The sequence below is a fragment of the Mobula birostris genome, chromosome 8 (genome assembly GCF_030028105.1).
Source record: "Mobula birostris isolate sMobBir1 chromosome 8, sMobBir1.hap1, whole genome shotgun sequence".
In the NCBI taxonomy this organism is placed as follows: Eukaryota; Metazoa; Chordata; class Chondrichthyes; order Myliobatiformes; family Myliobatidae; genus Mobula; species Mobula birostris.
In genome coordinates this window covers 164952499-165096677 of record NC_092377.1, presented here as the reverse complement: position 1 = coordinate 165096677, position 144179 = coordinate 164952499, and the positions used below count along the sequence as shown (strand labels likewise).

The 144179-nt window shown below is 45.0% G+C and overlaps 3 protein-coding genes across 5 annotated transcripts in view; all 3 read right to left on the bottom strand.

The window, feature by feature from the left end:
- The window catches only part of LOC140201927 (low molecular weight neuronal intermediate filament-like), a 16750-nt gene extending 2588 nt beyond the window's left edge, over window positions 1-14162 (bottom strand). The window contains exons 1-4 of the mRNA XM_072266741.1: window positions 13378-14162; window positions 9252-9569; window positions 5343-5467; window positions 1-3476 (exon numbers count right to left, since the gene is read on the bottom strand). The exon at window positions 1-3476 is cut by the window's left edge and continues 2588 nt beyond it. Coding sequence (XP_072122842.1) covers window positions 3251-3476; window positions 5343-5467; window positions 9252-9569; window positions 13378-14079 — 1371 coding nt within the window. The 5' untranslated portion in view covers window positions 14080-14162 and the 3' untranslated portion in view covers window positions 1-3250. The remainder of the gene's footprint in view (window positions 3477-5342; window positions 5468-9251; window positions 9570-13377) is intronic.
- Window positions 14163-30739: 16577 nt separating this feature from the next.
- LOC140201924 (STE20-like serine/threonine-protein kinase) lies at window positions 30740-110334 on the bottom strand. 3 transcript variants are annotated; one of them, XM_072266737.1, is made up of 20 exons: window positions 109590-110334; window positions 80965-81129; window positions 78647-78695; window positions 75429-75578; window positions 72302-72374; window positions 70749-70943; window positions 65764-65845; window positions 62581-62691; window positions 59244-61163; window positions 57297-57500; window positions 56910-56936; window positions 53365-53495; window positions 52250-52373; window positions 51949-52125; window positions 47513-47642; window positions 45932-46056; window positions 41643-41828; window positions 39094-39219; window positions 35547-35660; window positions 30740-32997 (listed from the first exon to the last, which is right to left on the bottom strand). In XM_072266737.1, the coding sequence occupies exons 1-20, from the start codon at window positions 109740-109742 to the stop codon at window positions 32863-32865; spliced, it is 4377 nt and encodes a 1458-aa protein (XP_072122838.1). In that variant the 5' UTR covers window positions 109743-110334; the 3' UTR covers window positions 30740-32862. The 3 variants fall into 3 exon arrangements, with proteins under 3 accessions (XP_072122838.1, XP_072122839.1, XP_072122840.1); XM_072266738.1 differs by having other exon boundaries at window positions 56910-56933; window positions 109590-110333; XM_072266739.1 differs by lacking the exon at window positions 57297-57500 and having other exon boundaries at window positions 56910-56933; window positions 109590-110333.
- Window positions 110335-117054: 6720 nt separating this feature from the next.
- On the bottom strand, window positions 117055-128240 carry fam136a (family with sequence similarity 136 member A). Its single transcript, XM_072266740.1, has 3 exons — window positions 128090-128240; window positions 125915-126055; window positions 117055-121288 (listed from the first exon to the last, which is right to left on the bottom strand). Exons 1-3 carry the CDS (start codon window positions 128180-128182, stop codon window positions 121100-121102), a joined length of 423 nt encoding a protein of 140 aa, XP_072122841.1. The 5' UTR covers window positions 128183-128240; the 3' UTR covers window positions 117055-121099.
- Between the last annotated feature and the right edge of the window lie 15939 nt (window positions 128241-144179).

Genomic DNA, 144179 nt, shown 5'->3' with positions numbered 1-144179 from the left:
CAATGGGCTGTGAGGTGCAGATAGCTGAGAGCTTTGAGCTCCTGGGTTTAAATATTGTGAATAATTTGTCCTGGACCAGCTACGTAGATGCTACAGCCAAGAAGGCACACCAGTGTCCTCAAAAGGCTAAAGAAATGTGGCCTGTCCCCAGTGACTCTAACCATTTTTAACAGACGCACGATGAAGAAACATTCCATCCAGATGCATCACAGCTTAAGATGGCTGTTGCTATGTGCAAGACCACAAGAAATTGCAGAGAGTGCATTCAAGATGGCGGCACGTACAGTCTTACAGCTCTCCAGTCCGAGCTCTGCAATCGTGTCTTGAGCAAAGGCAATAAAGTTTTATTCTATTCTAGAGTTGTGAAGACAGCCCAGTTCACCATGGAAACCAGACTCCTCTCCATTGACTCCGACTGCACTTCCTGTGCATCAGTAAAGCAGATAAGGACCCCTCTCATGCCAGTCATTTTCTCTTCCGTCATTCCGAAGATAAAAAATGACTGAAAGCACATACAAAAGCCTCTGCTTAGGAGCACATACTACCAGGTTGAAGGAAAGCTTTATCTTTCCAACCTGGCTCTGGGTCCCCTTCTCCCTCCCTTTCTCCCATGGTCCACTCTCCTCTCCGATTAGATTCCTTCTTCTCCAGCCTTTTATCTTTCTAACCCATCTGCTTCACCTATCACCTTCTCGCTATCCTCCTTCCTCTCCCCCCACCTTTTAATTCTGACATCTTCCCACTTCCTTTCCAGTCCTGATGAAGGCCCTCAGCCTGAAACATCGACTGTTTATTCCTCTCCCTAGATGCTGCCTGACCTGCTGAGTTCCTCCAGCATTTTGTACGTGTGTTGCTTTGGATTTCCAGCATCCGCAGACTTCCTCGCGTTTAAGCTTTCTATCCTGCTGTTACCAGACTCCTGAATGAACTCTGTATCCACGAAGAATAAAAAGAACTCTGAACTCCCAATCTACCTCGCTAGAATTTCTCTGTAATGTCATATTCTGCACTCTGTTTTCCTCTGTATGACCTTGATGTATGATGTATGAGGTGTTGTCTGGATGGCACACAAACAAAAGTTTTCCCACTGTACCTCAGTACGTGTGACAATAATAAACCAGTGCCAGCTCTGTCCTCGGCCCCTACGTTGCTCTTGTCACCACTGCCGGGACACAGGGTGCTGACAGCAGCTTGCCAGATTCCTCTATCCTGGGCCGGTCTTCTATGTCTGGATGTAGCTCATCGATACATCTTCTAGGTGAAGATCCTTCCTCTCCCGGGGACGAGGTCTTTGGAGCTTCTGTTGGCGTTTCTGTAGCTCTGGGTTTTTATGGGGTGGGTTTGCTAACCCTTTGCCCAACCCCCCTCTTTTTGTTGCCGGACATCGGACCAGAGTTCCACCACGTGCTGACCTTCTATCCTACTCTGAGATCAATCTATCTCCAAGAGGACCACAACTTTGTCAAGGGGTTTGGAGGCTTGTGTGTCCTAATGACATGGAGGGCTATGTTGGTTGGAGTCAGAGCTCTTGGTAAGGTCACCCATGCCAAACAGGTCAAAGGATAGAGGCCAGACTGAGAGAAGCCCACCAGTCCTCCAGGTTTGGAGGTTCAGCTCAGGAGTTTGTCACTGACTGGCAAAAACAAATTGTTATGGAAATAGCAATGGAAGTTCCTTGCAGCTTCATGCTGCCCTAAATACCAATGACATAACAGGCAGTAACCACTACCCGCACGGTGACTTGGCTTTTGGTAATTTTTCCCTATTACTATCTCTTTGTGTGGCTCAACATTGGCTTTTTGTTGATTCACAGTGACGTCCTGATGCCTATTCATGCTGAAGCTGCTATGCAAATGGAAGATGTCATCCAAGAACATTTGAGAGTCACGAGAGAATCTGCAGTCGCAGGAAATCCTGAGCAACACACAAAAAGCACTGGAGGAAATCAGCAAGTCAGGCAGCGAATAAACATGTTTAAACATGTTTTGGGCCACAGTTCATCAGGACTGGAGAGGTAGGGGAAGAAGAAGACTGAAGAAGGAGCTGGGGGAAGGGGAGGAGTAGAAACTGGTAGGTGATAGGTGAGCCCAGGGGAGGGACTGGGTGGGTGAAGTGAGAAACTAGAATGGGATAGGCGGAAGAGGTAAAAGGCTGAGGAAAGAAATCTGATGGGAGAGGACAGTGGACAGTGGACCATGGGCGAAAGAGAAGGAGATGGATGTTGCCTGACCTGCTCAGTTCTTCTGGCATTTTTTGTGCGTTAGAGAACATCGGTTGCATTTCAAACATGACGGACGACAATACTCTGATTAGATAATCGGGTTTAACACGAAAGCATGCAAGATTATGTCCTCAGTCCTCCAATGGCCAGTGCATCTCCATCACAGCTCAGCCGCCTGCAGCTTGTCTGAGGGTATGCGATCAACTGGAAATGATCGGATTTAATACAAATCCAGGTTGGGCTGTGCTCACGATGGGTGGTTTGACAACAGGTTGCAGAAAAGGCCTAGGCACAGCTGCACATGGTGTTGGGACAGGGCTGGATTCAAAGGCCTGCCCAATTGCACATTGATGGTGAACATGCATGTAATATGCATCAATTTAAAATGCCCTTCCCAAAGCTGTCAGGTCTAAATTCCTAAACACACCCGCGACTCTAAGCCACAGGCAACAGCGTCTGATGACAACTCTGTGAAGTGCCATGAGAATTCTGTATTTAAGGCAAATATTGTGCTGTGGGAATGAGTGAATGACCTGAGGGAGGAAATGGGAACAGGAAAAGGAAGATTACATTCCCTTCCAATGCGGCTCTTTTCTAAATACTAATCCATGTTTTTAAAATATTCACATAAAATCTTATTGTAAGTACTGTCTGTAATAAATTAAGGATCAAGGATACTGTAGTTCCAAGCATTGACAATAACCTTCAGGATATTATTGTTGATGATAAAATTATAAATATATAATAATCTAAAAACAAGAATACATCTGATTTGAGAGTTAACCAGAACAAATATAAAATAATTTCAATTAATTAGAGATAACTATACCTTTGTATATGCTGAGCTTTATAGATATATAATAGGAGGATCATGTTGTAATAATCCTGACTGGCTCCTGTAAGCAGACTGCAAAATATCCTTTCTGTTCGCTAGAAACTACGTACTTGTTCTTGTTCTGGGGTGAGGTGAGGTGAGGGGAGAGGTATGAAGAGGTTGGAAGGGAACAGCTGGTTGAAGAACGGGCACCATTAATTCTTGCTCTGCATTTTTCCTGCCTTCTCATCCTTGGCAGTCTTGTCCCTCTCCGCGGCCGGCGCTTTCTCCATGCCGTCCGCTCCTGCGCTTCTCCGGAAGCCGCCGCCAGCAGTGAAGGTCTTTGTCTCAGAGAAGATGGAGGTAAAGGTAGGGATCATGAACGCGGGAGAACCGCCACCTACTGTGTTCAGCCGAGTCTCCTCTCCCTCCAGCAGTTTCCTTGAAAAGATTTAGAATATTACGTTACTAAAGTAGGATTTTTTAAAACACACAGTGGGTACATGGAACACATTGGCAGCGGTGGTGGTAATGGCAGAAAGGGACATTTAAGGGGCTCTTAATAGGCACATTTGGTCATTTGTATGTGATTGATCGATGTTATTGTGTTCTTTGTTTCCCTGTGAATGCCTGCAGGAAAATGAATCTCAAGATGGTTAATGGTGATATACGTACTTTGATAATAAATGTACTTTGAAGTTTGAACATGGATGATAGAAAAATGGAAGGCTATGTGGGAGGAAAGGGTTCCATTGATCTTAGAGTGGGTTAGAAGTTGGCAAAACATTATGGGCCGAAGAGTCTGTACTGGGCAATAATGTTCCATGTTCTATTCTGGTTTTTATATGGGTTTGGGGGTGGAAAATTAATTTCATTTTTTTCTGATACATAGGCTAGCAAAACCAGTACTTTCAGACCCAATTTGTAACTCAAATTCTATATGGGAACTTGAATATTTGGTTAAGTCTATTTTTAAAGTGTGATTTCACATAAAACACTTTTCAGTAATCTAAGCATTTAAATAAGTAAATTCAACCAAATTTCAAGTCTCACCCACCTGCCTTTCTCCACGCTCCACACCACCCCTCCCCAACCGGGCTCTTCTTCCTACTCCTACTGCATGGGAGGAAAGTGCACTGCAGAATGCTGTGGACTTAGTCAGCTCCATCATGGGTACTAGCCTCCATAGTATCCAGGACATCTTCAATGAGCGATGCCTCAAAGAGGTCATTAAGGACCCCCATCACCCAGGTCATGCCTTGTTCTCATTGCTACCATCAGGTAGGAGGTACAGGAGCCCGAAGGCACACACTCAGTGATTCAGGAACAGCTTCTTCCCCTCTGTCATCCGATTTCTAAATGGACACTGAGCCCATGAACATTACCTCACTACTTTCTTATTTCTATTTTTTGCATTACTTATTTAACTATAGTAACTCACATGTTTTCCTCTCTGTTGTAATGTATTACACTGCACGCTGCCACAAATTTCACCACGTGTGCCGGTGAGGTTAAACCTGATTCTGATTCCTCACCACTCCTCAGTTCACCTATCACCTAAGCCCCCTGACTCACCCCCACCACCCCCGCTCCTTATAGTGGCCATCCTTGCTCTTCAATCTCAACATTGATGCAGGAATATCAGCAATTCCTTTCTCCCCACAGATAGTGCACCTCCTGCCAAATCCCTCCGACCATTTGAATTTAGCACAAAGCACGTTTCTTGTCTACCAATAACTATTAAACTTACTACAATGATGATCAAGAAGCATTGAGCAAATTATTTCACTGATCGTATTGTAGAACTGGCTCTACAATAACGTTCGTTGTTCTTGATGAGAAATTTGAAATACTCTTTTAAGATTTGATCAAATTAATTGTAAAACATTAATGAATATTGACTTATTGCCTCCAGAAGTTTTCAACTACTCTGTTAAAAACCATAAGATACAAGTGCAGAAGTAGGCCATTCAGCCCATTGAATCTGCTCTGCCATTCTATCATGGCTGACTTACTATCCCCCCAACCCCTCTGCCTCCTCCTGTACCTTTGACATCCATACTAATCAAGAAACTGCCAGCCTCTGCTTTATATGTACCCAATAACCTGGTCTCCATATCCATCCATGGCATTGAATTCCACAGATTCAGTACCCTCTGGCTAAAGAAATACCTTCATCCCTGTTCTAAAGGGACGTTCTTGTCCATGGATGGGTTTGCTAAACAAATTTTCAGTAAATGCTTCTGTGAGAGTTAGCAGGCTGGGATAATTAGCACACCAAGACATCGTTACAAAGTAGGCCTTTACCTATATGCAGCTATTTCGATGTCCAGGGCCATTTTGACGTTGAGCAAATCTTGGTACTCTCTCAGATGCTGAGACATTTCACTCTTAGTGGATTGCAAAGCATTTTCAAGTTGATTGATGGTCTCCTGTTGAAGTTAAAAGAAGTACAATCAGGTTTTTAGTTTAACAGCTTTTAGTCTTCCACACCTGCTAAAGGCAAATTGGAAATCATTGTATAGGCTATCACCATATGGCTGAAGACCCGTCTTTAATCGAGATAAAACTCTAGTCAAAATGTTTCAGTAAAAGCTAAACGCTCTTTAGGTATATAAAGGGTAAAAGAGAGTTGAGGGTAGATATAGGACCAATAGAAAATGTCGCTGGAGATTTGGGACTTGGGAGTCCTTGTGCAGGATACCCTAAAGGTTAACCTCCAGGTTGAGTCAATTGTGAAGAAGGCGAATGTAATATTGGCATTCGTTTTTAGAGGTATAGAATATAAGAGCAGCTATGTGATGTTAAGGCTCTATAAGGCACTTGTGAGACCACACTTGGAGCGTTGTGTGCAGTTTTGGGCTCCTTATTTTAGAAAGGATAAACTGACCTTGGAGAGAGTTCAGAGAAGATTCACAAGACTGATTCCAGGAATGAAAAGGTTACTGTATGAGGAACGTCTGGCAGCTCTTGGGCTGTATTCCCTGAAGTTCAGGAGAATGAAGGGTGATCTCACAGAAACATTCCGAATGTTAAAAGGCCTGAACAGATTAGATATGGCAAAGTTATTTCTCACGGTAGGGGAGTCTAGGACAAGAAAGTACAACTTCAGGTTTGAAGGACGTCCATTTAGAACAGAGATGTGGAGAAATTACTTTAGTCAGAGGGTGGTAAATCTGTGGAATTTGTTGCCACGAGCGGCTGTGGAGGCCAAGTCATTGGGTGAATTTCAGGCAGAAATAGATAGGTTCTTGATTAGCCAGGGCATCAAAGGGTATGGAGAGAAGGCAGGGGGGTGGGAATGACTGGAAGAATTGGATCAGCCCATGATTGAATGGCAGAGCAGACTCGATGGGCCAAATGGTCTACTTCTGCTCCTATACATTATGGTCTTCAAATGTACAGTCTTGGCAGAGATTCATCCTTAACTAAATACAAGCATTAAAAGATTCTATATCTGTCATATCCAAACATTGAAAAATCAGTTGGGTCAATGACCAACAGAGTACAAAGATGCGCTGGCAAACCTGCAAATATCGCCAAGCTTCCGGTGCCAACAGACCATGCCCACAAGTTACTAATCCTAACCCACACATCTTTGGAATGTGGGAGGAAACCCATGTGGTTATGGGGACAGCGTACAGACCCCTTACAGGATTGATGGGAATTGAATCACAGTGTGATTGCTGTAAAGAGTTGCACTAACCGCTACACTATCGTGCTGCCCTCTCTATTTTGCTCAAATTACATAAAATATTTAGCACAGAAATATTCAGCACAACCACACTATGGTGCATTTGAGAATTGTTCCATCCTTCCTCAATTAATTTTCTCAAAATAATTTCCGTTCCTGTTAATCTTACCCATATTGTGAGCACTTACCAATTCCAAGTTCAAAATAAAATTTATTATCACAGTATAATGGTAACTGTAACAGGATCAATGAAAGATCAACCAGAGTGCAGGAGACAACAAACTGTGCAAATGCAAGTATAAATAAATAGCAATAAATAACAAGAACATGAGATAACAAGACAGAGAATCCTTAAAGTGAGATCATTGGTTTGGCCACTACAACTATACCTATACAAAGACTGATATCAGATTTGCAACCTCGATTTACCAGTGACTAGGTGATCCAGATCCTTTTGAATATACAATGTAATGGACATCGAGAACTGTGCAAAAGTCTTAGGCAAACATATATAGCTATGCTATTTAAGAATTCAGCAATTTTATGTATTGCGCTGTTCTGTGCCACAAAACAAAACAAATTTCATGACATATGTGAGTGATGATAAACCTGATTCTGATCTGGGTCTCTATTGTGGACTGAGAGTGGGAAGGGGGCAGGGAGAGGGGAATCATGGCTGGGAAAAGGGGAAGGGAGAGGGGAGGGAGCGGGAAGCACCAGAGAGACATTCTGTAGTGATCAATAAACCAATTGTTTGGAATCAAATGACCTTGCCTGGTGTCTCAAGGGTGGGTGTGTCTGCATCCACGCCAACCCCCACCCCGGCACTTCTCCTCTGCCACTTGTCCCACACCCCTCCCATGACGCTTCACCCTCATCATTCCCAACATCCTTTGCTTTTCCTGCCAGATTTACACACTTGCTGTCCGCTCCATATTGACAACTACAGTACTGTGCAGAAATCTTAGGCACCCTAACCATTTATATGTGCCTAAGATTTTTGCACAGTGCTATGAAAACTGAGCTTAAATTGAGTTGTGTAGTGTAGTAGTTAGTAAAATGCTACCACAGCCCAGCAACCTGGATTCAGTCCCGCTGCTGTCTATCAGGAGTTTGAATGTTCTCCCCGTGACCAAGTGTGGGTTTCCTCCGAGTGCTCTGGTTTCCTCCCACATTCCAAAGATACATAGGTTAGTAGGTTAACTGGTCACATGGGTGTAATTGGGCGGTGCAGTACAAAGTGTTCACCTCGGTACTTACACCCGTATGTATGGTGTTTACTCCAGTGAAACAAAAACCTACAAATTAATTCTAAATCTCGGTGGATCATTGATACATTATGGAATGTACAAGGCCTGCACTTTAACTGAAACAGTGTACTTTAACTGCACTGCAGTCTGTGATAAACAGTAACCATAAAGCCACAGAGGAGATATTGGGACATGAAAGGTATATTTTAAGAAACAAGACCACATGACCAAAAGATACAGGAGCAGAGTTAGGCCATTTGGCCCATTGAGTCTGCTCTGCCATTTGATCATGGGTGATTAATTTCCCTCTCAGACCCAATCTCCTGTCTTCTCCCCATAACCTTTCATGCCCTGATTAATCAAGAATTTATCCTGAAATATACTCAATGACTTGGCCTCCACAGCCATCTGTGGCAATGAATTCCACAGATTCACCACTCTCTGGCTAAACAAATTCCTCCTCATTTCTCTTCTAAATGGATGTCCCTCTATTCTGAGGTTGTGTTCTCTGGTTCTAGACTCCCCACCATAGCGAATATCCTCTCCACATCCACTCTGTCGAAGCCTTTCAACGTTCAATGAGGTCCCCCTCCTCATTCTTCTGAATTCCAGTGAGTACAGGCCTGGAGTCTGTACTCAGAGTTTTAGAGGGGAAAAGATCAGGGCACTTGTTAAGGCTTTGCTCTTTGGAATGAAGGAGGATTAGAGGTGACTTGATAGAGGTGCACAAGATGATAAGAGGCATAGATAAAGTGGATAGCTGGCGCCTTTTTCACAGGTCAGCAAAGGCTGATACAAAAGGGCATCATTTTGACGTGATTCGATGAAAGCATAGGTGCATATCAGAAGTAGTTTTTTGAAAAAAAGAGTGGTGGGCGCATGGAACGTGTTGCCAGGGGTGATGGTAGAGGCAAGTACATCAGAGATATTTAAGAGACTCTTAGATAGGTACATGGATGATAGAAAAATTGAAGTTTTTGTGAGATGGAAGATTATGTGAGAGGGAAGGGTTAGAATGATCTTGGAGTAGGTTAAATAAAAGGTTAGTACAACATTGTGGGCTGACGGGCCTGTACTGTTCTATATTTAAAAGGTGTCTAGTGCATTGAGGGCTCTGGAAAGTGAAGGGAGACGGACCGTTGCCATAGCCTCCGGAAACGGGGAGAGGGATGATCTATAGGGTCTATAGAGGTAGAACTATGTCAGAGTCATTTTGATGTGAGACACCGAGGGAAGTGTTGCCATTTGGCTGGATGAATATTGAGCGTCTACCTGCATGTTATTGATCTCCTCGTTGTGTCTCTCCTCCATCTCCTGCATTTGCTTCTCTAGAGATTCATTGGTGCTTTTGACAGCTTCAATTTCAATGTTTCTCGACTGCAGCTGGCGCCGGTACTCTGAAATCTCCTCCTTGGCTGCCCGGGCAGCCTCGTTGCCACGCGCTGCGTTCTCCGTGAAGTTGGCGAACTTTGACTTGTACCACTCTTCTGCTGTTTGCTGGTTCTTTAATGCTATCATCTCATACTGGGATCTGATTTCCTTCAGAGCGGCCGTCAGATCCGGCTTGCTCACGTCGACCTCCACTGACACCTAGCAGGAGGCAAGGTCATTGATTAAGGTCAGAACACAAAGTCACAGGACTTTGAAGCACAAATCACTAGACCATTTTAACAATGGTGATACAGTACTGTGCAAAGTCTTACGCATGTATAGCTAGGGCACCGAAGACTTTTGCACAGTACTGTAGTAATTTTATGTACTGTATTGCACTGTATTGCTGCCACAAAATAAAAACAAATTTCATGACATATTTGAGTGATGATAAACCTGATTTTGATTTGAGTCTCTATTGTGGACTGAGAGTGGGAAATGGGACAGGGAGAGGGGAATCATGTTTGGGAAAAGGGGAAGGGAGGGAGAGGGAGCGGGAAACACCAGAGAGACATTCTGTAACGATCAATAAACCAATTGTTTGGAATCAAATGACCTTACCTGGTGTCTCAGGGCAGGGTGTGTCTGCACCCAAGCCAACCCCTCCCCCTCGCCCCTGGTACTCATTTTCTGCCACCTGTTCGCGACCCCTTCCGCGGTATTCCACCCTCACCATTCCCAATACCTTTCGTTCCCACAAGATTTACAAATGCGCTGTCTGCTTCACGTTGACGATACAGTACTGTGCAAAAGTCTTAGGCACCCTGGCTATATAGATGTTCCTAGGACCTTTGTACAGTACCATGGGTCCACTGGAAGAGTGTGTTTTGCCTGGCCTGCAGAGATTTTACCTGGAGCATGAAATGTACAGCTGTTTGCACACCCAGATCCAAATTGAAACCAGGACTAAAGCACCAGGATGTGATCGCATGGCCCTAATCACTGACTGTAAACACTGTGAATAATGTTAAATTACAGTATTCTAATGTTGTGAAATGTTCCAACGTGAGAGGTGTGCAAGATGATCGAGTAGACAGCCAAGAGGATCTCCCAGCCCCACTTACCCCCCAGACGGAAATGACTAATACTAAGGGGCATAATTTTAAGGTGATTGGAGGAAAGTATAGGGGGAAATCAGAAGTAAGTTTTTTTTTACTCAGAGTGTGGTGGGCGCATGGAACACACTGCTCCAGGGGCTGATAGAGGCAGACACGTTAGGGACATTTAAGAGACTCCTAGGCAAATGGATGAAAGTAAAGTGGAGGGCTATGCGGAAGGGAGGGGTTAGATTGATCTTACAGTCGGTTAAATGATTGGCACAACCGTGTGGGCCGAAGGATTGAATCTTCCAACCAATACAAACAGATGATAAATCAAAATTTCTTCTGATGTTGCAAGAGGAATATTGATCAAAATTCCAGATAATGCTCCTGAACAATACTATGTTTGTTTCAAACCATTAACCCTTTGCACCAGAGAGTCCAGGTAGGAACTTGGTTTCTCACAGCAAATCAAGGACATTCACAACACGCTGGAGAAACTCAGCAGGTTGGGCAGCATCTGTGGAAACGATGAGTCGACGTTTCAGGCTGGAACCCTTTGTTAGGACTGTAGAGAGAAGGGGCAGAGGCCCTATAAAGAAGGTGGGAGGAGGGTGGGAAGGAGAAGGCTGGTAGGTTCCAGGTGAAAAACCAGTAAGGGGAAAGATAAAGGGGTGGGGGAGGGGAAGCAGGGAGGTGATAGGCAGGAAAGGTGAAGAAGGAATAGGGGAAAACACAATGGGTAGTAGAAGGAGGTGGAACCATGAGGGAGGTGATAGGCAGCTGGGGGAGGGGGCAGAGTGACATAGGGATAGGGGAAGGGAGGGGGAGGGAATTGCCCGTGTCCTAAAAGACGAGGTAGCCCCACCGTAAGCTACACTCATTTAGCTGGCTCCAAACCAAATTATATTCTCCTGATTCTACTTCAATGACTACGATTTGTACTATAGTAATGGGAGGCGGGGTGGAGACATGTCTGTATCAAAGGAGGTGTGAGCTGCTCCTCCCTCCGCCAGCCTGCAGGTCACCCTCCAGTGAGGTGTAGCACCTGATTAGCCCCCCCCCCCCCCGGATCAGGGTCAGGTGAAGCCACTGGAGCAGCCTGACCTGCTGAGTTCCTCCAACGTTTTGTGGGCGTTGCCCTGAATTTTCAGCATCTGCAGACTTTCTCGTGTTTATAAAACTACTCATTTTAGAGAGAAAAAAAATAGACGGCCGTTCGTATAATCGTAGCAAAAGGAAGAGATGCATTGAGATCGTCCCGACAAGTTGCATCTCCGTCGGGGATGGGAGCGGCAGATCATCGGACAGGAAGCCCCAACGAAGGACTGTGAGGATCGCTGAGAGGATCATAGGGGTCTCCCTAGTATCCATCGGGGACATTTATCAGGAGCACTGCGAATGCAGGGCCCTTAGTATTATGAAGGATCCCACCCATCCATCCAGCATCCTCTTTGTCTTTCCACCACCGGTGCATAAAAACAAGGCTGGGAAACAACTTCTTCCCCCAGGTCATTAGGCTTTTGAACCCCCTCCCCCCCCGCTACATCGCATTCGAAGTGTCGCCGGATAATCTGTTCCGTACCTTACAATATTTAAGTTTACTTTGTCATTTTTGCGTGATTCATCTGTAGATTTTATTTTCTTACCTTCATAAGTTAAAAGTGTACTGCTGTGCTTTACACTCTGGTCTGGATTAATATACACATGTATATAGTTAAATGACATTAAACTTGACTTGAGAATAAACCAATTAAACATATCTCACAAGAAATTAACCGTTGTTTTGATGCCACTGGAACGGGGTGCAAACGAGGGAGCCGAGAAAAGTCGATGTAATTCATTCAAATCATTAATTCTGCCCCTCATTAGAATCAATACTTGGAGTGTATTTTTTTCGGTCTAAAAGATAGTGAATGCGAAGCGCAGAATTGATTTTTAACCAAACAGCGCCTGGACCACAGCCAGCCGCTCTGGCGCACCGATCCGCAGCCCAGTGCGGCCGTGTTTCAGTCGAGAAGGTGACCGAATCCTCATCGATCAACGAAAGGGCGCACGGACGGAGATTCTAAACACAAAGAGATTCTGCAGATGCTGGAAACCCGGAGCAACACACACACAAAATACTGGAGAAACAGCAGGTCAGCATCTATGGAGAGGAATAAACTGTCCACGTTTCAGGCCGAAATACGCAATCGGGACCCCGCTTTACCGCGTCCTGCCGGGGTATGATGCTTGGTACAATTCGTTAAACATACTCAGCCAGCGTTTTTTATTTCAGAGTCGCGTGGACACAGGAAATATCAGCCCTGCCATAAAATGTTTGTACAAATAGCGACCTGACAGCTAATTTTCCGTGCACACCCCGTGTCCCTTAGTAAAAATCTACCCATCTCCGTATCGAATGTGAAGATCAGAAACCTGCAGAAATAAAAAACAGAAAACGTTGGAAACATTCAGTCAGGAAGGCAGCATCTGTGGAAAGAGAAACGGTTAAGGTTTCTGGTCCGTCCCTCCCCCCCATCTCCTTCACGGGCAATAGCCTCCCCTCACCTACCCCCAGCATCCAGGACGTGCCCTCTTCTCATTGCTACCCAGGGAGGAGGTACAAAGCCTGAAGACGCACACTAGGTGTTTTAGAAACAGCTTCCATCAGATTTCTGAACGGACAATATTTTGCCCCCTTTTAAACTATTATGTATATACACTTTCCTTACTGTAATGTATAATATAGTTATGTGTTGCACTGTCACGCTGTAGCAAAACAGCACATTTCACGACATATGCCAGTTATAATAATGTAGACGCAGGCACACCAGATGCTGCTGAACTCGGCGGTCCGGCAGCATCTGTGGAGGGAAGTGGGCTTGAATATACCAGCTTCGCTGCCCAGTCGGGGGCACTTTCCGCATCCTTGCGCGCTCTACCTGGCTGGCCTGCAGGGCGGCTTGTAAGTCGGCCACATCCTCCTGGTGGATTTTCTTCATGAACGCTATCTCATCCAGGAGGGACTCGATCTTCTTCTCCTGCTCCAACCTGGCCAAGGTGGCGTCGCTCAGGTCCTTCCTGTGCGCCTTCAGCGTGGCCTCGGCTTGCTTCCGCAGCTGGAGCTCTTCGTCGTACTTGTCCCTCAGCTTGTCGAGGCAGCTGGCCAGCTGCTCGCACTCGAGCCGCAGCTGGCTCCGTTCGTGGCTCAGCTCCTCCACCCGGGTGCGCAGGTCGCGGATCTCCTGCTCGTAGACCTGGTTCAGGCGGGATGGCTCGGTTTGCTTCTGCCGCAGCACCGCCACCTCAGCCTCCAGCACCTTGTTCTGCTGCTCCAGCTGGTGCACCTTGTCGATGTAGGTGACGAAGCGGTCGTTCAGCCCCTGGAGCTGCTCCTTCTCGTTGGTCCTGATGATCTTGAACTCGTTGTTGACCGCCGTGCATTGGGACAGGTCGAACGAGTCGGGGGAAGAAGGGTAGCGGCTAGCTCTCTTGTAAGAGAAAGGGGAGAGGCTCCTCGACACGGACACCTTCGTCACCGAGCTCCGGGACGGGCTGCTGGATGTCAACCGACTGGACAACCGAAAGCAGTCCCCGAAACCCTTACGGTAGGGTCCATGGTAAAAGTCGGCGGTGTAGCTCATCTCGGGGATCAGGCTGCGGACTCTCGCCCTGCGTCGAATGAACAAAGGCGCCTCTGCAAAGCCTCCCTTTAGTACCCGGCATGTGAGCGGACACAGCGAATCCGCAGCGCCCAGCACCCCATTCGGCCCCTCCCTTGCTACGAGCCTCCGAGGCTTACCGTCCCTCCTTGCAACCAAATCACGTCGTGCCTGACTTCAGCAGAAAATGTACGCAATTTTGTTAATGTTTAATACGCGAAGGGCTGACTCTTAACAGGCGGGGGAACAAAATTATCTGAGGCACATCTACAGATTTTAAACATCTCCCCCCACCCCCCAGAAAGATCTTGGTGTTATTTCATGTGGTACACCAGAAGTGAAAACGTGAAATAACTGATCCGCCGCCACAATCGGTCTGTCCATTTCCAACCTTCAAATCACTGAAGCGTGAAAATCTGTCTGTCCCTGTCCTTATTTTCCATACGCGTGGATATTATTGTCTAGAAATAAGCGAACTGCCCGACACAATGTCATACACAACGAGGGTGGACTTACACCTTTTCTGATAGCGCCTGGAACAATTTGTCAGAACTAAAATTAACTATTTTTCCATTGTCCTCCCTCCCAATTCGCAAAAGGAATAACGCTGACATTTTATACTTAGTAATTACATCTCTGAACACGCTTTTTCCTATTGTCCCAAGTTTGAAATCGGAATATTGTGTCTGAAATTCCTCTTTAACCCCCTTCCGCTCCTGGCAGACGATAAAATCAAAGCGGCAGGGATGCGGTCACATGGGCTGGACCTTCATCTCTCAGACAACCAATCGCGTTGCAGTATTTGGCTGCTGCTCAGATTTACACGGGGTGGTTGCAGTTGCCGCATTGGAGCGTCTTTGTCGGCTGCAAGATACAAAAAATGCAGCGCCACAGCAGGTCAGGCAGCAACTATGGAAAGGGATTAAGAGCCGACGTTTTGGTCGTAATGTGAACTGCGTGTTCCTCTCCGTGCTTGCTCCCTGACCTGCCGAGTTCCTGCAGCTGCTCGCTGCCTTGGATTTCCAGCACTGCCGGAAATCTTGTGTTTTCAAAATTAATTAATTTATGTATTGAGATTAAGCACAATAAACTGGACTGGTCAAAGAACACTGAGGCTGTCTACAAGAAGGGTCAGAGCCGTCTCTATTTCCTGAGGAGACTGAGGTCCTTTAACATCTGCCGGACGATGCTGAGGATGTTCTACGAGTCTGTGGTGGCCAGTGCGATCGTGTTTTCTGTTGTGTGCTGGGCAGCAGGCTGAGGGTAGCAGACACCAACAGAATCAACAAACTCATTCATAAGGCCAGTGATGTTGTGGGGATGGAACTGGACTCTCTCACAGTGGTGTCTGAAAAGAGGATGCTGTCTAAGTTGCATGCCGTCTTGGACAATGTCTCCCATCCACTACATAATGTACTGGGTGGACACAGGAGTACATTCAGCCAGAGACTCATTCCACCAAGATGCAACACAGAGCGTCATAGGAAGTCATTCCTGCCTGTGGCCATCAAACTTTACAACTCCTCCCTTGGAGGGTCAGACACCCTGAGCCAATAGGCTGGTCCTGGACTTACTTCCTGCCATAATTTACATATTACTATTTAATTATTTATGGTTTTATATTGCTATATTTATACTCTATTCTTGGTTGGGGCAACTGTAACAAAAATCAATTTCCCTCAGGATCAATAAAGTATGACTACTACTACTACTACTACTAATGTTCACTATATACCCTAAGTCCAGAATATACCCTAACACCCCCAGGTTTATAATAATCTATCATGACTGGGTTTCACACAAATTTCAACTGTCAGCAAGGAGAAGGAACTTAAGTTAGAGGACCGAATTGAGATTTTTTTGAACGGGTTGGTTCCATGGCTCTTTGTTTTGTGACTGTCTGTGGGAAGTCGAATGTCAGAGCTGGATACTGCATACATGCTTCAATAATAAATGTACTTTGAACTTTGAAATTGTGGGGTTGATTTAAAGAGATTACATTTATTTGTCATATGTGCATCGAAACATACAGTGAAATGCGTTGCTTGCGTCAAATCAAATTAGCGAGGATTATGCCTGGGGCAGCCCACAAGTGTTGCCATAGTTCCGGCGCCAACATATCATGCCCCTAACTCACTAATGCTTTTGGAAGGTGGGAGGAAACCAGAGCATTTGGAGGAAACCCACACAGCCAATGGGAGAATGTACAAACTCCTTACAGACAGTGGCGGGATTCGAACCCTGATCTCACAGCCTGTGCTGTGAAGTGTCGCGTTAACCATGCATGATTTCCCAAGAGCGGAGAAGATCTGACAAATTGTTTTCAATAGAAACCGATGCCGCTAGCAGGAAGGTCCACAGAGGACCTGGATTTAAAATGATTTCCAAAGGGACTAGGGGTAAATGAGGAATATAAGCAGGATCAAATCCCAATAATGGATTTTTATTTGGGATGTGGATAAATACTGGAAATGGAAAGATAACTCCAGCGTTGTTGGGGCGTTGGGAATAATAGGACTGCTGACTGACCCATTTCTATGCAGTGAGGTGACAGCTCAGGGTGAAAGTACTAACAGCAGAATGGAAGGCAATTCATTCCACACCGGATGCATTGGATTGCATTAGGAAGCATCCACATTAATTTACTTGCTTCAAATGCCTTCAATGTGCATTTTTAACTGAGTCTTAGAGCCTTAATTAACCAGGCACACATCACACGAGGCTGCAGCTTTGGTCTAATGAAACAGGAAGGCAATGTGTTGTAGCTGACATCTTTCCCAACGGGAGTACAGTAATTAATGCCTCTGCAGTTCTATGCTGTATCAGGGCTGGTGCAGTTCTTCACCTTGGGCAGCTTCTTGTCATTTGCTTCAGCCCTGCAGATAATCAGCACTGCACAGTTAAAACAACATACATGCTCTGCCACTCTTGCCTTTACTGCAGTTTAAAGGACTATCTATTTATTCAATACCTCAGCAAATATTGATAGGGCTTCGATTAAAATCAATACCTGACAGAGGTTGGTTTGCTGAACGGGATGTAGATTGGAAATATGCGAAGAGTAAAAATTAAGTTCACAGACACTGAGGCATGGGTTTGTCTACATTTAAATAGGTTATCTCCTCCAAGAGGACCACAACCTTGTTGTAGGGTTTGGAGACTTGCAACCCACAGAACTACGTTGGCTGGAGTCAGGGATTTATGCTTTGGCTCTTGGGAGGGTCACCCATGGCAAACAGGTCAGAGGGTAGAGGTCAGACTAAGAGTGGTTCACTGGTCCTCCAGATTTGGGGTTCAGCTCAGGGCTAACAACCCTGACTGGCCTAAAAAAAATTGTTATGGAAACAGGCTGCGCTAAACGCCAGAGGCATAACAGGCATTTGATTGATTGATGATGAAATAGGTTATCTGTTAAGGATCGTTCTGGGGTTATGGTATTTTGCATAATTGTTGATGAACTAAAACAAGGAACAGCCTTCAGGAAATAAAACCAGTACATAATTTTGCCTAATGTTTCTTTAATCAATATATGTTAATGTTTCCTTAATCAATATATAGAGGTCCAAGCTAGAGAGAGTGTGATACTGGATTAGGGAATGAGACAGAGCAGGCGACAGAAGTGTGGGCAGGGGAACACTTTGCATCTTGTTATGTTTTGAAACTTCAAAACATTAAACTAATTCAAAGTAAGACATGGGAGTCCAAAATGTGGGTCTAACTTTGTGTTTTACTTTGAGCGAGGCACACATGAATCATGGGGTAGCGTGATGACGTATGCAACTTATGTTTCTATACATATACGTCTATACGGATGCACAATATTAAATGCACAACAGATCTAGTGATCTTAATTACATTATATTCATGATAATGAAGGAGAAGGATAGGTCTGGTCCTTGGATTGCTACTCTAAATTGGAGAACGGCCTATTTTGATTGTATCAGAAAGGATCTGGCAAGCATGGATTGGGACAAGTTGTCTTCTGGCAAAGGGATGCTCGTTAAGTGGGAGGTGTCACAGGGAGCACTTGCAACGACTGAACCCAGGTGCAGAGGAACGACAGACTCCCATGTAGAAATGAAAATAAGAGTTTACATATAGGAATTCCAACAGAACATACGTGGCTCCACCAAGTGACAGCACGGGACAAATCATTCTTGGAACAAGGACCCCACAATAAGCACTAATTGGGAGTCCGCTACAAATGATCAAGGTACGCAGAAAGCCCAAGCCAGTCAAAGTAAACTCGATAAAGTGAAACAGAAAGCACAAGTTAAGGCAACAATGAACAAATACAGGTTTTCGAATTCTTGGAGCCAACGCTTTACAGCTGGCCTCAGGCCCACAGGGCTCATGACAGAGACGGTCTTCAAAAGTGAAGTTATCAGAGTTTGTATGTTTCTATTAGAATAAAAGGCAAGGCTAATAGGTTTAGGGAATTCTGGTTTCCCAGTGATATTGAGGCCTGGTTAAGAAAAAGGAGGTACATACATAGCAGGTGGAGGCTGGAAAAAAAACTAGGGTTTGAGGAGTGTAAGAAATGCAAGAGAATGCTTAAAAGAAAAATCAGGAGGGCTAAATGAAGGCATGAGGTTGTTCTGGCAGAAAAGATGAGGGAGAATCCCAAGGGGCTTGTACAGATATATTAAGAGCAAAAAGATAGAAAGGGACAAAGTTGGTCCATTTGGATGCATGGAGTCTAATGAATGGGGGCAAGATTCCCTCTAATTTCATTCTTGGAACTTCAGAAATAAAACGAATGGCTCGCAACCTCAGCTGAAGGTTACAATTCAAGTAGAAATTGCAGTGCTGGAGTAGGACTGGAGAGGAATTGACAGCTGTAGACCTGATTTATGGCTGACCAGCATTCTACTCTGATCAAGGTCTCATTATGTCGGTGGGAAAAATGGGTTGAACTATTGATTAGCTTCACAAAGGGCTGAGGCAGTAGTTAAATTGAAAGCAATGAGATTTAAGGTGATTGCTTTTCCACAATGTCCTTTGACAGGGATGACAATTTAAGAAACAAACTCAATACACAAAATGCTGTGAGTTGGAGAGATACGTGGCCCAGGAAGCAGACCTCCTGAATTATTTTGTATTTTTTCTTGGTATGTGATATTTTTAGAATAGGTGCATTTACTTACCACTGAATGAGGTGTTCAACCATGGATTTGCCTGCTGTTTTGTCTGGACATAAAATATATAGGCATGCGTTAGTCTCGTGAGACTATGGATTTGCACCTTGGAAGGTTTCCAGGGCGCAGGCCTGGGCAAGGTTGTATGGAAGACTAGCAGTTGCCCGTGGTGCAAGTCTTCCCTCTCCACGACACCAATGTTGTCCAAGGGAAGGGCACTAGGGCCGATACAACTTGGCACCAGTGTCGTCGCAGAGCAATGTGTGGTTAAGTGCCTTGCTCAAGGACACACACGCTGCCTCAACTGAGGCTCGAACTAGTGACCTTCAGATCAGTAGACCGATGCCTTAACCACTTGGCCACGTGCCAACATAAAATATACCATGGCGCCAATTAAAGAACTACTGGGTTCTCCCCTGGATAAAAATTATTTGGATAATATTTATCCTTTAACCTTCAACAATTATTTCTGGTAATTTTTACAGATCTGTTTGTGGTAGCTTGCTGTGTGGATGTCAGTGGTCATACTTCCAGGATTGTAACAACAGTGGATCTTCAAGATACAGATTTCATTAAAAGGCGTTCTTTAGACAGTATCCTTTCCTTCTTAAGTCTAATGATACGGGGCAAGATTCAGGAGTGTAGCTGACCAGAAGGCATCTTATTATACTAGGGCACCAGTCTTAGAACATTGGGGTAGAAACCAGTCCTTCATCCCATTGGTATGTGCTTTCAGGTCTTTGTATCTTCTGCCTGATGGGAGGAGGAGAACACAACCTATTCCAGAAGACAGCATTCCGCTTTACCTGCAGCGTATTCACAAACATTCACTCCACTACTGGGTTTTCAGGAAGAGGATGGGAGCATGGGGAAATAGATCAACTGTGGTCGAATGGTAGGATGGACTAAATGGGCCGATTGGCCTGGTTCAGCTTCTATACCTTATGGTCTTCTGAGTCAGACTAACAAACCTTGTAGTGTAGTGTTCAATGGTAGCTGCAGAAAATCACTAGATTTCAAAGTTCAAAGTAAAAATATCAAAGTTCATATATATCACCATATACAACCCTGAGATTTATTTTCCTATAGAACATATTCAACCAAAGTGCAGAAAACAACAAACTGCGCAACTGCGGAAAGAAAAAAACAATAATAATACATAAATAAGCAATAAATATTGAGAACGTGAGATGAAGAGTCCTTGAAAGTGAGTCTGTAGGTTGTGGGAATATTTCAGTGATGGAGCAAATGAAGTTGAATGGTTATCCCCTCTGGCTCAAGAGCCTGATGGTTGAGGGGTAATAACTGTTCCTGAACCTAGTGGTGTGGGACCTGATGGTTGAGGGGTAATAACTGTTCCTGAACCTGGTGGTGTGGGACCTGATGGTTGAGGGGTAATAAGTGTTGCTGAACCTGGTGGTGTGGGACCTGATGGTTGAGGGGTAATAACTGTTCCTGAACCTGGTGGTGTGGGACATGATGGTTGAAGGGTAATAACTGTTCCTGAACCTGGTGGTGTGGGACCTGATGGTTGAGGGGTAATAACTGTTCCTGAACCTGGTGGTGTGGGACCTGATGATTGAGGGGTAATAACTGTTCCTGAACCTGGTGGTGTGGGACCTGATGGCTGAGGGGCAATAACTGTTCCTGAACCTGGTGGTGTGGGACCTGATGGTTGAGGGGTAATAACTGTTCCTGAACCTGGTGGTGTAAGTCCTGAGGCTCCTGTATCTTCTTCCTGATGGCAGCAGTGAGAAGAGAGCATGACCTGGGTGCTGGGGATCTCTGATGCTGGATGCTGCTTTCTTGCGACAACGTTTCATGTAGCTGTGCTCAATGTTGGTGGGGGGGGGCTTTACCCATGATGGACTGGGCTGTATCCACTATTTTTTGTAGGATTTTCTTTCCTAAGGTTGTCATAGCTGGGGGTGGTGGTGGGGATAAGCTCCCATTATTTATAAAGTGCTCCAGGTGGCATGTGGCTCTAACAGCCTCTGACAAACAAGTCCAACTCTGGACCTTCACATGTGGCTTAGCTACTAGGCCCAGCGGAACTGTTTCTACTGACAGGAGAAGGGGCAAAGGTGGACCACTGGCACCTCAAAACCAGTTGCTTCGTGGATATGGGGCTTGTCAGCCTCGGTTGGCAGTTCGCCCAGGAGAAGGAATTTTAAACCTCTGCTGCCTTGCAGCCATACCCCCCCATGGGAAAGGCTTTGGGAGTAAACCCTGAGGGAGAAATCCAGAGCCGGGGTCCCTAAGGCAGTTTGATGTTGTTTACAACTTCACTCTGGCAACTTCTGCGACGACACTGGTGCAAAGCTGTATCGGCGCTTGCCCTGCCCTTCGACTACATCAGTGATGTGGAGAGGGGGAACCTGCTGTATGGGCGACAGCCAGTTCTTCAAATCTTCCCGCCCTGGAGAGGACACAGTCCACCAGAGGTGCAAACCCATGATCCCCTGGGATCGACGGCTGCCTACTACTATTAGTTCTTTCCCCAAACTGCTCACCAGAACTGCCCAAAAGGACAAACTGCTCCAAGAACAGGATGGCAGGGATATTCAGTTGCAAACCTCTTTTTAAAGCTTCTAAGTGTAGTTGGAGCGTTCACATGCGCATTGTACAGCGTGTGATCCACGCACAGCCCACTAAGGCTGCAGGACTCGTAGCAGTGTTGTCGCTCATTGTTCTGTGCAGCTGCAAAGTTGCTGCTATGATATTGAACCTTGGACACCCGGCCAAGAAGCAGTGCGGGTCACAGACTGGGAAGCATGTCCGGATAGAGGAAGCAGCCCACGTGAGCACTCCTTTTTTTTTTGTAATATAATTTTTATTGAATTTTCAAAAGGAATACATGAAAAAATGGAATCTACCCTCCCCCCTCCCCTTAACCCTCCCCCTCCCACATATAGTCCTACCTAAAAAGAGAGAAAGAAAAAAGGAAGAAAGAAAGAAAAGAACCGCCTGGGTGTTGGAAGGTTTCCACATGCTCCATGGGATTCAAAATAAATTTGGTATAATTATTCGTTACTTTCCCCAAGTGACCAAAGTCTTTATCGGAGCACTTAAATATGCCATCCTATCTTTTGTAAATAAGGGTGCCAAGTATTCAAAAATGTTACATATTTGTCTCTTAAATTATAAGTAATTTTTTCGAGTGGAATAGAACTAGCCATTTCATTATTCCAACGATCCATACTTAAATACGAATCAGATTTCCAAGTAACTGCTATAGTCTTCTTAGCTACTGCCAATGCAATTTTTATAAATTCTTTCTGATATTTATTCAATTTAAGTTTCGGTTTTATCCCTTCAATATCACCTAATAGAAATAATACAGGGTTATGTGGAAGTTGAGTTCCAGTAATTTGTTCCAATAAGATTCTTAAATTTATCCAAAAGGGTACGTGAGCACTCCTTGAAGGACAGAGCACACATGAAACTTTGTTGTTGGGGGGAGAGCTTGTTGCAGAAAGCAGTGAGTGATGGATCAGAACATAAAACAGTAGAACACAGTACTGGCTATTCTGCCCACAATGTTGTGCTGCCCTTTTAACCTACTCCGAGATCAATCACTCTTCCCTCCCACATATCCCCCCAATTTCTTTTCATCTATGTGCCTATCTTAAGTGTTCCCAATGTGTCTGTCTCCGCCACCACCTCTGGCAGGCTGTTCCACACACTCACCACTCCCTGAATAAAATAGCTACCTCTGACATCACCTCTATACTTTCTTCCAATCACGTTTATGCACCCTCATATTATGGCTTGCAGTGGGATCTGGACCTGTTGGGAAATGAGCTGAAAAACTCAGATGGAATTAAACACAGACAAGTGTGAGGTATTGCACTTTGGTAGGACCAACCAGGTTAGGTCATACACAGTGAACGGCAGGGCACTGAGGACTGAGGTAGAACAAAGCGATTTGGGAATACAATCCATAATTCATTGGAAGTGATGTCTCAGGTTGATAGGGTTGTAAAGAAAGCTTTTGGTACATTGGCCTTCATAAATCAATGTATTGTCTACAGAAGATGGGATGTTATATTGACTTTATATAAGGCATTGGTGAGGCCTAATTTGGAATATTGTGTGAGTTTATACTTTTACTTTATTGTCGCCAAACAATTAGTACTAGAACATACAATCATCACAGCGATATTTGAATCTGTGCTTCACACTCCCTGGATTACAAATATTAAATATTAAAAATAGTTAAAGTTAGTAAATATTAAAAATTTAAATTATAAATCATAAATAGAAAATAGAAAAATGGAAAGTAAGGTAGTGCAAAAAAACTGAGAGACAGGTCCAGATATTTGGAGGGTACGGCCCAGATCTGAGTCAGGATCCGTTCAGCAGTCTTATCACAGTTGGAAAGAAGCTGTTCCCAAATCTGGCCATACGAGTCTTCAAGCTCCTGAGCCTTCTCCTAGAGGGAAGAGGGATGAAAAATGTGTTGGCTGGGTGGGTCGTGTCCTTGGTTATCCTGGCAGCACTGCTCCGACAGCGTGCGGTGTAAAGTGAGTCCACAGACGGAAGACGGAAGGTTTGGTCATATGAAAGGTGTAAGTAAGGTTGAGAGAGTACAGAGAAAATTTACTGGGATGTTTCTAGGTCTGGAGGACCCGAGTTATAAGGAAAGATTGAATAGGTTTGGACTTTATTTCTTGGAACGTAAAAGATTGAGGAGATATGACAGGTATACAAAATTATGAGGGTTTTTCCCCACTGAAGTTGGGTATATCTACAACCAGAGGTTAAGGGTGAAAGGTGAAAAGTTTAAGGGGAACATACGGGGAAACTTCCTCACTCAGAGGGTTGTGAGAGAGTGGAACGAGCTGCCAGCTGAACTGGTGCATGAGAGCTCGATCTCAATGTTTAAGAATGTTATGCAGGGGTTAGTTTACTTGTCGGTGAAAAGCCACTTCCATCTATCGGCCCTTTCAAAGGATGCAGCAGCTCTTTCCCATTGGTTGCCTTGTGCGCCATGGCACAAATATCCAGTTTCAGGCACCTCAGGGGTATAAGAGGGGGAGGTTCAGTCTCTGTCCTTTTGTTCCCTGGGGGAGCTTCACACTGACGTCACGATCAGTGCTGATGAACCACTGGGAATGAGTACTCCAGGCTTAGAAGGCCCGTGCACACTCCCAGCTAAGTATCTATGAGTTGAACATTTAGTTTTGTAGCTTGTGTAACTTGGGGGGGGGGGGGTACTTAGATGTTTGGTCAAATCTTTTACCGTTTGTAAATAAATGATTAAAATGCTTATCCATTGTCAGTGCCTTCTGTCTCGCTCTCTAAACCCGTGAACCTGGTTCCACATTAGAAAGAGAAGTTTGGTTGGATACATGGAAGGTAGGGGTATGGAGAGCTATGGTCCCAGTGCAGTTTGATGGGAGTAGGCAGTTTAACTCCATTGGCATGAACTAGATTGGCCAAGGGGCCTGTTTCTGGCTGTATTTCTTCAGGACTCTATATTGCAATTTCCATATTAAGCAGACTCTCAGCATTTTGCATGGGAGACCTGTTTATTTGTGAGGTGAAAACTCCAAATCATTGCCTGGCTGTCAACATTAACCATCAAGATGTCCAGTCTAGAGGCAGACAGATTGGTACCTTCTTCTAGGTCCATCCCACCACTCACCTCAAGCTTTCCTTCCACTCCTGCGGACCATTCCTGTTTAAATAATTATTAAACCATTGCTTCCAGAGGTACATCAGTGATGCCATATTGTAATGAGCTCTTTGGGCACCGGAAGGCATCGAGCTCCAAGGTTTTTAAGAGCATCTGAATTGGTTACCTGTTGTTTAATAGACCATAAGACCATAAGATATAAGAGCAGAAATAGGCCATCCATCCCATTGAGTTTACTCTGCCATTCAATCATGGGCTGATCCAATTCTTCCAGTCATTCTCACTCCCCTGCTTTCTCCCCATACCCTTTGATGTCCTCGCTAATCAAGAACCTGTCTATCTCTGTCTTAAATACCCCCAATGACTTGGCCTTCACAGCCACTCATGACAACAAATTCCACAGATTTATCACCCTCTCACTAAAGTACTTTTTCAACATCTCTGTTCTAAATGGACGTCCTTCAATCCTGAAGTCATGCCCTCTTGTCCTAGACTCCCCTACCATGGGAAATAACTTTGCCATATCTAATCTGTTCAGGCTTTTTAACATTCAGAATGTTTCTATCAGATCCCCCATCATTCTCCTGAACTCCAGAGAATACAGCCCAAGAGCTGCCAGACGTTCCTCACACATTAACCTTTTTATTTCTGGAATCATTCTCCTGAATCTTCTCTGAATCCTCTCCAATGTCAGTATATCCTTTCTAAAATAAGGATCCCAAAACTGCACACAATACTCCAAGTGTGGTCTCACGAGTGCCTTATAGAGCCTCAACATCACAACCCTGCTCTTATATTCTACACCTCTAGAAATGAATGCCAACGTTGCATTCGCCTTCTTCACCACCAACTCAACCCGGAGGTTAACCTTTAGGGTATCCTGCACAAGGACTCCCAAGTCCCTTTGCATCTCTGCATTTTGAATTCTCTCCCCATCTAAATAATAGTCTTCCCATTTATTTCTTCCACCAAAGTGCATGGCCATACACTTTAATAAGAGTCGTTAATCGTTTAGATTTCCTTCTGTTTTTTTCTTGAGCAACCCGCCCTTTGTAATGGGGGTCTCATGCTGTTTCTGTTTAAGCTTATTAAATTTATTTGATAGGCTCAGGGATCCCACGTTACTTGTATTATTTAAGTGGAAACCTGATTAGAGCTAATCATGGGGTCCTAGTTTTGAGAATGTTAGTTTTCCTGGTGTTGTTTGGCTGAGCCACCTATATTCTTTGTAATTAATATGAATAAACTGTAGCTGCCGTCTCTACATTGGAGTCTGTCTTTTCTTTGCACTTGGGTTCTGATACTGCTGTGCACACTGTGACAGATACCACATACTCAGGTCCAAATGAAGATTCATTGAGTGAAACCTCGAGTCTGTTTCAATTTCTGTAGATCTGTTGGGTACTTCTAATATTTTCTGTTTTTATTTCAGATTTCTAGTAACCGTAGTTTAAAATTATTAATATAACATACAACCAGTTTAGTAAGGCTCAAATCTTGAAATGATGCTTGGGTATTTCAAAGTTCAAAGTAAATGTATTATCAAAGTACATATATGTCACCATATACAACCTGAGATACTCAATAAATTCAGGATAGAATGATAACCATAATAGAATCAATGAATGATTGCACCAGCTTGGGCATTCAACCAGTGTTCAAAAGACACAATTGTGGAAATACATAAAGAAACAAATGATAATAATAAAATATGCAAAAAAACATTGAGAACATGAGATGGAGAGAACTTGAAAGTGGTTGTGGGAAAATTTCAGTGATGGGGCAAGTGAAGTTGAGTGAAGTTATCCCTTTTGGTTCAAGAGCCTGATGTTTGTAGGGTAATATCCGTTCCTGAACCTGGTGGTGTGGGACCTGATGGTTGAGGGTAATAACTGTTCCTGAACCTGGTGGTGTGGGACCTGATGGTTGAGGGTAATAACTGTTCCTGAACCTGGTGGTGTGAGACCTGATGGTTGAGGGGTAATAACTGTTCCTGAACCTGGTGGTGTGGGACCTGATGGTTGTAGGGTAATAACTGTTCCTGAACCTGGTGATGTGGGACCTGATGGTTGAGGGGTAATATCTGTTCCTGTACCTGGTGGGGTGAGTCCTGAGGCTCCTGTACCGCCTTGCAGATGGCAGCAGTGAGAGGAGGTGGTGAGGTTTCCTGATGAGAGATGTCGCTTTTCTGCAACAGCACTCCATGTCGATATGCTCAATGGAGGGAAGGGCTTTACCGGTGTGAGGGACTGTGCTGTATCCACTACATTTTGTAGTATTTCTGTTCAAGGGCATCAGTGTTCAGTATTTGTACAAAATGCTGTGAATCACACCAACTTTGGCATTATGCCCTTTACACTGTTCATGCTTTATTAACACACACACACACACACACACACTCACACACACACACACACACACACACACACACACACACACACACAAGATGCTGGGGGAGCTCAGCAGGTCGGGCAGCATCTATGGAAGGGAATAAACAGTCGATGTTGTAGGCCAAGACCGTTCATCAGGACTGGAAAGCAAGGGGGAGGATGACATAATGAGGTGGGGGAAGGGTAGGAGTACGAGCTGGGGGATGATAGCTGAGACCATGTGGAGGAGAGTGTGGATGAAGTAAAAGCTGGGAGGTGGTAGGTGAAAGGGGTAAAAGGGCTGAAGAAGGAACCTGATAGGATAGGAGAGGAGCATCAGACAGGAGAATGGGCACCACAGGGAGGTGATAGGCAGAAGAGGAGAAGAGAACGGGAAAGAGGGACCCAGAATGGGGAATGGGAAAAGAGAGAAGGGGGAGGGGGAGGGGGATAAATTACTGAAAGGCGGAGAAATCCATGTTGCTTGAGCATTGCTTTCCATGCTGTAGGCCTTGGGCACTCATCATTCATCAGCCAATTCTGCCATCTAGTGTTCATTATCATACATTTCAGACAAGATGGTTGGTCTGTAAACAGCCGGGAACCAGGCCCCTGGTTCAGCTGATCCATCCCAATGAGATCCCTCATCCAAGCTAATCCCATTTGCCAGCAGCCGGCCCCCTAACCTTCCAACCCTTCTGTTGTGTATTTAATATTTCAGTAAACTTGTATATAGTAGATTAGTTGATTAAGCATTCTTGTTCATTTAAATATTTCATTATGGGTTATATGTATATGTACGTGAATTGCACACGTCATCACACTACCACGAGATATGTGCGTGCCTCCCTTAAACTGAAAACACGAACTAAGACTGGCATCATCGTGAAGTTACAAAACATCACACATTCGCTACTCATATGCTCCTGTCCAAAATTGTGACGCCTTACATCGTTCAACCGGATTTAGCAGGATGTTGCCTGGACTGGTGTTCCGAGTTAGAAGGAGAGGCTGTGTAGGTTAGTATTTTCCATTTTACTTCTTAGTCAGTCTGATTCTCCAGTATATCCACTTTGTAAGTGATGGACCAACATAAGGGCTAAAATTATGCTTCATATGTTATTTGGTTGGTTGGCTGGTGGTGTTGTGGCATCAGCACCAGACTTCGGAGCGAAGGCTCGCGAGTTCGAATCCAGCCGGCTCCCTTGCATGCTTTCCATCCGTGCTGGGTTGAGTGTCGAGCTAGCAACTCAGCCTCGTAGAAATAAGAAAGCCTGCTAAAAAAAACGCCGTCAAATGAATGATGGCGTCCCAATGACTCCACTCGGAATGAAGGGCTTTCTTCTTCTTCTTCTACGTTATTTGGTTGGTGGGGTGGAGGTGCGTCTCTACTAAAGGAGGTGTGAGGCACTCCTTCCCTCTGCTAGCCTGCAGGTCACCCTTGGACAAGGTGTAGCACCTGCTTTGCCCCCGATCAGGGTCATGTGAAGCCATGGGAGCAGGTGGTGGATGGTCGTACGAGCAGCCGGTACAGATCACAAGTCCTGGTTATCTGGTCTCTAGATGCTTTTAGAGCCAGCTGTTTCCAATCTTTTTTATGCCATGGACCAATACCATCAAGCAAGGGGTTCATAGACCCCAGGTTAGGAAGCCCTGATCTTGAACTTTAAAAAAAAATTATCAAAGAACAATTGAACAGTTTTCTCTCAAAGCCTGGAGACAAAATTGTAATGTTTGTACATCATTCAACCAGGTTTACCAGGATGTTGCCTGGACTTGGTGTCTTGAGTTACAAGGAGAGATTGTGTAGGTTAGTATTTCTCGTGGGAATCTGTTTGACAGTTAAAAATTTTCAATGCATTAGTTATTATAGATTGTATATATCGGCCTCCTTGCTCCGGTCAGTGAGTTGGAGTAAGGACAGGGATGGGGCATATGATTGGTCTCACGGTAAACAGTCTATGGTGTTGCAGGCAAATTCAATGTACTCAGGAATCAGAGAGGAGCAGAGGGAACAGAACTTGTGGAGAAAACTGCAGCAACTTCTCCCAGTAAGAGCAGGGAAATTTCTCCAGTTGAGACGACTGGCATACAAGGTAGCAGAAAAAAACTATCACAGTCTTTTACAGCAATGCTCAATTGACAGGGAAGTTACTTGATCATTTTCGGTATGGCTGGGAATACCTTTTAAATATATAGAGTCATTTTAAAAGTCAAAACATCATAAGGCATAGGGACAGAATGAGATCATTTGGCCCATCGCGACTGCTCCACCATTCAATCGTAGCTAATTTATTTTCCCTCTCCCCATTCTCCTGCCTTCTCCCCATAACCCTTGATTCCCTTACTAATTAAGTATGTATCAATCTCTACTGTAAATACACCCAATGACTTGGTCTCCACAGCAATAAATTCCACAGATTTACCATTCTCCAGCCAGAGAAACTCCCTGACATCTCTGTTCTAAAGGGAGGCCCTTCCATTTTGGGGCCATAACACATAATATCACATGAGAGTTGCTTCATTGATGCAAGCAATTGAAAACACATCATGTGATACATCTTCCATTTGCATATAATTATAATATTATAATAGAATTATTGTTCACCCAATGCCAATTCTGATGGAAATGAAAAACCACGAGTGGGAAGTTAGCAAGTTGGCTGTGGCACTAACTGAACAGCCTCTGTTGGAGTATTCCCCATTATTGGGGAATCCTACATACCAAGCAACAGTGAGAATAATTACCTCAGCGCTGATTTTCTAAACATTAATAAGCATGTTCAGATTAATGAGGAATCCTTCCAGGAATTTAACAATGACTTTTCCCACTCATCACTCACTGATACATTCTGGGCAAGAGCTCCTGCTTTAAACTTTCAATTATTCCATTTTTCCAGAATTGTGGCTGAGACCAAGGGACATAGGAGCAGAATGAGGCTGTTCACCCGTTGAGTCTAACCCTACCATAAACCCAGTCAGTGACTCCCAAGCCAATCCACCCGTGCACAGTGACGAGGAGCAGGAGTCTGTGTTGTCTTGTACGTAGTGTTCTGAGTTCTCCGGTGCTGAATTCAGTTAGGGAGTCCTATCTCAGCCAGTGGAGAGGACTCACTGGGCCAGTTGACCCAATTTGACTCCTATGTCTTAGAGTCATAGAGTCGTAGAAAAGTACGGCGCAGAAGCAGGGTCTTCAGCCCATCTAGTCTGTGCCGAAACCACTCAAACTGCCTGCTCCCATCGACCGGCACCAGGACCATAGCCCTCCATACCCCTACCAACCACGTACCTGTCCAAATTTCTCCTAAACGTTGAAATCAAGCTCGCATGCGCTGCTTGTGCTGGCAGTTCATTCCACACTCTCACATCCCTCTGAGTGAAGAAGTTCCCCTTCATGTTCCCTTTTAACTTTTCACCTTTCACCCTTATTCCATGACCTCTGGTCGTAGTCCTACCCAACCTCAGTGGAAAAACCCTGCTTGCATTTACCCTGTCGATACTCCTCATAATCTCCTCTCAATCTTCTAGATAGATAGATAGATATACTTTATTGATCCCGAGGGAAATTGGGTTTTGTTACAGCCGCACCAACAAAGAATAGAGCATAAATATAGCAATACAAAAACCACAAACAATCAAACAACAAAATGCAAACTATACCAGATCTAAAATAGGTCCAGGACCAGCCTATTGGCTCAGGGTGTCTGACCCTGCATGGGAGGAGCTGCAAGTTCGATGGCCACAGGCAGGAACGACCTTCCGTGCCGCCCAGTGTTGTATCTCGGTGGAATGTGGCCGAAGTCCAACAGTAAAAAGTTCAATATCCGGTCTACAAACACGTTCCTTGATCGTAATATGACCCGGATTGCACCATCCGTTGTTAACCAGAACAGCAAGCACCCAACTCCTTTACACTTACTGCTCTCAGTGCACTTCTGGTCAGCCCCAACGGTCTGGAAGCCGTCCATGGAAAGGATTCTACGTTCCAAGGAATAAAGTTCTAACCAGGACCACCAGACCGGCAACATCCTTGTAAATTTTCTTTGCACTCTTTCAGCCTTGTTTACGTTTCCTGTAGGTAGGTGACCAAAACTGCACACAGTACTCCAAATTAGGCCTCACAAACGTCTCATACAACTTCGACATAGCATCCCATCTCCTATACTCAATACATTGATTTATGAAGGCCAATGTGGCAAAAGCTTTTTTATGACCCTATCTACCTGTGAATCCACTTTCAAAGAATTGAGGATCTATATTCCCAGATCCCTTTGTTCTACCACATCCCTCAGTGTCCTACCGTTCCTGTGTAAGATCTTATGGTCTATCTATTCCTGAAGAAACAACAGTGATGACCATCTGGTCCAGACCAGTCCAGGCTTCATCGAAGGGTCAGCAGTGGAAAGGGTGAGCGGCTTCAACTTCCTGGGTATCAACATCTCTGAAGATCTACCCTAGGTCAACGTATCGATGAGGTCACAAAGAAGGCACAACAACAACAGCAGCTATATTTCATTAGGGGTTTGAGGAGATTCGGTCACCAAAGACTCCAGCAAATTTCTTCAGATGTACCATGATGAGCATTCTGGTGTATCTTCATCTAGTATAGAGGGTCCAATGCATAGGGTCAGAGGGTTCTACACTAAACCAGCTACATTATGGGCACTAGCCTCCCCGCCTTTGAGGACATCTTCAAGAAGGCAGCACCTAACATTAATAACCATCGCCTTCAGGACATGCCCGTTTCTCATTGCCACCATCAGAGGGGAGGTCCAGGAGCCTGAAGAGACACAAGTCAAGTGAACGTAGGAGATTGAGAGGAGATTATGAGGAGTATCGACAGGGTAAATGCAAGCAGGCTTTTTCCACTGAGGTTGGGTGGGACTACAACCAGAGGTCATGGATTAAGGGTGAAAGGTGAAAAGTTAAAAGGGAACATGAAGGGGAACTTCTTCACTCAGAGGGTTGTGAGAGTCTGGAATGAGCTGTCAGCACAAATAATGCGTGCGAGCTTGATTTCTTACCCTTACCCACCGCCATCAGATTTCGGAACAGTCCATGAAACCATGAACACAACTTCATTATTATGCTTTTTACTGGACTCTTAAAAAAATATTGTAGCTTCTAGTAATCTTTTTATGTATTGCACTGTGCTGCTGCTAAAAAAAACAAAAAAGAAGTCACGACAGATGTTAAACTTGATTCTGGTTCTGGGCTCTGGCTGATCTGGAAGCTGAGACTGAAGCAGGGCTCTTCTCATACAACAAGTTGAATATTCTGACCTTTAACCTCCTGCATATAAATCTGTCATAAATCACTGCTCAGAACTTGTAACATTCATTCACCAAATCCCTCTACAGATGAACTATTTCTGTCCCTTCCCCCAAAAAAACACCTCCCAAACCCATTTCACTTTAAGAAGCTTCTCCCACTGGCTACCTCAATACCAAAGGGAATACCTCACCACCATGTGACACTGTGTAACGTCCACACATACTCTTTGCACTTGGTTCAACTTCAGCGTTCAGAACTCAAGGAGCAATCTCTCGGGTGTGACAGACACCCACTGCTGAGTGGCAGAGTGCCCTCTAGTGCCCGAGAGTGGCAGGGACGTTGCCTATGACTGGAAGGTGTGGAGTTGGAGGAACCTGGACATCCTGTGCAGTGAGGATTTGGAGGAGTCTGGTTCACTGCTTCGCCTGCAAGGGACCTGCTGCTGTTGTCGTTTTCTGGCGAGCTCTTCCTCCAGGATCTGCACAGGGAGAACAACCACTGTTAAGCCTCACTGATGGACAAGAGATCACCAACATCTGAGAAAGATTGTCTTTATGCACGCCGGGACACTGAAACATACAGCAAAATGTTACTTGCACGAAATCAGTGAGCATTGTGCTGAGGGCAACCTGCAAATGTCACCATGTACAAACTATGTACAGGGAGGAGGTCAAACACCTAGAGAGCTGGTGCAGGGATAACAACTTGATGCTTAATGTCACCAAAACCAAGGAGATGATCATCGATTTCAGACGGTCTCAGCCTGGGCATACCCCCCTCAGCATCAGCGGCTCCACAGTGGAGAGAGTGGAAAACATCAAGTTCCTTGGGGTGCAGATCTCGGACAATCTCACCTGGTCCAGGAACACCACTGGGATTGTGAAACAGGCCCAGCAGAGATTGCACTTTCTGAGGAAGCTTAAACAAGCATCACTCCCCACTAACATCTTAACTACATTCTACAGAGGCGTGGTTGAGAGTGTGCTGACCTTTTGCATTACAACCTGGTACTCCAGCTGCAGTGCTGTCGACAAAAAAGCCTTGCAGAGGGTGGTTAGGGGAGCAGAGAAGGTTATTGGGGTCTCCCTACCTCTGTCCAAGACCTCTTTCAGAGTCGATGCCTCCAGAAGACACGGTACATCATTAAAGACCCCTCACACCCTCTTCGTGAACTGTTTGTTCTTCTGCCATCAGGCAAATGTTACAGGAACATCAAAACTAAAACCACAAGGCTACTAAACAGCTTCCTCCCACAGGCAGTCAGACTGCTAAATAGCTGCTTCACCTGACTCTGCTTTGGACACTTTTAACTTGCACTGGACACTTATAACTGATTTTAAGTGACATGTGGCTGTTGTGTTTTACTATTTATTGTTATGTTTATTATTTAGTGTTGCGTTTGTTATGTTATGATTGTACTGCTCCTGAGAAACGCTGTCTCCTTCTGCCCTGCAGAGCTGATGTACGGTTAGAATGACAATAAAGTTTTTTGAATCCTTGAATCCTTGAATGCTTCCAGCAACAACCTGGCATGCTCTGTCTCTGCTTACCTCTCATATCCATTTCCCTCACAATGTTATACAACTCAGTCTCCTCTATTCCAGTGAATGTAAACCCAACCTACCTTGTCTCTCGTTACCACAGCCCTCTACTCTGGGTACCATCCTGGTGAATCTCATATGCATTCTCTCTGTTGCTCCCACATCTAACCTGTATTGTGGCAGTCAGAACCGTACACAATATTCTAAGTGTGGTCTAACCAAAGTTTTGTACAGCTGCAACATGACGTCTCAATTCTTATACTCAACGTGAAGACAAACAAAATCTGCTTCACTGTTCTCTCCATCAGTGTTCCCACTTTCAGAGAGCGTGGATTTGTGCTCCAAGACCTCTCTCTGCATCAGAACAGAGGTCCCAGTGAAATCAGTTCAGGGTTGTGGTGGATGAAGTTACCCACACAGGTTCAGGAGCCTGATGGTGTAGTGTGATAATTGTTCTTGAACCTAGTGGTGTGGGACCTTATCACCTTGTACATCTCGTTCAAGTCACCTCTTATTCCCCTTCGCTCCAAAGAGAAAAACCCTAGCTCATTCAACATTTACATATTTATAACTTTAATAGCATTCCAATTAAATAAATAAACCAATAGATAGATAAATAGGTAGCTAGATAGTTAGATTGATAAATGAATGTAAAAAAACTGAGTACATGAGTTGTAGAGTCCTTGAGAATGAGTCCATTGGTTGTGGAATCAATTTTGAGTTGAGGTGAGTGAAGTTGTCCATGCTGGTTCAGGAGCCCTGATGGTTGAGGGGTAATAACTGTTCCTGAACCTGGTGGTGTGGGACCTGATGGTTGAGGGGTAATAACTGTTCCTGAACCTGGTGGTGTGGGATCTGATGGTTGTAGGGTAATAACTGTTCCTGAACCTTGTGGTGTGGGACCTGATGGTTGAGGGGTGATAACTGTTCCTGAACCTGTTGGTGTGGGACCTGATGGTTGAGGGGTAATAACTGTTCCCGAACCTGGTGGTGTGGGACCTGATGGTTGAGGGGTAATAACTGTTCCTGAACCTGGTGGTGTGGGATCTGATGGTTGTAGGGTAATAACTGTTCCTGAACCTTGTGGTGTGGGACCTGATGGTTGAGGGGTGATAACTGTTCCTGAACCTGTTGGTGTGGGACCTGATGGTTGAGGGGTAATAACTGTTCCCGAACCTGGTGGTGTGGGACAAAGGTTCATGTACCTCCTGCCCAACGGTAGTAGTGAGAAGAGGGCATGGCCTGGATGGTGAGGTTCTTGAAGAAGAGTGCTGCTTCCTTGTGGCAGTGCACCTTGTATTTGTGCAGATGTGCTCAATTGTGGGGAAGGGAGGGCTTGATGGACGTCTGTATGCAGATGTTGGGTGTGGAACATAGTCTTTACGGGGAATCAAACAGTAGCTTATTGGATGGATTGAAGTCTATGAAGGGAGGAAGTGGGACCGGTTGCAATCTACAATCCAGAACATCTACATTAGACGTTTACCTCTCGGCGAGAAACAAGACGTTCCTTCCATTCCTTCAGCTCCATTGTGTGCTCCTCATTGAGTGTCTTCAGTTTTTCTTTCTCACTTTCTGTCAGAAGATGCAACTTCTCATTCTGGTGAGAGATAAAACAGTGCGTTAACCCAACGTTCACCTGGTTCAAGTAGAACTCAGTTCAAACCTAGGACTATTTAATTTATTATAACATTCCTGTCTGCCCATAGTCAGGGGTTCCCAGTCTGGGGTCCATGGACCCCTCAGTTAATGGTAGGGATCCATGGCATCAAAAAGGTCGGGAACCCTTGGGTTGGATCCTAATGGTGTTAGATATGCGTGGACCAAGGACGGCAATGGAGTAGTATGATTAAACGTTTCTGCTGAGTCATGTTAGTAACGTTAAATGCTGAGCAACTTAGTGTGGGAGTGACGAACCAGGCCCCCAAGACGAAGAACATGCACCAAAAGGCAGAGACCTCTTCGCGTAGGAGGACCAATCGGTTCACTGTGTGATTGGTTGGCCACACGCACGCTTGCTAGATTCTCACATTTGATCTGATATGGTTCAAATGGATGTCCAGAATTCCACCGAACTCCCAGATTCCATAAGATTCCAGATGGCAACAATGTAGGGATGGCTATTTTTAATTTGCAATTCAAATATTGAAACACAAAAACTTTCCAAAAGACACTGAGCCAATGTTTTGTCACTGACAAGACTTTAAACTACCCCCAAAGCAGTGGTGGGTCTCTCTTGCATCAGTACAGTCCTGATGGTGAAGCTACTTTGCCAGTGTTTTTAGATAGGGAGTTCAAGAACTTTGATACAATGACACTGAGGCACTTCAAAAATAAATGGAAATTATGACAAGTTTTTATAAATGGCTGGAGTTTGTGCAATGAAAGGAGGGGTGAGGGGGTTTTGGGTTCTGATGTTTCTATTATTCATTCCATAAGGGGTTCTTGTTTCATGGCTGTCTGTGAAGAGTAAGAATTTCAGGTTGTATACGTTCTCTGACATTAACTTGAACAATTTGGAATTGTTTAGTACTTTAGTGCAAGAGTGTTTATTAGGTGTGTCAAAAGTCAAACTTTCAAAAATTAACGAAAATACTGAAAAGAAAACTGCCAATATTTACAAAAAGATATCTACCAGAAAACACAATAATAGCTCCATACTATTTTTGTCCAGTATGAACTCCTGAAAGCCCCAATTTCTCTCCTTTACTGAGGTGAAAAGCTCGTTTTTATTTAGGCATCAGGAAGTACCATCTTTAATTACCAACAAAGTTAACTTCAGGCTACACATGGATCAGAATAGGATGTACCCCACAATGTTGTTACAATTATAATACAAAATAAACAGAAGTAGCTACCTTAAATAAAGGATACAAACAATATATACACATTTACGCATCCCCATTACTAAAGGAATGGAATATTCTACTGTTGACCTTTCCAAATCTTCTTTATTAACTTAAAATATACGAATAGAGGAGCGGAGTTGATGACATTACTGAACGTGTCTGATTCAAGGTATTGGTTTAGCCCTGTTTTGTTCCGTTTGCTTTTTTTTGGGTTTAGTATTTAGTTTTTTTTCTTTCTCTTTTGAGGGTTTTTCTTTGTTTACATACATTTTTTTCTTTTTATTTCTTTTTTCTCTTTATGACTAATTTCATTATGAGTTTGGAAGTCTATTATACCTATGTTACTTAAAATCTTTTTTGTATATGTTTATTAAGATTATTCCAATCTCTTTGTATCAACATTGTTACTGTGTTTATAATTCTGAAAATTAATAAAAGGATTTAAAAAGAAAGGAATATTCTACTGTGTATGGCAGGAAAGGCCATCACGCCAATCCATTAGAACCCACTATAAGAAGTGTGTGTGTGTGTGTGTGTGTGTGTGTGTGTGTGTGTGTGCGCGCGCGCGCGCAAGGAATGTATTTACCGAGCGCTCTCGGTCACGTACTTCAAATAACTATTCAGAAGATAGAAATTCTGACAAGTTTTGATAGAGTGGATTCAGAAAACTTCCCATTTTGGAAAAACACATCATGTGAAGTGTGGAATATTAAAAAAGTCATCAAGGAACCTAACACGGAGAGTTTAAGAAATGGCCTTAATGAGGAACTGGAACTTTCTCCCACATGACAGGGTGTGTTGTGGTGTATAAAATTTTGTAAAAATATTAGATGAAAGTCTGAAGAATTCCAAGTGACACTTTAACTCTTTGTGAGCTCACAGCATGCAAGGTGCCTGTGCACTGTAGGTTTGTTAAATGTTTGCTAATTGTGGCTGGATTCTTTCTTAGCCTCGGGCACCAGTGGCATGAGAACAAAAGACCAAAGAGTTCATCTGTCTCTGTGTGTCTCTCAATGCTTGTGGATTGAACCCTAGTTATTGAGACAACTTTCGCATGGTTCTTGGGACCTCACCCAGTTCAAGGGTTCCAGGATGGACCCAGGGAGATTACACGAGTCCGAATTCGTAGGTCCCTCAACAACAGCGACAATCAAGTCCCCTAAAGACAGCAACAATCAGGTGGAGACTAAGAATCATGAGCCCTGAAATCCTTGTGGAAATTTTTGTAACTTACGATTTAGTATTTAGAATTATTTGTGCTTCTTGTTTTATAATAATAAATTAGGCCCAAGTTACTTTGTTGTGCTTGTCTGCTTATTACCACATCTCCTGGACACCTGAACTGTTTTGGCCTTTTGGGTCTGATCAACACAGGGTTCGGATGATTAATGTAGATACATTTAAGGGGAGAATCAATAATGAAAAGAGGGAGAAGGAAATCGATGGCTATACTGACAACAGGAGTCATAGACTCCTTGAAAGTGAGTCCATAGGTTTTGGAAACAGTTCACCCTTGAAGTGAGTAAAGTTATCCATCCTGGTAGAGGAGCCTGCTGGTTGAGGGGTAATAACTGTTCCTGAACCTGGTGGTGTGGGACCTGATGGTTGAGGGGTAATAACTGTTCCTGAACCTGGTGGTGTGGGACCTGATGGTTGAGGGGTAATAAGTGTTGCTGAACCTGGTGGTGTGGGACCTGATGGTTGAGGGGTAATAACTGTTCCTGAACCTGGTGGTGTGGGACCTGATGGTTGAGGGGTAATAACTGTTCCTGAACCTGGTGGTGTGGGACCTGATGGTTGAGGGGTAATAACTATTCCTGAACCTGGTGGTGTGGGACCTAAGGCTCCTTCTGGATGGTAGCAGTGAGAAGAGAGCATGGCCCGCATGGGCTGGTCAATTTAAATGGGAAGAGTTTCAAGTGCATCATAAATATCAGTATTCTGTAGTTGGGCTGAATACCCTGTGAGCCTTCTGTCTTATGTAATCCTGACTGAAATTGCGTACAGCAGAGTGCTCCTATTCTGACAGACTCGTTGTGCACTTTTCTTTCTTGGTCATACTTTGCCCCTCACCACATCTCTGCTCCGGTCTCTATCTTGACCAAAGGCCAGGACCTGGAAGTTGTGAAGATACTGTAAGGCCAACAATGGAGGTGTAGCTGATTGGGCGGGGCTCTGAGTTACCTGGAGCTGCTGTAGTTCCACACTGTTGTTCTCACATTGTTTCAGCAGATCCTTGAAGTGAGCTTCGTGCAGTTGCTGTTGGTGTTGTTTCTCTGCTTTCTGTTGGGCCTCTTCCTGCGCCATGAACTGGTGAGAAAATCACAGGTGGTTAACTAATTCTGTAGTTTGCTCAGTGATCTGTAGAGAGGTTGCTCTCTCTCCATTGGCACTCTGAGAGGCTCAATGTTTCCATTTAATATCAGAGAATGTACACAGCATACAACCTGAAATTCTTACTCTTCACAGACATCCCCGAAACAGGAGAAAACCCCAAAGAATTAATGACAGAAAAACGTTAGAACCCCCAAGCCCTCCCCTCCCCCTCCCCACACACAAACAGCAGCAAAGCATCAACCCTCTCCCACTTGTTCCAGCAGAAAGCATCAGTGCCCCCCACCCACCAAGCAAAACCCCCAAAGAGAACGTGATCCAGGTCCAGCAAAAACCACAGTCTATAACCCAGCTCTTCGACATGCCACAGGTCACTAACAAGGGAGAGAGAGGTGTTGCCCCACCACAGTGAGAGGCGAGACCAACAAGCAGCTCCCTGTTCTAATGTTACAGCCTGCAGGGTCCGCTTTTATTCTGAGTTTCTCTGAATCGGGAGGGGTGGAAAGGGGGAGGGGGTTGAAGGGGCAAGAGAGCGGTGGAGAGAGGGGGGAGAGAGAGATACACACACGGATGTTCAACTCTATAAAAAAAAACTAGGAATTGTGACGTGTGATTTACCCACATACTCCACTAGAGTACAGGGTATTCATCGACTTCTACCTTAATCCTAACAAATTATACCAATCTTAAAGTGATCCACTCAACGTATTTTAACTCAGTACTAGTTCTAACAACTAAATCCTATTTTAAATACAATTTCAGAAAATGTGGCAATTACTCAGCTGGTCAAGCAGCTTCTGAGGGAAAATTCCGAGCATCTTCTGCTTTTATTTCAGATTTCCAGCAACTGCAATCTTTTGCTGATCAGCCCTGGCTAGAGCACACGTGGAATATTTCTTTATTTTATCTATTGCAATCCAGCATGGGATAGGCCCTTCTGGCCCTTCGAGCCACATCACCCTGCAGCCCCTGATTTAATCCTAGCCTAATGACCAATTAACTCACCAGCCAGTATGCCTTTGGACTGTGGGAGGAAACCAGAGCACCTGGAGAAAACCCATGTGGACACGGGGATTACGTACAGACCCTTTGCAGGCAGCGGCAGGAATCGAACTCGAATCGCTGTTACTGTAAAGTGTCATGCTAACCACTACACTACCATGTTCAGCTCTGTCACCTCATTATAGGAAGGATGTGGAAGCCTTAAGGAGGGTGCAGAGGAGATTTACCAGGATGCTGCCTGGGCTGGAGAATTTGTCTTATGAGTGTACTAGGGCTTTCCTCTTTGGAGAGTAAAAAATTTTTAGTTTCTGGTTGAAGACAAAAACTTTCTGATTCTGATGAAGGGTTTTTAAATGGAAAAGGTAACCCCGGCGTCTCTTTCTATAAATGGTAACTGACCTGCTGACTCTTTACAGCATTTCCTATCTTTATGTCAGATTTTCAGCATCTGCAGTTGTTTAATTTTGATTTTCTGCACTGAATTCCTCCGCGTGCAACTTTAAACTGGAAGGTAGGAATCAACATTGAGACCAACGCAGCTACAAAGAAGGCAAGACAGCGGCTATATTTCATCAAGAGTTTGAGGAGATTGGTTTGCCTCCTAAAACACTCGAAAACCTCTACAGATGTGCCATGAGAGAATTCTGACTGGCTGCATCGCTATTTGGTATAGGATGGTGGGATCGTGGAACACTGCACAGGATGGAGGAAAGCTGCAGAGAGTTGTAAACTCAGTCCGCTCCATCATGGGCACTGGCCTCCGTAGTATCCAGGACATCTTCAAGGAGCGGTGCCTTAGAAAGGCAGCATCCATCGTTAAGGACCCCCATCACCCAGAACATGATGTTACCACCAGGAAGGAGGTACAGGAGCCTGAAGGCACACACTCAGCAATTCAGGAACAGCTTCCTCCCTCTGCCATCCGATTTCTAAACGGACACTGAACCCGTGAGCACCACCTCAAACCTTTTTTTTATAATTTCTGTTTTTGCATTACTTATTTTAATTTAAATTTTATAAATATATATTTACTGTAATTCAGTTTTTTTCAATATTTATCATGTATTGTACTGTTGCCACAAAGTTAACAAATTTTTTTGCACTACCTTACTTTCCCTTTTCTATTTTCTATTTATGATTTATAATTTAAATTTTTAATATTTACTATTGATTTGTACTCCAGGGAGCGCGAAGCGCAGAATCAAATGTCGCTGTGATGATTGTACGCTCTAGTATCAATTGTTTGGCGACAATAAAGTAAAGTAAAGTAAATTTCACGACACATGCCAGTGATATTAAACCTAATTCTGATCTCTGGTAGACCCCATGCATTAGGGTTAGGGTTATGGCATCGTGTTAATGCTGTGATGCACGTGGGGTCAGATAGAATGGATGACCTGTTTGATGAGATCCCTTTGCTCCAGAGGGCTGATGGCCTGGCTCTTCAGGCTCTGTTTGAAGATATTCAGCTGGGTCTTGGCCTCATTGCGCTGTGTTTTTGGCAGTCGGGCCCGCTCCTGTGCCTGTTGGCTCTTCAGGTCTTCTATGAGGCAGTGGTGATCGTGGGACATTCTCTCCTTCTCCTGTGAAAAAGACAGAGAGAAAAAAAACAGCTCATTACACAGAAGAAATTTAACATCACCAATGTCTTTTTGCTTTCTGCAAGGGCTTCATAATATTCGTTTGTTCATTATGTGCTGTGTCATATGACATTGGTGATCTTGGTCTATCCATCACTATGATTGACCTTGGCAAATTTTTCTACAGAAGCGGTTTGCCATTGTCTTCCTCTAGGCAGTGTCTTTACAAGATGGGTGACCCCAGCCATTATCAAAACTCTTCAGAGATTGTCTGCCTGGCATCAGTGGTCACATAACCAGGACTTGTGATACATGCAAACGCGAGGAATTCTGCAGATGCTGGAAATTCTAGCAACACACATCAAAGTTGCTGGTGAATGCAGCAGGCCAGGCAGCATCTCTAGGAAGAGGTACAGTCGACGTTTCGGGCCGAGACCCTTCGCTGGCTGCTCACCCGACCTTCACCACCTGTTCCCATCGCTTCACGCGACCCTGACTGGTGGGTGGAGGGGGTGCGAGTGACTGAGCAGATGCTATGATGATTGTACGTTCTAGTATCAATTGTTTGGCAGCAATAAAGTATAAAGTATAAAGTGACCTGCTGGCTAGCGGAGGGAAGGAGCGCCTTACAGCCCCTTTGGTAAAGACACGTCTCCACTCCACCACCCTCTTCATAATATTATCCATCCAAGAAAACCTAATTCCCTTTCTTTAACAGGCAAGGATGTTGCTTTGGCAGACTGACTTATACCTTGGCACGGACACACAGACACCTCTGCTTACTTCAAGTTAAAGTTTATTGGCATAGTCAAAAATTATTGCACCTAACCTCAATTCAAAGTAAATTTATTATCAAAGTACGTGTATGATATTCATTTATATGTTACCTTGAGATTCACTTTCTTGCAGGCATTTACAGGAAATTGACTGAACCTTCACACCTGCTGGCTCATGCTCCCCACCCCTCCCCCATCATTTGATTTTGGACTCTCCTCTCTTCCTTTCTAGTTCTGATGAAGGGCCCCGGCCCGAAAAGGTTGACTGTTCATTCCCCTCCATTGATGCTGCCAGACCTGCTGCATTACTCCAGTGTTTTGTGCGTGTATACAGAATCTGCAGAACCGGTGAGCACATCTACATAAAAAACACTGTCACAGGAAAGCAGCATCCATCATCAGAGACCCCCACCACCCAGGACACACTCTCTTCTTGCTACTACCATCAGGAAGAAGGTACAGGAGCCTCAGGTCCCACACCACCAGCTACAGGAACAGTTATTACCCTACAACCATCAGGTCCCACACCACCAGCTACAGGAACAGTTATTACCCCTCAACCATCAGGTCCCACACCACCAGCTACAGGAACAGTTATTACCCCTCAACCATCAGGTCCCACACCACCAGGTTCAGGAACAGTTATTACCCCTCAACCATCAGGTCCCACAGCACCAGGTTCAGGAACAGTTATTACCCCTCAACCATCAGGTCCCACACCACCAGGTTCAGGAACAGTTATTACCCCTCAACCATCAGGTCCCACACCACCAGGTTCAGGAACAGTTATTACCTCTCAACCATCAGGTCCCACACCACCAGGTTCAGGAACAGTTATTACCCTACTACCACCAGGTCCAACACCACCAGATTCAGGAACAGTTATTACCCCTCAACCATCAGGTCCCACACCACCAGGTTCAGGAACAGTTATTACCTCTCAACCATCAGGTCCCACACCACCAGGTTCAGGAACAGTTATTACCCCTCAACCATCAGGTCCCACACCACCAGGTTCAGGAACAGTTATTACCCCTCAACTATCAGGTCCCACACCACCAGGTTCAGGAACAGTTATTACCCCTCAACCATCAGGTCCCACAGCACCAGGTTCAGGAACAGTTATTACCCTACAACCATCAGGTCCCACACCACCAGGTTCAGGAACAGTTATTACCCCTCAACCATCAGGTCCCACACCACCAGGTTCAGGAACAGTTATTACCCCTCAACCATCAGGTCCCACACCACCAGGTTCAGGAACAGTTATTACCTCTCAACCATCAGGTCCCACACCACCAGGTTCAGGAACAGTTATTACCCTACTACCACCAGGTCCAACACCACCAGATTCAGGAACAGTTATTACCCCTCAACCATCAGGTCCCACACCACCAGGTTCAGGAACAGTTATTACCTCTCAACCATCAGGTCCCACACCACCAGGTTCAGGAACAGTTATTACCCCTCAACCATCAGGTCCCACACCACCAGGTTCAGGAACAGTTATTACCCCTCAACTATCAGGTCCCACACCACCAGGTTCAGGAACAGTTATTACCCCTCAACTATCAGGTCCCACAGCACCAGGTTCAGGAACAGTTATTACCCTACAACCATCAGGTCCCACACCACCAGGTTCAGGAACAGTTATTACCCCTCAACCATCAGGTCCCACACCACCAGGTTCAGGAACAGTTATTACCCCTCAACCATCAGGTCCCACACCACCAGGTTCAGGAACAGTTATTACCTCTCAACCATCAGGTCCCACACCACCAGGTTCAGGAACAGTTATTACCCTACTACCACCAGGTCCAACACCACCAGATTCAGGAACAGTTATTACCCCTCAACCATCAGGTCCCACACCACCAGGTTCAGGAACAGTTATTACCTCTCAACCATCAGGTCCCACACCACCAGGTTCAGGAACAGTTATTACCCCTCAACCATCAGGTCCCACACCACCAGGTTCAGGAACAGTTATTACCTCTCAACCATCAGGCTCTTGAACCAAAGGAGATAACTTCACTCAACTTCACTTGCCCTGTTATTGAAATGTTCCCACAACCTATAAACTCACTTTCAAGGACTCTTCATCTCATGTTCTCAATATTTATTGCTTATTTATTATTTATTATTATTATTATTTCTTCTTTTTGTATTTGCATTGTTTGTTAACTTCTGCAGTCTGGTTGAATGCCCTAGTTGCTCAGTCTTTCGTTGATTCTGTTACGGTTATTATGCTATAGATTTATTGAGTATGCCCACAAGAAAATGAATCTCAGGGTTGTATATGGTGATGCAAATGTTCTTTGATAATGATTTTCTTTTCTGGTCTGATCATAATAAAAATACTGGAGAAGACCATTCAGCCCTTCAAGCCTGCTGTACTATTCAGTAAGGCCTTTTATCTCAGAGCTACTTTGTGATGTTGATCTCTGTGTCCTTGGGGACTAGGCACAGTAGAGGGGAATACAGCCCGACACAGGTCAGCAGTGATCACACTGGATGAATGGCAGAACAATAACACAGCGCTTAGCGTAATGCTTTACAGCATCAGTGATCGACTCGTGCCAATGTCTGTAAGGAGGTGGTTCGTTCTCCCTGTGGCTGTGTGGGCTTCCTCTGGGTGCTCTCGTTTCCTCCCACATTCCCAAAAAGTATGCGTGTTGGGATCAGTCAGTTGAGGCCAAGCAGGCACCAGACGCATGGTGGCACTTGCAGTCTGGCTCCAGCACGACCTCGGGCTGTGCTGGTCGTTGACGCAAACAACGCATTTCACTGCGGCGTTTCAATGTTTCAATGATAGACATGTGACAAATAAAGCTAATCTATTTTAATCTTAGAATGAGAGGGCAGGTTTGAGGGGCTGAGTGGCCTAGTTCCTGCACCTATTTCCATAGCCCATATTCTCTTAACATCTAAAGACCTACTGACCTCTGCTTGAATATAGTCCATGACTGAATTTCCACGGCTGCCTTGCTTAAAGAATTCCAAAGATTCACTACCTTATGAATAAAGGAATTTCTCCCCATCTCCTTAGACTCAGAGTCATTGAAAACTACAGCACAGAAACAAGCCCTTCGGCCCATCTAGTCTGTGCTGAACCATTATTCTGCCTAGTCCCATCAACCTGCACTGTGACCATAGCCTTCCATTCCCCTCCCATCCATGTACCTGTCTAAATTTCTCTTAAACGTTGAAATTGAGCCTGCATCCATTACTCACGCTGACAGCTCATCTGGCACTCTCACCACCTCTGAGTGCACATATGCACAGATACTCACCCTTAGCGTGTAGACTTTGCATGTGCTTCTCACTCACCTTCTCATGCCTCTTCATCAGCTGTAGTCTCTGTAGCGAGAACTGTTCCTTCACCTGCTGCTTGAACAAGTGATACTTCTCATTTAGATGTCGTTGCTCAACGTCCCAGACCACTGCCTCACGGTCTAATGTTGGAACGGTTTTACAAAAGGTTATAAAAGATTAAAAAAGCCAGCTAAGCATTAAAAGATTAGTGTTGTGTATTTAACATTTCAATAATATTTGAGTAATCTTGTGTACATATATACAGTACATATATGTATGTATGTGTGTGTGTGTATATATATATATATATGTTGATTAAGCATTCTTGTTCCTTTAAATAATTCATTATGGGTTATATGTATAAAACGTGAACTGCATACGTTATTATGCTACCATGTGACACGTGCGCACCTCGCTTAAAATAAACTCGAAGTTGGACCCGTGTTTCGGACTCTCGTGTCTTCCTTTGAATTAGTTTGATGTCTTGCAGTTACAAAACATAGCAGCTAGCTTTATTTGTCTGTCCCAATGGACCTACTTTCAAGGACTCTTCATCTCATGTTCTTGATATTTATTGCTTATTTATTTATCATTATTTCTTCTTTCTTTTTGTGTTTGCATAGTTCGATGTTTTCTGCACTCTGATTGAAGGCCCTAGTTGGGCAGTCTTTCATTGATTGTGTCATGGCTATTATTCTGTAGATTTATTGAGCATACCCACAGGAAATCCCAGAGTAGTACATATTGACAAATATGTACTTTGGTAATAAATTTACTCTGAACTTTGAAACATCAAAGCATACAGTGAAATGCGTCGTTTACATCAACGACCTGAAGATGTGTTGGGGACAAGTGTCATTAATCTTCCGGTGCCAAACTAACATGTCCACAACTGACTAACCTACTAACCCTCAGCTCTTTGGATTGTGGGAGGAAACCGGAGCACCTGGCGGAAACCCATGTGGTCAAACGGAGAACGTTCAATCGCCTCACAGCGGCGGGAATTGAACCCGGGTGACTGGTGCTGTAAAGCGTTTGGCTACCGTGCTAAAGGTTGCTTTTGACATGTCCATGTGTGGACATTTTGCAACAGTGTTGAAAAGTCACACAACTGAGGGAGAGGAGTAATAATTTGCCTGGATGTTTCAGATCTGGGGAGGAAGTGTTACTGTAAATTGATACGCTATGCACTAAGCTGGCATGCTCAAGACTGATTTTGACATGTGGCATCTTACAATAGTGTTGAAAGGTCACAGAACTGAGAAAGAGGAGTAATAATTTGCTTGGATACTTCAGATCTAGGAGGTGGGAGGTGGTGCTGACAGGGAGACTTGATAGCATTGGAGGTTTCAGATTGGGATACGGCTACCCCAATCATGATTACCAATTCATTGCCATTACAAGTGAGAAATAAATACAAAAAGCTGTGTTAGTCTGGAGCTCTATCATGCAATGTTCACTCGACATCGTTCACCCTCAAGGAAGGCAGCAATGGTCTCAATGCCATATGCAATTTTAATTTGTCACCATAGTGATATTAAACGTCTGACAATCAACGTGTGATGTGGATTTACATGTGGTCTTAAATGTCCTCACCTCTCTTCAGCTGTTGCACTTTCATTAGCCGCTCAAAATCAGTGGAAGATATTTTTGACTTGCGCTGCTGAACGACCTTTTGTAAGGCCTCATTGAGCTTCTGCTGTTGTTTCTGAATGAATTCTTGCTCCTGGTAAGAAGGAAAGATATCCCAAAGTGATTTACAGTCAGTCTCCTGCATTGTGATGTTAGTTACTGTCATAAAGTGGGGAAGTTGTAACAACCAGAGCACAGAAAAATATTAAAGGTTTCACACGTTACGTCGTGAGTGTGAACGGAGGCACGCTGAGGTGTGAAGAGTAGTCTGAATCACAGCCTTAGAACTCGGACTCTGCATTGCGAATTAACAGAACCCCAGCACTCTTGGGATGAGGAACTGGGCTTAGAAATGGTAGATGGAGTTCAATCCGGCAAAATGTCACTTTGGCAGGACAAAATTGAAGGCAGAGTACAGGGACATGAAGAAGGGTCTCGGCGGATAACGTCGACTGTTTATTCATTTCCACAGAGGCTGCCTGAGCTGCTGAGTTCCTCTCACAACACCCTGTGTGTGTGTTGTACAGGGTTAATGGCAGCGTTCTTGGCCATTCTGTGCCTGTGTGTTATGATCTTATGGAAGGAACAGAGGGATCTTGGGGTCCACAACCTCGTGATTACAAGACGCTATTGGACGTCGTTAACGTGGAATGCTGCAAGTCCGATTCACTGATTTATCGGCGGACGGCGAGGGAGCTGCGTGGCCTCGGCTGCAGTGAGGACCAGGCCTCAAGCCGCGGACGCACGGTGTTGCCTGTTTACAGCTGCAAAGGAGAGAGGCGTCGGAGTCGGTACGCTTCACTGGAGGCAGTGTGGCGCGGCATCCAAGTTGGACTCAGTGCTGCCCCCCAGTGTTCGCCCAGCAGAAGACAAGCTGTACTGAGGTCTATATTTATTAAATATTGGTCTACATATTCTTTTGTGTGACTGTATTTTACTGATATCTTACATGTGCTTGCTATCTTATACGTGCTACATGTACCTTGTGCTGTGTATGATTGTTGGTACTGTGATTGTATCTTGGTCCCTGAGGAACACTGTTTCGTTTGGCTGTGTTGATATGTATTCATGTATGGTTGAATGACAATTAAACTTGACTGTTCAAGGTGATAGGGTGGTGAAGAAGGTGTATGCTGTGTTAGCCTTCATTAGTTTGGAGGTTGATTTTAAGAGCTGCAAGGTGATGTTGCAGCTCTATAAAACCCTGGTTAGACCACACTAGGAATATTGTGTTCAGTTCTAGTCACCTCATTATAGGAAGGATGTGGAAGCTTTAGAGGGGGCACAGAGGAGATTTACCCGGATGCTGCCTGGATTAGAGAACATGTCTTATGAGGATAGGTTGAGTGAGCTAGGGCTTTTCTCTTAGGAGTGAAGAACGATGAGAGGCCTTTACTTCCTGAGAAAGCTAAAGAAATTTGGCCTGTCCCCTAAAACCCTCACTAATTTTTATAGATGCACCGTAGAAAGCATTCTTCTCGGGTGCATCACAACCTGGTATGGAAGTTGTCCTGTCCAAGACCGGAAGAAGCTGCAGAAGATCGTGAACACAACCCAGTGCATCACACAAACCAATTTTCCGTCCTTGGACTCACTTTACACTGCACGCTGTTGGAACAGTGCTGCCAGGATAATCAAGGACACGACCCACCCAGCCAACACATTTTTCGTCCCTCTTCCCTTCGGGAGAAGGCTCAGGAGCTTGAAGACTCGTACGGCCAGATTTGGGAACAGCTTCTTTCCAACTGTGATAAGACTGCTGAACGGATCCTGACCTGGATCTGGGCCGTACCCTCCAAATATCCGGACCTGCCTCTTGGTTTTTTTGCACTACCTTACTTTCCCTTTTCTATTTTCTATTTATGATTTATAATTTAAATTTTTAATATTTACTATCGATTTGTACTCCAGGAGCACGAAGCGCAGAATCAAATATCGCTGTGATGATTGTATGCTCTAGTATCAATTGTTTGGCAACGATAAAGTATAAAGTATAAAGGTGACTTGATAGAGGTGTACAAGATGATAAGAGATCAAATAGATAACCAGGGACTTTTTCTTGGGTGGAAATGGCAAATCGAGGGGGCATAATTTCAAGGTGATTGAAGGAAAGTATAGGAGGGACTTCGGAGAAAAGTTTTTTTTAGTCAGAGAGTAGTGGGTGCATAAAACCTGCTGCCGGGAGAGGGGTGGTAGAAGCAGATACTTCAGGGACGTTTGAAAGAACGCTAGATAGGCTCATGGATGAAAGAAAAATAGAAGTCTAGGTGAGAGGGTTTGATTGATCGTAGAGTAGGTTAACAGATCGGCACAACATCATGTACTTCACTGTACTGTTCTCTGACTCTGTGGCACGGGATCTGATCACAGCAGGAGCCTAATGGCAGTACAGGAGCCATTCATGGTACCAGCCAATTGTGGCATAAGGCTCCGTCCTAAGAAAAGGCCAAATCGCAGCACAGGATCGCACTCTGCAGTTGACACAGTCACATCATAAGGCTCAATGGTAGCATGGGGTATGATCAGGCCCTGACCAGAAGACCATAACAGCTAGGAGCAGTATTTGGCCATTCAGCTCATCGAGTCTTCACTGCCATTCAATCATGGCTGATTTATTTTCCCTTTCAACCCCATTCTCCTGCCTTCTCTCTGTAACCTTCGATGCCCTGGCTAATCAAGAACCTGTTAACCTCTGCTTTAAATATACCCAATAGCTTGGCTTCCGCAGCTGCCTGTGGCAATGAATTCCAGACTCACCACCCCAGGCTAAAGAAACTCCTCCTCATCTCTATTCTGTAGGGACTTTGTCTGTTTATTCTGAGGCTGCCCTGATCCGAGACTCTCTCACTTTCACATCAAGAGGCCCCATTATGCAACCATTCATTTCCACAGTACCGATTTCTATTAAGCATCAATTCAATTGTAATGTAGAGCTGCAACAATACTTCAAGTGGATAGACAGAGACTTTTTCCCAGTGTAGGAATAACTAATATGATGGGGCATAATCTGAAGGTGATTGGATGAAAATATAGGAGGGCAGAGGTAGTTTAAGAAATCTTTTTGCACCAAAAGTGGTGGGTGCATGGAAGTCCCTGCAATGGACAGCGGATCCCAACCTTTGGTCCACAGACCCCACAGTTAATGGCATTGGTCCATGGCATAAAAAAGGTTGGGAACCCCTGTGGTAGAGGCAGATACATTAAGGACATTTAAGATGGGTACATGGATGATAGAAAAATTGGGGGTTATGTAGGAGGGAAGGGTTACATTGATCTTAGAGTAGACTAAAAAATTGGCATAACATTGTGGGCCGAAGGAACTGTACTGTGCTGTAGTGTTACACACACACACACACACACACACACACACACATACACATACACACACACACACACACACACACGCAGGAAGCATCATGAATGCAACAGCAACTGTGACTCATGCAAATGCTGTCTATGATCATAGAGATAATCTTCAATGATTTTCCATGAGCGAAAACTGCTAAAGCAACTTCTTAAAGACTAGAATTGTCTGGCCATAGTAGGCATTTTAATGTACCTAAAATGGCTGAAATCAATTTTCTGGACAAATTCTACAGACATAGAACATAGAACAGTACAGGCCCTTCAGCCCACGATGCCCTGCTGACCTTTCAGCCTGCTCTAAGCTCAATTAAATGCTTCCCTCCCATATAGCCCTCTATTTTCCTACCCATGCGTCAGCCTAACGTACCTGACTCTATCACCATCCCTGCAGGATGTTCCATGCTCTCACCACTCTCTGTGTGAAAAAACCTACCTCTGGCATCCCCAGCCCCTGTACTTTCCTCCAATCACCTTAAAATTATGCACCCTTGTATTGGCCGTACTTGGGGATTTTTGATTCAAAGATTCAAAGTACATATGTGGTGTACAACGCTGAGATTTGTCTGCTCACTGACAGCCACGAACAAAAGGAAAACATCAAATACCCAATGCACAAAAAAGAAATCGCACAAATGGCAAACAAAAGTGAAAAACACAGAATATAAAACATCAAGTCGTGAAGTCATTGAACCAGTCTAGGAACGTTCAGTTCAGTCTAGTACTGTGTCATTCATTGACTGCTAGCCGTAGAGCCAGCCCGCCTCGATCAAATCGCACAAAATAGCAACCAAAAAAAGCAGTGCTGGAAACCAGACGCACATCATAACATGAACTACAGAGTATAATCGACAAACAATATTGATGAAACCTTGCCCAAGACCCTGGCAGCATTGAGCTAGAGGGAGAGAGAGACCAGTAAAATGGGGCAGGATTGAGGATTCTTACATCTAACTCACAGTATATCTAGCCTAGTACCTGATGGCAACTGGTGTAGTTTAATAGAAAATAATTAACAGTATTTAAATTGACCTTACCTGCTTCTTATCCTTCAGATTCCGGCGCTCCTTGGCTAACTCCTTTGCTTGTTCGGCTTTCAGCCTCTTTGCCTCTTCTTGCAGTCGGTTGGTATATTCTACTTCCAGCCGATCAATAGTCTGTCTACAATTTCGCTCAAGGGTCTCGATCTCCTGATCATAGTAAAGCTTCTTGTTCTGTTCAGGCGTGAACAACACAGGCAAGTCACAGAAGCTCGAAAAGCTCTAAGTGTGAACGTGAGATTACACTTTTCACTTCTCTGTACTTTCTCTTTCTCACATCTGCAAACACCAGCCTTACCATCATTTCCAGCTCGATTTGCCGGAACATCTGCTCTCGCTGTTGCTGCTGTTTCAGGTCGAGCTGAGCCTGTGCTCGCTGTTCCTCCTTCTGTAGCAGTCGAAGTTCCCGGAGTTCCTGGCGCCTGTGGGTAATCATCGAGTTCACTGCAGGTTTCACCCATGTTAACACAGAATGGCGGTTTGGCCGTAGGTAGTGGGGAAATCAGTGTGTAATAGAGTACCTTACGTAGGATAACTGGCTAATGGCATCTTAAATCAAATCGGTGACAGGAAATTAAATAGGATAGCGTGTTTCAACATTTCCTAACTGGTAAAATTCATCAAAAATCAAAAGAGTATTAAAATGCCTGATATGCTGTACACTTTTTTATGTATTGTACTGTACTGTTGCTACAAAACAACAAATTTTATGACATATGAATCAGAATCAGATTTAATATCACTGGCATATGCTGATAATGTTGATACGGTGACAATTTTCATGGCATCTGTCAGTAACATTAATCCTGGTTCTGATTCTAAGTCTGATGTATGACACAGAAACAGGCCACTCAGCTCGATCTGCTGAGCTGTAGGATTCCGTGATGAAAAGGTTGAAAGGAAGATGCAGGGAGTGTTAGCGAATACCCTGGACTTAGAGTGTATAGCAAAACATTAACTTCAGCCACCAACCTTCAGATCTGAATACGGATTGTACATTAAATTTAAAATGCAGCTCTGGACAATGGGTTCCGAAGAGCGGTTAATTGGAAGACCAGAAAATGCTGATTTAACATACATTTGTTTGCCTGTAGTGTGGGTGTGAAGAAGGAGGTGTGAAATTTATATGTAATTCAAAGGAAGCATTTTAGATACAGTGTAAATATAGACTTGTCCTTTGATATTTAGCATATAAAATGTCACGTAATATTGGGTCGAACAGGTCTCTTCCTCCGAAAGGGTCTCGATACGATGCCTGCTGTGTCTCATTTTGTTGAATAAAAGACTGCTTCATATCTACCAGCTACACCTCTCCGATGACTTAGTTCATGTTACAACAGGGAGGGGTAGGATGGGGAGAAAGATCTAATGGATGGTGAAGACAGCAGAGTTCGAACTGCGGTGAACTCTTACCTGGCTGACCGCATATCTTGGTCCTTTTTGTCATCCTTGCTAACAACCTTTGATGTTGTGACACTGACTTCCACTCCATCCACTACAAACTTCCGGGTCTTCTTTAACGTCATTCTCTGCACGGGTCGCACCTTCAAACAGACAATGTATTTACAAAGCCCATGCAACATTCCTGTTACAATGGCATCAAACGTTAATTTCCCACATTATTACCTTACTAAATTTATATTGCTTATGATCCATTTTCTCCCAGTGCCTGGTAGCCACTGCGGGGTTGCTGATGAGGGGGAAAGATCAAGTGGTTAGGGCTTTTCTCTTTGGAGTAAGGGAGGACGAGAGGTGACTTGATAGAGGTGTGGAAGGTAATAAGAGGCACTGACAGAGTAGAGTGCCAGGGACAGTTTCCCGGGTGGCTGCGGCTAAGCCCACTTCCAAGCTGAGTGGAGGAAAGATTAGGGGGATGTCAAAAGCAAGTTGTTTTTTATGCTGAGGGTGGTGGGTGCGTGGAACACATTGCCGGGGGTGGTGATAGAGCCAGATGCATTGGGGACTTTTAAGAGACTCCTAGATAGGCACATTGATGAAAGAAAAATGGTTGGGCTATGCGGGAAGGAAGAGATCGATTAATCTTCAAGTATGTTAAAAGGTGGGCACAAAGTTATGGCTGAAAGTCCTCCAGTGTGCTGTACTGTTCTGTGTTTGGTGATTGAGAGTTGCTGAGTCGGGTATGGTGGGGGAGTCTTTTCCCGTGGTGGGTAAGTCTAGTACGAGAGGGCATGACTTAAGGGTTGAAGGGCGCCCATTCAGAACGGAGATGCGAAGACATTCTTTTGGCCAGAGGGTGGTGAATCTGTGGAATTTGTTGCCACGGGCAGCAGTGGAGGCCAAGTCATTGGGTGTATTTAAGGCAGAGATTGATAGGTATCTGAGTAGCCAGGGCATCAAAGGTTATGGTGAGAAGGCAGGGGAGTGGGACTAAATGGGAGAATGGATCAGCTCATAATAAAGTTGTGGAGCAGACTCGATGGGCCGAATGGCCGACTTCTGCTCCTTTGTCATATGGTCTTATGGTCTTATGGTACGAATGGGAATGGAGCTAAGGCTGCATTTTGGGGTTAAGGTACAGCTCAGTTATGATTTTGGTTACAAAAAGCAGTGGATTCACTTCAGTCCATCCCCAACATGGAGCGCATCTACATGACACGCTGTCGTAGGAAAGCAGCATCCATCATCAGACATCCCCACCACCCAGGCCCTGCTTCTTTCTCACAGCTGCCATCAGGTAAAAGGTACAAGAGCTTCAGGACTCACACCACCAGGTTCAAGAACAGTTACTACCCTTCAACCATCAGGCCCTTGAGCAAAAGGGGATAACCACACTCATTTGCCCATCCATTGAGATGTCCCCACAAAGATCTCACTTTGAGGACTCTATCTCATTATCTCATGTTCTCATTATTAGATTAGATTAGATTAGATTATGAAGACACACAGTCCTCTTTTATTGTCATTTAGTAATGCATGCATTAAGAAATGAAACAATATTCTTCTGGTGTGATATCACAGAAACACAGGACAGACCAAGACTGAAAAACTAACAAAAAACACATAATTATAACATATAGTTACAACAGTGCAACAATACCATAACTTGATGAAGAACAGGCCATGGGCACAGTAAAAAAGTTCAAAGTCTCTCGAAAGTCCCGCATCTCATGCAGACGGGAGAAGGAAGAAAACTCTTCCTTCCATGCCTGACCACAGTCCGACTCTGAGTTGTCCGAAAACTTCGAGCTCCGATCAGCCCTCTGACACCGAGTACCGAGCACCAGCTCTGCCGAACGCTTTGACCCTAGCCTTGGTCGCCAGCAGCAGGCAAAGCTGGGGATTTTGGGGCCTTCCCTCTGGAGATTCTCGATCACACAGTAGCAGCGGCAGCGAACCGAGCATTTCAGAGGTTTCTCCAGATGTTTCTCTGTGCCTTCTCGCATCTGTCTCCATCAAATCAGAATTGTGCACGCATCCTACTTACAAATACCGATATCATTTCACCGGAGAGCTGCGCGCGCTGCATCACGCCGCCATCTTCTCCCCCCGCCATTATTTATTGCTATTTATTTATATTTGCCTTTGCACAGTTTGTTGTCTTCTGCACTCTGGATGATCTTTTAATGATCATGTCATAGTTACTATTCCATAGATTTGCTGAGTATGTCTGCAGCTAAGTGATTCTCATGGTTGTATAAGGTTATTTATACTTTGATAATAAAATTTACTTTGAACTCTTGAGCTTTGAGATTGTGTTTGGAAGGGGTTAAAAGATTGGCACAACATTGAGGGCTGAATGGCCTGTGCTGTGCAGTACTCTTCTGTGCTCCGTGTCCCATGTTCTCTCATCCCTTGCATCTTACTTCAGCACGGATTGTTGAGCCTAGTATTTGGATACTTTTATCATATTATACAACTAATACAGTATATAGTTGTATAACTTGCTCACTGTTCCCGGAGGAAGGTTCCTGCATTTAAATGGTCTCTCTCTTTCCCTCTTGCTCAGGGCTGCCAGAGGACGGTGCTGGAGATCTCTGATAAAAAAAAGATGTCACCCTGAAATCTTTGATGCTGCAGTGTTTGCCGAGTCCTGTCTGGCTGACGTAGTTCTTGTTGCAATCTCCACAGGTGACCCCGCACGCCACAATGCTTTTGTCAGTTGTCTTCACTTTCAACTCATTTACGGGAACACAGACTGGCGGTACGGAGACGTGATTCACTGTCTCTGATCTCGGTACGCGAAGACCGAGTAGGACTCACTTTAACTGGGACACCGTGGAGGTTGTGGCACGGGCAGACACGAAGCAGAAGCGTGGTTCTCTTCTGATAACTCTGTAAGCAAACATATCGATGTAGATGCCATCTACGAACCTCTAACAGCCCAAGAGCCAATAGAAGCCAAGGGCCAACTGAAGGGGTAGCCAGTCAGGACAAGGCAAGTGAACGGGAGGTGGCCTAAACAATGAGAGCTCTCCCAGAGAGAAACACCAACGACTGCACTCTGAAGATGTCACCTCAAGTGGTGACGAAACGTCTGCAAGCTAGTTGCCAAGCTTGGCAAACACCACAACACCAAACGCCTCAACCCGAGATAACAATATTCACCACCACCCTCATCTCAACTCTGCGTGCGTCACCATGGATGCAGACTGACCAGATGAGCGCTTAGAACACATCTTATTTTTATTTTGGATGCTTATCATCCACAGGATTTGACTTTATATTAAGCACTTAAACTCTGATCTGTGTGTTTAAAGTGTTTTTTCTGTTTTGGGCTTATATAGTGTTAGTTTTTGGTTTGTCCTTTTTTTGTGATATCACTCTGGAGGAACATTGTATCATCTCTTAATGCATGCATTTCTAAATGACAATAAACGAGGACTGAGTGTCCTCGTAATCTAATCTAATTTACTCTTATTAAAGTGTATAGCACTGAAAGTCGGGAATGTTTGCAATGATAAGAATTAAATAATCAATCATATCAGAATATTACTTACCTCTTCTTCAAATTCCTTAAGCTGCTGCTGGAAATAAAGATAAATAGACAGTCATTCAAGTCATTGCCAAATAGTGCAAAAAAAAAACAGCAGAGCAGTGGTTAGCACAACGCCTTACGGTACCAGCAACCCGTGTTCAATTCCCGCTACTGTCTGTAAGGAGCTGGTATGTTCTCCCTATGACTGCATGGGTTTCCTCCGGTTTCCTCCGCAGTCCAAAGATGAACTGGTTGGTAAGTTAATTGGTCAATGTAAATTGTCCGGTGATTGGGCTAGGGTTAAATTGGGGATTTGCTGGGCTTAAGGGCTGGAAGAGCCCGTTCCGCGCTGTATCTCAATAATAATAAGAAAAGTAGTAAAATATTAACATTTGTTAAAATGAGGGACCTGTTTGTGAAATTCATCTCCACTGCAAGGGTGCAGCCTATCTGATTCAAGATCTTCAGCGGAATATTGGTCAGAACCTCTCCTTTCTCCATTCTCACCCTGTGGTGATTGTTTAACCAATAGTGGAATGACCTCAGAGGATTCACATGATCTCTCCCTTTCTTGCAGCTTTATGGTTTCCCTGCAAACATCCAGCTCTGCAACCTTAAAAAATAGAAGCAAAGTTATTTTTTGGATTTTTTCTTCTCCTGTTTGTTCATAGGCTGGGCTCATTGGCCCACATACAACCCTGAATGTTCACAAGTGACAAATGGGAGTTTCTGCAAAGTTTACTCTATAACCATCGGTCTCATTCGTAAACTTTGGAGAAAGCCAAGGATCCACAGTTTGGGGCAGTGTCCCCGTTTAAATGAACAGGGCAATTGTGAAAGTGAGGGGCAGTTCCTCACTGAGGTCTCAAGGGATTAGAAAGGGAGGTTTTGCAATTATGTTTGAATTTGATACTCTGAGGATGAGAGGGGTGGTGATGGGGGCGGCTGGATGAAGAAGAACACTGAGAATGAAGAAAGGAAAATCTCAGAGGAACACCGACTGTAGGTAAAATAGAGGAAGAGGCAGAATGTGGGTGCTAGAGTTGTCAACCATAGTAGCAGTAGCGCAATCGTTGGAGTTGAGTTTGATGTTCCCCTGTGGGGTTTGGTTCCCAAGTGGTTTGTTCTCCTATGCCGCTGAGTGATGTTCTCCTGTGGGGTTTGGTTCCTAAGGGGTTTTTCTCCTATGCTGTTGGGTGGTGTTCTCCTGTTGGGGTTTGGTTCCTAAGGGGTTTTTCTCCTATGCTGTTGGGTGGTGTTCTCCTGTTGGGGTTTGATTCCTAAGGGGTTTTTCTCCTATGCTGTTGGGTGGTGTTCTCCTGTTGGGGTTTGATTCCTAAGGGATTTGTTCTCCTATGCTGTTGGGTGGTGTTCTCCTGCTGGGGTTTGATTCCTAAGGGATTTGTTCTCCTATGCTGTTGGGTGGTGTTCTCCTGTTGGGGTTTGATTCCTAAGGGATTTGTTCTCCTATGCTGTTGGGTGGTGTTCTCCTGTAGGGTTTGGCTGGTCCTCAGGTGCCTGTAGAGGCCGATTGGGATCCACATATTCCAGTGCAGTAGTCAATCCTAACTCACTGGCAACAAGTTTGTCTGAAACTAGAATATTATGAGTTCAGGACCCATTCACTTGACCCCAACATAAAATCTCCAGTGCAGCAGAGTAATCTTTGTACTGTTGGAGGTACCATCTTTCACATCAGACAGTGAACCATGGCCCTGTCTGACTCTTTAGCTAAATACAAAAGATTGTGTGACACTCTGCAAGGAAGATCAGGGATGTCTTCCTCAAGTTAGGGGTTGATACTTAGTTATCAACCAACATTGCCAAAACAGATAATTTAGAATTATTGAAGTTAATGGGAGCTCAGATGACATGCCCCATTTCCTACATGATGCTTCAAAGTTCTCCATTCTCTAGAAATCCCAGAAAATCTTAGATCGAGAAAGGTACATTGTGTATCGTGTTTTTAAACTGCAGAGAAGAGTCCATAACCAGTGAATTCTACCTGCTAGCTTAATATAAAGTAGAGCAATACACACAAGATGCTAGGGGAGCTCAGCAGTTCAGGTAGCGTTTATAGAGAGGAATAAACTGTTGACGTTTTGGGCTGAGACCCTTCGTCTGGACTGATAAGGAAGGGGGAAGAAGCAGAGTAAGAAGATGACAGGTGATAGGTGGAAAAGGAATGAAGAAGGAGGAATCTGATAGAGGAGGACAGTGCACCATGGGAGAAAGGGAAGGTGGAGGAGCACCAGATGGAGCTGATGGGCAGGTGAGGAGAAGAGAAAAGGGAAGAGGCGAGTCTTCCTATAATGTATTGTCCGACATAAATGTTTCATTCTTTTATAAACTCTACCTTATTTTGAGGACCTGTGGAAGTTTTATAATGCTGGTCACAAGCAGCATCTTCTGCCGATGCTCCTGACACATCATTTCTCTTGCTCTTTTCTCTCTGACAGTGTTCTTCCTGGCCTCTCTGATTATCAGGCAGCTCTCCCTTCTTCCCCACATCACCATTTCCGGATCCATCCTCTACAGCTGGGGGGTTGAGCCCTTTGGAGGCACCCCTTCCTTCAGCGTCGTGAACGGAACCTCCCCCGAAGCAAGCACTTTCTACTTCCGGCAGGGATAGTGTGATTTCCTGCTCACATTCTTTAGAGTTACTGACCTCGCAGGCTCTTTCGTTCACTATTACCAAGTCTACCAGTTCGTTTACAAGGCATGTTACTATGGCAACAGTATCACTTTCTTTTGGCACATTTTCTTTCTCTTTAATTAAAGAAATCTCTGCCTCCTGTGCATTGTCTTTGTTGACTGTTTGAGTAGTGTTTGCTCTACTTTCAGTAGTTTGTTGCAACACAGATTCATCACAGTTTAATTGCTTAGGTTTTTCAACCTTATAGCTGTCTTCATCTGCATGTAGAACCTCTGTTGCAGACTGTGTTTTATTCACTTCAGGAAACTTTATTGCATGGTTCTCTGCCTCATTGCACCGCATCGATTGATCAGAGTTTTCATCCTCTGCTTCAGAAGGCAGCATCTCAGAAGCAGCCTCTCCACTGGGCCCTTCTGAATGATCCTCTATAAAATTTATTAACTTATCATTTACAAGTACCAAGTTGTGTGCTACTTCCTTTAACTCATCTACTTTATTAATCTCAGGCTCTGTGCTCATGTGCAGTGATAACCCAGGGTCTTCCTCATTCTTTGTTGTGTCTTCAGATGGTTCTGCATCATCATCATTAGGAACACAATCAATAGCTGAAGGGGATTGAGAAATTGCCTTATTTTCCTTGAGACCCTGTTCGTATTCCTTGCACAGTGAGGGAGTGTCCATTACATCCATATCAGAATGAGGTTCACTATTCAAGTTGCATGTCTCCTTGTCCTTCACTGCAGTTGTATCTGGTTCTCCAGGTCCCAGGGAAAGAACAGCAATTTCTTCTTCTCTTGACTCAGTGTTGGTTTCTTCAAATGTTTCTGTTTCTGCTGGGATCTCCTTTGGATGCACAATATTTTCCTCCAGTATCATGGAATTTTCCACTTGTTCAAGCTTTGCAGTTGATTCTGTGCTTTGGCTTAATGGGTCCATTGGTGTCCTTAACACTTCTGTCCCAACCTCCTCAGATACTGGCACAGCGTCTGTTTCTGTTACATCCTCTTGTCGCAATTGTGAAGTGGATTCTGTCTCTAACTTCTCATCGCTTATCTCCTCACCCTCTGGTGTCCCGCTGGGTGTTACATCGCCACAATCCTCACATGTGGATTGTACTAGCTTTTCCAGATTAGTCTCCAGGTCTTTGCTCTCCACAAGTTCATCTGAGGTAGCTTTTGGTTTATTGTCATTTTGTTCCTTTTCACTTTCGTTGATATTATTTCCTCTTAGTTGCATTTCAGTTGACTCTCCCAACTGTATCATAAGCTCGTTACTTGTCACTTCTTCACCTTGATTAAGACTGACCGTGAGGGTAGATCCAGCAGTTGGTGTTTTCAAATGAACCTCCTCATCCATCACAGCCAGTTGCTGATGCTCAGGTGCTTTGCAGTCAGGTAAATCCACATCTTCCTTCACCTCGCTATCATCTACGAAGCCTCTTAATTCAGCAGAATTGGCTTTGTCTTCTTCTGCACCATTCAGGGTTGCATTGGCATCTTGACTATTGTCAGCAGACCCAACACACTCTGGCTGTTCCTCCAACACTACCTTGGTGATCTTGATTGGCTGCTCTTCCTCCTCATTTTGTGGGTTAATGGAACACGGACGATCTGTGGAGATCTGGGAACAAAATAAAGTCAATACACTACATGAAGCAATAGGGAAAAATGTATGGAAATACACAAACCATTAGAATTAGGCCATTCAGCCCATTGAATTCGCTCCACCATTCAACCATGGCTGATATTTTTAACCCCATTGTCCTGCCTTCTCCCTGTAACATCTTTTGTCTTCTTTTGCACATTGTTTTTCAGTTTTGTTTATGTATAGTTTTTCATAAATTCTATTGTATTTCTTTATTTCCCTGTAAACACCCGCAAGAAAATGTATCTCAAGGTAGTACATGGTGACATATACATACTTGCACAATAAATTTACTGTGACTTAACCCTTAACTTCCTAAACAATCAAGGACCTCCCAATCTCTTCCTTAAATGACTTGGCCTGCACAGACCTCTATGGCAAGGAGTTCCACCCACTGGGTGAAGAGTTTCTTCAAGGCAAAAAGGCAGCATCCATCATTAATGTCCTCCGTCACCCAGGACATGCCCTCTTCTCATTGATACCATCAGGATTTGGTGCGGGAGCATGAAGACACACACTCAAATGTTCAAGAACAACTTCCTCCCTGCTATCAGATTTCTGAATGGACATTGAACTCATGATCACTACCTCATTACTTTTTTAGTTTTTATTTTTGCACTATTTATTAACTATTTAGTTAACTAGTTACTTATTTAAATAAACTATTATATATACAGCTAAATTAATGATATATAATTTATATAATATATAATAAATTAATATAGTATGGTATATATGTTATATATACATATGTAACTTCATGACATATGCTGGTGATATTAAACCTGATTCTGATCCATTGCAACCTTACTCTAACACTGGGCCCTCGGACCCGAAGGGTCCAGAGGACAGACAATAAAGTTTGAAAAATAATCCAAACATTTTGCTGGTTATGTGAGTTACTGTCGCCTCCCTGTTAGCTTGAACCAGCCTGGCCATTCTCCTCTAACCTCCCTCATTAACAAGGAGGTTTCACACACAGGACTGCTGCTCACTGGTTTTTTGTTTGTTTTTCGTGTCTTTCTGTGTAAACTCTAGAGACTATTGTGTGTGAAAATCCCAGGAGATCAGCAGTTTCTAAAGATACTCAAAACACCACATCTGGCACCAACAATCATTCCACAGTCAAAGTCACTTAGATCACATTTCTTCCCCATTCTGATGTTTAGTCTGAACAACTGAACCCCTTGACCATGTCTGCATGCTTTTATGCGTTGAGTTGCTGCCACTCAATTAGTTGATTATATATTTGAATTAATGAGCAGGTGCCCACTGAGTGTATATTGCATAATTAATTAAGCTGTTATAGTCACAGTTTACAAATGACAACCCAGACAAAATGGGCTGAGGGTCTGTTTCCATGCTGTATTAGTCTGTGACTATGTACCAGTACCTCCTGTTCTTCTTCCTTGCCCTCTTCAATCTCTTCCATAACCTCTGCCTTGGCTTCAGCAATCAGCTCTCGGATCGGCTTGTTGCTTGAAACAGAAGCCATGAAAGGGTGCTGAAAGAAACACTCATTTTAATTAAACAGCAGACACAGGGAGCTAAAATCAGCCAAATGTTCTTCAAAGAACCCTTCACTTTGATTGAGAAAATCAACATCTTTGATGAGAGCCTTTCACTACACAATCAGGGGTCTTCAATTTGTGGAAATCCCATCAGGAAGTAATTCAAAGTGATTACTGAGTACTCATCATTAATCTGAGAAGCTCCTCGTAAACACAAGACATTCTGCAGAGGCTGGAAATATAGAGTAACACACACAAAATGCTGGAGGAACTCAGCAGGTCAGGCAGAGTCTATGGGGACAAGGGTGGACGTGAGAAGCTGGGAGGTGATAGGTGAGACCAGGTGAGGGGGAAGGCAGGTGGATGGGGGTGAGAGTGGACGTGAGAAGCTGGGAGGGGATAGGTGAGACTAGGTGAGGGGGAAGGTGGGTAGATGGGGGCGAGGGTAGATGTGAGAAGCTGGGAGGGGATAGGTGAGACCAGCTGAGGAGGAAGGCAAGTGGATGGGGCGAGGGTGGACGTGGGAAGCTGGGAGGGGATAGGTGGAACAGGAAAAGGGCTAATGAAGAAGGTCAATTATTGTTTTCACAATATAAAGGAATTTCCTTAAGATATAGCGATGTCAATGAAGCCTGTGGTCACCTCCTGTACCTAATAAAGTGGCTACTGAGTGCAGAGAGACACGTTGTCAGTGTGGGAGGAAGTTTATGGAGAATGTGAGTAATGCCATGAACCAGTTGGGTTAATGTCTTTGTCCTGCTGAATTTTCTTAATAAAAGATTTATTTCCCTTTTATCTACTTCATCAAACCTCAACAGAGCAAAAATATTGGAACTGGAGTTGGATTATTATTTATTGATTTATTGAGACACATCACAGAGTAGGCCCATGTCTACCTGTACCTATTGGCTCCTGCACCTGGACACAGTGAAAAGCTTTTGCTTGTGTGCTATCCAGACAGGTAATTCCATAAACTATGGAATTTTATTTGACAAATCTTATTGAATTTTTTTGAAGAGGTTACTAGGAAATTTGATGAGGGTAAAGCGGTGGATGTTGTCTATATGGACTTCAGTAAGGCCTTTGACAAGGTTCCACACAGAAGGTTAGTTAGGAAGGTTCAACTGTTAGGTATTAATATTGAAGTAGTAAAATGGATTCAGCAGTGGCTGGATGGGAGATGCCAGAGAGTAGTGGTGGTTAACTGTTTGTCAGATTGGAGGCCGGTGTCTAGTGGTGTGCCTCAGGGATCTGTACTGGGTCCAATATTGTTTGTCATATATATTAATGATCTGGATGATGGGGTGGTAAATTGGATTAGTAAGTATGCAGATGATACTAAGATAGGTGGAGTTGTGGATAATGAAGTAGGTTTTCAAAGCTTGCAGAGAGATTTAGGCCAGTTAGAAGAGTGGGCTGAAAGATGGCAGATGGAGTTTAATGCTGATAAATGTGAGGTGCTGCATTTTGGCAGGACTAATCAAAATAGGACACACATGGTAAATGGTAGGGCATTGAAGAATGCAGTAGAACAGAGGGATCTAGGAATAATGGTGCATAGTTCCCTGAAGGTGGAATCTCATGTGGATAGGGTGGTGAAGAAAACTTTTGGTTTGCTGGCCTTTATTAATCAGAGCATTGAGTATTGGAGTTGGGATGTAATGTTGAAATTGTACAAGGCATTGGTAAGGCCAAATTTGGAGTATTGTGTACAGTTCTGGTCACCGAATTATAGGAAAGATGTCAATAAAATTGAGAGAGTACAGAGAAGATTTACTAGAATGTTACCTGTGTTTCATCACCCAAGTTACAGAGAAAGGTTGAGCAAGTTGGGTCTTTATTCTTTGGAGCGTAGAAGGTTGAGGGGGGACTTGACAGAGGTATTTAAAATTTTGAGGGGGATAGATAGAGTTGACGTGAGAGTGGGGGAGATTCAAACAAGAGGACATGGATTGAGTGTTAGAGGACAAAAGTTTAAGGGTAACATGAGGGGGAACTGCTTTACTCAGAGAGTGGTAACTGTGTGGAATGAGCTTCCAGCAGAAGTGGTTGAGGCAGGTTCTATGTTGTCGTTTAAAGTGAAATTGGATAGATATATGGACAGGAAAGGAATGGAGGGTTATGGGCTGAATGCAGGTTGGTGGGACTAGGTGAGAGTAAGAGTTCAGCACGGACTAGAAGGGCCGAGATGGCCTGTTTCCATGCTGTAATTGTTATATGGTTAACTATAACACATAGGAGCAGAATTAGGCCATTTGGCCCATCGAGTCTGCTCCACCATTCTGTCATGGCTGATCCATTTTCCCTCTCAGCCCCATTCTCCTGTTTTCTCCCTGTGACCTTTGACACCCACATATCAACCCCCACATTAAATATACCCACAACTGTGTGTAAAAATGAATTGCACTGTGTCACCACCCTCTGGATAGAGTGTGGTGAATCATACATCAGAGCTGTAGCAATGCTGAGCCAGGCAAAGTGCCTGCTATGCCAGATGCTCAGAAGATTACATTAGATTAGCTTTATTTCTTATATATACATCGAAAAAATCCAGGGAGAGGCGTTGTTGGCGTCAACGACAAACATAGCCCTAGTATGTGCTGGGGGCAGCCCGCAAATGATGTCACAAGTCCAGTGCCCGAATAGCATGCTCACAACTTACTAACCACAACCCATAAGCTTTCAGAATGTGGGTGGAAACCGGAGCACCCGGAGGAAACCCATGCAGTCACAGGGAGAACCTGTAAGCTCCTTACAGACAGCGTCAGGAATTGAACTCTGATTGCTGGCACTGTAAAGGGTTATGCTAATCACTACACTCCTACGCTGCGCACTGTGGCCCCTAAAATGCCGCGGATTTGCTGCATTATGCAGAAGCTTGGAAGTATGGACCATGTTCTGTAATTCCACCGTATCCCCCCAGCAACGGGGTCTGCGATCACCCGTGAACATTCAGCCCGAATAACCTCCACAGCCCACTGGACTCACACACTTATAGGCGGCAAGCGATTGAGTGAATTGACCCCACCGAGAGGAAATGAGGAAACTCAAAAAGCAGTGATCACCTGCAGAAGCTGCTTCGTGCACCATCGGTCAGCAACGTTCTTTTCCAAAGCCCTTCTCAGGAAGTCTTTAAAATGTAACGACCTGAAAATCAATTTAATGACCCGAGAAGTTAGTTGTAAATATATTTGGAACAAACAGAATGAGGACCAGAAACAGGTTTATTATCACTGACATATATTGAGTTGTTTTCTGATCTTCTCCGATCATCCAATCATCAAACCAACCCAACCATCAGCCACCTGAGCTACACTTCTTCCAAATTATATCTGTCATGAAGTTTGTTGTTGCAGCCGCAGTACGGTACAATATATAAAATATACTATAAATTACAATAAGAATATAGAAAAATATAAATTAATAGTGCAATAAGAGAACAAAGTATTGAGGTGTGAAAATGAGTTCATGGACCGTTCAGAAATCTGACTGTGGAGGGGAAGAATCTGTTCCTAAAACATTGAGGCTGTGTCTTCAGGCTCCTGTACCTCTCCCTGATGGTAGTGATGAGAAGGTGGCATGTGCTGGGTGATATAGTCCTTCATGATGGATGCTGCCTTCTTGAGGCCATCGCCTTTTGAAGGTGTCCTTAATGGTGGGAGGCCCATGATGAAGCTGGTGGTTTACAACCCTCTGTGACTATTTCCAGCCCTGTGCATTGGCACCTCCATACCAGAGAGTGATGCAGCCAGTTAGAATGGTTCTCATGATATATTGTATCTGTAGACATTTGCTAGACTCTTTGGTGACAAACCAAATCTCCTCAAACTCCTACTGAAATATAGCTGATGGAGAGCCTTCTTTGTAATTGCATCGATATGTTGGACCCAGGATAGACCCTCAGAGATGGTGACACTCAGAAACTTGAAGGTGTTCACTCTTGTCACTGATACAACTGAGTTTCCACTGATCTGAAGCTGATTCAATATGGTCATTTTACACCAAGGAAAATTTACTCATGTCCCATATCTCTCTGTCCGTCTCCCTGTATCTATCTGTCCAACTCTCTCTTTTACTGTATCTGTCTGACTCTCTCTCTCTCTCTCTCTCTCACACACACACACACACTGTCTCTCTTTCTTTCTATTTTGCCCACAGGTTTTCCCATGTATGCATAATGTGACTTCCTCTTTGGTGAGGAAGAAAAGCGACAATGAAATAGAGCTGAGGCTAAGCACAGCTCCAATACCATATTTAAGTTTACTGACGACATCACTGCCGTTAGCCGAATCAAAGTTGGTGACGAATCAGCATATAGGAGGGAGATTGAAAATCTGATTGAGTGGTACCACAACAACCTCTTACTCAATGTTAGCAAGACCACGGAGCTGACTATTGACCTCTGGAGGAGGAACCCAGAGGTCCATGAGCCAGTCCTCATCAGAGGATCAGAGGTGGGGAGGGTCAGCAACTTAAAACTCCTTGATGTTATAGTCATAGTCATAGTCATATTGCTATATTTATGCTCTATTCTTGGTTGGTGCGGCTGTAACGAAACCCAATTTCCCTCGGGATCAATAAAGTATATCTACCTATTGATCCCGAGGGAAATTGGTTTTCGTTACAGTTGCACCATAAATAATTAAATAGTAATATGTAAATTATGTCAGGAAATAAGTCCAGGACCAGCCTATTGGCTCAGGGTGTCTGACCCTCCAAGGGAGGAGTTGTAAAGTTTAATGGCCACAGGCAGGAATGACTTCCTATGACACTCTGTGTTGCATCTCGGTGGAATGAGTCTCTGGCTGAATGTACTCCTGTGTCCACCCAGTATGTTATGTAGTGGATGGGAGACATTGACCAAGATGGCATGCAACTTGGGCAGCATCCTCTTTTCAGACACCACCATGAGAGAGTCCAGTTCCATCCCCACAACATCACTGGCCTTACAAATGAGCTTGTTGATTCTGTTGCTCATTTCAGAGGATCAGTCCAGGGCCCAGCACGTAACTACCATTACAAAGAAAGCACAGCAGTGCCTCTACGTTTTTAGAAGTTTGCGTATATTAGGCATGTCATCTAAAACTTTGACAAACTTCTATATATGTGTGGTGGAGAGTATATTGACTAGAAACACCAATGCCTTGTATGGAAAACACTACAAAAAGTAGTGGATACGGCTCAGTTCGTCACAGGTAAAGTGCTCCCACTGTTGAGCACATCTATCTGGAGAAACACACAAAATGCTGGAGGAACTCAGCAGGCCAGGCAGCATCTATGGAAAAAAGTACGGTTGACTGTACCTTTTACTTAGATGCGGCCTGGCCTGCAGAGTTCCTCCAGCATTTTGTGCGTGCTGCTTGGATTTCCAGCACCTGCAGATTTACTCTTGTTTGTGACATCTATATGGAGTGCTGTTGCATTCATTATCAGGGACACTCACCACCTAGGCCATGCTCTTTTCTCACTGCTACCATCAGGAAGAAGGTACAGGAGCCTCAGGATTCACACCACCAGGTTCAGGAACAGCTATTACCCAGACTCTTGAACCAACTTCACTCAACTTCACTTCACCCATAATTGAATTGTTCCCACAACCTATGGACTCACTTTCAAGGACTCTTCATCTCATGTTCTTGATGTTTATTGCTTATTTATTTATTCCTCTTCTTTTTGTATTTACAATTTTTCTCACAATGGTTGTTGTGTGGTCTTTCATTGATTCTATTGTGAATTTTGTATTTACTGTGATTGCCCACAGGAGAATGAATAGTAGAATTATATATGGTAACATATGTAAACACAAAATACTCTGCAGATGCTGGGGTCAAAGCAACACTCACAACACGCTGGAGGAACTCAGCAGGTTGGGCAGCATCCGTGGAAACGATCAGTCGACGTTTCGGGCTGGAACCCTTCATCAGGACTGAAGAGGGAAGGGGCAGAGGCCCTATAAAGAAGGTGGGGGGAGGGTGAGAAGGAGAAGGCTGGTAGGTCCAGTTGAAAAACCAGTAAAGGGAAAGACAAAGGGGTAGGGGAGGGGAAGCAGGGAGGTGATAGGCAGGAAAGGTGAAGAAGGAATAGGGGAAAACACAATGGGTAGTAGAAGGAGGCAGAACCCTGAGGGAGGTGATAGGCAGCTGGGGGAGAGGGCAGAGTGACATAGGGATAGGGGAAGGGAGGGGGAGGGAATTACCGGAAGTTGTAGAATTCTATGTTCATGCCAAGGGGCTGGAGACTACCTAGATGGTATATGAGGTGTTGATCCTCCAACCTGAGTTTAGTCTCATCCTCTACCATGATGAGGTAACCTGGGGTTACCGTTTTTCAACATCAGACACCCTCGCCCAGGTGACCTAGCCAGGGATGACCAGGCCCCGGCTTGTGTCCCAGCAGCATTGGTCCATGGCCACACCTCTTGATCCACAGCCACCTGGCTCTGTGATGGTCCTGATAGCTCTTTTCTTTGCAGCCCCCGTCACGCCAAGGAGAGAGTAGCTTCTGAAGAGTGAACAGCCAGTAAAACCTCTACACCCCACCTCTATAGATTCTCATCATGCCCTCCACCCCTGTCCCTGGCACTGCTCCAAGGGAGCACAGGATATGGGCCTGGTGAGTTTAAAGAGATAATGGGAACCGGGCCCTGCTGCATTGAAAGGGACAAAGTCAAACATCATCTGGCGAGCTAGATTTTAAGCTATCGAGATTTCCAAGTAGCCAGACAATGAATTATTGGAATTTTATTCTCCTCCAAAAGGACCACAACCTTGTCGTAGGGTTTGGAGGCTTGAGAGCCTCAATGACCCAGAGAGCGATGTTGGCTGGGGTCAGGGATTTACACTTTGGCTCTTGGTAGGATCACCCATTGCCAAACAGGTCAAAGGGTAGAGACCAGTCTAAGGGCCCTTTGTTTAATTTCTTGTTTTAGTTTCACAGTTTCTTCCTCTTCTTGTTTTTCTTCCTCTTGGATGTTCCCATCCAGGGGGTCAGTGTGGACATGGTGGAGGATTACAAATACCTGGGGATACGAATTGACAATAAACTGGACTGGTCAAAGAACACTGAGGCTGTCTACAAGAAGGGTCAGAGCCGTCTCTATTTCCTGAGGAGACTGGGGTCCTTTAACATCTGCCGGACGATGCTGAGGATGTTCTACGAGTCTGTGGTGGCCAGTGCTATCATGTTTGCTGTTGTGTGCTGGGGCAGCAGGCTGAGGGTGGCAGACACCAACAGAATCAACAAACTCATTCGTAAGGCCAGTGATGTTGTGGGGATGGAACTGGACTCTCTGACGGTGGTGTCTGAAAAGAGGATGCTGTCCAAGTTGCATGCCATCTTGGACAATGTCTCCCATCCACTACATAATGTACTGGGTGGGCACAGGAGTACATTCAGCCAGAGACTCATTCCACCGAGATGCAACACAGAGCGTCATAGGAAGTCATTCCTGCCTGTGGCCATCAAACTTTACAACTCCTCCCTTGGAGGGTCAGACACCCTGAGCCAATAGGCTGGTCCTGGACTTATTTCCATCTGGCATAATTTACATATTATTATTTAATTTTTTATGGTTTTATATTGCTATATTTATACTCTATTCTTGGCTGGTATAACTGTAACAAAACCCAATTTCCCTCGGGATCAATAAAGTATGACTATGACTATGACTTTTTCTTCAAACTTGACATCAGACATTGGTGCCTCAGGGGCAGTCTGTGGTCCTCTGGTCCTCCAGGTTTGGGGGTTCGGCTCAGGGCTAACAAACCTGACTGGTAAAACAGAATTGTTACAGAAACAGCAATGAATAAATGTTCTGCATCTGAGTGCGACGGTATTCCTGAGTCTCCACCTGGGACTTGCATGACCGACTGCAGTGAAACCCGAGCTACTGACACGATGAAGGAAGCCCTGAACACCACCAGAGATGGAGGACCTTCATCATTGCCCTAAATGCCAGTGACATAATGGACAGTAGGGATTGTATAATCTGCACTGTCCAGATGCTCAGAATGTTGAAGTAAGACATAAAGGTGATATAATTCACAGTTACCATTGGGAGGAGACTGCCAACGTTGGAGGCGGAGCCTTTGTGATCTTCAGGAGGACCCTCATTGGGTTGAGTTCATGGTGAGGGGGTTCCATCTCAGCCAACTCTATCAGAGTGATTCCCAGAGACCAGATGTCAGCCTTGTGATCATAAGGTGCATCCTTCATAGTCTCACACCGGACAACCTCAGGAGCCATCCTAAATGACAGGAAGACAAATTGAAATTCCAGTGTGCTCAAGTTCACCACCGGCAACCAATTCATTATGAAGTAAATTATTCAGAATTTTTCATTATTTCAACTCCACTGTAAAACATGGTAGTGTGGATATTAGCATAACATTTCACAGCACCAGTGACGAGCGATCGAGGGTTCAATTCCTGCCACTGCCTGTGAGGAATTTGTACATTCTCCCTGTGAACATGTGGGTTTCCTCCGGGTGCTCTGGTTTCCTCCCACATTCCAAAGAGTATGGTGGTAAGCTGTTGGCACTGGTAGCATAGCGACACGAGTGTGTTTCCCCCAGCACAATTTCGGACTGTGTTGGTCGTTGAACATAGGATGTATTTCACTGTAAGTTTCATGCCCACAGCTCACTAACCTCACTAACCCTAACCTGCACGTCTTTGGAAGATGGGAGGAAGCATTCATTTAGTCACCATCTGACAGAGGTGAGGTGTGGTCTATCCTATTGCAAGAAGTCCACAAAATATAGGAACAGAATTAGGCCATTTTGGCCCATCGAGTCTGCTCTGCCATTTCATCCTGGCTGATTCATTTCCCTCTCAACTCTATTCTCCTGCCTTCTCCTTGTAACCCTTTATGCCCTGACCTATCAAGAGTCTATAAACCTCTGCAATGAATATATCCAATGACTTGGCCTCCACAGCCACCTGTGGCAACGAATTCCACAGATTCACCACTCTCTGGCTAAAGAAATTCCTTCTCAGCTCCGTTCTAAATGGATGCCCCTCTATTCTGAGGTTATGTCTTCTGATTTTAGACAACCCCACCATGAGAAACATCCTCTCCACATCCACTCTATCAAAGCCTTTCAACATTTGACAGGTTTCAATGAGGTCACCCATCATTCTTCTGAATTCCAGTGAGTACAGGCCCAGAATCATCAAATGTTCTTCATGTGACAAGCCTTTTAATCCTGGAATCACTTGCGTGAACCTCCTTGATACTCCAAGTGAGGCCCCACCAGTCACGATACTCCAAGTGAGGCCTCACCAGTCACGATACTCCAAGTGAGGCCTCACCAGTCACGATACTCCAAGTGAGGCCTCACCAGTCACGATACTCCAAGTGAGGCCTCACCAGTCACGATACTCCAAGTGAGGCCTCACCAGTCACGATACTCCAAGTGAGGCCTCACCAGTCACGATACTCCAAGTGAGGTCTCACCAGTCACGATACTCCAAGTGAGGCCTCACCAGACATTGACAAGTGTAAAAGGTGGCTGCAGGAGCCCCATGAAGGGCATCTAAAGTTTTCAGGAGAAACAGAGACGGTAGAAAATGTAGGTAAATGGGAAAAAGAAATAAAACTTACCAATAAGGTGTCCCAATAAATGATGTTCTCCGTTGGATGGTGTGGGTATTCTTCGCAGACACTCCAAAATCAGCTGGAAAGGAGAAGATATTAGTTTACTGAATAATTGAAAGTTTCTGTTTCCTGTAGTTAGCAGAAAGTTACTGACCAAAAATTATTAATCTTTGCTTTCATTCTGCTTTATGTCAATCGCTTATCGTGGGCACCAGGGTTTGTTCATTATGTACCTTGTTGTATTATGTAGACGATCATGGTCTTTCCGTGACCATGATTATTCTTGGTAAATTTTTCTACAGAAGTGATTTGCTCTTGTCTTCTTCTGCGCAGTGTCTTTACAAGATGGGTGACCCCAGCCATTATCAATACTCTTCAGAGATTGTCTGCCTGGCGTCAGTGGTCACGTAACCAGGACTTGTGATCTGCATCGGCTGCTCATACGACCATCCACCACCTGCTCCCATGGCTTCACATGACCCTGATTGGGGGCTAAGCAGGTGCTACACCTTGCCCAAGGGTGACCTGCAGGCTATCGGAGGGAAGGAGCACCTTACACCTCCTTTGGTAGAGACGCATCTCTCTGTGTATCGGTTAATGCAACACTATTACAGCTTGGGAAGTTCCGGAGTTCGGAGTTCAATTCCAGCGTCCTCCGTTAGGAGTCTCTGTACGGCGTGCCTGTGGAATGTGTGGGTTTTCCCCGGGTGCTCCGGTTTCCTCCCACAGTCCCAAGACGTACCAGTTAGTAAGTTAATTGGTCATTGTAAATTGTCCCGTGATTTGGCTAGGATTGAAATCGGTGTTGTCGGCGGTCGCTGGGCAACGGGGCTCAAAAGGCCCTACTCCGCACGGTAGCTCAATAAATAATTGAATAAAAATATAGAGTGAAATACAGCCAACACATCCGGGGATGTCGCGGCCAGGGGTTGAAATCGGGGTTGGCGAGGGTTGCTGGGCAGTGGGGCTCGAAAGGCTGGAAAGGCCTTCTCTGCACTGTATCTCCAAATAAAAAATAAAACAAAATAAACCTTCTGAGTCTATCAGGTCGGTCCTGATCACACAGGGCACTTGATGTGATGAGGCAACAGGATTGATTTGAAGACAGGCCTTTAATTTGTGCAAAGGTTCTGTGACTCACAACGGAAAAGACCTTTAGATCGTAGGGAATGAAAGCTAATTTTAAACCTCCTCAATGATTTTCCCAGCCACTGCTGGGTGGATTCTTGTTCATCACATTGCACTGTTGCTATTAAAGAAAAAGCAGATTAAAGATTAGCTTTTTTTGCCACATGTACATCAAAACGTCAAAACATACAGTGAAATGCATAGTTTGCGTCAACGGCCAACCAGTCCCAAGGATGTGCTGGGGGGCGGCCCGCAAGTGTTGCCTTGCTTCTGGCGCTGAAATAGCATGCCCACATCTTACTAAACCCCCCAAACCGTAAATGTTGTGTATTTGATAGTTCAATGATATTTGAGTAATCTCGTATATATATTGTTTGACTAAGCTTTCCAGTTTGTTTAAATAATTAATTATGAGTTATATGTACAAATATATGAATTGCATACATCATCGCGCTACCACGTGATACGTGTGTGCCTCGCTGACAGTAAAGACAAAGTCAGACACGTATTTCAGACTCCAGTGTGTTTCTCTGAATTAGTTTAATGTTTTGAAGTTACAAAACATAACAGTAAGTGCTTGGATGGTGGCAGGAAACCAGAATGCCCGGAGGAAACCCACGAGGACACGAGGAAAATGTACAAACTCCTTACAAACAGTAGTGGGAATTGAACCCTGATTGTTGATCATTGGCATTGTTATAGCGTTATGCGAACCGCTCTGAACTGTGCCCCCTCCCCCCCATATGCAGTGGTAATCTTGGATATGCTAAAACACAGAAAATGCAGCTCCCTTGGGACTTCGTAATTCCGGACTGACAAATTTGGATGTTACTCCAAACAGACTTCCACTTCCCTTCATCTTTCACTTGTTACTCAGTTCTTAGGATAAGTTTGCCAGCAGACCTTTGAGCTTAAAACGAAAGGGAAATAATGAACATTCTGGACCTTGGCTCTAGCAACAGACCAACCACGATCCCAACCCCTGGTGCCACCTCATCTCTGGTGGCACGTCCAATCCCCAGCTCCAGCTGCAAACCCTTCCTGCTCTCTGGACTTTCAGCTCACATTCTAGACTAATGAGGGAATGTGAGAACATTTATCTATCTATCTACCTATCTATTTATCTATCTATCAATTTATTTATTTATTTATTTGAGATACTGCGTGGAATATGCCCTTCCGGCCCTTTGAGCTGCACAGCCCAGTAACCGTCCGATTTAATCTTATCCGAATCATGGGACATTTTACAATGAACAATTAACCTACCAACTGGTACGTATTCGGACTGTGGGAGGAAACCAGAGCACCCGGAGGAAACCCATGCGGTCACGGGGAGAACGTACAAACTCCCTTCAGGCAGCGGTGGGAATTGAACCTGGGTCACTGATGCAGTAAACTGTTGTGCTAACCACTATGCTACTGTGCTGCCCTCTTTCTTATTCAGTCTGCTTTAACTATGACGAGATGAATGTCAATGTTCCTTTATCACTGGTAGCACAGAGATCAGAGTAACGCGATCAGCACCGGCGATCACCAGTGATCAGCGATCCGGATTCAATTCCATCTCTGCTCTGTCAGGTTAATGTCTATGCCAGATACACAGAAGTTAAGTGTGGCTGTGGGACATCTTCTCATACTACTCCTATGGCCAGTGAGGATGATAAAATCTTCACCGATGGGACAGCAATCTCCGCTCTCACTTTCCCATGTAACCCGGGGTATGTCCCTACTGCCCCCGGGGACCTACCAATGCTAAAACTGCTCAAAAGTTCCAGCACATCCAGTTTCTTAACCTTGGCGTGCTCCAGCACATTAGCTCACTCTACGATGACCTCACATAATTAAAGACTTTACATACCCCGGATGTTCGCTCTTTACACCCCCCCCCACCCATACCCCCCAATTGGGCAGAGGAATTGGAAGTCCAAAAGCAAAGATCGAGAGTGGCAGTGGGCTGGAACATGCTCGATCGTCTACTTTCTGCTCTCTCATTTCTCCTTCTCACCTAGTTTAATGTCCCCTTCCTGAGTCAGAAGGACGTTTCCAGCCTTCAGGTCCCGGTGTATGATCTTGTTGCTGTGGAGATAGTTGAGGGCTTCAAGCATCTGTCTGCAAATTACACGAATCTGTGGCTCTGTCAGACCTCTCTCCAACTCTGTGACAAACCAGAAACATACCAAGGTGAGACAAATGAAGATCATTTCTGTTTCAGAATGGGTAAATGCTTCCCTCTCCTTGAAGTCCTCCAAGGGGATCAGAACCCTGTTGTGGTTTGGACGCTGCATGTCTCAATGACCCTGATTGGGGGCTAAACAGGTGCCACACCTCGCCCAAGGGTGACCTGCAGGCCAGCGGAGGGAAGGAGCACCTTACATCTCCTTTGGTAGAGACGTATCTCCACTCCAACACCCATAAACTGCGTTAACAAACATTGAGAATCCCATGCTAATAGACGGGGCTCACTGCTTCCAGCAGAAGCACACCCTATGTGCACTGTGGCATCTGGTAACATCTGATCCACAAGTCCGAACCATATCGGATCGATTGCGAGAACGGGTCAAGTGCGCAATTGATCACGCATTGAATCGTTTGGACTTACTGCAGGTGGAAGGCCTTGGAGAGGATTCAAAGGAGGTTTACAAAAATGATTCTGGGATTGAAAGCATTGTCATATAAAAATTGTTTGATGGCTCTGGATCAAAATTCAGAAGAATGAGGGTTGACCTCATTGAAACCCTTTGCACGTTGAAAGGCCTCGATAGAGTGGATGTGGAGAGGACGTTTCCTACAGTGGAGAGTCTAAGACCAGAGGACACAGCCTCAGAATAGAGAGGTGTCATTTTAGAATGGAGATGAGGAGGAATCTCTTTAGCCAGAGTGGTGAATCTGTGGAATTCATTGTCACTGCGGAGGCCAAGTGATTGGTTACATTTAAGGCAGATGTTGAAAGATTCTTGATTAGTCGGCATGAAGAAATATAAGGAGAAGTCAGGAGATTGGGGTTGAGTGGGACAAAGTGGATCAGCCATGATGAAATAGCAGAGCAGACTCAATGGGCCAAATGGCCTAATTCTGCTCCTATATCTTAAGGTCTCATGGTCTCTTTTTGCACGGGGTTTTGAGAGTGCATGTTTTCTTCTTGTCGGGTGTGGTTCCTCAATCTCGCACAGCAAGTTACCCAGCATGTACTATTACTAACATGACTTAGAAAAGACGCTGAATACATTCTTGCTCTGTGATACTTAACAGAGGGTGCATGTCCATCGAGGCAGGTTTTTTTAAACACAGAGAGGGGTGGGTGAATGGAACACACTGGTGAGGCAGGTACATTCGTGACGTTTAAGACACTCTTGCCTCTCAAAGTCCACCCCCTGCGTCCCTGCCGTGAGAGGTGGAGATGGGTAAGGCTGGCCAACAGGGCCCTGGTGAAACCGTACAGGCCGATCGCTTGTATGATGCATTGTAGAAGCATCAATGAACTCCAACCAAACCATCGACTTCAGAGGACATGGAGGCGGGAGGTCGTCGATGGCCTATGTTTCACTGGGAGCTAAGGGCCCAAGTAAGAAAGAAAGACACTCTTAGGACGGAATGGTTAGACTAACCTTGGAGCAGGTTAAAATGGTGGCTCAACATCATGGACTGAAGGGCTTGTTCTACAGAGCAAGCAGGAGAATGGCATTGAGAGAAAAAAATAAATCAGCCATGATGGAGCAGATTTAGTGGGACGAATGGCCTCATTCTGATCCCGTGTCTCATGGTCTTATGGTCTATGAACACTGATTAGAGTTTCCAAGGCACTAGTTACAACTAAGTTTTGCATACTTTGTGTGGGTATCTATAGGAACAAATTCTGTTTCCATTTCTTCAGTAATCCAATAGTTGGAAGGCATTCTAGTGAGTGATTCCCAATCAAGAAAGGCTAATTGTGCAAGCCCATCTCAATGTGAGCATTGGGTACAAAAGAGTTCTACTCACAGTCAGGCTGTCCGGTGAGTATCCTGATCTGAAGACACCAAGACACCATGACTGCTCTCTTTCTGCACCACTTCTTTAATTTTTTGATATATACGTGTGTGTTGTCACGTGGCCAAGTGGTTAAGGCGTCGGTCTAGTGATCTGAAGGTCGCTAGTTCGGGCCTTGGCTGAGGCAGCGTGTTGTGTCCTTGAGCAAGGCACTTAATCACACATTGCTCTGTGACGACATCGGTGCCAAGCTGTATGGGTCCTAATGCCCTTCCCTTGGACAACATCTGTGTCGTGGAGAGGGGAGACTTGCAGCATGGGCAACTGCTGCTCTTCCATACAACCTTGCCCAGGCCTGCGCCCTGGAAACTTTCCAAGGCACAAATCCATGGTCTCATGAGACTAATGGATGCCTATATACATGTACTTTTTTTATTGAAACTTTTTGTATATTTTATGTATTGCACTGTACTGCTGCCACAAATAAAGAAATGTCATGTCAATAAATTTTTTAAAAATTTTAGACAAGTTACCAATGAACAACACTACCAGGGATGACACCCTCACAACAAGTCATGGAGCAACTTGTTCCACTTCTTTTTCATCTTCTCTTATCTCAGACGTGGCCTTGCTACTGTTGAAGACTGTAATCCACATTCAGGCCAATCAGACCATCTGTGCTTTGCTGCCTCCGAGAGGGTCCTACGAGGCTGTGAGCGAAATGTGCCGCATGGAGACGGGACGTGAGCCTGTCATCGACTCCATCTCTCGATTAGAGCGCCGAGGAAGACTGAAATCCTCGAGGCGAGTGTGGAGGCGAGCGAGTGTTCAGTGTTGTATAGCAGTCTCTCACTCATTGCTGCTGGAGGAGGGTGTCCTTGTGGGGCGGTCTTTCTCTTTCCCTCTCGCTTGCTGCCTCTGAGGGAAGGTCCTTGCATTTTGAATGATCTCTTTCTCTCTCTCCCTCGATGCTGTTGGGGGATGGTGCTGGAGCAAGGTTTAATCGACGCAGTTTATCAACTGGACTCTAATTCACATTATGATGTGTTCTATTTTCTGATTACTCTTTTTTTGCTGCTATTTTTGAATCCTTTGATAATAAACTTAATTCTGATCACACTATTGAACTGCCAAGCATATTACTGAATGTATGTCTGTTTGCTGGTTCTTCACTGAATATGCAGAGTTTGAGTAATTAGGATTGGAAGGGATTAGTTGGAGGAGAGCTAAGTAGATTTAATTTCTACGTATACTCACCCAGCATTATTGCGTCGACAGCACCACCGGCACAAAACTCTGTCAGAATCTGTAACATAAAAGGGTGGGGTTACGAGTCTGGAGTTTCTTGTCTTGTTCACATTTATATCAGAAGGCAGTGACTGGTGAGAATGCCGACCTCACCCCTGTGTGCACAGGGATAAAACACAGGACCAGATCTAGATAGCTTGGGCCCCAAGTGGAATCAGTGGTTCAGTGGTTCCATTTAATAACAGAGAACGTAGACAGTATACAACCTGAAATTCTTACTCATCACAGACATCCACAAAACAGAAAAAAACCCACAAAGAATGAATGACAGAAAAACATCAGAATTCCAAAGCACCCCTCCCCCATTAAGGACTCACTTTAAGAACTCTTTATCTCATGTTGTCACTATTTATTGCTATTTATTTATATTTTCATGAGCACAGTGTATTAACTTCTGCACTCTGGTTGATCTTTCATTGATCCTGTTATAGTTACTATTCTATAGATTTGCCGAGTCTGCCCACAGGAAAGTGAACCTCAGGGTTGTGTATTATGGCCTACATGTATATGGTGTCCCAGCTGCTTGTGTAGACATGGACGGCCTATACAGCCCATCCAGCTAGGCCCTGCTCATCTGGCAGCAGGCTCTATACAGGATCTGGGTCTCTGACAATATGAGATGTGGTCTGATATATGGGGGTTGTTGGCACCCCTTGGGCAATTGTACCTTGGACCTTGGACAACACTTGATTGGAGTTGGACAGCACTCTAATTGGAGTTGGACAGCACTCTGATCGGAGCTGGGCTTTGTCACCCTCTAAAAGCTTGAACTGCTCTTAAGTGCCTCTGAGTTGGCCTGGGATCCGAGGCCATTCCCCATCAAAAAGCTCCACTGTCCTCACAGGGCTGGCTCCACGAGGAGTCTGACAGCAGGACGACTCAACAGATTTGGGCTGCTGGCTTGAGCGTTTTCAGGACCTCCACATTTGACAATGCATGTACTGAAACCTGAGACGTTACTGTGCCACTGGTCAAACTGTGGCTGTTCCACAAAGTCACTGACATCAATCTGCAAGAACTGGCCCATTGAATCAATGTCAGGACAACCTAGAAGGTGGATAGTTACGATGAGAGACTCCTTTTTGTGAGTACAAACTGCAGAAAGACCATTTCACTTATTAAATTTATGTACGTATGTGTTCCAGATTCTTGAGTCACTGAATCCATACCATTGATTCAAAGTTCAATGTAAATTTATTATCGAAGTACATATATGTATGTTATGTTAAGGGTGGCACGTTAGCATTGCAGATATCATTAACACTTTACAGTGCCAGCAACCCTCGATCCCTTGGATGGAAATCTTACAAAATGTAGTGGATATGGCCCAGTCCATCATAGGCAGAGCTCTCCCTTCCACTGAGCACATCTACATGAAACACTGCCTCAGGTGAGCAGCATCCACCATCAGGGACTCTCACCACCCAAGACATGCTCTCTTCTTGTTGCTGCCATGAGGAAGGTGGTACAGGATTTTCAGGGCTCACACCACCAACTCAGGAACAGTCACAACCCTTCGACCAACAGGCTCTTGGACCAAAGGAGATAACTTCACTCAACTTCGCTCACCTCATCATTGAAATGCTCCCACAACCTATGTACTCACATTCAAGGACTGTATCTCAAGTTCTCGATATTTATTGCTTGCTTGCTTGCTTATTTCTTTCTTTTTGTATTTGCACTGTTTGTTGTCTTCTGCACTCTGGTTGAACTCCCAAGTTGGGTGGTCTTTCACTGATTCTATTATGGTTATTATTGTGAGGATACTGGAGATTTATTGAATATGTGACGCAACAAACTTTTAACAACGTAAATCAGTGAGTTGTTTATGTCTCTCCTCTTGCTGTGAAACAGGGACACCTTTTTTCCCCTTATTAGGGAGAGAGAGAGCCTGTGGTATGTCGAATTATTGGGTGAATGAGTAGTCTTTGGGGTACTGCAAGTCTGTGTCTTTATTGATGCTTTGCTGCACACTTGAGTGCTCGGTGAGGGGGCGCCAATGCTTTTTTTTTGCTGGTGGGGGGTTCGTTGCTTTGTTGCTGTGCACTCCTCTGTTTTCATGGATGTTTGCGAAGAAAAAGAATTTCAGGGTGTATATTGTATACATTTCTCTGACATTAAACATACCTATTGAAACCTTTGAGAAAATGAATCTCAGGGTTGCATACAGTATCGTGATATATATATACTTTGATAATAAATTTACCTCGAACTTTGAACTTTTTAGGGTCAGTTGTTTCTATTTCAAGTTCTTTATTATAACTCACCCAAAGGTTGTTGTTGTAGTAGAAAGCATCGAGCAGCTTCACAATGTTGGGGTGATCACAGGAACCCAGAATGTTAATTTCCACCATGTAATCTTCTAACTCTTCCTCATTCAGTGAGCTTATCACTTTGGCAGCTGCGACAGCGCCGGTCTCCTTGTTCAGTGCCTTTAAAGCAGAACACAAAGGTAAACAGAGATGAGCTTTATTTGTCATAAGTACTGTACATCGAAACTTCTTAGTCGCTGATGTCTGCCTTGCCGACTGGAGGTCTGTGACTGGTGGTGCACCACAGGGATTGGTGCTGGGTCCATTGTTGTTTGTCATCTATATTAATTATTTGGATGAAGAGGTGGTAAATTGGATCAGCAAATTTGCAAGCCCAGCCTATCCAAATTTTCCTTGTAAGCCAAGCCATTCATTCCACACCTATGGAATAAATCATTTGACACACACACACACAAAGTGCTGGAGGAACTCAGCAGGTCAGGCTGTACCTATGGAGAGAAATAAATAGTTGAGGCTTCAAGCTGAGAGCTTTCATCAGAACTGAAACATTGGCCAGAAAGGCCGACTATTCATTTATCTCCATGGATGATGCCTGACCTGTTGAGTTTCTCCAGCATCTTGTGTGTGTTTTGTTCTGGATTTCCAGCATCTGCAGAATCTCTTGTGTTTATCATTCCAAGTTTAATCTTCTAGATATTTCTGCTTAATTTCCCTTACTGCCTCATCCACTCTCGATTTTTCTTCCTGTTCTTGTCTAAGCTTCTCTTTCCCCATTCCTACTTGTTCCCATCCTGCTCTTCCTTTGCCCCAAAATCCCCTCAGAGCTGGACTTCCCACTGGAACATGTTGACTGCCTCCCACTGGCACTGTGAACCAAGGCTCAACGATTAACTTTATTCATCAAATACATTCAGTGGCCACTTTATTAGGTACACCCGAACACCTGCTTGTTAATGCAAATATCTAATCAGCCAATAATCTGGGAGCAACTCAATGCATAAAAGTATGCAGATGTGGTCAAGAGGTTCAGTTATTGTTCAGACCAAACATCCGAATGGGGAAGAAATGTGATCTGAGTGACTTTGACCGTGGAATGATTGTTGGTGCCAGATGGGGTGGTTTGAGTATCTCAGAAACTGCTGATCTCCTAGGATTTTCTCACACAACAGTCTGTCAAGTTTACAGAGAATGATGTGAAAAAGCAAAAAAACATCCAGTGAGGGGCAGCTCTGTGGGTGAAAATGCCTTGTTAATGAGCAAGGTCAGAGGAGAATGGGCAGACTGGTTCAAGCTGACAGGAAGACGACAGTAACACAAATAACCACGCGTTACAACAGGAGTGTGCATTTCTGAACGCACAATATGTTGAACCTTGAAGTGGATGGGCTACAGCAGTAGGAGGCTACAAACATACTCTCAGTGGCTAAGAATACAGTGATGACTGAGTGTGCATTTCCATGTAGCAGTTTGAGCACCCTGTATCTGAATGCTTGGGGCCAGAGGTGATATGGATTTTGGAATACATAATGGGATAGTTTAGGATTGCTATCATTTCTGACATTTATGTGCTACCAGTAAACAGTCTTTGTGTTACACTTGTTCATCACACATACGTAAAGATCCATACAGACCATTAATATAATGAAAATATAATGCGTGTGGGGTAACAAAAACAGCACAGCATCAGGAGAATACCTGAATCAGCTGTTGAAGAACAACAACAACTTTCAGTCTTTCAGTCTCCACCGACCATGCCATGTTTTGATTAAAAGGTTATGATACAGTATATTAGTATTTTACCATTTTTTTTAGGTTTTATGTATCAATCAGCATCATACACTTGTTCTGGTGCTAGATTTTCGTGAACAGCGGATGCTTTAAAAATTTATTACCATGTCTTTTCTTAAATTTCTGCGAACAGCCTGCTGAATATTCACAATTGCCTTCAATTTCCAGTTGGTCATGATAGGTTGTTGCTTGTTTCATGATCAGCACACCATCAATCAGCATTTGTTCACTCCGACTGGGGGAGGAAACGGGAGCACCCGGGGAAACCCCACGCTTTCCATGGGGAGGACGTACAGACTCCTTGCAGACGGCGCTGGAATTGAACTCCGAGCTGGGAAACGCTGAGCTGTAATAGCGTTACGCTAACCGCCATGCTACCGCCTCTACTTCTGTCAGAAACAAGCAGCGCACCTGCCCCGACACTTGCAACTGGAACAAGTGCCATACCTGCCCCTACACCTCCTCCCTCATTACCACTCAGGGCCCCAAACAGCCCTTCCAGGTGAGGCGGCACTTCACTGTGAGTCTGTTGGGGTCATCTACCGTATCCGATGCTCTCAGTGTGGCCGCCTGTATATCGGTGAGACCCGACGTAGACTGGGAGACCACTTCGCCGAGAACCTTTTCTCTGTCTGTCACAAAAAGCCGGATTTCCCAGTGGCCACCATTTCAATTCTACTTCCCATTCCCATTCAAACTTGTCAGTCCGTGGCCTTCTCTGCTGCCACGATGCGGCCACACTCAGGCTGGAGAATCAACACCTTACATTCTGTCCAACCTGATGGCATCAACATCAATTTCTCAAACTTCTGGTAACGGCACCCCTTCCTCTCCTTCACCATTCTCCATTCTTATTTCCCTCTCTCATCTTCTCTCCTTTCCTGCCCATCACCTCTCTCCGGTGCCCTTCCCCCTTCCCTTTCTTCCATGCCTTCTGTCCTCTCCTATCAGATTCCCCCTTCTCCAGCCCTTTATCTCTTCCACCAATCAACTTCCCAGCTCTTTACTTCACCCCTCCCCCTCTCCTGGTTTCACCAATCACCTGCCACCTTGTACTTCTTCCTCCCCTCTCCCCTTCCTTTCCATTTCAGATGAGGGGTCTGGCCTGAGACAACGACTGTTCACTCTTTTCCACAGATGCTGCCTGACCTGCTGAGTTCCTCCAGCACTTTGTGTGTGTTGCTTTGAATTTCCAGCATCTGCAGATTTCCTCGTGTTAATGAGTTGGCCAGATGCCAGATTATTGGAGATTACGTCATAGGATTTTATTAGAAAGTTAGACAATAGTAGAAGATAGAGCTTTTTTTCAAAGTACACTTATTATCAAAGTTTGTGTATGTCACTGTGCAAAAGTCATAGGCACCCGTATGGTTTCAGATGGTGTGGGCCCCACAGAGCCCTGATTTCAACATTGTCAAGGTTGTCTGAGACAGAAGCAAGCGAGACAGCCAAAGTCTGCAGAGGAACCGTGGCAATTTCTCCAAAATGTTGGAACAAACTACCAGCCAATTTTCTTATACGACTGCACAAGAGTTATACCTTACAGATGTGATGCAGGTTTAAAGGCAAAGGGTGGTAAACCAAATATTGATTTGATTTAGTTTTTGTTTACTATTTACTGCTTTTTTTTATATTTGGAAACTTTTCACTTAATTATTTTGAAAGCATCTTCACTTTACAGACTTTTTTTTAGCATGTGACTTAGACTTTTGCACAGTACTGTACTAGCTTGAGATTTAATTTCTGCAGGCATTCACAGGAAAATAAAGAAGCAATGGAATTTATGAAAAATATGCATAAACAAAGATTGACAACCAATGTGCAAAAGACAAATCGTGCAAATAATTTAAAAACTGTATATAAATAATACAGAATTGTAGAGTCCTTGACAGTGAATCTGTAGGTTGTGGAATCAGTTCAGTGTTGAGGTGAGTGAAGTTATCCACTCTGGTTCAGGAGCCTGGTTGTCAAGTAGTAACTGTTTTTGAAATAAATTGTGAAAACTATTATTGTGACGTTTCCTGTGATTTTGAGTACATTTGACAGCTTAGGACAATATGCTCCAGGTCAGGCAGAGAGAAGGCAAACCATTTTATCCCTTCGACACAGTGGGAGATTTCAGTTATCCTTGATCTGTTGAAATACAGTACTTTAGTAGTGGGTTAAGTGAGGCTTCCCCACTTACACATGGGAGGAACTGGTGATGATTGTCCATTGTGACCAATGATGACAAGAAACCCATGCAGGAGAGTTTATAAAGTGGAAAAGCTGTTGTACTAGGACAGTTCCACTCTCGACCTCAGGAGTCTGGATTCAGCGGTATGAACGAACGTCAGAATCTGGGGTCTTCCTTGGTTATGGAGGATGACCATGATGTCTTCTGTGCCTTGTCAACTCCTTCACTCTCCACGAAGTGTTGCAGAACCGCCTCCCTGGCCATTGGATCTCACTGTATTCTCACCCGCCCGGTCTGCCAGAGCTGACTTCGCTGCTAGAGTAGGCATGTCCCTATCTCACCGGCTACCCTCACCTGGTTTAGCCCACCCGTCGAAGCTGAGTACCGGGGTGCGACCAGTGTCACATGCAGACAGCTACTTGGAGCCACAGGTGAGAGTGAAGCGTCCGGTGGGGACCAAAGGTGAGTGAGGTGCCCTGAAATGGACACAACAAGCCCCTTCCCCAGAGATACAGTACTGCCCCTCCCTGGTATGGGAGGAAAGAAAAGTATCGTCTGGAAACATTGGACTGATCAAGTTTATGGGTCAGTGATGGGGCAGGGGGGATAATCTGCTGAGGAAGTTCATTTGGTTCCCACGGGCTTTGGGAACACTTTATGACAGAAAGTTAAGATTCCTTTCTTAAAAGTTTCCAATTAGAACACATTATTGCAATTCTACCCATAATAATTTATAAAATGGACTAGCTCTAATGTTTATACTATAGTAATCCCAAATATAATTTGCAAGCCAAATTTCTATTTCTTGACTCTAAAAAGAAGTAGTGTCTGTTATCTAGGCTATATTAAGGCAGGAAGACTAATATCTGCACTGTATGGTTTGTATAAACATTTGGTTAAGTTACATCTGGACTATTAACTATATAGAGCATAGAGCATAGTCTTCCTACTTTACGGATGTAATGAGTTCAATTCCTGCTGTGGTATTTGGAGAATTTAGCTGATTGGCTTCTTGGCGTGTCACAGTGGTGTAGAGGAACACTATTGTAGACCCAGTGACACAGGTTCAATTCCCACCACTCTCTGTAAGGAGCTCGCACGTTCTCCCCTTGACCGTGTGGGTTTTCTCTGGGTTTCTCACATTTCAGAGACGTACGGGTTAGTAGATTAATTGGGTTAGTAGATTAAGTGGAAGAACCTGCTAGCGTGTTGTATCAAAAATAAATAAAAACAGCATTGAGATCCCTGGGTGTTGTGTATTTAATGTTGCAGTAATATTTGAGTAATCTTGTATGCCTATTGTTTGATTAAACAAACTTGGTCATGGATTGAGAAAAAGAATGTGAATGAGAAAGAAAGGTGTGAGAGAGAGCAGCATTACAAGAAAGAAAAAGGGATCAAATAGATGCAGAGAGAAAAGCCGAGAGCAGGACAAGAAAGGAGTCTGGAGCTGTCTCAGGGTCAACCCCTACAACCACCACGGAGAATCTCCCAGAAGCTCACCTCTGTTCTAAAAATCACCCTCAGTCTTGAGGCTGTGCCCTCTAGTTCTGGATACCCCCACCACAGGAAACATCCTCTTCACATCAGCCCTATCTAGTCCTTCCAACATTTGATGGGTTTCAATGAGACTCACCCCATCATTCTCCAAAATTCCAGTGAGTACAGGCCCAAAGCTGCCAAATGCTCCTCGTATGTTAACCCCTTCATTCCCAGAATCATCCTCATGACCTTCCCCTGGACTCTCTCCAATGACAACACATCCTTTAAGAGATATGGGATCCAAAATTGTTGACAATACTCCAAGTGTGGCCTGACTAGTGTCTTATAAAACCTCAGCATTATCTCCCTGCTTTTATATTCTATTCCCCTTGAAATAAATGCCAACATTGCATTTACCTTCTTTACCTCAAATTCAAACTAGAAATTAACTTTCTGGGAATTTTTAGATATTACTATAGGGACAATATATACAGAGTCTCATTTGTGTTCCACGGACTTTAAAATTCTTCTTTTAATTCCACATATTTCTGGTGTTTTTCATTTATTGAATTCTGTATGTTATGCTTGTTTGGAATGGTTATATCTGTTAAACAAGTGGTTTTTGCTTGTTTATTCTGTAAAATTATATTCAGATAGTAATTATGGATTGTCCTAATTGTAATAATAGATCGGTTGTATTGTAATTATCTCAGCTCAAGCCGGAAAATAAATAAATAAATAAATAAATAATATCGAAAACACGAGTTGAAAGTGAGTCCATAGGTTGTAGAATCAGTTCAAAATTCAGTGTTTCCAGTATATTCCATTTTTATTTCCATTTTCCAGGCACCTTTTTTTTTTGTCTTTTAGTGTTTCCTTCGAGAGTGTTGATCCTTTTAGCATGTTCACTAAAAGTTTTCTCATTGCTGTTCAATCTTTTGGTTATCTGGCTAGAAGGGCCTGGTCTCGACAACTGGATCCTGTAGGCTGTAGAGGAGATGAGGAGGAATTTCTTTAGCCAGAGGGTAATGAATCCGTGGAATTCATTGCCACAGACGGCTGTAGAGGCTGTCATTGAGTACATTTAAAGCAGAAGTTGATAGGTTCTTGATTAGTTAGGGCGTTAAAGGTTACTGGGAGGAGGCAGGAGAATAAATTGGTCATGATAGAATGATAGAGGAAACTTGATGCACTGAATGGCCTAATTCTGCTGCTATGTCTTATGGTCCTCACCAGAGATTCATACATGGACTTTGTTGTGCATTGGTCTCACAATAACACACAAACAGTGTCTATAATTATTTACCCACTCAGTTGGTATATGTCCTTATGGATAAACTGAATCCTAGATTCGTCAGGCAGAATAGACTGTGTGTGGGTACAATTTATGCGAGGGGATTTCTTGCAAATGTTGGCTCAAAAGAAAGTGACCGGGGAATTGTGGGAATAAACAGATCATTGTCATCCAGTGAAGTAGAAGTGTAATCATTGAGATTAGTGCTTGGGTGCCAGCTTTTCCTAGTTCACACCAACAATCTGGCTGAGGGCACCATGTCTGCTGACAGACAGCTCTGGAGACCAGGCCATTGTGTATACTTGAAGTGGAAGTTCATAGGTTCTTGATTAGTAAGGGCGTCAAAGTTGAGGGGGAGAAGTCAGGAGGGTGGGGTCGAGAGTGTGCCACTGTAGCGTAGTGCTTAGCACAATATTATCACAGCTCGGTGCGTTTTGGAGTTCAATTCCGGTGCTGTCTGTGAGGAGTTTGTACGCTCCTCCCCATAAGCGTGTGGGTTTCCTCCGGGTGCTCCGGTTTCCCCCCACAGTCCAAGGACGTACCAGTTAGTTGGTCAACTGGTCATTGTAAATTGTCCTGTGATTAGGCTCGGGTTACATAGATGGGTTGCTGGGCTGTGCAACTCATTAGGCTGGAAGGGCCTGTTTTGCGCTGTAACTCAAGATAAACAAACAAACAAACAAACAAATAAATAAAAATCAATTACGATTGAATGGTGGAGAAAACTCGATTGACCGAAAGGCCGTATTCTGCACCTATTCCTTACGGTCTTATGGTCCTCCTACCCTGATGCTCTGTCCTTGTCCAGTCTCCTTCTACCTCCATCTGCCTTCCCTCCACTGACCTCCCCACCTCTCACAGGTTCACCCTCTGAAATTCCCCACAACTCAGCTGGGTTCTCATACTACAAATGACCTCCCCTCAGTTTCCATCATTCTGACGGGACCATCTCCTCCAGAAATCTCTCGCTCACTTTGCCATCGGCAGGTACAATAAGGTGGGGAGGGGGAGGTCGAGGAGGTGATAGGTGAGACCAGGTGAGGGGGAAAGTGGGTGCGGGGGAGGGGGTTGAAGTGAGAAGCAGGGAGGTGATAGGTGTTACGTTTTGTAAATTCAAAACATTAAAACAAATTCAAAGGAAGACGGGAGTCCGAAACGTGGGTCTAACTTTCAGTTTACTTTAAGCAAGACGCACGTGAATCATGTGGTAGTATGATAACATATGCAGTTGATGTATTTATAGATCTAACCCGTAATGAAATGAACAAGAATGCTTAATCAACATATTATATATAATTATACACACACACACACAAGATTACTCAAGAATTATCGGAATATTAAACACCCAACAATAGGTAGGAAAGGCAAAGGACTGAAGGAGGAATGTGACAGGAGAGGCGAGTGGACCATGGGAGAAAGAGGAGGAGGGTCACTAGGGGGAGGTGAGCAGAAGGGAGATGGTAAAAGAGGAGCTAGAATGGAGAATGGAAAGATCATGGGGGCCGTTTGTCCCGTCAGTTCTTTCAGATCAGATTTGTGTTACTTGGCTGACAGCTTACTCAGATTTGGAGTTTGAACCACAGGATGAAATCCCCACAAGCTGTGCCAGCAAGGCGGGCAGTAGGTTGAACAAGCAGAGCTTGACAGACCTGCTGAAACTCGGAAATGGCTGTGGTTTTGTTCTTTCTGAGAAACATCTGACTGAATGTGAAGCAGATTATTGTTTAATGATCACAGCTAAAGCATTTCCTGGCTGCTTCCTTCGAGCCAGCACTTGAAATAAATGCCCCTGCATACACAGTCTATTCCACCTGACAAAGTTGGGATTCAGCTGATCCATAAGTACGTATTTCAACTGGGTGGCTCTCAATCCCATTCTCTTGCCTTCTCCTCATAACCTTTAACGCTCTGACGAATCAAGAACCTTTCAACCTGCACTTTAAGTATAGCCATTGGCTAGGCCGCCACAGCTGTGTGTGGCAATGAATTCCACAGATTCGCCATCCTTTGGCTAAAAAATTCCTCCTCATCTCTGTCTACAACCTGCTACTGTAGATCTAGTTGTCAAGAATAAGCCACTCTAGCCAGAGCTTAAAAAGCGATGACAAGATGTTTGGAAAACAGACGTATTGAGGTCCAACGCTCCTGAAAGAAACAACAAAAGACAAAAGGTCCCTGCAAAAGGGAAACAGTTTTTTTTAAATCGAGATACAGTGCACAATAGGCCTTTACAGCACTTCAAACCATGCATCCAGCAATTCCTCGATTTAATCCTAGTCAATCACGGGACAATTTACAATGACAAATTAACCTGCCAATGGGTAGGTCTTTGGACTGTGGGAGGAAAGCCATGAGGGCACACCCACTGCCAACCAGAAAAGGCCCCTTTATTCCCACTCTTTATCTCCAGCCAGTTAGCCAATCTTCTATCCCTGCTTGCATCTTTCTTGCAATACCATGGGCTCTTATCTTGTTAAGCAGCCTCCTCTGCAGTAACTTAGCAGAGGCCTTCTGAAAATCCAAGTAAATAACAATTTTGGCCAGCTTGTCTCTCTACTCCACTGTAATACTGATACAATTAACTTCAGCCTCTTCCTCTCAAACTGCAGCATGAATTCTATCATATTATGATCTCTGGCTCCTAAGGGTTCCTTTATCTTAAGCTCCCTAATCAAATTTTGTTCATTACACAACTCCCAATCCACAATTACCTTTGTCCTACTGGACGCAGCCACAAGCTGCTCTTAAAAAGTTCCCTCTCTTGGGATTTACCTGCATATTGAAATCCCCATGATAATCATAACATCGGTCTTTTAACATTTCTTTTCTTTCTATCATTGTAATTTGTAGCCCACATCCTGACTACTGTTTGGAGGCCTGTATACAAATCTCTTCAAAGTCTTTTTACTCTTGCAGTTTCTTAACTCTGCCCATGAGGATTCTACATCTTCTGACCCTACGTCACCCTTTCTAAGGATTTGATATCACTTTTTGCCACCCCAACCTGAGCTGCCTGTCCTTTCAATACAATGTGTGTCCTTGAATGTAAAGCTCCCAACTATGATCTTCTTTCAGCCTCGACATTGTACCTGGCAATCACTAGTTGTGCTAGAAGATCATTTACTTTATTCTGTATACTACGTGTATTCAAATATAATATCTTCAGTCCTGCATTCATCACCTTCTTTGATTTTGCCCCATGCCCTTCAACTCATTGCACTGGCTACAATTTTGCCCTATCATCTGCCTGTCCTTCCTCACAGTCTCACTGTATACTTCATCGACTTGTATACCAGCTGCTCCGTCATTCTGGTTCCCATCTCCCTTCCAAATTAATTTAAACCCTCTCCATAAGGAGATCTACCCACAAGGATATTGGTCCTCCTTGGGTTCAGGTGTTTAAGGCATCCATTAGTCTTGCGAGACCATGGATCTGTGCCTGGAAAGTCTTCACTCTCCAGGGTGCAGGCCTGGGCAAGGTTGTATGGAAGACCAGCAGTTGCCCATGCTGCAAGTCTCCCCTCTCCACGACACCGATGTTGTCCAAGGGAAGGGCATTAAGACCCATACAGCTTGGCGCTGGTGTTGTCGCAGAGCAATGTGTGATTAAGTGCCTTGCTCAAGGACACAACACGCTACCTCGGCTGGGGCTCAAACTCACGACCTTCAGGTCACTAGTCCAATGCCTTAACCACTTGGCCACGTGCCCACACGTGTCCTTTTTGTACAGGTCATACCTTCCCCAGGAGAGATCCCAATGATCTGGAAATCTGAAACGCTGCCCCCTGCACCAATTCCTCAGTCACACATTCATCTGACAGATCATCCTATTTTTGCCCTCACTGGCACATGGCACAGGCAGCAAATCTGGAGATTACTACCCTGGAGGTTCTGCTTTTCAGTTTTCTGCTTAGCTTCCTACAATTCTCTCTTCAAGACCTCCTCCCTTTTTCTACTTACTGTATGTCATTGGCACCAATATGTACCACAGCTTCTGGCTGCTCACCCTCCCCCTTCAGAATGCTGTGGACCCAGTCCGAGACATCCCTGACCCTGGTACCTGGGAGGCAAAATACCATCCGGGTGTCTTTGTCACATCCGCAGAACCTCCTATCTGTTTCCCTAATGATGAAATTCCCCATCACTACTGCATTCCTCTTCCCCCCACTTCCCTCTGAGCCACAGCACCAGACTCAGTTGTCGCTGCTCGACCAGATCTTTCTTAACGCTGATGCAGTCCTCGTTTCCACAACCTCCTCTGGTAGCTCATTTCCGACACCTTTCTGCGAAAAATCTGTTCCTCACATTCCCACAGTCAGATTGAATATCACTGACATTTGTCATGACGTTTATCATTTTGTGGCAGCAACATGGAGCAATACACACAATATACTATAAATTCAAATAAGAAATACGTAGGTATATTTAAAATAATTCATCATCATTATGTGCCATGTGGTATGATGTGGGTGATCATGGTCTTTCCATGACCATGATTGTTCTTGCCAAATCTTTCTACAGAAGTGGTTTGCCATTGTCTTCTTCTGGGCAGTGTCTTTACAAGACAGGTGACCCCAGCCATTATCAATACTCTTCAGAGATTGTCTGCCTGGCGTCAGTGGTCACATAACCAGGACTTGTGATCTGCACCGGCTGCTCGTACGACCATCCACCACCTGCTCCCATGGCTTCACGTGACCCTGATCGGGGGTGGGTGGGGGGGGGGAGAAAGGCTAAATAGGTGCTACACTTTGCACCTGCAAGAGTGACCAGGAAGCTGGCCTAACACCTCCTTTGGTAGAGACATATCTCCACCCGTAAAATATACTATATATTACAATAAGAGATAAATACAGAGCCTATAAAAAGAATTCCTTCCCCCCCCCCCGCGACTCTTTCATGTTTTATTGTTTTACAACATTGAATTACAGTGGGTTTTTTTTGGCTTTTTTGACACTGATCAACAGAAAAGGCACTTTTTTGTCAAAGTAAGAACAAATTTCTACAAGTTGGTCTAAACTTGTTACAAGTATTCACCCCCTTCAAGTCAGTATTTAGTAGATGCACCTTTGGCAGCAATTACAGCCTTGAGTCTGTGTGGATAGGTCTCTATCAGCTTTGCACATCTGGACACTACAGTTTTTCCCCATTCTTCTTTATAAAACTGTTCAAGCTCTGTCAGATTGCATGAGGATTGTGAGTGAACAGCCCTTTTCAAGTCCACTCCAAGACATTAACTTTGTTGTTTTAAAGCCATTCCTTGTAGCTTTGGCTTTATGCTGGGGTCATTGTCTTGCTAGAAAACACATCTCCCAAGTCACAGTTCTCTTGCAGACTGCATCAGGTTTTGCTCCAGGATTTCCCTGTATTTTGCTGCATTCACAAGCCTTCACAAGCCTTCCAGGGGTGGCTGCAGTGAAACATCCCCACAGCATGACGCAGCCACCACCTTGCTTCACGGTAGGAATGGTGTGTTTTTGATGTGTGCAGTGTTCAGCTTACGCCAGACAGTCTGATGGCTAAAAAAAGCTCTATTTTGGTTTCATCAGACCGTCCTGCTGACTTCTGAATCTCCCACATCCCTTCTGCAAACTCTAGCAAGATTTCATGTGAGTTTTTTTTCCAACAGTGGCTTTCTCTTTGCCACTCTCCCATAAAGTTGCAACTGGTGAAGCACCCAGGCAACAGTTGTTGTATGTGCAGACTCTCCCAGTTCAGTCACTGAAGCCTGTAACTCCTCCTCAACCCCTCCTTGCACAGTCACTCAGTTTTTGAGGACAGCCTGCTCTAGGCAGTTTTACAGCTGTGTCATATTCTTTCCATTTCTTGATAATTGACTTAACTGTACCCCAAGTGATATTCAGTGACTTGGAAATTTTCTTGTATCCATCTCCTGACTTGTGCTTTACAATAACTTTTTTGCAGAGTTGCTTGGAGTGTTCTTTTGTCTTCATGGTGTAGTTTTTGCCAGGATACTGACTCACCAGCAGTTGGACCTTCCAGATACCGGTGTATTTTTAATACAATGAATTGAAACACCTTGTCCGTACACAGGTGATCTCTACTTAACTAATGATGTGACTTTAAAAACCAATTGGCTGCACCAGTGATGATTTGGTGTGTCATATTAAAGGGGGCGAATACATATTCAATCAATTATCTTGTGTTTATATTTGTAAATAATTTAGATCACTTTGTAGAGATTTGTTTTCACTTCAACTCAAAAAAGTCTTTTTCTGTTGATCATTGTCAAAAAAGCCAAATTAAATCCAGTGTGTTCAGTGTTATAAAACAATAAAACGTGAAAAATTCCATGGGAAGTGAATACTTTTTATAGGATAGATAGATAGATAGATAGAATAAATAAGTATTGCAAAAATTTTACCCCATCCTCCCACCACCCTACCAGAAATAGGGTTCCTCTTGTCCTCACCTACCACCCCACCAGCCTCCGCGTCCAGCACATAATTCTCCAAAACTTTCACCACCTCTAACGGAATCTCACCACCAAACACATCTTTTCCTCCCTGCCCCAACTTTCTTCTTTCTGCAGGGATCGCTCCCTACGCGACTCCCTTGTCCATTCATCCCTCCTCACTGGTCTCCCTCCTGGTATTTATCCTTGCAAGCGGAACAAGTGCTACTCCTCCTTCCTCACTACCAATCAGGGCTCTAAACAGTTCTTCCAGATGAGGTGACACTTCGCCTGTGGGTCTGTTGGGGTCATATACTGTGCTCAGTGCTCCTGGTGTGTCCTCCTGCACATCGGTGAGACCCAACATAGATTGGGAGACCGCTTCACCAAGCATTTATGCTCCATCCACCAGAACAAGCAGGATCTCCCAGTGGCCACCCATTTTAATTCCACATCCCATTCCCATTCCAATATGTCCATCCATGGTCTCCTCCACTGTCATGCTAAGGCCACGTGTTGGTTGGAGGAACAACACTTTATATTCCATTTGGGTAGCCTCCAACCTGATGGCATGAACATCGATTTCTCAAACCTCCAGTAATGGCTTCCCCTTCACGATGTCCCATCCCATTGTCCCTCTCTCATGTTATCACCTCGCCTGCCCATCACTTCCCTCTGGTTCTCCTCCCCATCGCCCCTTTCTTCTTTCTTCCATGGCCCCTGTCTCTTTCACCTGTCAATTTCCTAGCTCTTTGCTTCATCCCTCCCCCTCCAAATTCCACCTATCGCCTGGGATTTCTCTCTCCCCTTCCTCCACCTTTCAAATCTGCTCCTCAGCATTTTTCCTCCTATCCTGCAGAAGAGTCTCGGCCTGAAATGTCATCTGTGCTTTTTCTTTTCCATAGATGCTGCCTGGCCTGCTGAGTTCCTCCAGCGTTTTGTGTGTGTTGAGTGCAAAAATTTTACCTCCTCCTTCTCACATTAAGCCTTCTAGATTTAGATATCTATACTGGAGCTACCTGACTGTAGCTACTTATCAAATCCTCCCTCTCACATTAAGCCTTCTAGATATAGACACCGCTACCCAAGGCAACAGAACCTACCAAATGCTTGTTTTCCAAAATTTTAATTCTCTCTGTCATGTCACCCTCCAGTTTACCTTACTCTGGACCAACACACTCGGCCAGTATATAACTTTTTCAGTTATAGAATCCCTACTCTATGTTTGTTGAAACTCGAAGGACGATTGGGATTGCTAAGTGCACGTTCGAGCGTTTGAGCAAGACACTAAAGAATGACACAATTTCTATGGGTACGAAACTCAGGGTGTTGTGGTGCCACATTCATTCCACACTAACCGATGGAAGTGAACGTTGGACAATATCAAAGCAAAATAAGGGAAGACTCGGAGCTGCAGAAATGTGTTTTTGAGAAGAATGGTGAAAATATCGTAGAAAGGACAGAGTAACAAATGAGGAGTGTTGTGAAAAGCCGGAATAAGAGGAGAGCTGATATCATCAATCAGGAAACGGCAGCTGGAATTTCTGGGACATACACTGAGAAAAGAGAAGCTCAAACATCTTACAGTGACGGGAAAGAATTATTGGAAGAAAAAGTCGCGGTTGGCAGTGCATGACATTCATAACTTATATCAAGGGATGGACAGGCAAGAGTTTTGAAGAGCTCATTGGAACTTCTCAGATTAAAGATTGCCCACATCATACAACACAGCATATCATGATGATGACTACGGGAAGGATGCCATTAAATTAGAGAGGGTGCAAAGATGATTTAAGAGGATGTTACCAGGATGGAGGGCTTGAGTTATAAGGAGATACAGGATGGGGTCGAACTTCGCACCCCCCCCACCCAAAGTGTAGGATGCTGAGGGACGAACCTTGTACAGATTTATAAAATTATGAAAGGCAGAGACATAATGAATAATCAAAGTCTTTTACCCAGGGCAGGGGAGTTCAAAACTTGATGGAGAAAGTAGGGGTAACTTTTTTGCATAATATATAGAACTTTGAACGTTATAGCACAGTACAGGCCCTTCAGCTCACGATGTGCTGATCCTTTTAACCTGCTCTAAACCAATCTAACCCATCCCTCTTACATAGCCCTCTGTTTTTCTATCATCTATGTGCCTCTCTAAGAGTTTCTTAAATGCCCTTAATGTAATTGCCTCTACAAACTTCTCTGGTAGGGTGTACCATTCACCCACCACTCTCTGTGTAAAAAACTTGCTATTGACAGCACATAATTCTCTGTAACTTCCACCATCTCCAACGGGATTCCACCACCAAACACATCTTTCCCCCCCCCCCATCCCACTTTCTGCTTTCTGCAGGGATTGGCCCTATGCGAATCCAGTGTCTATTCATCCCTCTCAACTGAACTCCCTCCTCCTCTCTCTTACCACCATTCAGGGCCCCAAATAGTCCTTCCAGGTGAGGCAACATTTCACCTGTGAGCCTGTTGGGGTCATATACTGTATCCTGTGCTCACGGTGTGGGTATGACACAATGTAGACTGGGAGACCTCTTCGCTGAGCACTACAGTCTGTCCACCAGAAAAAGTGGGATCTCCCCAGTGGCCACCATTTTAATTCCACTTCCCCTTCCCATTCCGACATGTCAGTCCATGGTCTCCTCTCCTCCCACGATGAGGCCACACTCAGGTTGGAGGAGCAACACCTCATATTCCGTCTGGGTAGACTCCAACCTGATGGCATGAACAGCAACTTCTCAAATTTCCGGTAATTGCTCCTCCTTTCACCATTTCCCCAATCCCGTTTCCCTCTCATCTTATCTCCTGACCTGCCCATCACCTCCCTCTGGTGCTCCCCCCCCCCGCTTCCCTTTCTTTCCCCTTCCACTCTCTCCTATCAGATTCCTTCTTCTCCGGTCCTTTATCTCTCTCACCAATCAACTTCCCTCCTTCTTGCTGGACTTCTCATCTGTTTTTCCAGTCCTGATGAAGGGTCTCAGCCCAAAACATTGCCTGTTCACTCTTCTCCAAAGATGCACCCTGGCCTGCTGAGTTCCTCTGGCATTTTGTGTGTGTGTTGCCTCGGATTTCCAGCACCTGCAGATTTTCCTACTATTGATATCCCCCAAATATTTTCCTCTAATCACCTTTTTTTAGCCATTAACACCCTGGGAAAAAGTCTCTGTCTATCCACTCTATCTGTGCCTCTTATCATCTTGTACACCTCTATCAAGTCACCTCCCATTCTCCTTTGCTCCAAAGAGAAAATCTCCAGCTTGCTCAACCTGTCCTCATAAGACATACTGTCTAATCCAGGCGGCATCCTGGTAAATAAATCTCCTCTGCACCCTCGCTAAGGTTTCCACGACCGTCCTATATTATGTCTAGCATATACGTATGTAATGACAATGGGGAGAAGTGATAGAGGTGAGTACAGTTATGATATTTATCAGGCATTTATACAGTTACAGGGTCAGTAACGGTTCAGAGGAATATGGGTCAAAAGAAGGAAAATAGGACTAGCCCAGTTAGGCAATTTTATTGGCATGAAAGTGTTGAGCAAAGGGCTTGTTTCTGTTCTGTATAATGTATTATCAACCCTTTCATACCAAGCAACATCCTTGTGAATGGTTTCTGCACCATCTTTAGTTTGATAACATCTTTTCTACAGGGCAGTGACCAGAATGGCCCAGAATAGTCCAAGTGCGGCCTAACCATTGTTCTCTACAACTGCAACACACCATCTCAGCCTCAGTACTCAGTGCTCCTGCTGTACGCCTTCCTCACCAACTCGTCCACCTGTATGCTGACCTTCAGGAAATGATGTGCTTGTACTTCATGGTTGCCCTGTGGTCCTGCTGCTCACTATGTTTGTCCTGCCCTGGTTTTTCTTCACAGAATGCATCTCTTCACTCCTATCTGAGCTAAATTCCATCAACCATTCCCTTATCTCTTTTCAGTTGATCTATATCTGAGAACTTTCTTCACTGCACTCCATACCACTAAGTTTGGTGTCAAAATTGCTAATTATTCCGCCTACATTCTTCGAACATAGGACTCTACAGCACAGTACTGGCCCCTCTCGCCGAGACCTTGTTCCAACCTTATAACCTACTCTAAAGTCAATCTAACCCTACCCTCATACATAGTCCTCCATTTTCCTATCATCCGTGTACCTACTTAAGGGTCTCTTAAATGCCTCTAGTCAGCTATAGAGAGGGTACAGAGAAAATTGACCAGGACGCTGCATGGATTAGAGAGGATAGGTTGAGTGAGCGAGGGCTTATCTCTTTGGAGTGACGGAGAATGAGAGGTGATTTGACAGAGGCATAGACTGAGTGGACTTTTTCCCCACAGGGCAATACGAGGGAGCATGATTTTAAGGTGATTGGAGAATAGAGGGTATGTCAGGAGTAAGTTTTTAACAGAGAGAGTGGCGAGTGAATAGAACACCCTACTAGGGGTGGTGGTAGAGACAGATACTTTGGGCGTTTTTAAGAAACTCTTGGGTAGGCGCGCGGATGAAAGAAAAATAGAGGACTATGTGGGAGGGAAGGGTTAGACTGACCTTAGAGTAGATTATGAGGTTGGCACAACACTGTGGGCCAAAGAGCCTGTACTGTGCTCTAGTGTTCCATGTTCTGTCCCACGTTTCCACCCCTGAAGGTGAGCAACTTCCAATGCTTATCCAAGAAAGCTTAAGTGTGGAGGGCGTTTCTGCCTCCACTTCCCTTTTAGCCAGCCAGTTTCAGAAACCCCACCCCATTTTGAAAGATTTTTTAAAAAACCCTCAATTCTTCCTAATCCTCTGCCATTTACTTCTCTTGTATCTGCAGCCCACCCTCAGCACACGGTAGAACCTCCCTGATTGAGTCACTACGAATGGAGGAGGGCGGATCACTGAAGTTAGCTCCTCATTGGGAACCAGTTGAATGGAAATTGAGGCAGTCTTGCCTTTGTTTCATGAGCACTGTAATATTGACCTCATTTCCTTTTGAAACCAGACAGGTTGTCGCAATGTGTTTCAGTACTCTGTGAGATGACAGGCAAGCTTTGCTACACGTCCTTTCCCTGAGCTATTAAAGCTGCTGTGTCATTGTTGATGCTGGCTATATTTTTGGCGTGGTTGTATTTTACTAACACCCTATATGTGCTTGCTGCCTTGTATGTGCAAGAATCTAGAAGATTATAAGGCTAACAGGAAGGGGTTTAAGAAGGAAATAAGGAGAGCCAGAAGGGGCCATGAGAAGGCCTTGGCGGGCAGGATTAAGGAAAACCCCAAGGCATTCTACAAGCATGTGAAGAGCAAGAGGATAAGACCTGAAAGAATAGGACCTATCAAGTGTGACAGTGGAAAAGTGTGTATGGAACCAGAGGAAATAGCAGAGGTACTTAATGAATACTTTACTTCAGTATTCACTATGGAAAAGGATCTTGGTAATTGTAGTGATGACTTGCAGCAGACTGAAAAGCTTGAGCATGTAGATATTAAGAAAGAGGATGTGCTGGAGCTTTTGGAAAGCATCAAGTTGGATAAGTCGCCTGGACCAGATGAGGTGTACCCCAGGCTACTGTGGGAGGCAAGGGAGGAGATTGCTGAGTCTCTGGTGATGATCTTTGCATCATCAATGGGGACGGGAGAGGTTCCGGAGGATTGGAGGGTTGCGGATGTTGTTCAGGAAACTATAGACCAGTGAGTCTTAACTCAGTGGCTGGTAAGTTGATGGAGAAGATCCTGAGAGGCAGGATTTATGAACATTTGGAGAGGCATAATATGATTAGGAATAGTCAGCATGGCTTTGTCAAGGGCAGGTTGTGCCTTTTGAGCCTGATTGAATTTTTTGAGGATGTGACTAAACACATTGATGATGGTAGAGCAGTAGATGTAGTGTATATGGATTTCAGCAAGACATTTGATAAGGTTCCCCATGCAAGGCTTATTGAGAAAGTGAGGAGGCATGGGATCCAAGGGGACGTTGCTTTGTGGATCCAGAACTGGCTTGCCCACAGAAGGCAAAAAGTGGTTATAGACAGGTCATATTCTGCATGGAGGTTGGTGACCGGTGGTGTGCCTCAGGGATCTGTTCTGGGACCCTTACTCTTCGTGATTTTTATAAGTGGCCTGGATGAGGAAGTGGAGGGAGGGGCTAGTAAGTTTGCTGATGACACAAAGGTTGGGGGTGTTGTGGATAGTGTGGAGGGCCGTCAGAGGTTACAATGGGACATTGATAGGATGCAAGACTGGGCTGAGAAGTGGCAGACGGAGTTCAACCCAGATAAGTGTGAGGTGGTTCATTTTGGTAGGTCAAATATGATGGCAGAATATAATATTAATGTCAAGACTCTTGGCAGTGTGGAGGATCAGAGAGATTTTGGAGTCCGAGTCCATAGGATGCTCAAAGCAGCTGCGCAGGTTGACTCTGTGGTTAAGAAGGCGTACAGAGTATTGGCCTTCATCAATCATGGAATTGAATTTAGGAGCCGAGAGGTAATGTTGCAGCTATATAGGACCCTGGAGTACCGTGCTCAATTCTGGTCGCCTCACCAGAGGAAGGATGTTGAAGCCATATAAAGGGTGCAGACGAGATTTACAAGGATGTTGCCTGGATTGGGGAGCATGCCTTATGGGAATACGTTGAGTGAACTTGGTCTTTTCTCCTTGGAGCGACGGAGGATGAGAGGTGACCTGATAGATGTGTATAAGATGATGAGAGGCATTGATCGTGTGTATAGTCAGGAGCTTTTTCCCATGGCTGAAATGGTTGCCACAAGAGGACACAAGTTTAAGGTGCTGGGGAGTAGGTACAGAGGAGATGTCGGGGGTAAGTTTTTTTACTCAGAGAGTAGTGAGTGTGTGGAATGGGCTGCTGGCAACGGTGGTGGAGGCGGGTACAATAGGGTCTTTTAAGAGACTTTTGGACAGATACATGAAGCTTAGAAAAATGGAGGACTATGAGTAGGCCTAGTAATTTCTAAGGTAGGGACATGTTCGGCACAACTTTGTGGGCTGAAGGGCCTGTATTGTGCTGTAGGTTTAAAAAGAAATTAGGCCTCAAGCCGCGGTGTTGCCTGTTTACAGCTGCCAGGAGACAGGTGTCAGAGCTGGTGCCCTCCACCGGGGGTGCTGTGGAGAGGCGTCAGAACCAGTGTATTCCACTGGGGGCGCTGTGGAGAAGCTTTAGAGCCGGTGTGCTCCGCCAGAGGTGCTGTGGGAGAGGCGTCAGAGCCAGTGCCCTCCACCGGGGGCGCTGTGTCGCAGCATTCAAGCTGGAGTCGGTGCCGCTTCCTGTGTTCGCTCGGCAGAAGACAAGCCCTATTGTGGTTGACTGCAGTTTCTGCATTGATGGCTTGAGTCTGGACTTCTTTATTGTGTGGCTGTTTCTTACTGATACCTGTATGTGCTTGCTGTATTGTACGTGCTGTGTGTGACTGTTTACACCGTTTTCAGCACCTTGACCGTGGAGTAATGCTGTTTCGCTTGGCTGTATTCATGGGTATTTGTGCATGGTTGAATGACAATTAAACTTGAGTTGAGTTGAATTGGTGTTGCTGTGCTGGACGTGGTTTGCACGCTATGCTGCTGCCAGAATATGAGGCAACAATTGCGGGCTGCCCCCAGCACATCCTCGGGTTGTTAATGTAAATGACGCATTTCACTCTGTGTTTCACTGTGCATGTGATAAGTTAATGCATCTGAATCTGAACGTGTAGCTACATGTATTCACTCCATTGACAGCTCTTTAACTTGAATTATCAACTTTCCATTTTCCTCCACAGATTTGTGGCTGGGCCCACAGATTTCCTGATTTTTTTTCACTGCTAATTCATAAGACATTGGAGCAGAGTTAGGCTATTCAGCCCACTGAGTTTCCTCCGCCATTTTATCACGACTGATTTATTATCCCTGTCAACCCCTGTGCTGCCTTCTCCCCATAACCTTTGACGCCCTGACTAATCAACAACCTATCAACCTCTGCTTTAAATATACCCAGTGACTTGGCCTCTGTAGCCGACTCTGGCAATGAATTACACAGGTTCAACACTCTCTGCTTTAAACGGATGTCATATTGTTGCTGTTACACAGAACATAGAAATCTGCAGCACATTACAGGCCCTTCGGCCCACAATGTTGTGCTGACCACGTAACCTACTCTAGAAACTGCCTAGAATTTCCCTACCGCATAGCCCTCTATTTTTCTAAGCTCCATGTACCTATCTAAGAGGCTCTTAAAAGACCCCATTGTATTGGCCTCTACCACAGTTACTGGCAGTACATTCCACACACACACACCGCTCTCTGTGTAAAAAAACTTACCTCTTAAATTCCCCTTAAAAGCACCTTAAAACTATGCCCCCTCACATTAGCCATTTCAGCCCTGGGAGAAGCCTCTGTCTCTCATCAACTTATACACCTCCATCAGGTCACCTCTCATCCTCCGTTGCTCCAAGGAGAAAAGGCCAAGTTCACTCGTAGTATTCTCATAAGGCATGCTCCCCAATCCAGGCAACATCCTTGTAAATCTCCTCTGCACCCTTTCTATGGTTTCCACATCCTTCCGGTAGTGAGGTGACCAGAACTGAGCACAGTGCTCCAAGTGGGGTCTGACTATACTTCATACTTTATACTTTATTGTTGCCAAACAATTGATACTAGAACGTACAATCATCATAGCGATAGTTGATTCTGCGCTTCCTGCTCCCTGGATTACAAATATTAAATATTAAAAATAGTAAAAATTAGTAAATATTAAAAATTTAAATTAGAAATCATAAATAGAAAATAGAAAAATGGAAAGTAAGGTAGTGCAAAAAAACCAAGAGGCAGGTCTGGATATTTGGAGGGTGCGGCCCAGATCCGGGTCAGGATCCGTTCAGCAGTCTTATCACAGTTGGAAAGAAGCTGTTCCCAAATCTGGCCATACGAGTCTTCAAGCTCCTGAGCCTTCTCCTGGATGGAAGAGGGACGAAAAGTGTGTTGGCTGGGGGGGGGTCGTGTCCTTGATTATCCTGGCAGCACTGCTCCGACAGCGTGCGGTGTAAAGTGAGTCCACGGACGGAAGATTGGTTTGTGTGATGTGCTGCGCTGTGTTCACGATCTTCTGCAGCTTCTTCTGGTCTTGGATAGGACAACTTCCATACCAGGTCGTGATGCACCCTAGAAGAATGCTTTCCACGGTGCATCTATAAAAATTAGTGAGGGTTTTAGGGGACAGGCCAAATTTCTTTAGTTTTCTCAGGAAGTAAAGGTGCTGGTGGGCCTTCTTGGCAGTGGACTCTGCTTGGTTGGATCAAGTCAGGTCATTTGTGATATTGACCCCGAGGAACTTAAAGCTTTTAACCTGTTCCCCTTGTGCACAACCGATGTAAATTGGGTCGTGCGGTCCGCTACTCCTTCTGAAGTCAACAACCAATTCCTTCATCTTGCTGACGTTGAGGGATAGGTTATTGTCTTCACACCATGCCACCAGGTTCTTAATTTCCTCTCTGTACTCAAACTCATCATTACCCGAGATATGGCCTACAATTGTGTCATCAGCAAACTTATATATTGAGTTTGATGGAAACTTGGCTACACAATCATGGGTGTACAGTGAATACAGCAGGGGGATGAGTGCACAGCCTTGTGGAGCACCAGTGCTCAGAGTGATTGTAGAGGAGAGCTTGTCCCCTATTTTTACAGCCTGGGTCCTGTCTGTGAGGAAGTTGAAGATCCAGCTGCAGATCTGAGTGCTAAGGCCCAGGTTCCGGAGCGTAGGAATCAGTTTATTTGGAATGATGGCTATACTAAGGTCTTGTATAGCTGTAACATTACCTCTCGACTCTTGAACTCAGTCCCATGGTCCCCAAATGCCTTCTTAACAACACTGTCAACCTGCACAGCAGCTTTGAATGCCCTATGGACATGGACCGTAAGACCTTGATTATCCTCCACACTGCCAAGAGTCTTACAATTAATATTATATCCTGTCTTCAAACTTGATCTACCGAAATGAACCACCTCAGACTTATCTGGGTTGAACTCCATCTGCCACTTCTCAGTCCAGTTTGCATCCTATTGACATTGTGCTGTAACCTCTGACAACTCTCCAGACTATCCACAACACCCCCAACCTTTGTGTCTTGTCATCAGTAAACTTATTAACCCACTCTTCTTCTTCCTCATCCAGGTCATTTATAAAAATTACAAAGATGAGTCCCAGAACAGATCCCTGCAGAACACCACTGATCACCAACCTCCATGCAGAATACGAACCATCCATAACCACCCTTTGCCTTCCGTGGTCAGTCCAATTCTGGATTCTCAAAGCAAGGTCTCCTTGGATCCTATGCCTCCTTAATTTCTGAATGAACCTTGATGGGGAACCTTATCAAATGCCTTATTGAAATCCATATGCAGTACATCCACTGCTCTACCTTCATCAATGTGTTTGGTTACATCCTCAAAGAGTTCAATCAGGTATATAAGACATGACCTGTCCTTTACAAAGCCACACTGACTATCCCTAATCAGATTACATCTCTCCAAATGCTCACAAATCCTGCCTCTCAGAATCTTCTCCAACAACTTGCCCACCACTGAAGTAAGACTCACTGGTCTATAATTTCCTGGGTTATCTCTACTCCCTTTCTTGAACAAGGGAACAACGTTTGTGAACTTCCAATCCTCCAGTACTTTTCCCGTCCCTATTGATGATGCAAAGATCATCGCCAGAAGCTCGGCATTCTCCTCCCTCATTTCCCACAGTAGCCTGGGGTACATCTTGTCTGGTTCCAGTGACTTATCTAACTTAAAATCTTTCAGAAGCTCCAGCATATCCTCTTTCTTAATGTCTATACACTCAAGTGTTTTAGTCCACTGTAAGTCATCCTCACAATTGCCAAGGTCCTTCTCACTGGTGAATACAGAAGCAAAGTATTGATTAAGTACCTTCGCTACCTCCTCTGGCTCCATGCAGATGTTTCCACTCTTGCTCCTGATTAGTCCTATTCTCACATGGCTCATCCTCTTGCTCTTCACATACCTGTAGAATGCCTTGGGATTTTCCTTAATCCTGCTCACCAAGGCCTTCTCTTGGCCCCTTCTAGCTCTCCTAATTTCATTCTTGAGCTCCTTCCAAGCACCCTTGTAATTTTCTACAGCTCTAACAGTACCTAGTTTCTTGAACTTTTCGTAAGCTTTTTTTTTCTTCTTAACTAGATTTTCTACATCCTTTGTACACCATGGTTCTTTAACCCTACCATCCTTTTCCTGCCTCAATGGAACACACCTATGAAAAACGCCATGCAAATGTCCCCTGAACACTTGTCACACTTCTGCCGTGCGCTTCCCTGAGGACACCTTTTCTCAATTTATGTTCCCAAGTTCCTGCCCAACAGCATCATATTTCCCCCTAACCCAGTTAAATGCTTTCCCAAATCGTCTGCTCCTATCCCTCTCCAGCGCTATGGTAAAGGAGATAGAGTTGGATCACTATCTCCAAAATGCTCTCCACTGAGAGATCTGACACCTGACCAGGTTCATTTCCCAATACCAGATCAAGTACAGCCTCTCCTCTTGTAGGCTTATCTACATATTGTGTCAGGAAACCTTCCTGAACACACCTAACAAACTCCACCCCATCTAAACCCCTTGCTCTAGGGAGACGCAATCGGTATCTGGGAAATGAAAATCTCCCACCACGTCAACCCTTTTATTATTACTCCTTTCCAGAATCTGTCTCCCTATCTGCTCCTCGATGTCCCTGTTACTACTGGGGTGGGGGCGGGGCTCTATAAAAACACACAGTAGAGTTATTGTCCCCTCCCTGGTTCTGACTTCCACCCACAATGACTCAGTAGACAATCCCTCCATGATTTCCTCCTTTTCTGCAGCTGTGATACTATCCCTGCTTAGCAATGCCACTCCCCCATCTCTCTTGCCTCCCTCTCTGTCCTTTCCGAAACACCTAAAGCCTGGCACACTCAGCAGCCATTCCTGCCCCTGAGGTGTCCAAGTCTCTGTAATGGCCACAACGTCATAGTATTCTGTGTTGTTCTGCTGAGCGTTGTGGGTATGCTATATTGGCCAGAGTGTCTGGCAACTTGCGAGCTGCCCCAAGATACCTTTGGGTTATGTTGGTTGTTAATGCTTTTCACTGTATGTTTTGATGTGCAGTATTATGCAAAAGTCTTAGGCACATATACTGTATATAGCTTGTACTTATATACTGTATATACTGTATACAGCACATATACTGTATATAGCTTGTACTTATATACTGTATACAGCACATATACTGTATATAGCTTGGGTGCCCAAGACTTTTGCACTGAACTTTAGTAATTTATGTATTGCATTGTACTGCTGCCACAAAAAAATTCATAGAATCATAGAGAAGTACAGCACAAAAAAAATCAGGCCGTTCAGCCCATCGAGTCTATGCCAAACCATTTAAACGGCCTACTCCCATTAACCTGCTCTGGGACTATAGCCCGCCGTAACCCCATCATTCCTCAAATGACATATGTGAGTGATGATAAACCTGATTCTGATATGGGTCTCTATTGTGTACTGAGAATGGGAAGGGGCAGGGAGGGGGGAATCATGTTTGGGAAAAGAAGGGAGAGGGAAGCACCAGAGAGACATTCTATAACGATCAATAAACCAATGGCTTGGAATCAAATAGCCCTTCCTGGTGTCTTAGGGCTGCGTGTGTTTGTACCCATGTCACCCCCCACACCCCTAGCACTCATTCTCTGTCTTCTGTCCCACTCCCCTCCTGTGGAGTTCTGCCCTTGCCCTGCCCATCATCCAGATTTACAAACTTGCTCTCTGCTCCACTTTGACAAGGACAGTACTGTGCAAAGTTCTGAGGCACCCTAGCTATGTATATGCACCTAGGACCTCTGCACTGTACTGTACATGTGATGAATCTGAAATCTGATATGTCAGTGATTAAAAGAAACAAATTTGATTCTGTTATCTACATCCACCTTCACATCTAGCAGCACATTCCAGGTACCTACCACTCTCTCTATAAACACATTGTTTTTGTCATGGTCCGATCCGTGAAGTCCACATTCTGGTTCACGGTCCGGTCCATGGACTCAGGACTCTGGGTCTTCCAGTTGTCCCTTGTTTGATTGAGTTTATCATAGGCACCCGGATTCCCATCTTGGGGCTTGGAATATAAGTAGCCTTGGGGTTGAGTGTGGGCTGTTGGTTTGTCTTGGCAAGATCCACTGGGAGCAATATGCTGGTGGAAGGCTAGTGTGGCTACTTGCCATCTTTAGGCTGCGTTGGAGTACCATCGCTTCATGAAGCCTTGCTGTCGGTAGTCAGAGCTGTCTTTGCAGTATGGATTCGGCTTTTCCCCGGGCCTGCTGAGTGGCCATCAGCCACTCTGAGCTAGGTAAGGATCCCGCTGGCTGTAACTGCGACTTAGAGCAATCCTGAAGCAGAGATGGAACTGCCTGTTGTTCTTTGGTGTTTGTCTCTCCTTGTCCTCGCCTCTGTCGGGTAAGCCAGGCCGTTTTGCTGTTGCCCTGCAGGGGGATCTGTCTTGTCTTGTCATCGCCTCTGCGGGGTAAGTCAGGCTGTTCTGCCATTGCCTTATGGGGGGGGGGATCTGTCTTGTCTTGTTTTTGCCTCTGTTGGGTAAGTCTGGCTGTTCTGCTGTTACCCAACAGGTGGACCTGTTCCACCTTGGTGTGGAGATAAAGTTGAGTCCCGGCTTGTCTACGGATGAGTCCCAGCTCTATGTCTATGTACTGTCCAGTCTTCTGTTAGTGTCGAGTTAAAGATGAGTCCCAGCTTTTTGAAGGATAAGTCCTGGCTCTCTGATGTACAGTTCCCAGTCTGTCTCCGAGCTTCAGCCTCCGAGTTATCAGCCTCAAGAGCCAAGGCCCCAGCCACGTCCTGTCCGGTAGCCATGTCATGCCCCTGCCTAGTTCTGGGGTCCGAGCCTGAGGCAAGACCCGGGTCCTGGGTCCTTGTCCAGTCTCTGGCTCGTAGTCCAAGCCCAGGCTCCTAGTTCATATTCCTTGTCCAGGTTCCCTGTGTCTAGTCCATGTCCTAGCCCAAGTCTGTGTTTTTGTCCCTGCTCCTTGTCTGTTTCCTGTCACGTCCCTACGAAAGTCAAGTCCTGTTCCTAGTACTTCTGTATCTTGCATTTGGGTCCATTCCCAGTGCCCCCATTGTGAGAGTTTTGTTCTCCTTAGCTAAAGGGGGGGGGGCAGCCTGGGGTCCATGACATAAAAAAGGTTGGGAACCCTTGCCATCGATGAACCACAGTGATTATGGGATGAGGAGGGCTTGCTGAAAAATGATGTGTGCTCATTGAAGTCTAAACCAGTGAGAATCAATCACAAACAAGAGGTTCTGCAGATGCTGGAAATCCAGAGCAACACACACACAAAATGCCGGAGGAACTCAGCAGGTCAGGCAGCACCTATGGAAATGAATGAAGAATTGACATTTCAAGCTGAGACTCTTCTTCAAGACTGAGAAGGGCGGGGGGGGGTGGGAGATGCCCCTGAAAAGGGAGAGGGGAGGGGAAGGAGGATAGCTAGAAGGTGATTGAAACCAGGTGGGTGGGACAGGTAAAGGGCTGGAGAAGAAGGAATCTGACAGGAGAGGAGAGTGGCCAATAGGAGAAGGGGAAGGAGGAGGGGACCCAGGCAGAGGGGACAGGCAGGTGAGAAAGGGAAGAGCTTGGAAAAGATGAATTGGTGGGGGGGGGCGGAATTTGTTCACCGGAAGGAGAAATCCACATTCATGCCATCAAGTTGGAGGTGACCCAGACGGAATATAAGGCGTTGCTCCTCCACCCTGGGGGCGGCCTCATCTTGGCACAGGTGGAGGCTAGGGGCCGACACATTGGAATGGAACGGGAACGGAAATGAAAATGTTTAGTCACTGGGAAGTCCCGTTTGTGGTCGATGTTGTGGAGGAGTTTGTGAAGCAGTCCCTCAATTCACAAAGGTTCTCGCCGATGTAGAGGAACCAATAAGAAGTTATCTTCATTGAAGAGTAGAGGATTATGTTTTTATTTCCCTTGGCTGTTGATCAAAGCTGCAGAGGGGAGTGGACACTACAGAGGGAGAAAGTGAGAGTCTCCCAAAACTCTCGTCGGTAAACGGAGGACATCTACAGAGACACAAAACGACTGATTGAATAGAGACACAGACTATTCAATTCCCGCTGTGGCTACTGCCTGTTTTTGCCCGGGACATATTGATACTGATAAATTGATAAACAACGCATACGGATTCCCAAGTCCCCAATGTTTCTTGACACCCAAGTACACATCTGCCTTTTTAAAAATCCATTGTTTCACCCGAAAGGCAAATCTTCGCCTCTGGGACTTTTTTTGTGTGTGAGCATTCACAGCCCACAGACTCGCTCATTGACAACCGCGCGGTGGTGCTGAGGATGTGGTTTGGGCAGCACGAACGCGAAGCGAGACCATGGCCTTCTTCCGCCTGCTTACCTTGAATACTTTGCCGAAGGCTCCATCCCCCAGCTCCCCGACGATCTTCCACACAGCCTCAGGGTCCACGTCCCTCTTCACATGCTCGTACTGCCTCGCCTTCTTCTTCTCCGGACCCAACTTGAAACGTTTCATGAAGCTGAAGAAAGACATTTGGTCCCGCGGGGCTGAGCCCAGATCGCTCCGAGCCAAGGATCAAAGCGAGGAGAAAGATTTTAATAACAACTAAGGCCGGTTGAGAGATACATCACAGGCGGGCACATCAACCCCATTGAGCGTAACTTTACACCGTGCTGTCCAAGAGTTTCTCTAACTTCAGCAAGTCCAACTGAAACCAGACATGCTTGGAGATAACGCCATCAAGCAAACACAACAACAAACCCTAAACCGATTTCCAGCGGGAGTTAACAGTGAAATGTCATCTCTGGGTCTTAGCTGCGTGGCTTTGCACGCTCGTATTTTCTGCAACTGCACATTCGAGGCTGCGGCCGGAAGAGATTAACTCATATTAACATCTCGAGTAATTGGCGACGTTCATCCGAGGGACTGCGCTGTTCCCCAAGATGAAACCTCGCCTCCGCCCCCGTTCTAATGCATTTCCGCGGCCCCCAACTCCAACTCGCTTACACTCAAGGCAAGCTGGCAATAATTCACGCTTAACCAGATATAATTTAATGATAATAACAGGTCTGAGAGCTTTCTTTCCCCCTACCCCTCAGGAGAGTTGTGTCGCAATTACTGACAGCCCCGCCGGTGTTGCGGTTAGTACATTGGTGAGAGGGTTGGTATTTCGGACGTGAATGGGCCGCCAAGTTTTAATGTTCGAATTTAAAGCAGTATTTTTGCGTGCAGGGGGTCGGGTCGGGTCGGGTCGGGTGACATCGGACTTGAGGAGCGAGCGTCAAGCAGTCCAAATTCTAAAAGCTAAAAAAGGGAAATGTTTTGAAATGATTGTCGTAACTGCGATAAAGTTGTCAATATCCGCAAAGAGAGGGCAAGAGAATTAACGATACAAGGTCGTAAACACGGGAGATTCTGCGGATGCTGGAAATTCAGAGAAACACACACGCACAAAATGCTGGAGGAACTCAGCAGGTCAGTCAGCATCTATGGAGGGGGCTAAACAGTGAAGGGTCTTGGTCAGAAACGTCGACTGTTTATTCCCCTCCATAGATGCTGCCTGACCTACTGACTTCCTCCAGCATTGTGTGCGTGTGTTACTAATAACATAATAACATCGTTAGTAGAGTGAACATTTTGAGTGAGTTTTATTTGAGCGGATAAGGAGAAGGGAGACGTAAGCAGAGTGGCCGTTGTGTGCGTGGAACAGTGTTATAGAGATCTGTCTTTGGCTCATCAGGCTTGGGCAAACGCATACACGGGCTCTAAGTAAGTTTCCAGTAGTTTTTTTGTGTGTGTATTAGTATATAGCAAGTGCGCCGAGAATGGGTCCAGAGTTAGCGGCATGTTCCTTATGTGAGATGAGGGAACTTTGGGAGATCTCCAGTCTCCTTGATAACTACATCTGCACAAAATGTGGCGAGATGCAGCTCCTTAGAGACCATGTCTAAGGATCTGGAGCTGCAGCTCGACGACCTTCGACTCATACGGGAGAATAAGGAGGTGATAGATAGGAGCTACAGGGAGGTAATCACCCCTAAGTTGCAGAAGGCAGGTAGCTGGGTGGCTCAGGTGAGGGAAAGCTAATAGATAGCCGGTGCAGAGTATCGTTTGAACAGCGGCCACTCAGAGATCAGGAGCGAGAGAAGCCGTGTCTCGGGTCAGTGAGTGCACATTAAAAAGCAGTGCTTCGCAAGAGTGTCGATGTTGGAACAGCAGCAGAGATCTGGATTCATTGGCAAGGGCAAATTAAAACAAGTGGAGTGGTCTTTGTTGGAGTGGACAGTGTTGAAGTGGAGATTTTGAGACTTAAGCTCTTCAAGGCTTTGGTGAGAGAAGGCGAAAAGCTATGGGTAGATTTTTTTTCCAGTTTATTTATTGTTTCCTTCTTCATATTTGCACAGTTAGAACAGTAGGGATGCCAGGCAGGATAGTTGAATGTTCATCTTGTGGAATGTGGGAACACATTGTTCACCTGCAAGACGTTCATCCGGTTGCAGCTTCTAACATTCACTTAAGGAGTTGGAGCTGGAAGTGGATGGACTCCAGATCATTCAGGAGGCTGAGGGGGTGATAGGTAGGACATACAGAGAGGTAGTTACACCCAAGGTGCAGGACACAGGAAACTGGGTGATAGTCAGGAAGGTGAAAGGAGTTAAGCAGCCAGATGCAGAGTACCTCTGTGGCCACGCCCCTCAAGAACAGGTATATCACTTTGGATACTGTTGGGGGAGGGGGGGGATCGTGACCTAGCAGAGGAAAGTCACAGTGGCACTGACTCTGGCTCTGTGGCTCAGAAGGAAGGGGGTGGGTTGGGAGAAGAGGTGAACTGTGGTGATAGGGGATGCATTAATTATGGGAATTGAAAGGAGGTTCTGTGGACGCAAACAAGATTCCCAGGATGTATGTTGTCTTCCGGGTACCAGGGCCCAGGACATCTTTGATCAGGTCATCAGCATTCATAAGTGGGAAGTTGTGCAGCCAGAGGTCATGGTCCTCAAAGATACCAATGATATTGGATGACATTGGAAGAGTGACAAGGTTCTGCAAAGTGAGTTCAGGGACTTAGGTGCTAAGTTAAAGGACAGGACCTCCAGAAATAGGAAGATCATACAGTTTAACACATAGCTAAGGAGTTGGTGCAGGAGGGAGGGCTTCAGATCTTTGGATCATTGGGCTCTCTTCCAGGGGAGGTGGGACCTGTATAGATTAGATGATTTGCACCTAAATACTAGAAGGATTAGTATCCTAGTGGGAAGGTTTGCTAGTACTGCTCGAAGGTAGGGGCTTAAACTAGAGTTGCAGGGGGATGGGAACTAGAGTGCCAGAACAGATAGTGGAGTGGTTGTGGAGACAGATGTTCTTAGGACCTCAGTCAAAGTCTGGAATCAAACTTTTGAGCACGGTGAAACTAGTGTTCTGAGTTGTGTATATGTCAATGCAAGAAGTATTGTAGGAAAGGTGGATGAGCTCAGGGCGTGGATCAACACATGGAATTATGATATTGTAGCCATTAGTGACACTTGGTTGCAGGAAGGGCAGGACCAGCAGCTTGGTATTCCGGGGTTCTGTTGTTTTATATGTGACAGAGCAGGGGGGATTAAAGGGGGAGGGGTGGTATTACTAGTCAGGGAAAATGTCAAGCCAATGCTCAGTCAGAGCATTCTACAGAACTCATCTAGTGAGGCTTTATGGGTGGAAATGAGGAATAAGAAAGCCATGACCACATCACTGGAGCTATATTACAGACCACCCAACAGTCCTAGAGATCTAGAAGAACAAATTTGTAGAGAGATCACAGACTCTTGCAAGAAACATAAAATTGTGATAGTTGGTGGTTTTAACTTTCCATATATTGACTGGGACTCCCATACTATAAAAGCACTAGATAGGCTAGAATTTGTCAAATGTGCTCAGGGAAGTTTCCTTAATCAGTACATAGAAATTCCAACTAGAGTGTAATACTAGACCTCCTATTAGGAAATGAGATAGGGCAGGTGACAGAAGTTTGTGTAGGGAAACACTTTGCATCGAGTGATCATATTACCATTAGATTCCACGTAGACATGGAAAAGGATTGAGATTGGATTGAGATTCTAAATTGGAGAAAAGCCAGTTTTGCCAGTATCAAAAATGATCTGGCAAGTGTGGATGTCTTCTCCCATCAGTTCGGATCTCCCCCTCCCCCTCTCAAATCTCTTACTAGTTTTTCTTTCAGTTAGTCCTGACGAAGGGTCTCGGCCTGAAACGTCAACTGTACCTCTTCCTAGAGATGCTGCCTGGCCTGCTGCATTCACCAGCAACTTTTACGTGTGTTGCTTGAAATTCCAGCATCTGCAGATTTCCTCGTGTTTGGACTGGGACAGGTTGTTTTCTGATATAGGTGTACCTGGTAAATGGGAGGTCTTCAAAAGTACAGTTTTGGGAGAACAGAATTTGTAGGTTCCTATCAGAATAAAACACAAGGATAATGGGTTTAGGGAACCTTGGTTTTCGAGAGATATTAGTTTTTGGTTAAGAAAAAGGAGGTGCATAGCAATTATAAGCCGGCAGGAGCAAATGAGGTACTTGAGGAGTATAAGAAATATAAGAGAACACAAGAGGTAAATAAGAAGGGCTGCAGCAGACAAGGTGAAGGAGAATTCTAAGGACTTCTACAGATATGTTAAGAGCAAAAGGATTGCTAGGGGCAAAATTGGTCCTCTGGAAGGTCAAAGTGGTAATCTGTGAGTGGAACAGAAAGAAAGAGGGGGAGACCTTAAATCGATTTTTTGCATCTGTATTTACTCAGGAAATGGACACATATAGATGTGAGGAAATGCAGCAGTGAGGACATGGACCCTATTCAGATTGCAGAGGAGGTGTTCACTGTCTTGAGGCAAACTAGGGTGGATAAATCCTCAGGGCCTGACAAGGAGTTCCCTCGGACCCTGTGCAGGAATTGCAGGGGCCCTAGCAGAGATATTTAAAACATCCCTAGCCCCGGGGGAGGTACTGGAGAATTAGGATGGCTGACATTGTTCCATTGTTTAAGAAAGGCTCTAAGAATAAGCCAGAAAAATTATGGGCCAGTGAGCCTGACATCCGTCTTGGGAAAATTATTGGAAGGTAATCTAAGAGACCAGATACGTAAGTATTTGGATAGACAGAGACTGATTAGGGATAGCCAGCAAGAGTTTTTTTTTGAGGATGTTGCCAGGAATGTTGATGAAGTTTTTGTCCACAAGGACTTTACTAAAGTCTTTGGCAAAAGTCCCACAGATCTTTCTTTTTATTTACTTATTGAGATACAGCACAGAATAGGTCCTTCATGTTGTGCCACCCGGCAATTCCCAATTTATCACTAGCATAACCATGGAATAATTTGCAATGCCCAATTAACCTACCAACTGATACATCTTTGGACTGTGGGAGGAAACTGGAGCACCTGGAGGAATCCCACGCAGTCACAGACAGAACGTACAAACTCCTCACAGGCAGTGGCAGGAATTGAACCCGGGCCGCTGGTATTGTAAAACGTCTTGCTAACCACTATACTACAGTGCCACTCCCCCTTTTTTGAGGAGGTTATTAAGAAAAGCAATGAAGGTGATAGACATGGACTTCAGCAAGGCTTTTGACAAGGTCCCATATAGAAGGTTGGTTGAGAAAGTTAGTGCATACGGGTACCAAGGTGTTTTGGTAAACTGACTCCAAAATTGGCTTTAAGATAGAAGGCAGAGGGTAGTGGTGGTGGGTTGCTTTTCTGACTGTAATCAATGTAGTACCACAGGGAATTGGTGCTGGAATCTTCCATGCTTTTCATATATGTATTATGTACACGCAGTGGCCACTTTATTAGGTACACCTGCTCAAGAATGAAAAATCTGCGGGATCTTGTCAAAGGCTTTGCTAACATCCATGTAAACAACTTCCACTAATCAACTCAATGCATAAAAGCACGCAGACATGGTCAAGACGTTCAGTTGTTGTTCACACCAGATATCAGAATGGGGAAGAAATGTGATCCAAGTGACTTTGACTGTGGAATGATAGCTGGTGCCAGACAGGGTGGTTTGAGGATCTCAGAAATAGCTGATCTTCTGGGATTTTTATGCACAATTCTCTAGTTTACAGATAATGGTGGGAAAAACAAACAAAAAAAATCCAGAGAGTGGCAGTTTTGTGGCCAAAAATGCCTTGTTAATGAGAGATGTCTAAGAATGGCCAGATTGGTTAAAGGCAAAAGTAATTCAAACAACTGCATGTTACAACAGTGGTGTGCAGAAGAGCATCTCTGAATGCACAAGACATAGAACTTTGAAGTGGATGGGCAACAGCAGCAGAAAACCACAAACATAGACTCAGTGGCCACTTTATTTGGTACAGGAGGTTCGTAATAAAGTGGCCACTGAGTGTAAATCAGTTGGAAAAGTGGCCAAAGTGATGGCTGACGAAATTTAATCCAGACAAACGTGAGGTAAGGTGTTTTGAGTCGTCTAGCACTGGTCAGACATATAAACAGCAGAGACCTTAGAAACACTCATGTGGAGAGACCTGCAGGGGGGGCACGGTGCAAGTTCATAGCTCATGCTGGATGTTAGGGCAGTGAAGGCTGGATTCAACTTGCTCCTACTCAGGGTGCCACGGCCTGGAGTTCGGAGTTCAATTCCGGCGCTGTCCTTAAGGAGTTTATACGTTCTCCCTGTGACCACGTGAGCTTCCTCCAGGTGTCTGATTCCTCCCAGTCCAAAGGTGTACCAGCTGGTAGGTTAATTGGTCACTATAACTTGTTCTATGATTAGGCTAGGGTTAAATGGGGGGGGGGGATGGTTGTGGCTCATTGGGTCCAAATGGCCTTTTCTGCGCTGATTCGCTATGTATAAGTAAATAAACAGCCAGCATGCTGAGTGTTAGAATTGGGACATCACGCTGCAGCTGTACAGGACACTGGTTAGGCCGTGCTAGGATTATTGTCTGCTTGTGCTGATTACTATATACCTGTGTTTATAGACCAGACTTTTGTAACTTCACCTGCAAGTTCAAGAGATTTGGGTCCTCTCCAGCTTGATTAGTGTATGGTCCTTTCATATGAACGAGTGTGTGGGAGACCAGTGGAATGGATTTAATGAGTTGCAGGGCTGCAGGCATCTTCTGCAGTGCAGGAACATGGCTTACAGCTGCAGTTCCAACATGCAAACTATTTCAGTGATGAACAGTTCACAGGAATGACATCCCACTGTAACCTGGGAACACTGTTCCCGATAAACTGCACAGGTGTGCGGCCGCACAGTAACTGAAATGCTCCCGTGCACATAGACTTTGCTGCTGCACAGCTGGATTTTCTTTACATAATGTTAATATAATTTTGAAATCTGTTAATTGTAACATAACCTGTAATTAATTATGTTAATATAGCCCATTTGTTGTTCAGATCAAACATCAGAATGAGGAAGAAATGAGATCTAAGTGACTTCGACTGTGGAATGACTGTTGGTGCCAGACGAGGTCGTTTGAATATCTCGGAAACTGCTGATTGCCTGGGATTTTCATGCACAACAGTCTAGAGTTTACTGAAAATGATGTCAAAAACAAAACAAAAAAATCAAGTGAGCAGTAGTTCTGTGGGTGAAAATGCCTTGTTAATGAGAAGTCAGAGAAGGGCCAGAACAGTTCCAGCTGACAGCAAGTGGACAGTAACTCAAGTACCATGCATTACAACAGTCGTGTGCAGAAAAGCAACTCTGAATGCACAACTTGTCAAACTTTGAAGGGGATGAGCTACAGAAGCAAAAGACCGCACTGGATTTCATGCCTGTACCTAATTAAGTGGCCACAGTGTGCGTAGACACATAAAACAAACACCTGAACTTAAACTTCTTTAATTTGACATTCATACAGACACCCTGCCCAGGAAACTTCACAGTTAAACCAACTCCAAACAGAAAAAATATATCTTTAAGGGCTTCACAGTACACCTCTCGTTTACTTTCTCAGTACATAAATTCATTCAAAAGTATTGTTTTTTTAAAACTGGCCCGTAAATACCTGAGGTAATAGGGTCAGACATGACAATTGTATTGATCTGACCAGTGGCAGCAATGTTGCTCAAGTTAACAGAACCTCACTGACTCATTTAACAGCCCAGGAGCAAAGCAAATTTAGCAATTTGGTTTAGTTTTTCCATGATACAAGATACAATTTGCAGAAGGAGCATAATTACTTCAGATGAATTCAGCAGACTGCAAAATGAACTCATTCCTCCTAAATTTCTAACTGGACTTTTATTTCGAGAGGTTCGGTAAGCAATGCACATCAAACACTGAGGAACAGACAACAGCAGACGCAACAGTTCGTTCAGCTACACAATCAGATCACTTATGTTTTACAGTCTGGTTTGTCACATGCACGAAGCAGTCAGAACATTCTTACTGACATAACATTAATTTGAGACTTACAATAAAACTCTGAGAATGCACTAACCATGTGCCTGAAGTAGCCATGGCTGGGTATTGGCTCAGGTCCGCCATGCCATGCTTCCTTCCTACACACTGCATCCCCATCCAACAGCACTGAGAACCTGCTAATCCAACATCAAACATGGCAGATTACTGGAGTTTTACTCTATATAGAGATAATCCTGGGAATAGAAAAATTAGATAGAGGAAAGTCCTTAAATGTCGAGTGCCCCATCCCACACCCATCTGCAATTTCCAGCTGTGACGAGGCATGGCGCTACGGAAAAAAAAGGTTTACTGTCACTGTACAAGTTGTACATAACCAGGAGAAAGAAATAGGCAGGAAAAATAATCGTAGACACAAATCCACCCCGCAAACTGCCTTTTCTAAAAGCTCCCTTTTGGAAAGCGCTGATGGAGCTATTAAAAGAAAACTATTATTTTATTTAGCGATACAGTGCCACCTCAGCAACCCCTGAGAAAACTGATTAACCCACACCTAAATGACAGGACAATTTACCGAGATAAATTGGTCACTGTTATGTCTTTGGACTGTGGGAGGAAACCGGAGGATTTGGGGAAAACCCAGGCATTCCACAGGGGAGGACAGACAGAGACTCCTTACAGAATGGTGCCAGAACTGAACTTCAAAACGCTCCAAACTGTAATAGCGTAGCGCTAACCGCTATACACCACCAGTGCCCAAGATCAACAATTCCATTTAGCCCCCGCCTCTATTACCCTTCCCCCATCACCTCTTTGCACTATAAACACTTTAACCACTTTTTATAATGCTGTTTACATTCTAAATATGCCTGTGGCTTTATTTATGTACACTTTAGTCCACATCTGTCCTTTAACCTCTAATTTTATTAGCTTTTCTACTTATATATCATTCTTTATAATTGCTGAAATTTTTTTTGTTGCTTGTCGTGCCCTGAGCACAGCAAACTCCTCCCACATGTAAATGTACATGGCGAATAGTTTATCCTTCACGAGCACAGAAACTGTCTAATGCTCAACAGCCCCCTGCTTCCTAGCACCAGTCTCCCTTGCATACAGATGTTATCCTTCACAAGAGCATAAATACTCAACAGCCCCCTGCTTCCTGTAAACAGACTCCTTCGCATACAGATGTTAACCATCACTGAAGCAGATTTGAATTGAAAGAAGCACCGAGTAAACAGACAAATCAGAGAACATTGAAGAGTAAACGGATTGTCCTGGAGGAACTGTTCAACTGAGACTGGAGGAAGGACAAGGACTATGTCCCCCGCAACGTAGGAGAATGAGGGGAGATTTGAAAGAGGTATGCTAAATTATGAGGGGTACGGATAGGCTAAATGCAAGTAGGTATTTTCCACTGAGGTTGGGTGAGAACTAGAGGTCATAGGTTAAGGGTGAAAGGTGAAATATTTAAGGGGAACTTCACTCAGAGGGTGGCCAGTGTGGAATAAGCTGGTTGCAGGTTGGATTTCAACATTTAAGAGATGTAGATAGGAGGGGTACGGAGGGCTATGGTCCAGGTGTGGGTCGATGGGATTAGGCAGAATAACAACTCAGCATGGACAAGATGGGCCGAAGAGCCTGTTTCTGTGCTGTGCTGCTTTATGACTACGACAGATGGAGGACAGTCTTTAAGCGTCAAATGCCTCTGTACCACAAACACTTGCATGAGGAGGCATGGTGGCACAGAAAAGATGAAATGAGAACATAGACACTGCCTCTCCCGTAACGCTGTTCAATGCCTGACAGTCTCCTTGCTTCTTCCTACCAGTCTCAGGCGTTAACCATCTTTGAAATTGGTCTGAGCGGAAAAGAAGCAGTAAACAGACAGATCAGAGAGCACTGGCAAACAATAAAACAGATGAAGGAACTGATGGGCAAACTGTTCAACTGAGGCTAGACAAAAGACAGCAGCCAGACGATGTCAACAGCAGGTATATATTACTTACTAAATATAGTGCTGTTTCCTGTCCACTGTAGTGTGCACTATCTAGCAGCAAACTTATTATAGGCACAGCAGCGTCTACTCTCAAGGCAGGCTTGCATCAGTATCACCTCACCTTGACCACGCTTCCTGTGCACACTGCACTGGGTAAATAACTGGTGTTTGTGTTTGTGTGCGTGTGAGAGGCTGCAGGTAAAATGAGTGTCTGTACACTTAACACTGCTTTACAACAATGGCACCCTCTCAAAGTTGTCAGAATTAAGGCAAATTTCCAGATCTATTTGTTAATTTACTACAATGCAGCTGAAGTAGTCATCAAGCTATGAAGCAAATACTTAAAACTACATTCTCAGATACTGAGTTCCTCCAGCATTTTGTGCGTGTTTCTCAGATCTCTGCTGAGTATTTCTAGTGATCTTTCTATTATATCCATAGTTTCTTGTCAGACTCCATTTACTGGCTACCAACCGGGAGAAGGTATGGGAGTCCGAGGACTCACATGCGATGTTTTAGGAACGGGTTCTTCCCCTCCATTGTCTGATATCTGAATGGACAATGAACCGATGAACACTACCTTACCGATTTTTGCCCCCGTTTCACACTGCTGATTTTTCAAAAAAAATATTTTTTTATTGTAACCTAATTTCTTAAATGTATTGCACTGTACTGCTGCCACAAATTCCACAACATGTCAGTGACAATAAGCCTGATTCTGAACCTTGGGCCAAGATCCCTTGCCCTATTACGGGGACCGGTGTAGCACCAAGTAGTGTACAATCAGGACGGAGAAAGGAGGAGAAGGAAGCAGAAATGGGAAAGGGGATAGCGGGTAGGGGAAGGGGAAAGGGGGTTTCTGGTACACTGTGGTCTGGAAGAACGTTGTTTCGTTTCGTCATATGTACATACAGTTAGACAAGACTTGGTCTTGACTTTAACTGGAACAGGGGATGGGGGATAGATGAATGGGAAAGGGGATAGGGGAAGGAAGAGATTTAAGCCAAGGCTGCAGATTCCGCTCACCACCCAGTGAAACACCAGGTGATGAGGCGCTGGCCGCAATGTCCATTTAAAACCGTGGATGGTCGGCTAAGTGAGGCAGCAGATTGCTGTTGTGCCTGTTTGCCCCAGCAAAAGTCGGTGTTTTGAGGAAGAATTAGGAGATTATAGTCGTTGCCCCAGAATGATTTTCAATGTGCAGAAATGAGGGACAGGAGTGTACACTGTGAAATGTGTCATGCAGACTCTGAACTGACAGGTCATAGGTCTCCAGCTGCGACTGCTGTTCCTGGAAATCGTTGCCACCCACCTCCAAGCAACCGGTTACCCTACGGTTCTTATCGCTTTTGCTCTACGGTCTGCAGTGGTGTGTGAATTGGAGCCTCTGGGCCAGGTTTTCACATGGATAGACTGTATTGGAATATTTGGTTCGGGGTGACGCCCCCGCTTCGGCGCAGCATACGTTCCTTAACCAGAGATTCAGCTTTACGGGTGAGGACGCAGCCTTACTTCGCAATGGAGGCTAACGAGTCCTTCAAAGTCCTCGTCATGCTGGGGATGAGGACAGCATGATCATCCACACATTTGGTGACACAGGATTCGGCTTTCTGCTTGACGTCCAGCTCTCTCGCTCCCGAATCAAGGGCATCCTTTGCTCGGTCGTTACAATCCATCATGCAGCGTTGCAGACGATTCTGCAATGAGAAAGTAACACATCAGTCTGAAAGGCTTTCTCCTACTCAGCCTCAGTTTACCTGCTTGCTGACGGGTGTTCCGCGCAAACAAATTCCAAAAGGGGAGCTAATTCCGAAATGAGAGGTGTAAAGGGACTTGCAGGATTCCCTAAAGGTTAAATTGCAGGTTGAGTCGGTGATGAGGAAGCAACGTTAGCATCATTTAGAGGAGGCACGGTAGCGCAGTGGTTAACACAATGCTTTACAGTACAGGCAACCCCGGTTCAATTCCCACACTGTCTGTAAGGAGTTTGTATGTTCTCCTCATGACAACACAGGCTTCCTCCAGCTGCTCCAGTTTCCTCTCACCAGTCAATAGGTTAACTGGTGATTGTAAATTGTCCTGTGATTAGGCCAGGGTTAAATCGGGATTGCTGGGCGGCACAGCTTGAAGGGCTGGAAGAGCCTATTCCACCCTGAATTTCAAATAAATAAAATTCAAAAGGACTAGAATATAAAAGCAAGGATGTAATACTGAGGCTTTATAAGGCCCTGGTCAATTGTACTTGGGAGTATTGTGAGCAGTTTTGGGCCCCTTACCTGAGAAGGGATGTGCTGACATTGGAGAGCATGATGAGGTTCATGAAAATGATCCCGGGAATGAAAGGGTTAATGTATGAGGAGCATTGATGGCTCTGGGCCTGTACTCACCAGCTTTTAGAAGAATGACGGGGGATCTCATTGAAACCTATCGAATACTGAGAGGCCTAGATAGAGTGGAGGATGTTTCCTATAGTGAGGGAGTCTCAGAGCAGAGGGCACAGCCTCCAAATACAAGGATATCCCTTTAGAACAGAAATGAAGAGGAGTGTAGAGTATCTGTGGAATTCCTTGCCACAGTCGGCTGTGGAGGCCAAGTCATTGGGTATTTTTAAATCGGGGTTCTCCCCGATTAGTTATGGGGTTGAGGGGGATAATAAATCAGCCACGATGGGATGGTGGAGCAAACTCGATGGGCTGAATGGCCTGATTCTGCTATGTCAAACAGTCTTATGATACCAAAGTCAAGCACTTGCAGATTGGGCACATGGAGATTAAAACTCAGACAGGACTGGCCCCACCTCTACTTGTAACATACAAGTGATCAGATAGCTGGGCTTCACCAAGTCGAGCTAGTGGGCAGTTTCTTTTTCGGGAACACCTGCACATAAGGGGTTGAACTGAGTCTGATAAACTCCGTTGGTGAAGATACTGAGGCAGCTGGTGAGGACTGGAGCTCATTATTCATGCCTGGTCTCCAAACCAAGACCCAGAGAGGGAAAAACAAACACAGTATAGAAACAGCTGTCACTACCAGTAAGTGCCTGCTAGCCTTTATCAGAATCAGGCTCAATATCACCAGCATATGTAATGAAATTTGTCATTTTTGTGGCAGCAGTACAATGCAATATAATAAAAACTGTGAATTCTATACATTAAATAGTTAAATTAAATAGGTAGTGCAAAAAAGTAGTGAGTGGTGTTCATGGGCTCAATGTTTATTTAGGGATCTTATGGCAGAGGGGTAGAAACTGTTCCTGAATCGTTAAGTGTGTGTCTTCAGGCTTCTGTACCTCCTACCTGATGGTGTCAATGAGAAGAGGGCACGTCCTGGATGATGGGGGTCCATAATGATGGACGCCGCCTTTTTGAGGCACTGCTCCTTGAAGATGTCCTGGATGCTGGGGAGGCTGGAGCCCATGGTGGAGCTGTCTGAGTTCACAGCTTTCTGCAGCTTATTTCGATCCTGGGCAATGTCCCCCTCCCCAGTGATGCAGCCAGTTCGAATGCTCTCCACGGTACATGGGTAACGTGTACCCCAGCTATGTGATCAGTACCCCAAATCCCAGTGCTCATACTTCAACCATATTCCTTTATTCCCTTTTCCTTCAGCCACCTGTCCAAACGGCTTCTGCCACTGATATCTGTTCCAATCACAGTACCAGTTACAGCCCAAACCCAAACCCCATCACAAAGGAGCCTCACCACGCAGGACATGCTCTCTTCCCACTGAGGAGGTAAACAAGCCCAACAACACACACCCAACATTTTAGGAACAGCTTCCTCCCCTTTCCCCATCAGATTTCTGAACAGTCCACTACCTCTCTATTTGTGCACCAAATCAATATGCTGTTATTTAATATATACATTTCTTATTGTATTTTGTAGTATATTTTACATTAGCACCGTACTGCTGTCTCAAAACAACAAATTTCACAATATATAAGATGAATGGTGGTGCGCTTGGATGCAGCCACTTCTCGGGGGCCAAGCAAAGGTGTTTTTGTCTTTTTACGATTGTAAGATAATGCTGGACTCTAAGAATGTCAGATACTGCAGGTCTACGCCATCAGCGAGCTGCTAATTGGCGGAGGAGCTGGACTCGATGCGTGAAAGTGGCGTGCAGTGTAATCACGGGTGACTGCCTTGGACGTTTCTCTTGCAATCGTAAGACCCTGTTGGACATTGACAACTTAAGGTGTTGCAGGCCTGTTTCCCTTGTTTGTTGGCGCGACAGATAGCAGGAGAGCCACACAGCCTCGGCTGTAGAGAGATCTAGGTCTCAAGCAGACGCCTTGCCTGCTGCTGCAGCCTAGGAGAGGAGACAGTGGAGGCAGTGCAGCGTGGTGTCCATGTTCGGCTGGGGGCTGGCATCTCCTGTTGGTGCTGCCCTCCAGTGTTTGACCAGTGCAATGACAAGCTGGATTGAGTGTGTGTGTTTGCCTGCGGACTGCTGGGAACTGCACCATCAATCTGCAGGACATGTCACTCAGAGCTATTTGCACGTATATAAGTCTTTTTGCATGACTGTATGTTTGCTTGTTATCATGAATGTACTGTGTGCGCTAGGCTCCAGACAGCTGTTGTTTCATTCAGCTGTATTCGCGTAACGTTAATTAAACTTGAGCTTGAGAGTGTTAGTGACAATAAACTTGATTCGGATATCTGCTTACACCCTCACATCCACATACCTACCCTTCGCTATTCAAACATACACCATACACGTACTTCGATAATAAATTTATTTTGAACCTCACTCTCCTCTCATCCAAAGCATTTTATTTCACCAAATCCTACAAACCTCTTCTGACAAATACCGAGATAAAATACAACTTACATAGAAGGGTACAGTGCAGGTCAGGCCTTTCAGCCCACAATGTTGTGCTGACCCTTTAACCTGTGATCAATCTAACCCTTCCCTCCACTTTTCTTTCAGCATGTGCCTAATGTATTAATTGATTAATTGATTGATTGAGAAACAGTACATAATAAGCCCTTCCGGCCCTTCGAGCCACACAGCCCAACAATCCCCTGATTTAATCTGTCTAATTGCAGGACAATTTACAGTAACCATGTAAATTGCCAACTGGTACGTCTTTGGACCGTGGGTGGAAACCAGAGCACCCGGAGGAAACCCATGTAGTCACAGGGAGAACGTACAGGCAGCGCTGGGAATTGAACCCTGATCATCTGTACTGTGATGCGTTGTGTCAACCACAATGCTACCCCGGCATCATGTTCCACACACCCACCGCTCTCTGCGTAATAAAAACCTGTGTGACATCCCCTCCCCCATACTTCCCTCCAACCACCTTAAAATTATGCCCCCTTGTATTAGCCATTTCCACCCTGGGAAAAAGTCTCTGGCTGTCCACTCAAACTTTGCCTCTTTTCATCTTATACACCTCTTATCAAGGCCTCTCATCCTTTTGCTCCACAAAGAAAAGCCCCAGCTCGCTCAATCTCACAAGACACGATCCGCAAAGTGAAGCAAACTTGTGTCACCTCAGCTGTAAATAGCCTACCCCTTATTTCAACATGGTGACCCCTACTCTAGACACAGTTCCAGCCAACATCCTCCTCTCCAAAGAGAAAAGCCCTCGCTTGCTCAACCTATCCTCATAAGGCATACCCACTAGTCAGGCAGCATCTTAGTAAACCTGCTCTGTAGCTTCTCTTAAGCTTCCACAGCCTTTCTATAATGTGGGACACAAACTTCCCCCAAGTTCAAGTTTATTGAACATCCAAACGTAGACATGTACTCCACTAAACACAATGAAATTCTTCCAGACCACGGGGCACAACACAAAAGGTATTATTGCCACAAACAAATTAACACGTAATAAGCTGCATTTTACAGTACAAGTCAACAAGTAAACAGCATTGTTCAACCTTTAAGAGAAGTTTGGATAGGTACATGGATAGTAGGGGTACGGATGTCAGTGGTTCCTGTGCATGTTGATTGGAGTAGGCACTTTAAATGGTTTTGCATGGACTAGATGGGCCAAAAGTGTTTCTGTGCTGCACTTTCCTACCACTCTTTATGCTACGGGCACTTCATACACGATGAGACCTGGGTGGTGGCAGGGAGTTCAGTCGTCTCACGGCCTGGGGGAAGGAGCTGTTTCCCATCCCAACAGTTCTTGCCCTAAGGCTACGGTGCCTCCTGCCTGATGGTAGGGGGTGAAAGAGATTGTTGGATGGATGGGAGAGATTGTTGACAATGCTGAGGGCCCTGCATACGCAGCGCTCCCGATAACTAACTCGGATGGGCGGAAGGAAGAGCAACGATCTAATTAGCTGGGGTGGAGGCAGACTGTTGCTTACCTGGAACCTCTCAAGCTCCCCGGTGACAGCAGCCTGTGCCTTGGCAAGAGGGGTGTGACATCGCTCGATACACTGATGAACCTCTTCCATGGAGGAGATGCCGTTGTCACAGCAGTCAGCGCTGCAGCGGAACATTCTTCCCTGGTGAAGAAATTTAAACACCAGCACTGAAATCCCCGTTCCCCACACCGTTCTCTCTTTCAAATGCAGCGGACAGGTTATATATTGTTCACCTTTGTTACCGTTCACTGGGCGCAACTATTAGACTAAAACAGAGCAGAATGAGGCCATTCAGTCCATCGAGTCTGTTCTGCCATTCTTTCATGGCTGACTTACTTTCCCTCTCAATCCTGTTCTAAGGTACTATGGAGGCTCGTACCCAAGATGGAGCGGACTAATCTTATGACCTTCTGCAGCTTCTTTCAGTCCTGTGCAGTAGCTCCCCCCTCCCCATCCCCAATCATTCTAGACAGTGATGCAGCCCGTCAGAATCCTCTCCACAGTATATCTATAGAAGTTTTTGAGTGTTTTAGTTAACAAAGCAAATCTCTTAAAGCTCCTGATGAAATATAGCCGCTGTCTTCTTTATCGTAGCTGTATTGATATGTTGGGACTAGGTTAGGTCCTCAGAGATCTTGACATCCAGGAACATGAAATTGATCACTCTCTTTATCTTATTATTTCACATTTTCATTACTTATTGCTATTTATCGATACTTACACTTTCACAATTTGTTGTCTACTGCACTCTGGTTGATCTTTCATTGATCGTGTTGTAGTTAATAGGCAACCGTTAGTCTCATGAGACCATGGATTTGCGCCTTGGAAGGTTTCCAGGGCGCAGGCCTGGGCAAGGTTGTATGGAAGACCGGCAGTTGCCCATGCTGCAAGTCTCCCCTCTCCACGACACCGATATTGTCCAAGGGAAGGGCACTAGGACCCATGCAGCTTGGCATTGGTGTTGTATTCTATAAATTTGTTAAGTATGCCCGCAAGAAAATGAATCTCAGGGTTGTATGTGGTGACATACATGCATTCTGATAAAATTTACTTTGAACTTTGAAATGCTCCTTATATGTTAACCCTTCTGTCCCCAGAATCATGCCTACAAACCTCCTCTTGGCCGTCTCCAATGCTTTCCTTTGATATGGGGGGTGAAATTGCTCACAATACCCCAAGTGTGGGCTGACCAATGCCTCAGCATTGCAAGCCAGCTTTTATATTCTGGTTCTCTTGAAATGAATGGTAACATTGCATTTGCCTTCCTCACCACCCAACTCCATCTGTAAGCGAACCTCCAAAACATGGGCTTCCAACTTCTTTTTTACGCCACGGACCCCTATCATCAACCGAGGGGTCCATGGACTCCTGCTCAAGGGAATCCTCATAAAGCCACAGGGTTCGATTTGGGCAGTAGCCAGTGCTCAGGACTGACCTTTGGTCCTGCAATCATGAACAGCTTTTCATTCAATGCAAACACATGCTGGGGAGGGTGCGGGGGAGGGGGAGGGGGAGGGTGCGGGGGAGGGGGAGGGGGAGGGGGAGGGGGAGGGGGAGGGGGAGGGGGAGGGGTGGAGCTATGGATGTTCAGTGAACACAACCTTCCCCCTCCCTCCCTGTCAAACATACCTTAGGACCTACTCTCCCCCACCATTGCCATCAGGTATCATCCCCCAACCGCCAGGGATCTTTTCCTCCGTTCCCTCCCGCCTCCAGAGAGTTTCCCTCTCTGGCCTTTTCCTCGCTCTCGACTTTCCCCATTACCCACCAACTTCTCTCACTTAACTTGCTACCCTCCCCTTTCCCCCTCACCCCATGCCTTCTACTCTCCTCCCAACCACCACCCCACACCGCCTCTCCCCTCCCTCCTTCCTCACCCCTACCCCACCCACCTCAACCTCAACCTCTCCCCTTCCCCACCCTTCTCTCCACTCACTCCCACCCCGTCCCATCATCTCCCGACCCCACTCCCTCCGCAAATCTTCACTCTCATTCAACACCTGCCCCTCCCCGGCCCAGGCCCCCTCCCTACTCCTGGCCCCTCACCCGGCCCACCCACCGTCACCCAGGCCACCCACTCTCTCTCCACTTCCCATGCCCATGCCCTCGACCTTCCACCTCCCTCCTCCCTCCCCCGGCAGCGGCAGCGAGCGCGGCTCCGCCGTGAAGGCCCACCTGCATCTTGCGGATCTGCTCCCTCTCCAGGCCCTGCACCATCGCGTCCACCGCCCGCTGGAGCCGGCGCTGCTGGGACTCGGCGGCCGCCATCGCTGCACGCTGCCCCGGCGCCGAGGAGGCTACGGCGAGGCAAGAGCGGCCGCGGCGTCGGGGGCGGGGGCGGGGGTTGTCCTCCAGCTCACCCTCCGCCGCTGGCGCCGCCCCGCGGATCGGGAGGGGCAACTTCAGGACAATGCTCTCTCCTTTGAGAACTCCGAACTCCATGGGTAGGGTTGGGCTCTTCAACCACCGAGTGACTTAAACCTTCCTAATCGCAATTATTGTTGTCACATGTACTGAGGTACAGTAAAACACTTGGGATGTGTACTGTTCATACAGATCAATTCATTTGTTCACGGAACAAGTGCTACACATGCCCTTACACTTCCTCCCTTACCACCATTCAGGGCCCCAAACAGTCCTTCCAGGTGAGGCGACACTTCACCTGTGAGTCGACTGGGGTGATATACTGTGTCTGGTGCTCCCGATGTGGCCTTCTATATATTGGCGAGACCCGACGCAGACTGGGAGACCGCTTTACTGAACACCTACGCTCTGTCCGCCAGAGAAAGCAGGATCTCCCAGTGGCCACACACTTTAATTCCACATCCCATTCCCATTCTGACGTGTCTATCCACGGCCTCCTCTACTGTAAAGATGAAGCCACACTCAGGTTGGAGGAACAACACCTTATATTCCGTCTGGGTAGCCTCCAACCTGATGGCATGAACATCGACTTCTCTAACTTCCGCTAAGGCCCCACCTCCCCCTCGTACCCCATCTGTTACTTATTTTTATGCACACGTTCTTTCTCTCACTCTCCTTTTTCTCCCTCTGTCCCTCTGACTATACCCCTTGCCCATCCTCTGGGTTCCCCCCTCCCCCTTTTCCTTCTCCCTGGGTCTCCTGTCCCATGATCCTCTCGTATCCCTTTTGCCAATCACCTGTCCAGCTCTTGGCTCTATCCCTCCCCCTCCTGTCTTCTCCTATCATTTTGGATCTCCCCCTCCCCCTCCAACTTTCAAATCCCTTACTCACTCTTCCTTCAGTTAGTCCTGACGAAGGGTCTCGGCCCGAAACGTCGACTGCACCTCTTCCTGGAGATGCTGCCTGGCCTGCTGCGTTCACCAGCAACTTTGATGTGTGTTGCTTGAATTTCCAGTCACTGCAGAATTCCTCGTGTTTACAATTCATTCATTCGTTCATTATGTTTTGTAACTTCAAAACATTAAACTAATTCAAAGGAAGACATGGGAATGTGGGTCTAACTTCGTGCTTACTTTAAGCGAGGCGCTCACGTATCACGTGGTAGCGTGATGATGTATGCAATTCACCTATTTTTACGTATAACCCATAACGAATTTTTTAAATGAACAAGAATGCTTAATCAAACAATACACACATAAAGGGTTACTCAAATATTACTTAAATATTTAATACACAGCAGTGCCATGTTGTTAGGCAGGGGCGATCATGGTCTTTCCATGACCTTGACTGTTCTTGGCAAATTTTTCGACAGAAATGGTTTGCCATTGCCTTCTTCTGGGCAGTGCCTTTACAAGACAAGCGACCCCTGCCATTATCAATACTCTTCAGAGATTGTCTGCCTGGCGTCAGTGGTCACATAACCAGGACTTGTGATCTGCACCGGCTGCTCATACGACCATCCACCACAAGTTCCCATGGCTTCACATGACCCCGATTGGGGGCTAAGCAGGTGCTGCACCTTGCCCAAGGGTGACCTGCAGGCTAGCGGAGGGAAGGAACACCTTACACCTCCTCTGGTAGAGACACAGCCCTATCATGACCAGTCCAATCAATTCATTATGCAGTGCACTGAGGTAGATTGAAGTGTGAGGCTCTCCATTGGTCAGGGTCAACCATGGGTGCTGCACCCAGCAGTCTACATGATACGCAAGGCAAGGCACTATGATTTGGAGAGCATGCTGTTGCCCGTGCAGCAGACGGCTGCTCTTCTGCACACAGCTGCTGAATCCAGAGGAACGGCAGAGACCGATACAGCTTGGCACCAGCGGCGTCGCAGGAGCTGCCAGTCAGTGCTGTACTCAGCATTGGGCCCACCTTAGGGACTCCAGTTCCAAATTTATCCATCAGGGTTTACTCCCAAAGCCTTCCCCATGAGTGGGTGTAGGCACAAGGCATCAGAGGTTTGAGATCAGAGCTTTTCTTCTCCCTAATGAGCTGCCAACCACGGCTGACAAGCCTCATCTGCCTGATACAACTGGTTTTAAGGTGGCAATAACCCTCCTTTACCCCTTCTCCTGTCAGTAGAAAAGGTTCTGCCGGGCTTAGTAGCGAAGCCACACGTGAAGGCCAGGAGCTGGACTTGGTTCTCAGAGGCTATTTGATGTGCATGCCTTTGGGAGCATTTAGTAGGTAGTGGGAGCTTATCCTCACTACCTCCACCCCTGGATATAGGTGTAAAGTTCAAAGTTCAAAGTACATTTATTATCAAAATATGTATAAATTATTCAACTTTGAGATTTATCTGCTGACAGGCAGCCACACAACAAGAAACCCGAAAGAACCCAATTAAAAACAGACCAACAATCACCCAACGCGCAGAGAATCGTGCAAACAATAAAAGCAAGCAACAGCATTCAGAACGAAAGTGAGTTCAGGGACACGAAGCCTGGAGCTGCTGGAGTAGGCCCGCAGCCTCAGCCTCAGTTCATCAGTTAGAGCGGCAAACCGTCACAGAGCTTGCAGCCTGGAGCAGCCAGAGAGCAGCCTCAGCTCCACGGAGAGCAGGGCAAACGTCGCAGAGCATTGAGCAGAACCGGCCCGACCCTCACCTCTGATCCCGACACCCGGCTTTCTCAGTCCATCTGGCCTGGTGTTTAAAATGTCCACACACCAAGTCGTTCCCCACGCTCGGACCCAGGCCCTGTCGCTTTGATATACTCTGGCCCCGGACCCTGTCACCCCGTTTCGGCCTGTACCCAACCTTTCCAAATTGTCCCTGTGCTTAGATCGACCAGACCTCACTCTCAGTTTGGGTGGACAGGCTCTGAAGTTTCTCTGCTTCGACTTTTCTCCGCTACAAATGCCTCACGTCTCCACCCTCAGGTCAGCTCTGCCTTCGCTCACCTCTTCATCATCTGCAGTGATCGTTTACCACAATCCTCCACAGAAAAAGTGTTATTAATAACGTAGTTAGGTAAATTTCTTGCTTTATGAACCGCCAGTAGGTTGTCCTCCCATCTTCGGAGCAAGGTAAAAGAATAACACAATGCACAGTAAAGTGTAACAGTGACAGAAGAAGTGAAGTACAGGTAAACATTAAGGCAGCATGGTACCATAACAGTTAGTGTAACACTTGACAGTTTCAGCTGTAAGACCATAAGACATAGGAGCAGAATTAGGCCATTCAGCCTATCAAGTCTGCTCCACTGTCCCATCATGGCTGATCCCAGATCCCACTTCTTAATGCCCTGATTGATCAGGAAGCTATCAACTTCTTCCTTAAATGTACCAATGGACATGGCCTCCACCGTAGTCTGTGGCAGAGCATTCCACAGATTCACTATTCTTTGGCTAAAAAAAATCCTCCTTACCTCTAGTCTAAAAAGTTGCCCCTCAGTTTTGAGGCTGTGCCCTCTAGTTCTGGACAGCCCCACCATAGGAAACATCCTCTCCACTTGCACCTTATCTAGTCCTTTCAACATTCGGTAGGTTTCAATGACATCTCCCCACATTCTTCTTTACCACAGTCGCAGACTTTAAATTAACCTTCTGGGAGTCTTACATGAGGACTCCTAAGTCCCTCTGCACCTCTGATGTTTGAACTTTCTACCCATTGAGATCGGAGTTCAATTCCCGTCGCTGTCTGTAAGGAGTCTGTATGTTCTCCCCGTGACCCTGTGGGTTTCCTCCGGGTGCTCTGGTTTCCTCCCACAGTCCAAAGACAGATGGGTTCGAGTTAGGGAGTTGTGCGCATGCTATGGTTGGTTCTCGGTTACTTTCGATCCCTGGGTTCCTTCAGGAATGATCGAGAAACTTTGATTCATTGATTCGCTTATTTTAAAGCTTAAACAAAGGTACAAACAAAATAACGGTGATACAAGGCAGATGAGAGACGTGAAATCAAAGAGATTCAATATGTCACCTTTTAAAGATCTATCATCTTTATACTTGAGGTAACAGGAATTCCTTAGATAACAGAAACCAATCAAAAGGCTACGCAATTATAAGAAATATAACTCGTGAACAATGTGCGAATGAATACTCAGCCAATGAAAAATGACAAGGTATCTGTAACTGCAATACCACCTTCTGCCAGTAAGCGGAGACAAACCACCACATACGTACTCTGAAAAATACGCGGGTTTGTTAAAGATATAAATTGTTAAAAAAATAAACTATGTCAGTAAAAAAGAAATTATGATTTTAGTCTTGCTCAACTAATATTTTTCAGAAAAGTATAAAAACAACTGATTCCAACACTATTGGTGCTGGAAGCGTGGTGACACTTGCAGACGGCTCCTGGCACAGTCCTCAGACTGCGTTGGTTGTCGACAGAAGCGACACACTTCACACATCAAAGTTGCTGGTGAACGCAGCAGGCCAGGCAGCAACTCTAGGAAGAGGTACAGTCGACGTCCCCTCCTGTCTTCTCCCATCATTTTGGATCTCCCCCTCCCCCTCCCCCTCCTACTTTCAAATCTCTTACTCACTCTTCCTTCAGTTAGTCCTGACGAAGGGACTCGGCCTGAAACGTCGACTGCACCTCTTCCTAGAGATGCTGCCTGGCCTGCTGCGTTCACCAGCAACTTTTTATGTGTATTGTTTGAATTTCCAGCATCTGCAGATTTCCTCGTGTTAGCGACACACTTCACTTGTTTTGATGTCCATGTGACGAATAAAGCTAATTTTTAATCTGCAACTTCACCAGGAGGTGGTTTGTGAGGTCAGGAGTCCATCCTGTTGTACAAGGGAACCTCGCATTAGGGTTAGGGACTTATAACAGTGGGGCAGTAGCTGGCCTTGAGCCTGGGGGTCTGTGCTTTCAGGTAGATTGTGATGGGATGGGATGCAGTGCAGAAGTGGGAAAGGGTGCTGAGGCCCAGTTGAATATTAGATTAGATTAGATTATGAGGGCACACGGTCCTCTTTTATTGTCATTTAGTAATGCACGCATTAAGAAATGATACAATGTTCCTCCAGTGTGATATCACAGAAACACAAGACAAACCAAGACTAAGAAAACTGACAAAAACCACATAATTATAACATATAGTTACAACAGTGCAAAGCAATACTGTAATTTGATAAGAACAGACCATGGCACAGTAAAAAAGTCTCAAAGTCTCTCGAAAGTCCCATCATCTCACGCAGACAGTAGAAGGAAAAAAACTCTCCCTGCCATGAGTTTCCAGCACCACAAACTTGCCGATGCAGCATCCTGGAAGCACCCGACCACAGTCCGACTCTCAGTCCGTCCAAAAACTTCGAGCCTCTGACCAGCCCTCCGACACCGAGCACCGAGCACCATCTCTGCCAAGTGCTTCGACCCTGGCCCCGGCAACAGGCAATATCTGGGGCCTTCCCCTCCGGAGATTCTCCATCACATAGTAACAGCGGCAGCAAAGCAGACATTTCAGAAGTTTCTCCAGATGTTCCTCCGTGCTTCTCACGTCCGTCTCCATCAAATCAGGATTGTGCACAGCCCCCTATTTAACAAATACGATACTCATTTTCACTAGAGAGGCCGCGCGCTGTGCGTCGCATCGCCATCTTCTCCTCCCTCCCTCCCCCCATAGAATGTTGGGATAGATTTGAGGGCCAGAATGGCCTCCCCCTGTTCTGTGGCATGTGATGTTGAACCATCTGGGTGTTTCTCCTCAGTGTCTCCACTCGCTCCTGGTCTACGATGCAGATAAATGCACAAAGCCGTCGATGAGGACCGTCACTGAGAAATATTGGCCTGTCGAGTCCACATTCATCATCAATACCCGGTTACATTAATTTTACATTATTCCATTTTCAACACACACTAAAAGCTGGAGCAACTCAGCAGATCAGGCAGCATCTACGTTCGACGTTTTGGGCCAAGTCCCTCCTTCAGCACTGAAAAGGAAGGGGGAGGATGCCAGAATAAAAAGGTGGGGGTCGGAGGGAGAATAGGTGAAGCCAGCTGGTAAAAGGCTGGAGAGGAAGGAATCTGATAGGAGAGGAGAGTAGACCATAGGAGAAAGGGAAGAAAGAGGAGGGGACCCAGGGAGGTGATAGGCAGTTGAGGAGAGGTAAACGACCAGAGTGGGGAGTAGAAGAAAAGGGGAGGGGGAGGGAGAGATTTTTTTTACCGTAGGAGAAATCAATATTCATGCCGTCAGATTGGAAGCCACCCAGATGGAACAGAAGGTGTTGCTCCTCCAGCCTGAGGGTGGCCTTATCACAAGAGGATGCCATAGGCCAACATATTGAAACAGGAATGGGAATCAGAATTAAAACGTTGGGCCACCGGGAAGTCCAGTTTTTAGTGGATGGAGTGGAGGTGCTCCACAAAGTGCCCCCCCCCCACCAATTTACAATGGGTCTCACCAATGTAGAGGAGGCCGCTTTGGGTATATTCCAATTTTTCTCTTTTTATGCACGTCCCCAGAGTCAATTGCTCACCTACACAGTAGAAGCAATGTACAGCTACAAAATTAACTTTGCAATTGGCAAAGACTGTCACGGAGACATAGAGAGATACAGTATAGAAACAACACGTCTGCCCACCAAGTCCAAACCAAATGCTTTACCCGCATAATTTCTCGGCTTTGCCTATTGCCCGTTGCTGGAGCTGGGGTCGAAACGCTTGGCAGAGATGGTGCTCGGTGCTCGGTGCTGGAGAGCTGGTCGGAGGCTCGGAGTTTTCAGACAGACTCAGAGTCGGAATGTGGTCAGATGCTTCCAGGATGCTGCATTGGCAAATTGGCGGTGCTGGAGGTTCACCGTCTGTGTGAAATGATGGGACTTTCGAGAGACTCTGAGACTTTTACTGTGCCATGGTCTGTTCTTATCAAATTACAGTATTGCTTTGCACTGTTGTAACTATATGTTATAATTATGTGGTTTTTGTTAGTTTTTAAGTCGGATTGTCATGTGTTTTCGTGATATCATTCTGGAAAAACATTATTATTTCTTAATGCATACATTACTAAATGACAATAAAAGGGGACTGCGTGTCCTCATAATCATAATCATAATAATAATTTGCTCACAACAGGACTGTATGAAAGGAAGATGGAAGCCGATGTGTGAGGAAAGCATTAGATTGACTTTAGAGTAGGATAAGATGCTGGCACAATGTTGTGGGCTGAAGGGCCTGTACTGTGCTGTTCTATGTTCTTTGTATACTTCAATGACTTCCTGTGGGAGGAAGTTCATTAGCTGATTAAAATTTAATTGTCACTCAACCATGCACAATAACGCAGCCAAATGAAACAGCTTTTCTCAGGGCCAAGGTACAAAATGCAGTACCAACAGTCATACACAGCACTGAGTACATATAACACATATAAGATCCAGTAAACATACAGTCACACAAAATACATAGCCCAAGAACCCAGGAGTTATGACCTGTAGATTTATGGTGCATGGGATATTGTACCAGAGCTGCGTTCATCTTGCACAAACGCAGTTGTAGACGAACAGCTGCTGGGTGTAGTCTGGAGCTGCTGGTAATTTCTAAGGTGAGGACATGCTCGGCACAGCTTTGTGGGCTGAAGGGCCTGTATTGTGCTGTAGGTTTTCTGTTTCTATGAACACAATCCAGCTCGTTTTCCACCAAGCAAACTGAGGGCAGCACTGATAGGAGGGGTCAGCCTGCAACCCAGCATTGACACCTGTTGCACCACACCGCCTCCGGCAGCTGCAACGGGCAACCTTGCGGCGTAAGGGCCTGGTCGAGCGGCACCCGAGGCCACACAGCATCCCCACCCTCAATTTTGCCAAAGACCAGTGAACTAAACTTGCCATATTCTACATTACTGATGTCCAACAGAATCTTGCCATCACAAAAAAAGTGGCGCACAAAAAAAAGACAACCATTTGCACCATTTGTTGGGCCGCGCAACGTGTCTGACGTTTTCTTCCTTGGGTTGGCGTAGCAGGCAGCAGCAACACAGTACACAACCAATCCAAATCCCCCATTATCGAACGACTTGCTAGTGGGGCAGACCTGCAGTGTTTGATATTCTCAATATCCGGCAGGGTCTTGCCATCATAAAAAAAGACGTAAAAGACAAACAATTACACCAGAAAGACCGCTGCGACCGACTGCGCCGCCATCTTACCAGAAGGAAATGAAAGGGGAAAACATGCAAACTCCACACAGACAGCATTGGAGGCTGGGAGCAAAACTAGGCCTCTGGTGCTGTGAAACACCTCCACTAGAACCTCATGTCCAAACCATCTGCCTCACCGGCCAACGTGATCGTGACTTCCTCATGTTGGCCAATCTTCCGTCCTTGGACTCACTTTACACCGCACGCTCTCGGAGCAGTGCTGCCAGGATAATCAAGGACACGACCCCCCCAGCCAACACACTTTTCGTCCCTCTTCCCTCCGGGAGAAGGTTCAGGAGCTTGAAGACTCGTATGGCCCGATTTGGGAACAGCTTCTTTCCAACTATGATAAGACTGCTGAACGGATCCTGACCTGGATCTGGGCCGTACCCTCCAAATATCCAGACCTGCCTCTTGGTTTTTTTGCACTACCTTACTTTCCATTTTTCTATTTTCTATTTATGATTTATAATTTAAATTTTTAATATTTACTGTCGATTTGTAATCCAGGGAGCGGGAAGCGCAGATTCAAATATCGCTGTGATGATTGTACGTTCTAGTATCAATTTGTTTGGCGACAATAAAGTATAAAGTATAAAGTATAACTCCTCTTCAGTGTCATTTCATCAAAGCTCTCGATGTAAATTTATTGTTAAGTATGTATATGTTGCCATATAATACCTGGAGATTCATTTTCTTGTAGGCATTTACAGGAAAATCAAAAAATATACAATCTGTGGCCATTTTATTAGGTACACATGCTTATTAATGCAAATTTCTAATTGTGTGGCAGCAACTCAATGCATAAGAGCATGCAGACATGGTCAAGAGGTTCAGCTGTTGTTCAGGCCAATCACCAGAATGGGGATGAAATGTGATCTGAGAGACTGTGACCCTGGAATGACTGTTGTTTTTTATTATTTGCACTGTTCATCTCCTTTTGCACATTGGTTGTCCGTTGGCCTTTGTTTGTGAATGGCTTTTCATAGATTCTATTGAATTTCTTCATTTTTCCTGAAAATGCCTGTAAGAAAATGCATTTCAGGGCAGCAGATGGTAGCATATACGTAGTTGGATAATCAATTTATTTTGAACTTCGAGATGGTGCACAACACACCTTTGTTCTCTATTTCCTACATCAGCACTCTCCAAAAAAAAAAGTATTTCATTGACCTTGGGATATCTTGCGGCAGTGATGTCTTCAGTGTAGAGATGTATTCTATTTTTTATGAATAGATTACCAACGCTAGAAAAGACTGAACCATATGGGTGGTACAGTAGCATGGTGGTTAACACAACACCTTACAGTACGGACAATTCCCGCCTCTGAGGGGTTTGTACGTTCTCTGCGTTACCACACATGTTTCCTCCGGGTGCTCTAGTTTCATCCCACACTCCAGGGACATACTGGTTGGTAGGTTGATTAGTCATTGTAAATTGTCCCGTGATTAGGCTCGGATTAAATCGGGGGGGGTTGCTAGGTGGCACGACTCGAATGGCGGAAGGGCCTATTCCGCGCTGTATCTCAATCAATAAATGAAGTCAGCAGCAGCAGTTCTGAATGTGTACACTAGGTGTCAGTAGTTGTCTTTGCAGTCTTGAACCAAAGCCAAAGTTCCCGATGTTCTAAATAATACTTTACAAAACTAAAATCAGTTTACAAAATTAAAAAAATACTTTACAAAATTAAATCAGTAATTCTCTCCTCACAAGTACATTGTGGTCTGCTGGGAATTTCACTCCCATTCTCTTTCTGGTTTTAAGTTTCACTGATATCCCTGCACGATCCTTCGCTTCTCTCTCTCCACCTCTGCTGCCCTCTTTATTCCAGATGGCTTACAAAAACAGTGGAACCAACTGGTGATCCTGTTCTCACCATATCAGAGACATTCCCTTTGTCCTATCCATCCCTCTCTGCAACTTAAATCTAACTTTTCCCAGTTCTGGTGATGAGTTATTGACCTGAAGCCTTACGAAACCCCACAGTGCGACCGTACCATACACACAAGAGGTTCTGCAGACGCTGGAAATCTGGGGCATTGCACATAAAATGTTGGAGGAACTCAGCAAATCAGGCAGCATCTATGGAGGAGAATAAACCATCGATGTTTCTGGCTGTGAGTCTTCATCAGGACTAACGCAGGGTCTGGGCCGAAAGGTCAACTGTTTATTCTCCTCCACAGGTCATGCCTGACTTTCTAAATTCTGCCAGCATTTTGTGCGTGTTGATATCACCAAACCCAAAATTTTGCTACCAAGCCAAACCATAAGGCATAGGAGCAGAATTAGGCCACTCAGCCCATCAATTCTGCTCTGCCATTCCATCATGGCTGATTTATTATCCCTCTTAATCCCACTCTCCTGCCTTCTCCCCATAACCTTTAATACTTTTGCTAATCGGGAAGCTATCAGTCTCTGCTTTAATTATACCCAATGACTTGGTTGCCACGGGCTTCTGTGGCAATGAATTCCACAGATTCACTGCTTTCTGGCTTAAGAAATTCCTCCTCATTCCTGTTCTAAAGGGAAGTCCTTCTATTCTGAGGCTGTGTCTTCTGGTCCTAGACTCTCCCACAATAGGAGACATCCTCTCCACATCCGCTCTGCTTAGCACTTTCAATATTTGGAAGGTTTCGATATGGTCCTCCTCATTCTTCTGAACTCCAGTGAGTTCAGGCCCAGAGCCCAGGACCATTCACATGTTAACCCTTCCATTCCCATGATCATTCTGGCGAACCTCCTCTGTACCCTCAAATGCCAACACATCCTTTCTTAGATAAGGGACCCAAAACTGTTCACAGTTCTCCAAACGTGGTGTGACCAATGCCTTATGAAGCCTGAATCCCTCCTTCTGTGCGTGTGTTGGAAAACACTGGTTATTTAAATAAGATTTGTAAGATTTTTACTTTTTAGCAAACTCATGTATTTTTCACAGTCACTGGCAGAAAGCGGTATAGCAACTATGGAAAGATATTGTTCGTCACCTTTCTCATTTTTCATCGGCAAGTATTAGCACATTATTCACGTGATGTAATTGTTTTAATTATGTAGACTAATAACTAAGAATTTCTCTTATCTATAAAAGTGGTAGATTTTTCAGAAGAGGCATCTTTCTTTATTCCTTTGTCTTACTCCCCTTAGCATCATTTCCCAGCTCTTTGTTTAGTTTGTTTAGTATTTGAATGTTTGTTTGTGTTCTAAAGTGAACTGAAATCTTGGAATTAAGACTTTTTGACATTTCTGATTTGCAGAAGAACTCTAAGGATCAGAAATTAAACAGCTGAAACTTCCGATGAAAATTTGAAGCTCTTCAATTCTGCCTGTTTTCGAAGGACTGGAGCTGGTAAATGCCACTCTACCCCCCACTACAAGTCACCATCAGACCTTAGGAGCAGGAAACTTAAGTACTTATGCCAGTCTATGAGAACAAAATTACCTGTAAGCATCTGCAGTAGTGGTCAAAACAGCATGCAGCCTTCATCAATGTCCTTCCAGAGTACACCTGACACATCAGGGAACCTTTCTGGTCATAGTTAGTGATAAAATATGACTCATGTAAGAGAGAGATGTGAAATAATTTACGTGACAATCTTCCCTTGGCCACAATTGATTTCAAGTGCAACGTCATGTACAAAGCTTCACATTCAAATGGTCCCAGGAAGTAATGCTCGGAAAATTAGCACTATTAATGCCTTAAACATTTTCTTTTCTGGGTCTTTCAATTTATCATACATTTTTATTAATGAAAATAAACTTTATTCATAATAAAAATATTAACAAGAATAAACCTTGACATTTACATGCATAAACATTACACTTGACAACAAAGATTTTCAAAAGTGTTGCTTCCTCACAATTTTTTCTTTTGTTTATGATAGACCACTTGAAGCTGAACACAAATATAATTTCAGACTACTCATATCACTTGGGAATTTGGAGACACAAGAAATTAACTTTTATTGAATATAATGTATTTCATTGCATACCAGTGCTGATGTTTTGCAATAGTTCAACTAAGCTAAAAATGCTTTGTTGGTGATTTTCATTTGTACCCAATGTCTGAAGCTTCTCGCTTAAGTATCCAACACTAATCAGCCAGCATTGATGGATTCCAGTTGTCCTGATACCGTTTCTCCATGATCGCAATGTCCTGGTGAAACCTTTCACTTGTCAACGACAGTGCCAAGATTTGCTGGGAAGAAGTCTAAATGGGAACGCAGAAAATGAATCTTTAGGGATATGTTGCACTTCATGGGTTTTGTATGCTTGAAGCATGTTGTCTACCAGTTGCATGTAGTTTGGTGCTTTGTAGTTGCCAACAAAATTTTCAACAACATCCTTGAATGCCTTCCATGTGATTTTCTCCAGTCCCACTAAAAGTTCTTCAAATTGCTTGTCGCGATGACCTGTTTGATTTGTGGACCAACAAAAATGCCTTCCTTAATCTTGGCATCGGTTATTCTGACTTGAATTATGAATTGAAGTAACAAATACAGGCGATTCCAAAACATAGATGCGTGATAGGGAAATTTCATTGTGATTTTCATGATCAGCAGCCCAAAATCCGTAAGGTACACGCAGAAGTATTCAGGATGGAAAATCTTTGTTGTCCAGTGTTATCAATTCATTGTTAAATTGCAGTCTTTAAAACCGTGAGCACTGTTGCCACCTGTGGTTGTCTGGGGTGGTTCACTACTGAAGTTATTGAGGGTTTCCTCACGCTACACTGACTCTCCCTGTCCCACAGTGGAAGAACCCCACACTGTGGTCCTCCCCCGTGCAGCCCTTGCGGTGGCTGCGTGAGTTTCAGAATGCCCCTCTGCAAGTACTCCTGCAGTCCTGCAGGCTGGAAAGCGCCAGTCAGCGGCGTTCCTCCACAGATGTCTTGACGTGCTGGCTGACCTACGAGTTTAGGACAGATCAAAAGGCGACTTCACCAGGGATCTGACTGGGAGGGTTCCTCTCACTGCCAGCCAGACAAGGTCCTGGTGTCTGTTGGAGAGATATTGCGGTGTGGCATTCTGCCAGATGGCCTGGACAATCTGTGCAGGAAACCGCCCCACGTGTCCTTCGAGTCCTCCTGCGGAATCTGCAGGAGGTTCCGCGCTGATCGCTCCCTGGTGGACTTGTGGTCAAAGGTGTTGGGCTGGAAGAACTTTTCCACAAAGGACGGGTACCGCGACAATGGCCAGCTGAGAATTCATCATCCTTTGTTAGACCCAGCCTCCGAACTGACTGGCAGGTGTGTTAACCATTAATCAAAGACCCTTTGATTCCTGTAGTTACCTGTATATTTGCAAATGAAATTGTGCTCCAGTTTCATCCCACATTCCAAAGACATATGGGAGCTAGGAGGTTAATCTGTTTCCCTCTTTCCCCATTATGCTGCTGGCATTTAGGGCAGCAATGAAGGTTCTCCATCTCTGGTGGTGTTCAGGGCTTCCTTCATCATGTCAGCAGCTTCTTCTTGGTTTTCACTGCTGTCAGCCATGCAAGTCCCAAGTGGATACTCAGGAATACTGACGCACTCAGATGTAGAAGGATTCTTCACTGCTGCTTCCAGTTTTGTCTTACCAGTCAGGGCTGTTAGCCCTGAGCTGAACCCCCAAACCTGAGGACCAGTGGACCACTCTTAGTCTGACCACTTCTACCCTTTGACCTGTTTGGCATGGGTGGCCCTGCCAAGAGCCAAAGCAGAAAGCCCTGACTCCAGCCAACGTAGCTCTCCGGGTCATTGAGGCACGCAAGCCTCCAAACCCCTCGACAAAGTTGTGGTCCTCTTGAAGGAGTAGGTAAATTGGTCATTGTAAACTGTCCTGTGATTAGACCGCGGTTAAATCAGTGGGTTGCTGGGTGCTGTGGCTCGTTGGGTTGAAAGGGCCTGTTATGCCTGTATCTCGGAATAAATAAATAAATAAATATGTTAGGTAGTCACTTTCTTTCTCCCAGGGTGGGCGAGATTTAAGGGGAGAGGGGAAAGACTGATTCAAGCTGACAGGAAGGCAACAGTATCTCAGATAACCTCACGTTACAACAGTGGTGTGCCAAAGAGCATCTCTACAGCAGCAGAAGACCACGAACATACACAAATACACTCAGTGACCACTTTATTAGGTACCTCCTATGCCAGCAAGGAGAACTCCAAGGTGGACGCTCTTGAATTCTGAATGGACTCAGTGTCCTTTGTCAGTGTGTGAATTCTCCCCGTTCATTGACAAAGGGAATGGGTGCAAGGATGCGTATTCAAACTGTCAAAACATCAAACCTGGTTCATCTTTATTCTAAAACACTGTAATGAAAATTATGGAACATGATAATTATAGGTTGGCAGAATAATAGAACCCAGTCTCACTAGTGATGATGAGTACACGGTCTGCAGCTGAATTAATATTGTTCACACACAGGTTGGATTGCCTATTGACATTTGTAGCGGCCCCTGATTGGAAGGGCCAATGAAGAATATTACGTACACCCAGTTTCATCACGATACAAATTAAATATTTTTGATCCGCTTGGTTAATTTAGTTTGAAACTGCTCATAGATTTCTGCTTAATTATCCTCAACAGCTAACAAGATAACTCCAACGGTTCCACATTTCATTATTATATGTCACATAAATATCAGCAATAAAATATTCCCCCCCTCCTTTTAGCAAGCTCCACTACCTACACTCAGTGGCCACTTTATTAGGTACCTCCTGTCTCTAATGAAGTGGCCACTGAGGGTATGTTCATAGTCTTCTGCTGCTGTAGCCCATCCACTTCAAGATTCAATGTGTTGTGCATTCAGGGATGCTCATCTGCACATTTTCTGTAAACTCTAGACACTGTTGTGCATGAAAATCCCAGGAAATCAGCAGCTTCTGAGATACCCTAACCACCCCGTCTGGCACCAACAATCATTCCACGGTCAAAGTCACTTAGATCACATTTCTTCCCCATTCTGATGTTTGGTCTAAACAATAACTGAACCTTTTGACCATGTCTGCCACATGATTGGATGATTAGATATTTGCATTAACGAGCATAAATAAAATGGCCGCTGAGTGTTTATGTGGCCAAGCTATACACACCATCCACTACATAATGTACTGGTTGGGCACAGGAGTACATTCAGCCAGAGACTCATTCCACCAAGATGCAACACAGAGCGTCATAGGAAGTCATTCCTGCCTGTGGCCATCAAACTTTACAACTCCTCCCTTGGAGGGTCAGACACCCTGAGCCAATAGGCTGGTCCTGGACTTATTTCCTAGCATAATTTACATATTACTATTTAATTATTTATGGTGCAACTGTAACGAAAACCAATTTCCCCCGGGATCAATAAAGTATGACTATGACTATGACTATAACTACAAAGATGGATACTGCCATTGGTTAGGAATGGATAGCCTTAACTATGCAAGTGTCAGAATAGTTACAATTGTTAATTTGTCTTCCGGTGCAGAAATGGATCTGTGATCTTGAGCCCTGTTCCGTTATCCCACTGAGTCTATGATCAGAGCTTGGGTCAATTGCTATTCGAGGAGGTTGCCAGTGAGAAGTTGAATGTTAAAAACTAAAACTTTGAAACTTAACAAAAAATTTCCAAGTAAATGAAAGATAATTTGTTCAAAGGTTGATGCATCACTTGATATCTATACAACATGTGTTGAACTCCTGGTGAATTATCTGCAGATTGCCAATAGATGTAAGGTGTCACGGTATTGTAGAGGTTAGGGCAATGGCTTTACAATGTCAGGAGTCACCTG

Excerpts from the sequence above, each read along its gene's own strand:
- LOC140201924 (XM_072266737.1), bottom strand. The coding sequence starts at position 109,742 with ATGTCTTTCTTCAGCTTCATGAAACGTTTCAAGTTGGGTCCGGAGAAG. Across the intron at positions 52,374-53,364 it reads CAAGATATGCGGTCAGCCAG|GCGCCAGGAACTCCGGGAAC; the intron begins GTAAGAGTTCAC and ends GATTACCCACAG. Across the intron at positions 41,829-45,931 it reads TGATGAAGAGGCATGAGAAG|GAGAAGGAGAGAATGTCCCA; the intron begins GTGAGTGAGAAG and ends TCTTTTTCACAG.
- fam136a (XM_072266740.1), bottom strand. The coding sequence starts at position 128,182 with ATGGCGGCCGCCGAGTCCCAGCAGCGCCGGCTCCAGCGGGCGGTGGAC. Across the intron at positions 126,056-128,089 it reads AGCAGATCCGCAAGATGCAG|GGAAGAATGTTCCGCTGCAG; the intron begins GTGGGCCTTCAC and ends TTTCTTCACCAG. Across the intron at positions 121,289-125,914 it reads GGGAGCTTGAGAGGTTCCAG|AATCGTCTGCAACGCTGCAT; the intron begins GTAAGCAACAGT and ends TTCTCATTGCAG.